At 50.3% G+C, this 126,274-nt stretch overlaps 11 protein-coding genes across 19 annotated transcripts; 6 read left to right on the top strand and 5 right to left on the bottom strand.

Annotated features, from left to right (window-relative positions):
* Window positions 1-3,096: 3,096 nt before the first annotated feature.
* Window positions 3,097-7,237, top strand: LOC311174708 (tubulin gamma-2 chain; the record flags this gene model as incomplete). Of its 2 annotated transcripts, none has more annotated exons than XM_084239358.1 (11): window positions 3,097-3,145; window positions 3,423-3,535; window positions 3,736-3,903; window positions 4,231-4,299; window positions 4,599-4,714; window positions 5,103-5,229; window positions 5,827-5,913; window positions 6,024-6,173; window positions 6,516-6,668; window positions 6,751-6,912; window positions 7,040-7,237. In XM_084239358.1, 11 exons carry the CDS (start codon window positions 3,097-3,099, stop codon window positions 7,235-7,237), a joined length of 1,392 nt encoding a protein of 463 aa, XP_084095484.1. The 2 variants fall into 2 exon arrangements, with proteins under 2 accessions (XP_084095484.1, XP_084095485.1); XM_084239359.1 differs by having other exon boundaries at window positions 4,635-4,714.
* A 1,240-nt stretch (window positions 7,238-8,477) lies between these two features.
* PLEKHH3 (pleckstrin homology, MyTH4 and FERM domain containing H3) lies at window positions 8,478-16,221 on the bottom strand (the record flags this gene model as incomplete). Of its 2 annotated transcripts, none has more annotated exons than XM_084239319.1 (13): window positions 8,478-8,678; window positions 9,226-9,417; window positions 9,714-10,172; window positions 10,366-10,498; window positions 10,799-10,926; window positions 11,132-11,339; window positions 11,891-12,197; window positions 12,934-13,054; window positions 13,163-13,320; window positions 13,406-13,597; window positions 13,699-13,778; window positions 14,124-14,179; window positions 16,060-16,221. In XM_084239319.1, the coding sequence occupies 13 exons, from the start codon at window positions 16,219-16,221 to the stop codon at window positions 8,502-8,504; spliced, it is 2,373 nt and encodes a 790-aa protein (XP_084095445.1). In that variant the 3' UTR covers window positions 8,478-8,501. The 2 variants fall into 2 exon arrangements, with proteins under 2 accessions (XP_084095445.1, XP_084095444.1); XM_084239318.1 differs by having other exon boundaries at window positions 10,790-10,926.
* A 778-nt stretch (window positions 16,222-16,999) lies between these two features.
* Window positions 17,000-20,780, bottom strand: CCR10 (C-C motif chemokine receptor 10; the record flags this gene model as incomplete). Its single annotated transcript, XM_084238010.1, is given in 4 exon segments — window positions 17,000-17,275; window positions 18,822-18,851; window positions 18,855-19,919; window positions 20,757-20,780. Coding segments are annotated over 4 exon segments (1,395 nt in total).
* Window positions 20,781-21,917: 1,137 nt separating this feature from the next.
* CNTNAP1 (contactin associated protein 1) lies at window positions 21,918-34,672 on the top strand (the record flags this gene model as incomplete). Its single annotated transcript, XM_084239290.1, has 24 exons — window positions 21,918-21,996; window positions 22,829-22,930; window positions 23,020-23,213; window positions 23,681-23,828; window positions 23,906-24,109; window positions 24,682-24,866; window positions 25,417-25,560; window positions 26,478-26,739; window positions 27,142-27,291; window positions 27,518-27,689; window positions 28,160-28,266; window positions 28,411-28,530; window positions 28,868-29,071; window positions 29,259-29,415; window positions 29,500-29,627; window positions 29,876-30,061; window positions 30,516-30,737; window positions 30,992-31,231; window positions 32,140-32,493; window positions 32,651-32,778; window positions 33,211-33,304; window positions 33,484-33,729; window positions 33,854-33,901; window positions 34,350-34,672. The coding sequence occupies exons 1-24, from the start codon at window positions 21,933-21,935 to the stop codon at window positions 34,670-34,672; spliced, it is 4,182 nt and encodes a 1,393-aa protein (XP_084095416.1). The 5' UTR covers window positions 21,918-21,932.
* A 3,443-nt stretch (window positions 34,673-38,115) lies between these two features.
* EZH1 (enhancer of zeste 1 polycomb repressive complex 2 subunit) lies at window positions 38,116-59,331 on the bottom strand (the record flags this gene model as incomplete). Of its 3 annotated transcripts, none has more annotated exons than XM_084239340.1 (19): window positions 38,116-38,176; window positions 38,465-38,549; window positions 38,925-39,005; window positions 39,741-39,822; window positions 40,236-40,331; window positions 40,846-41,024; window positions 42,347-42,472; window positions 44,325-44,365; window positions 45,335-45,426; window positions 47,014-47,210; window positions 47,471-47,651; window positions 49,983-50,074; window positions 50,464-50,627; window positions 51,089-51,191; window positions 53,740-53,916; window positions 56,489-56,609; window positions 57,951-58,070; window positions 58,968-59,096; window positions 59,209-59,331. In XM_084239340.1, 19 exons carry the CDS (start codon window positions 59,323-59,325, stop codon window positions 38,116-38,118), a joined length of 2,244 nt encoding a protein of 747 aa, XP_084095466.1. The 3 variants fall into 3 exon arrangements, with proteins under 3 accessions (XP_084095466.1, XP_084095464.1, XP_084095465.1); XM_084239338.1 differs by having other exon boundaries at window positions 58,995-59,096; window positions 59,209-59,325; XM_084239339.1 differs by lacking the exon at window positions 57,951-58,070 and having other exon boundaries at window positions 59,209-59,325.
* A 20,206-nt stretch (window positions 59,332-79,537) lies between these two features.
* RAMP2 (receptor activity modifying protein 2) lies at window positions 79,538-81,567 on the top strand. Its single transcript, XM_084239375.1, has 4 exons — window positions 79,538-79,819; window positions 80,269-80,334; window positions 80,917-81,031; window positions 81,150-81,567. The coding sequence occupies exons 1-4, from the start codon at window positions 79,720-79,722 to the stop codon at window positions 81,403-81,405; spliced, it is 537 nt and encodes a 178-aa protein (XP_084095501.1). The 5' UTR covers window positions 79,538-79,719; the 3' UTR covers window positions 81,406-81,567.
* Window positions 81,568-86,402: 4,835 nt separating this feature from the next.
* On the top strand, window positions 86,403-90,320 carry VPS25 (vacuolar protein sorting 25 homolog; the record flags this gene model as incomplete). Of its 2 annotated transcripts, none has more annotated exons than XM_084239377.1 (6): window positions 86,403-86,470; window positions 86,683-86,828; window positions 87,500-87,553; window positions 87,913-88,001; window positions 88,759-88,834; window positions 90,208-90,320. In XM_084239377.1, the coding sequence occupies 6 exons, from the start codon at window positions 86,418-86,420 to the stop codon at window positions 90,318-90,320; spliced, it is 531 nt and encodes a 176-aa protein (XP_084095503.1). The 2 variants fall into 2 exon arrangements, with proteins under 2 accessions (XP_084095503.1, XP_084095502.1); XM_084239376.1 differs by having other exon boundaries at window positions 86,418-86,470; window positions 87,476-87,553.
* Window positions 90,321-91,964: 1,644 nt separating this feature from the next.
* On the top strand, window positions 91,965-105,854 carry WNK4 (WNK lysine deficient protein kinase 4; the record flags this gene model as incomplete). Its single annotated transcript, XM_084236209.1, has 18 exons — window positions 91,965-92,579; window positions 93,988-94,160; window positions 95,089-95,309; window positions 95,591-95,748; window positions 96,242-96,330; window positions 96,427-96,643; window positions 98,466-98,730; window positions 98,945-99,066; window positions 99,296-99,354; window positions 99,451-99,568; window positions 99,811-99,927; window positions 102,840-102,977; window positions 103,494-103,548; window positions 103,637-104,205; window positions 104,279-104,339; window positions 104,425-104,833; window positions 104,920-105,119; window positions 105,489-105,854. The coding sequence occupies 18 exons, from the start codon at window positions 91,965-91,967 to the stop codon at window positions 105,605-105,607; spliced, it is 3,705 nt and encodes a 1,234-aa protein (XP_084092335.1). The 3' UTR covers window positions 105,608-105,854.
* Window positions 105,855-106,842: 988 nt separating this feature from the next.
* On the bottom strand, window positions 106,843-107,483 carry COA3 (cytochrome c oxidase assembly factor 3; the record flags this gene model as incomplete). Its single annotated transcript, XM_084236499.1, has 2 exons — window positions 106,843-106,949; window positions 107,270-107,483. 2 exons carry the CDS (start codon window positions 107,481-107,483, stop codon window positions 106,843-106,845), a joined length of 321 nt encoding a protein of 106 aa, XP_084092625.1.
* Window positions 107,484-107,860: 377 nt separating this feature from the next.
* Window positions 107,861-114,470, top strand: CNTD1 (cyclin N-terminal domain containing 1; the record flags this gene model as incomplete). The annotated part of the gene is made up of 7 exons (XM_084236895.1): window positions 107,861-108,029; window positions 110,810-110,885; window positions 111,124-111,292; window positions 112,218-112,380; window positions 112,863-113,007; window positions 113,633-113,729; window positions 114,300-114,470. 7 exons carry the CDS (start codon window positions 107,861-107,863, stop codon window positions 114,468-114,470), a joined length of 990 nt encoding a protein of 329 aa, XP_084093021.1.
* A 1,152-nt stretch (window positions 114,471-115,622) lies between these two features.
* On the bottom strand, window positions 115,623-124,752 carry BECN1 (beclin 1; the record flags this gene model as incomplete). 4 transcript variants are annotated; one of them, XM_084237389.1, is made up of 12 exons in its annotated part: window positions 115,623-115,839; window positions 116,569-116,711; window positions 117,121-117,181; window positions 117,675-117,824; window positions 119,084-119,230; window positions 120,394-120,588; window positions 120,744-120,880; window positions 120,990-121,080; window positions 121,231-121,299; window positions 121,752-121,810; window positions 123,055-123,122; window positions 124,624-124,752. In XM_084237389.1, 12 exons carry the CDS (start codon window positions 124,748-124,750, stop codon window positions 115,671-115,673), a joined length of 1,416 nt encoding a protein of 471 aa, XP_084093515.1. In that variant the 3' UTR covers window positions 115,623-115,670. The 4 variants fall into 4 exon arrangements, with proteins under 4 accessions (XP_084093515.1, XP_084093516.1, XP_084093517.1 ...); XM_084237390.1 differs by lacking the exon at window positions 121,231-121,299 and having other exon boundaries at window positions 124,624-124,750; XM_084237391.1 differs by lacking the exons at window positions 116,569-116,711; window positions 121,231-121,299 and having other exon boundaries at window positions 115,699-115,839; window positions 124,624-124,750.
* Between the last annotated feature and the right edge of the window lie 1,522 nt (window positions 124,753-126,274).

The following is a 126,274-nucleotide window of genomic DNA, read 5'->3' on the forward strand; positions in this document are numbered from 1 at the left end:
GCTAACATGGAAGGCACGACCCCACCCTTAAACTTCTGAAGGCGCTGCCAAACCCTCTCTGAAAGGGCGAGGCTACCGGTCCTCCCCGGGGACGCGGGTGCTGTTCCGACAGCCCAGCCGGGAGGAGGCGGGCTGGGAGGCCTGTGTGGAGTGATGAGAGGGAAACTGAGCCCAGGCCGGGGACGGGGCGGGCGTGGGGCGAGTCAGGGCCTTCAAAAGAAGCCCAGAGGATTCCTGGCAGCCGGTCTGGAAGGCGGCCGAGTTCTCTTTAAAATGAGAAAGCGTGAGTGAGTACAAAACAAAGAGGGGAAAAAAAAAAAAAAAACCTCGTCTGAGCCTGACTCTAGGCGGTGGTTTAGCCAGTGCCTCTGCAGCGGCTCCCAAAGAAAGTCCGCCTGACAGGGACAGACAGATAGCCCAAAGGAGCTGAAGAGCAGCCAGAAGTCCTCCTACGTCCTAGCCTAGCGGAGGGTTGGAATGTTGGGGGTTGGGGAGGAGTAGACTGCACCGACTCTTCAATAATTGGTTCGGAGACAATTGGCCATCCATATGGAAAAGATAAAGTAGATTTCTATCTTAAGGCAGGCTTCCAAATAAGTTCCAGATGAACTAGAGACCTACAGGGAACAAGTAAAACAACTAAGGGGTTTTTGGAAGAAAACACAGGGGAAGTTTCTTTAACTTGGTATATAAAACGTGCAAAACAAAATGGGCAGCTGTCTACATAAAAATTAAAATCGTCTGTCTGTCAAGAGACCATATGCAAAATGTAAAGACAAACCATAAACCCAAGACAATATTTGCAACCCATATAAGCAAGAAAAATGATTCATAGGCCATCTTAAAATGTGTAAGAGAAAAAATCCAATAGAAAAATGGGCAAAGGATATGAACAGGCAGTTCTGAAAAGTCAGTAACAAGAACATCAAATCAACCTCACTTGGGATCATACCTGGGAATTACCATTGTGAGATGCAGGCATCCCTGGTATAGGCAAATATTAGGATGTGGTAACTCAAGTGAGAGTGAGTGTAGGGAAAGGAGAATTCTATTGCTAGTAAGAGTGTGCATTGCTGGGCCTCCCCTGGTGGTGCAGCGGTTGAGCGCTGGGCTGCGAGGCTGCAGCCTCTGCAACGCCAGTTCATTCCCCAGCCACCTGGTGAAGGTCCCACATGGCGCGCAGACCTCTCCTTCCGCCTGCTGCTCCCCTCAGCAGTGTGCTTCGGTCCTTCTGCTTGTTCTGCTCCCTGCTCCCTGCTCTGGCTCTGGTGAATTCTGTCACCCTCCTGCGCTTCTGACTGTATCCAGTGCTTGTATAAATAAATAAAATCTTTAAAAAAAAAAAGTGTGCCTTGCTATAACCATCTAGCAGAAAGAATTTGAAACATACTAATGGTAAAGCCTCATATACCTCTAGAAGAGGCAATTTTCTTCATGTTCACAAGTGAACAAGTCCTGTACTCAGATATAACAGGGGATTAAGTAGAAACTATTTGCCTCCATGTGGAAACGTAATTGAAAGGTTCAGCACGGGGAGATGAGAAGGGAAAGACAAGGAGGACAGAATAAGTTTGAAAGGGGGCTTTATTTTGTTCCTGGGTGATAACTTCACGGACCCAAGGTGGGGGTCAGTGAAGCCGCGCCTATTGTCAGGGGAAAGCAGGTTTTTATAGGATTGGAAGAGGGAAACCAGGCTTGCAGGTAACAGGTAACAGTTGTTTTCTGATGGTATCAGCAGGTCCTCATTCTCGCCCCTAAGTGGGCTTCCTACCAGATGCCTGTTTACCCTAGTAACTCTGGTTCCCACCAGACCTTTCAGTAATAAACTGGTTTATTCATCAATGAAATACTATAACGTTAGAAGAAATGAAGTGAATATTCTCATGGCTATATCACAAAAACCTATGGTAGGGTGAAAAATCAGGTCGCAAAAGGATATTATACTCTGACACCATTTATATAAAACTTCAAGCAAAAAATACATAATAAAAATACAAAATCATCCTTGTTTGTTCTTTGCAATATAAAATAAAATACAAACCTCTTCACACTCAATGTGACTATTAATTAAAAAAAAAAGTAACAAGTTGGAGGGTGTGAAGGAATTGGACCCCTCGCGTGTGGCTGGTAGCAATGTAAAATGGCGTGGCAACTGGAATTTTGAGCAATTCCTCAAAATAATACCATATATTCCCCCAAAGAATTGAAAGCTGGGAATCCAACAGATATCTGTACACTAATGTTCACAGCAGCAGTTACTTGCTGATTCACAGCAGCCAAAAGGTGAAACAGCCCCAGTGTCCACCCACAGATGGATAAACAAAATGGTTCTACACAGACAATGAAATATTAAACAGCCTTCAAAAGGAAAGAGATTCTGGCACATGGTACAACATGAAGGAACCTTGAGAACATTATGCCAAGTGAAATAAGCCAGACCCAAAAAGGGACAAGACTTATGGACTGGTACCTGGAGTAGTCAAATTCGCGGAGACGTAAAGAATGATGATGGGGGTGGGAGTGGGGGTTTCTGTTTAATAGATACAGTTTCAGTTTGGGAGAATGGAAGCATTCTGGAGATGAATAGCGGCTGCAGAACAACGTGAACGCACTTTATGGCACAGAAGTGTACACTTAAAGACGCTTAAAATGGTTTCGTTAGGTATATTTCATTAAAAACTGGAAATGGAAAAGAAGGTGGCTTACCGCAGCCCCTCTACCTAGCACAGCCCCTCTACCTAGCTCACCTGCCCACACAGCGCAGCCCCACCCGGGGGTCGCCGGCCCGCAGCCGCCGCGCGCCTCACTGCGCAGGCGCGGCGCTGGCTCGGGTGGGCAGGAGAAGGGGCGTGGCCTCGCTCTGCGCCTGTGCCGAATTCCAGCTGCAACTGCTGTGCGGGGGAAATGATGCTCAGGTGGGGCGCCCCGGCTCCCCCGCGGAGGGGAGGCCCGCACTGCACACGCGCAGACCGAGCGCCCGCGTCAAGAGGCGAAGGGCGCGCGCGCTCCCCGCGTCCTGCGCACCCGGCCGCGAGGCGTCCGTCTCTGCCGTGACCGCCCCCAGGCGCAGGCTGGCGGGTCCACGTCTGAAGAGCGATGCCCCGGGAGATCATCACCCTGCAGCTGGGCCAGTGCGGCAACCAGAGTGAGCGAGCGAAGGCCGGGCCCTGCCAGTCTCCGGTTCTGCCCCTCCGGTGCTTGGCATCCTCTACCCCCCATTTCCCTTCCACGACTCCCCGGCCCTACTGCGCATGATGAACCGAGCCCCCGAGCAGAGCCGCTCCTCCAGCCCTGGGCTGTGACGGCTTCCAGACCCAGGCGTCTTGGCTTCGGCCTCTGAGTGTGACAGCTTCTGAACCCAGCCCTAAGCTCCTGAGGCCTTAAGGCTCTAGCAGACCCGGGCGTCTCTCCCCATCCCCCAGTTGGGTTCGAGTTCTGGAAACAACTGTGCGCCGAGCATGGTATCAGCCCCGAGGGCATCGTGGAGGAGTTCGCCACCGAGGGCACTGACCGCAAGGACGTCTTTTTCTACCAGGTGCCCCCAGCGACTTGGCCAGGGCCGACAGTGGCCCGGCGCCCCAAAGGATGGGCAGCGGCCTGGTGCTGGGAACCTCTCTGGACAGAAGGGCCGGGGCAGCTGGCTTGAGGGGGAAGGGCAGGCAGGAGTCAGAGCTGGGAGGACAGAGGACTGGGCAGGCCCCAGCTGATGGGGTGCCCTCTGGACTCCCCTGACAGGCAGACGATGAGCACTACATCCCCAGGGCGGTGCTGCTGGACCTGGAGCCGCGGGTGATCCACTCCATCCTCAACTCCCCCTATGCCAAGCTCTACAACCCAGAGAACATCTACCTGTCTGAGCATGGAGGAGGAGCTGGCAACAACTGGGCCAGCGGATTCTCCCAGGTATCCAGGTGGCCATCCCAGAGCCTTGATGTTCCCTTCCTGGGGCAGGGAAGGCACAAGCAGCCTGGGGATTTGACCAGACCTGACTGACAATAAAAAAAAAAAAGAGAGAGAGAGAGACAAAGGGATATTCTGACAAGTGGGACCGCTATGGAGAGGTTTATGCAAACTTTGTGCAAATCATTTTGCACAGTAGCGTTTCTGGGTTGAGGACCACAGCTGAAGCGCTGCATGGGGGTGGCAGCAATGTCCCAGGTTAGGTTTCTTTGTGCTATAAAGAAATGTTTTCCAGAAAATCTTGACTCTCTCTCCCCATGTCTCTAAAAGGGTGAGAAAATCCATGAAGACATTTTTGACATCATAGATCGAGAAGCAGATGGAAGTGACAGCCTAGAGGTGAGGTTTTGCTCCAGCGGGGGAGAGGAAAGGGAAGCCTGCTAAAGAAAGGTTGGGAGGTGGCCTGAACAGGTGGTGTGTGGGGGCAATTAAATTCAAAGCCCATTTATTGAGCATCTGTTTAAGACAGTGATGTAAATAAGCGACAGTCCTTGTCCTCAAGGAGGTCCTGGTCTGATGGCATCAGCTCTTTAGGCATCAGTTTTCCTTCCCAAGGAGCCTTGGCCTGGAAGAGAGGAAGCCTTGAGCCATGAGTGTTGACAGTAGGGAATGAGAGGGGCTGGAAGCCTCTCCCCCAGATCCCCGAAAACTCCCTCTCCATCCTCCCCATGCAGGGCTTTGTGCTGTGTCACTCCATTGCTGGAGGGACGGGTTCTGGCCTGGGGTCATACCTCCTAGAGCGACTGAATGACAGGTAAGCTTCTGCTGGGGAGAGGCGCTAGCCCTGGCTCCCTGGGTAATGTCTATCCTTTTTGTACTTTTTCCTTTGGACTAGAAGGGCTGCCACTACCCCCTTGAGTCATAGATAGGAAGGAACCCCAGCCACCCAGGAAACATCTGGGAAGCAATAACTCCTGGGAGGAGGTTTGCCTAGGGTGAGGAAGGGGGTCTAGAGGATTTGAAACTTTAGGATCCTGAGTCCTGAAGACTAATTTCTGCCTTTACCACTTTTATATAAGAGCTTGGTGGTACCTGGAAAGTAATGGCCCCTGTTGTCCCTAGAGAAGGCAGAGATGGGGAGTGATGGGGGTCCTTCCAATCCACTGTGTCCCCTCTCCCCTTTCCCTTCTCCTTACCCCCAGGTACCCCAAGAAGCTGGTGCAGACCTATTCAGTGTTTCCCAACCAGGACGAGATGAGCGATGTGGTGGTCCAGCCCTACAACTCACTGCTCACGCTCAAGAGGCTGACCCAGAATGCAGACTGTGTGGTTAGCATGGAAGGAGGGAGTGAGGGGCTTTGGTCTGCCTCCCCAAACCAGTGAGACACATACACCCTGCCCTGCCCTGCCCTGCCCAGCCCTTCCAGAGGTCAAAGGGCCAACAAGCCATACCTGGTGGCCCAAGTTATTTACAGTCCCAAAAAAGTAAATGTCTACTCATGTGTCCCAACTTAATGCCTACTCACGCTTAAAGGGTGACTTTCTTAGCCAGACCTTCTCTGATCACCCAGTCAAGGTCAAATTCCTTTGTGCATATTTCAGCCTGTAACTATACTTTTCTCTTGTTTTATATTAAATGTTGCTCTCTGTGCACTAGGCCTAGGTGAGGGGGAAGGCCATGCCTGCTGTACTCTCCATGGATCTCCAGAGCCAGGCACAGTGCATGGCACATGGGGACACTCAAATATTTGTTCACTGTGCCGGATGGTGGAAATGTGTCTCCTGAAGCTCAGAGATAATACTTGCCATTTAAATTAACTAACCTGCTTCCAGTTTGTTAATTTAGCAGGAGGCTAAGGCTAATATCTTATTTCTCTGCCCCCTTTCTCTTCAAAAAGGTGCTGTGACCCTCTTCTGTCCCCCCAGGTGGTGCTGGACAACACAGCCCTGAACAGGATCGCCACAGACCGCCTGCACATCCAGAACCCATCCTTCTCCCAGATCAACCAGCTGGTGAGCCCCGCTCCTGCACTCTTAGGGACTCAAGGCCCTCCTTGCCCAAGTGCCATCTGGGGAAGGGTGGTCCCCCAGGCAAAGCCCATGACAGGGCACTGTGTCCCCAGGTGTCCACCATCATGTCGGCCAGCACCACCACCCTGCGCTACCCCGGCTACATGAACAACGACCTCATCGGCCTAATTGCCTCGCTCATTCCCACCCCTCGCCTGCACTTCCTCATGACTGGCTACACGCCCCTCACCACAGACCAGTCGGTAAGAGCGGCCCCCAGCAGCCCTGCCATGGCTGCCCCAGGAGCTGCCCTGGCAGCCTCCCAAGGCTCCGCACTGGGGGCACATGTGTACGACTTTCTCCCTGGCCTCCTGGCCTCTTCCCTGTGCCCCTGACTCCCTGTAGGGCCTGGGATGTGTGGGGTCTCCCTATGCTCCTAGCAAGGGCCTGAGTTTGCTGGGCTGATGAGGGCTATGACCCCCAGACCTATGGCAGAAGCCCAAAGGGACCATCCCCCGTGGTGTGAGGGAGGACATGTATGCCTTCTCCACTCTGCACTGGGTCCTGAGTGCCTGCCTGGCTCCTGTGGCCCATGGTCCACTCAGGTGGCCAGCGTGAGGAAGACCACGGTCCTGGATGTCATGAGACGGCTGCTACAGCCCAAGAACGTGATGGTGTCCACAGGCCGGGACCGCCAGACCAACCACTGCTATATTGCCATCCTCAACATCATCCAGGGCGAGGTGGACCCCACCCAGGTAGGTGAGGCCCCTTCGTTCCACCCTACACCCCGCAGGGGTAGAGGAGAGGCTACCACCACCACTTGTGTGCCCACCCCAGGTCCACAAGAGCCTGCAGAGGATCCGGGAAAGGAAGTTGGCCAACTTCATCCCCTGGGGCCCAGCCAGCATCCAGGTGGCCCTGTCCAGGAAGTCTCCCTACCTGCCCTCGGCCCATCGGGTCAGCGGGCTCATGATGGCCAACCACACCAGCATCTCCTCGGTGAGGCTAGTCTCCTGGTTTCTGTTGCACTGGCCACCTTCAGCATTCTCCCCATTCTGGTCTCCCTATTCCCACCAACCTCTTACCCTACACTGGCTCCCATCCTGGAGATTTCCATTTCTTTCAGCTATTTGAAAGTTCCTGCCAACAATACGACAAGCTGCGGAAGCGGGAGGCCTTCCTGGAGCAGTTCCGCAAGGAGGACATCTTCAAGGAGAACTTTGACGAGCTGGACAGGTCCAGGGAGGTTGTGCAGGAGCTCATTGACGAGTACCACGCGGCCACGCGGCCGGACTACATCTCCTGGGGCACCCAGGAGCAGTGACTGCCTCCCCGCCACTCTGCTGGACAATAAACGCAGCCCCCTCATGCCTGGTTCCTGTGACCCAAACTGCCCTCACCAACCTCCTTTCTAGGGTCATTGCCCATCCAGGAACTGGTCCTACTTCCTCCTTTCCATGCTCCTCGATATGCTTGTTTAATTCTAATAAAGTAATAAAGCCTGGTTGTGAATATAGTCAGCGCTTGGTCCATGAATATGGGGAAATCAAGGAATTTTCATCCCCCTCTCCCCAGCTCTAGTTCCCTACCCTAAGTTTCTTACCACATAATTCAGGTCTTGGTGTGTTCACTGTTTCCACTGTACCCCTTGCTGAGAACCAGGCTGTTTCACCAGCGCCTGCCCTGCTCTCAAGTCTTCAGAGAATTACTGAGGTCTGCTGTCTCCTCAGTACCCAAGCTCCTGCCCAAGTGGTTGAGTTTTGCCCCAGCCTCCTGACTCAGAGCAGAGGCTGCGAGAGAGACTGCAGGAGGGCCTGCGGCTGGCGTCCTGAGCAGGTCAGAAGCCAGGACGCCTGCCTCCTAGCACCCAAGGCCATCAGGACTCAACCTAATTCCACTCAATCTGATAAGCAGGAAGAGAACGCAAAAGTAGGGCTGAGCCCACCCTGCTAAGTTCTTTATCTGTGCAGAGTTCTTGGGTCTGACTCCTGCCCCTAGCATTTCTCCATTCTAGGACCAGGCACACTAAACATGTACCCAACCAAGGCCCAGAGGTGAATACCAGGGTAGGACCTGGGCAGTGCCAGTCTGGATGACTCACTGCCCTCTGGCTTCAGGGACGCCAGGTGGCCACCCCATGCCACACAATGGAGAAGGGCGGGTAATTGCCAGCTTCAAAATGACCCTCTTGCCTGCCCCACCCACCACCCTATGGCAGCATACAGGCCAGGAGGAGGTTAAATCCAGAAGGTCAAGGAGGGTGGAGCACTGTGGTGTCTGGACTCCCCACTGTGCTGGTAAAAGCTCTGAGTGTGGGCGTCCTGAGAGGTGGAGCTCCGAGCCATGGGGCTCCAACTTGTCCCACTGACAACACTCCCACAGGAAGGGTTTGTGTAAATAAGGATTTTTTCTCTTCTTCTACAAATAAATTAAGAAACAAACTAGAAAACTGTCTGCATCCATTGCAGCTCTTGGGTGGGGGGTGTGCCCTGTCCCTGCAGGGCCAAAAGAGTCCATAGTCCCTCAAATCTCAGAGCAGTTTGTTTCCAGGCTGGAGTCAGGAGGGAGGTCGTGACCTCTTGGCAGGCTCAGTCCTGCAGCTGCTCCAAACAGCCAGACTGTCCCTGGGGCTCGTCCAGGCTGGAGTGCTGGCTGGGAGGGGAGGTGTCTGGCAGGTCTTGGCATGGAGGAGAAGCGCTGCTGCGAGGCCTCTCGGGGGAGAGGTTGGCCAAGTAGGCATTCACCAGCTGCATGATCTCTTCCACCTAAGACAGGGCAGGGGTCAGAGTGCAACAGGGGCCACCAGGCTCTCTTCTTTGTCTAATCCTCCACCCAGCTGAGTCCTCGGGTTCCAGCTTCTTTACCAAGGCCTTGCATGACCTGCCCCTGCAACCTTTTCATCCTCAACACCACTCTCTGCCCCAGGTGCTATGTGCAAGTTACATGCACTTCTTTCTGCTTCTCCCTGAGCCAAGTTTATTCTTCTTTCAGGACCTGGAGTTTGTAATTCCCTGTGCCCAGAATACTATTCCTGCATGTCTCCCAATGGCTAGCTTGTGTCACCTTCCTGACCATCTTCCCTGATGATACGGCCCCTCTCATCACTTCCCATCACTGCCCTTTCTGTTCTTTGCAGCATTTATCACTGTCTTCACTAGTCTAACTCCTTGGTGGTGTCTGACAGCCCAGCTCTAATGTGAGCTTCCTGAGCTTATCTTTGATCACTGTTGGTTCCCCAGTATCTGTCCACTCTGTGTGTTTAATAAATGTTTCTTGACAACCTTTCCTCCTCCCACACCCCTTCCCACTCACCTGAGGACTCTGCAGAAGGAGCTGGCTCTCTCCCACCCTCAATTCCAGGGTGTGGGGGCCCATTAACTGGCAGGCGGCCACATGGCCATAGTTGACACTGTGGATGGGCTCTGTCTCGCCGGGTCTGGAGAGGGACATGGCCTTGGCTCCCAGGCCCAGGCATAGCTTCTGTGGAGCGCCCCCACCATGCTCCTGGGAGAGACAGGCATTGTCAGGGTGGAAGGAGGGGACACTGCAGCATTATTTTTGGTGGGGGGGAGATGGCTGTGATCACGGAGTTTCCTGTCCCCCCTGTGATGCACAGTGCATGTGTGGAGGGGGAAGGCTCCCCAGAGGGGCCGGCCCAAGGGCCAGTGACTCCTGTGGTTTAAGATGCTCAGCTGTGCTGGGTGTTGGGAGTAAAGTGGCCCACGACAGAGGCCTGTGGCTCTGGGGCAAAGGTCTGGGGCTTGGGCCACCAGAGTCTCCCTCTCCCTTCTCCCCCTCACCGTGCTCAGCTCCAGAACGTCATACCGAGCAGCGCCGAACCCTGGACACTGCGCCGCCAGTGCCAGATAGGCAGCCATGGCCTCAGCTCGGCCCATGCCGCGTAGCCTTTTCCAGCCGCCCAGCACAGCAGCAGCGGTGCCGGCGCCACCTCCTGCCTCGCGGGCCACGCTTCCAGCCGTGCGTCCCGGCCCGCCGCGCCGGGCGCGTTCCGCCCGCCTCTTGGCCAGGCCCGGACTCCAGATTGCCCCGGCCAGCAGGGCGGCGGAGGGGGGAGGCCTGGAATTCAGGCGGGGCAGGGCTTCGCGCGGCGGGGCAGGGGGCGGCAGCAGGCGGTCCAAACGCGGCAGGGGCGCCAGCGGGGAGAAGTCCCGGTGCAGGCTCTGCAGGCGCAGCGCCGCCAGGGTGCGCAGCGTGTCGTCGGGTGGGGGCGGCCGGCCGCGCAGCAGCAGAGCGTGAGCCTGCGGGAGAGGTACCGGCGTCAGCGCGGGAGCGGCGGCCGCACCGTCGCGAAAGCACCTCGGGGTGTGGAGTCTGAGATCTGAGTTCGAGTAAAGCCTCCCCCGGGGTGGCCACACAATTAAATGAGATGGAGAAACGGAGGGGTTCAGGCTCTGGGCCCTTTGGGGGGCCATGAATGCCGGCGAGCCACACCTGCTCAAACAGGAAAGGCAGTTCGTGACCGTCTGGGGACAGCCCTTCAGGGTGCAGAGGACCATGGAGACGCAGACACAGTCTCCAGCTAGAGTCGGGCGAGTCCTCCAGCCCGACGTCTTCCGCGGCCAAGCTGCAAAAGAGGACAGAGCGCGCGGAGACTCAGAGGCCCGCCCCCCATCCCCCCCCCGGGAAACCGCTACGAAAGGGGTGGGGCCTGGGAGGGCGGGGCCGGGCGCCCGGGGCGGGGCCAGGGCGGGGTGGACCGCCCCGACGGGGCTGGAATCCCAGCGGGCAGGGGTCCCTCCGCGCGCGGGGAAACGCCGCGGTGCAGGGCACGTGGCAAGCGCTCCACAAAAGTTTGCTAGGTGACCGACAGAAGCTGAGGGGCTCACGGAGAGCAGGGCTGGGGCTGGACATTTACTTCTCAAACCTGGTGAGCACGTCGGCCACGAGAGTACCCCCAGCCAGGGCTCGCTCCTGGGCTCCTCGCTGCTCGTACAACGCGAATGCGTTGCGGCTCCGGGCCAAGCCCAGCCGCCCCACTAGCTCTCGAGCAACCTGGAAGGGAGCGGCCGTGAGGGAAAAGTTAGACCACGCAGGGTCTCGCCTGTGGTTCCGGAGAGGCTGCCTTAACTGAAGGCGTTTGCAAGTCTATTAACCCGCCGCACACACCCCCTCAAAACTAGGGGCCCCGCCCCTGGAGAGCCAGGTGTGGGAGCTGGAAGGGGGGATTGAGGGTTCAGGGGTCTTTCTCTGGCCTCACCTCCCCCGCTGTGGTGTGGGAGTCAATGGCCACAGGGCAGGCACCAGCCCCGGGACAGTGCACGGTGCACAACAGCTCCTGCCTTCGACTCAGCGCAGAAATCTCCGCGAGCGACGGCACCAACTCTCGGCCGCGCGTGCGGCCCAGCGCTTTCCGAATGAAGCGCGCATATTCTGCCAGTTCCGAGTCCGGGAGCGCCTGCTCCGTCCTGGGTTGGGCACAAGCTGAGGATCAGTGTTCGCCATTTCATAGTTTCACCTTGTCCACTCCCTCCCTCCAAATTCAAGAAGGCAGTCTTGGGCTCTTTTAAATCTGCCCCTGGTGTTCTCTATGGAGCTGAAATAACTTCTAAGGCTGCCAGCCGCGCTCTCCTAACTGTCCCCTCCCACTTCCCCAAGTGTCCGTGATCCTCCTTCAGCTTCCAGTGGGACCCAGAATGCAACCACATTGACCTTTCCAGCCTAAAAGCCCTGGCACTGAACGGCCATCAGCCCTGAGGAAAAACAGCCTTTTTATACTTCCTGTGCCCAAAGGGGTAGCCTTTTTGTAATTCCTCCCCCCAACCCCCCACAAGTGAGATATGATCTTGTAATTCCCACAAAGGCACTGTACATATTAGCAGCAATGCTGACCTTGGTAAGCTCCCTCCCTCCCCGGGACTAAGCTCTCCTTCTGCCAAGCCCTTTGGAAAGATCTGCCATTCCCTCCCAGCCCTGCAGCTCTCTTGACTTGATCTTACCCCGCCTCCTCCCCTCTCACCTTTCCAGATGCCCCAGGAGATGCCCCCGAACAGCTCCCCCAGGTCGGAAGGTGCAGCTCATGCAGGTGAGGAGTTGCCAATACCGCAAGGCTGCAGGGTCTCTGGTAGCCGGGGGCCCGGGGGGCCCCGCGGGGCCTGAAGTCTGCTTAGCCAGCTGCAGGAAGAGTTCGTCTCGGAGCGCAGGCAGGTCCCGGCAGGTCTGGAGCACACCCTGCATCAGGGGCCCGGGGCGCCGCGCCCCCTCCAGAGCCTGCAGTGCCAGGAACAGCCGCACTGCCTCCTCCCGCAAGGGCGCATAGCCTGGACCTGATGGAGGGTGGGGGTGGAGGGATGGTTTGGAGAGGGGACACAGAGCTGGGCCCTGGGAGGAAGGCATGAACCAGGGGAGGGTCAGAAGGAGTATAAGGGGACAGGGGGTGGCCAGGAGGGGAGGGTATGAAGGACAGGAAGTGAAGGGAAAGCAATGGCCCCCAGAGATCCAAACTCTCCACCCTGGCTCCTAGGAAGGCACCCCCTACAGAGGCTGGACCATGAATTAGTAAAGTAGAAGACTAGACTAACTAAGGACAGAAGTTCAAGCCCCAGATTCTGTAATTGTGAAGTGAAAGCCATCACCAAGGGCCAAAGACAAACTGGACTGAGTCAGAGAACTAGAGTTCTTTCAGTTCCCCTTTATACTCTAACTTTAGGGTCCAGGCCAGTCACTATCCGCTTTTGGGAAGAAGTATAGCTGGATGAGGCCAGTACATTCTCTCAAAGTAGTAGCTTTTCTACTGCTTGTAGTTATTATGGCGGGGCCTTAAGGGCATAATGAAAGATGGTGTGTAAAGACTCCCGAAGGGACATCAGTAGTCAGAATGAGACCCACAGAGAAGGTGGTCAAAGGAGACTTTTCTCCTGTGCTGGCTTCCCTTCCCTCCACCCAGGGTATTGGTCCTGTCAGGCTCAGGTTTCACACGGGACTTTTGCAAAGTGAGGGCTCCTTGGCCCCAGATGATCTACCCCCTCCCACCCAGAGGACTTGGGCCCTGACCCCACTCACCTGGGGCACTGACTCCGTAGGGCAGGGGCAGGAGTGGGGCATACAAGGCTCCACTGGTGTGTCTCAGGATGGGGTTCCGCCGGTAAATGAGGGCTACAGCCTCTGGGTCACCACAGCTCTCCTAGAGGCCAGGGCAAGGGTCAGTGATGGAGAAGGGAGATCCCAGTGAATTTGAAAGATTCTGGGTCCACCACCCTCCTCTTTCTCACTGGAGTCCCCTCTCTCACACCTGAATGTCCCTGAGCAGCAGCTGGGTGGGGGTCTCTAGGGGTGCCTTGGAGGCGATCACTTCACGAAGTGCCACACCCCAGCATTCAGCCTCAGCCTGGCGGGGTGAGCAGAGCCGGATGCTGTGCTTCCGGCCAGACACAGTCACTGACCACAAACCTGGGAGAAAAGGAGGCCGAGGAGGGAATCAGGGCCTGCTGGGGCCACTGCCCAAGAAGGTAGGAAAGTCCCCACGAAGTCTCACCGGTTTCCTTGGGCCTGCGCTCCGGGCCGGTCACTGAGCACAGGCTGGTAAGCACAAGGCTCCCCAGGCGCCGAGCCCCCTTTCCACTGCTACTGAACTGGTCTAGGGAGTCTCGAGTGAGCACAAACCAAGCCCGACGTGGGGGCAACCAGGGCCTCGCCCCTCCTCCTCGAGGCTCACGGTACAACCAACCTGAGGAGGAAAGTGGGAGGGAAGGGGAATCAGCAGAAAAAGACATTATTTCCCAGAGAGTTGGGACTGGAGCCTTTCAGTGTGCATGGGGGGGGGGGCACCTTTCACAACGATGTCTGGGTCGTCCTCTGGCAGCCCCCTCTCGGGAATGAGGCTCCTGGTTTCTTCCCAGCTCTGCAACCTGGGCCAGAGGGGAGGGAGAGTTGAACAAGACTGCAAGTCCAGCACTCTGACTCCAGGGGGCTCCTCAGTAGGGCCTCCCCAGACTGTGTGGGGTGCCTGATCCCAGGCTGGGCACCCCTCCCCCTGACTGTGGGAACTGCTGGGTTGTTCTGACCTCGCACCAGAAATAGCCTGGACCCCCCCCTTCCTCCCCTCGCCCCCAGCCGGACCGCCCCCCGGGACCCTGGCCAAACCACAGCGTCCGGGCAGCGTGAGGCCTCTCCCTTATTGCACAACTAAGTGAGGGAAGACAGCAAGGATGAGGGTCCTGGGACCAGGCCTGGGACATAAGGGCAGAGCTTACCTGTCGGAGACCTGCCCACTCCTCACAGGCTGAGTCAGGGTCACATCCAGGGTGCCCTGAGGAAACAGGAAGGGCAACCTTCAGGATCAGAGCCCCCCTCCCGGTGGGGTGCCCCTGGCTGCTTTCCCCAGGATGGCTTGAGGAATCAAGGAGTGGGATCGGATCCTGACTGTTGGAGGTAGCTGAAGTTGCCAACCTACAGAACAGCCCAAGCTACTGAAGAGGCCAAGTCTCCAGCCTTGTCTCCGTTACCTTTTGAAGATGCAATCAGGGGGGTGGGGTGGGGTGAAAAGAGCACTGGCAGGGAGTCAAGAGACCTGGGTTCTAACACGAGCCCAACCACTGCGGAACCCTAGCAAGTCCCCTCCAGGCTTAGGACTTGGCTTCTTCCTCTTCTCTGGCGAGGGCAAAGGTGGATGAAGTCCCTTTTCAGCCCTCCTCCTCATTTCCCCTTCCTAACTGGAAGGCACGCGGGCGGTGGGCACCGTCGGGAAGGAAGGGAAAGGGATAGGGCTTCTTCCAAGAGCTTTCAAAGTAGTAGCTTGTGCCCTCCTACAGACGCCAGAGACACAAAGGTAAGCAGAAACCCTTCCCTTCTGTGGGGCTGGGGAAGGGGCGAGCGGGCGAAGCCATGGCATGTACTCCCCAGGGAAGGTGCAGTCCCCTCTTCCTTCCCTCACCCCCACCCCCATGCCCTGCAACTTCAGCTGTAGACTGGGGTGTGACAAAGGTCCCAAACGAGTGTAGGTCAGGCAGGAACTGTGCCACGATCTCCCTGAGCCCAGACTGCTACAGCCAGGAGAAGGTGGGGGAGGGGGGCCAGGGACACCTGTCCTCGAGCTCCGGGTGGAGGGGTGAGGGGTGGAGGTGGGGCTTGAGGAAGGCAATAGTCTGGTTCACAGAGCCGACCCGTGGGAACGCCCGGGTCCAGTGTTTTGCATCTGTGCAGACCCACCTATTTTCTGGAGGGCCTGGCAGGGCTCTCAGCCACACAGCACAGGGGCAGGTGCTGACCATTCTCTTAAACCAACTCCCCTAATCGCAGTCCCCTGCTTCCCTCCCTCCCCCCCCTCTATATTTATCCACCCTCCGCCTCCGCCAGGTGCTGGCGCCGGCCCCAGCGGCGCAGTCCGCCCCACCCGGGCACCGAGCCACCCGGCCTGCTGGGGACCCCTGAGCGGGGGATGGTAGCCGGCCCCAGGCCCCCGCGCACGGAGTCTGCTCGCGAGCGCGCAGAGGCATCCAAGTGCACGTCAGGGGCGGCGTCTCCCAGCCTCAGTTTCCCCACGGCCAGATTCGACAAAGCCGAAGAGCCAAGTTTCCCTCCACCTCCCCGCTGAGATTCCCCAGGAGCCTCACCGGGGAGGGCCGAGAGCTCTGTCCTGAGGGGCGGGGTAACGATGAGGGGCCCTCGAGGAGCGGTGGCCCCGAGCTCCCTTTCCGTGGGGTCCTCGTCACGGACCCCAATCCGAAGACGCCTTCTCCCCCTCGCCCAGGCCCCTGCGGCGGGCGCTCCCGCATCTGGCTCCCGCGCCCGGCGCGCACCAACTGGGAGCAGAGCGGACCCAGGCGACCGAGCCGCCCAGCCGGCCTCGCCACATTCCTCGGCGCTGGCGGAGGCGGAAGGAGACGGGATGGGACGCGAGCCCGGCGGGGAAGGGAGAGGCAGGGCCAGGTCGGGCCACGCGCGACGCCTCCCCTGCCTCGGGGCCCCCAGCAGGTGGACAGCGCCCAGCGCGCCGCGCGAGGCCCACAGGCACGTCCAGAAGAGAGCAGCTCCGCGAGCCAGCGGGGGCTCCAGCCCCCTGGCAAAAACCTCTCCCACGTCCCCAGTCTGCCAAGAGCACGTTCGCTCGGAGTCTGGAGCAGGGTCAGGCGTGACGGCCGGTCGGAAAGAGAGAGACTGAGACGAGGCTCCAAACCTCCCGGGACTTACCCTCCCGCCGCCCGCTGGACTCGGGGTCCGTAGCTCAAAGGTCTCCTCGTCCTCGTCCTCGTCCCCGTCCCCGCTAAGCTCGCCGTCCCCGTAGTCCCGGTGCAGAAGAGTGAAGCCTCGACGGCAGCAGAGCAGCCACCACAGTCCCCCGGGGAGAGGCATCCGGGCGAGGAATCGGGGGATGGGGGCGCGGGCAGCCGGGGCCGAGCTGCAGGGGGTCGAAGAAACTGGCCGGGCTCCGACCCGAGCGGGGGAGAGATGAAGTGGGAGCAGGAGGAAGAAGAGGGGGCCCGGGAGGAGGCAGTGTCTGGAGCTGGGGTGCAAGGGGTTGCGAGCTAGAGTGGGGGGGTCAGTCTCTGGGCCCCCGGAGGGGGAGGGGGAAGCGTCCAGGGCCCGGGGCGGGTGTGGGGGGAGGAGGGAGCAATGTCCGGAGCTGAGAAGTAATGTCCGTTGTGGTGTCCAGCCCTGTGGGGGGCAGTGTCCGGTGCAGTGTCCGAGGTGGGCAGCTGTCCAAGCTCCAGGGAGGGCTGTGTCCGGTAGGGCGTCCGGTGGCCGGGGCCCGGGCTGCGCGTGCTGCGCTCCCTGCAGCCCCGGGACTGGCGCGCTAGGAGCACAGCGCCCGGACCCCGCCTCCCCAACCCCCTGCCTGCCGGGCGGGCCCCCCGCCCCTCTTCTTTCTCTGCTCCCTTCTTGACAGGGCAGGGTCCAGTTTTCGTCACAGCCTCCCCGGCCCAATCCCTGTGCCTGGCGCCGGGCGCGGCCACCAATCAACGCGCTGAAACCACGGCGGGTTGCATCATGTGCCCCTGGCTGGGTGACAGCGGGGAGGGGCGGGGGCCTGGGGCGGGAGGGGCCTGTCCGGGGCTGGCCACGCCCCAATCTGTGAGGTCAGACGCGGAGTGCCAGTGACGTCACGGAAGCCCGCCTTCGCGCTCTCGGTTTAACTCTTGGCTCCCCGGCAGATGCGCGACCCTCCGGAGGAGACGCTTTGGAGAACGAAGGGGTTAGGGCCTCGAGGGGGCCCCCGACTGCTGCCCGCAGCACCCCGTGTCGCCTCAGGGCCTCTGAGCAAGAGAGAGCCTCGGCTGGCGAGCGCCCCCGGCCGGCGCGGGCCCCCCCAGAGGTGGTCCTGGACGCAGGCGGCTAGTTCCTGGGCCTGAGTCACCTCGTTTTTGAAGCGCAGAGGCTGAGGCTGGGGCCCCGGGAAGGCGAAGACCTGGGGCGGAGATAGTGTCGTTTAGGGTCCGCCGCTCACTGAATTCCAGGGCGGCTGGGGGTTCTCGGGGGTTCTCGACGGGCGTGGAGGCCCCCCGGGGACGGTCCCGCGAGCCCGCGCAGGAAGGAGTTAACCCGGCGCGGCGCCGACGGGGCGGGGCGGGGCGGGGCGGGGCGGGGCGGGGGCGGGGCCGCGGGCGCGCGCGTGCGTTGCTGACTCAGCGCCTCTCGCCGCGGGCTCCGGCGGGGGTTCTCGGGCAGCCCCAGCGGCTGGCGTGCGGGACCCTTTGGGGATCGGCGCCCGCTCTGGGCTCCCTCTGGCCCCTGGCCCCTGGAGGCCGTGGCTTTAGCTCTCAGCCCCCGGAGGCTCCGGGAGAGAAGCCAGCTCTAGCTGGGCGGGGCAGGCCGGGCGGGGCGGGGACCCCAGGCCAGCGCCTCCCCCCGAGACCTCCCTGCCACGCCCCGCCCTGCTCGCTGCCGGTCTCCAGACTCCTGGCTGGAGCGGTCGGGGCGGCTTTGCTGGCCGGATATTAAACTGCGAGAATTGTCGCACGTGAACACTATCCTGTCTGTCTTGATTGAGTAAAACAAAGGCCAGGAGTCAATGCAACTGTCTGCAGAGGCCTCCCCGGCCTTGTTCTCGCCCCAGAGGAAAGAGGTTTCCTAGGGAAGAAAACACCGCAACCACATACTCTTTCCCCCAGCCCCTCGCCTGTAGGGAAGTTCTTTCCGATGTCTACCTCTCTCCGGAACGCTCAGGACATTTCCTGTGATCTGGTCCCCAGAGAAGCTGGAGAGCGAGTCACCCCACCCCCAGCACGCCCATGATAGGGACTCTTGTAAATTTGCAAACTGGAATTCTCTTCTTGGTTTTTCGCCAAGGTAAAAAAAAAAAAAAAAAAAAACTCCAGGTCAAACTTTTTAAATTATTTTTTCCCTTTCCACCAAAGAAACTTAGAAGGAATTGTAAAGTGGTAATCTAATCCAAAACCCACCCAAAAGGGGAATCTTCTGATCCCCATCCCTACCCCCACACCACACACAGTTCGACAGCCTGAGCCTGAACATTGCAGAGGCCGGCTACCCCTACCCGGTGCAAGCTAAGGCAGCCATTACTGGAGAGCGCTCTGGTTGTTAGAAAGCTCTTCCTGACACTAACAGGAGAGGAACCCCCGCCCCTCCTGTCTGGCAGCTTTCCCACCTCACCCCTGTTGGCAGAAACTGGAAGAAGGTGGTGGGGGTGTCAGCGCCTAGAGCTTTTGTATTCTCAGCAACCCCCGCCCAGGCAGAGAGCCTTCCACCCAGGCCAGTGCGTTGTGTGTCTGTGTGCGCTTGCGGGGGGCGCGGGGGGGGGGGTAGGGAGGCGGTGACCCACCCGCTCTGCCCTGCCACAAATCACTTCCAAGTCGCCGAGTCAAAAATAGTAACAGTTGTTGGGTTGCACCTCATTTCCATCTTATCAACTTAATGTGACAAGGTACAGAAGCAATTCATTTAGGTCCCTGCCACTTTCTCAGTGTTCCCCCAGCCAATTCCACTCAGCCCACTCCCTCTCCACTCCCTCTCGATTCGCAGTCCTAGCCGTCCCCGGAGGAGACACTGCGGGTCCCCGTGGGAGCCAAGAGGAAAGACAGGCGGGGCCGGCGCGGGCAGCGGCCGCGGGAGCGAGGCCCTGGGCTGCAGCCCCCACCCCGTAGCAGCCGCCGCAGGTTCTGGCGGAAGCGCAGGCTCAAAAAGGCGTAGAGCACGGGATTGAGGCCGCAGCGGGCGAGGGCCAGGCCTCCGGTGATCAGCAGTGCCAGATCCTTGCGCTTGCTGGCGGGGCAGCTCTGCTCGCGGGCGGCCAGGAGGTCGGCGGTATCCAATAGCAGGACGAGACTGTAGGGCAGCTGCAGCACCACGAAAGCTGCCACTAAGGCCACCACAACGCGCAGCGCGCGCCGGCGCTCTGGCCCCCTGGCGGCCAGCAGCGTGCGGCCCAGGAGCGCGTAGCAGGCCACCATGACGCCCAGCGGCAGCACGAAGCCCAGGACAACGTGCGCCACGGCGCTCGCCCCCTTCATCGTCTGCGCGAGGGCCTCGGGGAAGATGAGACGGCAGCGCCGCTGGCCTTCTCGCTGCCCATCCTGGCTGAAAAGGAGAGCAGGCAGCGCCAAGACTAGCGACAGCAGCCACACCATGACTGAGACCCGGCGGGCGCAAATGGACCAGGAGCGCTTTGGCGGAGCTGGGAGGGCCTTTTTGATGGCAACATAGCGGTCAGCGCTGATACAGGCCAGGAAGAGGAAGCCGGCATGGAAGGAGGCGGAGTAGAGGCCCGAGATGACCCGGCAGGTGACACTTCCCAGGCTCCAGCCTTGCAGAGCCCCGGCTGCTGCAAAGGGCAAGGTCAGGGCCAACAGAAGGTCGGCCAGGGCCAGTTGGAGCAGGTGGGCCAATGTGGGTGAGCGGGTAGCCCTTTGGGCTGCCAGGTGGGTGGCAAGGACAAGGCCATTGCCGGCCAGACCCAGCACTGCCACCATCAGGGTGACACTGGGTTGGAAGGCCTTACTGAAGGCCTGGATATCCGCCTTGTAACAGAGTTCTGGCAGTGGCCCAAGCGAGTATGCCTCCTCCTCTTCCCCAGAGTAGGGCCCCAAGGAGACCTGGGGAGGTCAAAATGAGAGGAAAGGCCTTAGGAGAGATCTTCCTCACACTTCTCCCTTCCACACATGCCTTCCAAGCTGGCACCCATTGTGTGACCAGATACAACAGTCAGGGAGACACAAACTCTTCTCCAAACTCTTAAAATACCCCCCACAGACCTGGGCTTCCTGGCACCCCTCATGCCTCTGCGTCCTGCTTCCTAGGTGACCTTGAGCAAACCACTTGCTCTTTCTGGACCTCAGCTGCCTAATATGTAACAGGCAGAAATTAGAAAATCTGACTGACCCATCTGGCAGGGTTATTTGAAATAAGGTCTGTAAGAAATAAGAAAGATAATAGTTGTGAAGCATCTGTGCTCTCCATGGGCCAAGCATGGGTATTAATACATACATCGCGGACAGTCAGTTTCTTTCCAGCATTTTGTCCTCACCCATGGTCTATTTCTACCTCAGACCTGGTCTGGAACTCCAAGCTTGGTTTGGAGGTTTCTGTTCCCTTTCCTTTCTTCCCTTCTCACTCCGCCAATTATCGCCAGTACAGATGCACTGAACCCCTCACGACAAGGGGGCCTGAAAGATTGGGGCTCAGGTTTTCTAGACTGGGTTGGGATCTTGGATCCTTTGGTGTAGTCTGTGCTCCCCCTCAGCCCCAGAGTCCTGTTCCCCAACCTCACTTCACCCGCCCCATCTATCTGTATGACCCTGGCCCCAGGTGGCTCAGGGCATCCTGGATAGGTCACAGGACAGCAGAGGTCTGTTGCCAGGTGGGGGGCCCCATTCCCTCATCTTACCTTCCCTCTCAGTGTCCCTCCCCCACTCCCCATCCCCAGCTCCCACCTGCTCTGTGGCCTCTGCCTCCATCGCTGGTTTCTCTGGCTTTTGAGGCTTAGCCACTGAGGGAAAGGCTTAACCATTGGGACAGGAAGGAAGGGGCGGAGAGAGGTGGGGACTCGGTCTCTGGGCCCTCATCTCTGGGCCCTCCTCTGAATGACCTTCCCACCCCTCCAGAGGCTTCCCCCCAAGAATTTCTTTCTGCTCTACTAGTAAAAAAGAATGGGCTGGGCCTCCCAGGTGGCCAGCAGTTGAGCGCTGGGTTGCAAAGCTGCCCCGCAGCCCCTGCAGCGCCGGTTCGATCCCTGGCTGCTCCCCGGCCACCGGAGGAGGGTCCCACATGGCGCACAGACCTCTCCTGCCGCCCGCTGCTCCCCTCACCAGTGTACTTCGGTCCTTCTGCCTGCTCTGCTCCCCGCTCTGGCTCTGGTGAATTCTCTCACCCTCCCGCGCTTCTGACTATACCCAGTGCTTGTATAAATAAATAAAAAATAAATCTTAAAAAAAAAAAAAAGAATGGGCTTTGGAAAATCATTTGCTATCTCTCTGTAGGATCTTAAGTAGTTTCCTCGACCTCACTGAGCCTCAGGTTTTTCATCTACAAAGTGGAGGAGTAAAGTACCAAGGTTGAATTCACAGGGTTATGAGGGTGCCCGGCACGGATGTCTAGAGCATTATTTGCCTCAGAAAATACCATGTTCTTTTATTTACTCTTCTTCCCATCTCCAGGCCTGTCCCCTCCCTCCTCCCTTCTCTTGAAATTCTCAGACCTCCAGGGCAGCACCAGGTTCCCTTCCTCCACCCCAGCGGCCCCAGTCCCGGGCAGCCGAGGGTTATTCGGGGTATTTCCCGGCGGCTGGAGCGCGTCTACCCCCGCCCTTTGCAGCAGGGCTGAGGCGCGCGCTTGCGCGGGGTCCGGGAAAGCGGTGCGCGGCAGGAGAGAGAGGCTGGGGTAGGGGGAGGTGAGAGGAGAGAAGGTGGGAAGGAGAGGAGAAGGAGCCGCGGAGAGCCAGGAGCGACAGAGGGCAGGGAGGGGGGAGGGCAGGGAGGGAGAGGTGGAGAAGGAGCAGGGCAGCGATCCGCTGCGAACCCCAGGAGGGGAGCCGGAAGCCGGAGCTGGAACTGGAGCCCCAGCCCGAGCCGGCACTGGGAGGCGGCGGCCGGGACCGGCAGCCCTGCAAGATGCGTCTCCGGCTCTTCTGCATCCTGCTGGCCGCAGTCTCGGGAGCCCGGGGCTGGGGCTACTGTGAGTACCGGGCTCCGAGGCAGGCAGGGTTCGGTCCCGGAGTCCAAAGCCTGCAGGGCGGGTCCCGCACCGCATTGCGGCTGGGTGGTCGCGGGTCCTTGCAGGGCCGGCGCGCGCCCGCATGTCCCCATCCTTTCTGCCTCTCCCCCGCGCTCCGCAATGCAGCTCCGAGGCTGGCGCGCGCGCCCGGGCTGGGGCTGGTTCTGGGCTCCCAGCGGAGGATGGAGTCAGTCGGGCGGGGTTCGGGATTGGGACCCAAATGGGCGCTGTGGTCGGGTTTGAGGGCTGGGGGCAAGGATGGACCTGGTGACCCTGCTAAGGTTAGGGCTTTGCCAGGGGCCGGGGCTGGACTTTGGAGCTGAACCAGCAGCTTTTTCTGGCTGGGGATCCAAGGCAGCGTTGGTGATCCTGGTGATGCTAAGGTTGGATGGACAGGAAGGTGGTGATGGTGCCTAGACTGGCTGAGGCTGGGACCTAGGCCTGAATTTGGGGTTGGTGCAGGTTTGGGGGTGCCGATAAGTGGAATCTATGCTAAGGCTGGGCTGGACTGGTGTGTTGGGCTAACTCAGGTTCTGAAAGATGTTGATGTTCAGGACCGTGTTTGGGGAAGTACTGAACTTGCACTGGTACAGAGCTAGGAACAGTCTGGCCTAGGGGTTCCCCCAGAGGGAGAAGGCAGTCTGTCCTGTGGGGGTTGGGTAGATGGCTTTCTGGTAGGGTTGGGTCTGCCACTAGGGAGCCAGGAAAGGGAAAGCTCCAAGTGCTCCAAGGACCAGGCTCTAGTCAGACCTGGGAGGGGCACCCTGGCCAACTGTCCTGTCCTCCAACCCAGACGGTTGTGACGAAGAGCTGGTTGGACCCCTGTACTATCGCTCCTTGGGTGCCTCCTCCTACTATGGGCTCTTCACTGCACCCCGCTTTGCCCGGCTGCATGGTGAGTGAAGCTTCACCCTAAATGGGTGGGGACTCTCCAGGGCTGGGGTGAAGGGGGACTCAGTGATGAAACCCTTTCCCCTGCTATAGGCATAAGTGGATGGTCTCCCCGGATTGGGGACCCGAATCCCTGGCTCCAGATAGACTTAATGAAGAAGCACCGGATCCGGGCTGTGGCCACGCAGGGCTCCTTTAACTCATGGGACTGGGTCACACGTTACATGCTCCTCTATGGCGACCGTGTGGACAGCTGGACACCATTCTACCAGCGTGGGCACAACTCGGTACTCCAGACTCCAGTGCAGACACTTAGGGAGGCTTCTCAGCTCTGGGACCTGGGCTGGGCACTACCTTGGCGGGCGGGGGAAGGGACGAAGGCATTGGTAAGGGCACAGACGAGGAACAGTGGACTCCGCTCCAGGGCCTCGATCCAGAGGAACTGTCAGTTCATCATGTCTGCAAGACACTCCTGGAAAAAAGGGTTTAACATACTTTAGGGTAAAATCTGGGAGAGCTTCTTGAAGGAGGTGACATCTGAGTTGAGTTTTGAGGAAATAATAGGGTGGTGTGGGGAGGGGATACTGTGGATGAGGGAAACTGCTAAAAGCTTTGAAAACAGGGGACTATCAAGCAGTGTTTGCTTTCCTGAAGTCGAAATTGACTGGTGTGACAACTGGGGCTTGGGAGGCTGTGGAAAAAGCAAACAGAGAGGAGCGTCGGGACGTGGTCACGCTCTCCCCTTCTCCCTCAGACCTTCTTCGGTAACGTGAACGAGTCCGCGGTCGTGCGCCACGACCTGCACTACCATTTCACCGCGCGCTACATCCGCATCGTGCCCTTGGCTTGGAACCCGCGTGGCAAGATCGGCCTGAGGCTCGGCCTCTACGGCTGCCCTTACCGTAAGGGTGCGGAGGTCGTGGCGGGGGCCGGGACACTCTCTCCCGCGGCCCCGGCCCACCCACGGTCCTCTGCGCAGAGTCTGACGTGCTGTATTTCGACGGCGACGATGCCATCTCATACCGCTTCCCGCGAGGGGTCAGCCGGAGCCTGTGGGACGTGTTCGCCTTCAGCTTCAAGACGGAGGAGAAAGACGGGCTCCTGCTGCACGCCGAGGGCGCCCAGGGCGACTACGTGACCCTTGAGCTGCAGGGGGCGCACTTGCTGCTGCACATGAGCCTGGGTGAGCTCAGCTTCCCGCCAGCGACCCTGGAGGCTTTTTTGCCAGGGCCACTCCTGACCATCACCTTCCTGTTTGGACCACCCCCGCCTTTTTCATGTAGTATTTGCTGCCAGCAAAACGCTAGACTCAGCGTCAGGAGAGCTGGATTCCAGTCTGGGCTCTACCCCTGACCAGGGCTGTGATCTTGGATAAGGCTCTTCCCCTGTCTGTTTCCTCACTGTAATAATATTATATATATATATATATATATATATATATATATATACACACACACACACACACATATGTGTGCGTACAATATGTACCCACAAAAAGTTTTGTAGTATTTTGGATCTCATTTACTTTTCATAGCACCCCCATGATGAGACAGCAGTGATAGTGCCCCATGCTCACATACTCATTCCCAGGCTCTGGCTGCTCTGCTTCTACAAGCCGACCTCCCTGCTCCCTGGCTGCTCGCCCACCCACCCATCCCCTGCAGTCTGTCTTCTGTGCTGCTGCTCCACTTTTGGGCGAGGGCTCTCTGGGTTTCTCCAGGTGTGAGGGCTGACCCTGCCCCACCTGCTCCGCAGGCAGCAGCCCCATCCAGCCCAGGCCTGGCCACACCACGGTGAGCGCCGGGGGCGTGCTCAATGACCAGCACTGGCACTACGTTCGTGTGGACCGATATGGCCGGGATGCAAACTTCACCCTGGATGGCTACGTGCAGCGTTTTGTGCTCAACGGCGACTTTGAGAGACTGAACCTGGACAATGAGGTGAGCAGAGAGGCAAGGTGTCATTTGGTCAGATGGGGTTCTCAGTGGGGCGCTGCAGGGTGGAAGGTCAATGCTTCTCTCCACTAGAGGTAAGAGCCTGCCTTCCAATTCCTGAATATCCTAGTAGCTCTCAGCAAACTCTCTGCACACCACAATGAGCTGGGGTTGTCTTGTTGTTGCTGATAAGGTGCAGATTCCCTGGGGCCACCCCCAGACCTACTGAGATGGGGGTTGGAAATGTTGGTTTGGAGAGTGGGCAAGAGGAGGAAGTTGCCCTGTGGATTGCCCAACTCTGTGGAGTTGGTAAGACCCTGGCTGCAGGTAAAGAACCCCAGATAGGTTCCCTGACTTGCCTCAGGGCGTGCAGCCAATGTATGGTGGAGTGGAGCTGGAATCCAAGCCTCAGGAAGCCCAGCGAGCTTCCAACTTCGGTTAGGATACTGGGGAGATGCGTGTGTGGCGACTTTGACAAAGTCCGGCCTGTGGTATGGGGAGGGCTACGGGGGAGCGCCAGCCAGCACCCTCACTCTCCCCCCCCCCCTGCCCGCAGATATTCATCGGGGGCCTGGTGGGCGCCGCGCAGAAGAACCTGGGCTATCGGCACAATTTCCGCGGCTGCATCGAGAACGTCATCTTCAACCGGGTCAACATCGCGGAGCTGGCCGTGCGGCGCCATTCGCGCATCACCTTCGAGGCCAGTGGGGAGGTTCTGGGGGGACTCGGCGTCAGCCGCTGGAAAGCCGTGAGGCACAGCGGGAGGAATCTTTTTTTTTTTTTTTAAAGATTCATTTATTTATGCATACCAGAGCTGGGGTACAGGCCAGAGATGCAGGGGGTGAGAGGATTCACCAGAGACAGAGTGGGGAGCAGAACAGGCAGACTGACTGAAACACACTGCTGAGGGGAGCCCCAGGTGAGACAGGAGAGGTCTGCTTCACCATATGGGTTTCTCCCTGGCCGACCGGGGATCGAACTCGTGCTGCAGAGGCTGCGGTTTGCTTCACAGTGCGGTGCTTAACCCCTTGCGCCACCAGGGAGGCCCGTGAGGAATCTTAAGAACGAGACAAAAGCCAAGGACCCCTCTCCTCGCAACCAGAGGCTCAAATGAAGGGGGGAGGGGAGTCATCGCGCTCTCACAGGGGTGCACCACCCCTCCCCCGACCCCGCCCGCCGCAACCCCAGTTCAGGAGCAGGGGGGGGGTGTCCGAGCCGTCCCCCGCGGGGACAGCAGCGCGGGGGCGGGAGTGGCCCCGCGACTGAGGAGGGCCCTGCACCCTGGGCTTGGGTGTCCCGCCCCAACTCAGGAGCGCAGGCTGGCGCCGCTGCCAGGATGTTGGCGGGAAATTGCCTTCGGGACCCGAACCCAGGGAAGGAGGGGGTCGCCCTGGAGTTGGTGCAAACGAGCCGCAGCGGGCGGGGCGCGGACAGCCGACTCGGTTGGAGACCCCTCCGCGGCTGGCCGGGGTGCGGGCGGGAGCGGTCGACCTTGGGGGGCTGAGGGAGTCCGAAGCAGGTCCGAGGGAGTCTGGAGTAGGTCTTACACCCCGGAGGCGGGGGCGCGCCGAGGCGGGGCGGGACGCGGGCGCTGAGAGACCCCGCTTTCGCCCCCAGGGTAAGGTGGCGTTCCGTTGCCTGGACCCGGTCCCTCACCCCCTCAACTTTGGAGGGCCTCACAACTTCGTGCAGGTGCCGGGCTTCCCGCGTCGCGGCCGCCTCGCCGTCTCCTTTCGCTTCCGCACCTGGGACCTCACGGGGCTGCTGCTTTTCTCCCGCCTGGGGGACGGTTTGGGCCACGTCGAGCTGATGCTCAGTGACGGGCAGGTCAATGTGTCCATCGCGCAGACTGGCCGAAAGAAGCTTCAGTTCGCTGCTGGTGAGGGGTGGAGGGTTGGGGGAGGGCGAGGAGGCTTGGGGGACTTTGCCGACTGAAGAGAGATGAGGGAGTGAAGGGAGCAGAGCCCCAGGTGGCGTGAGAAGGGGAAGTGGCTGGAGGAGGTGGGGACCGGTCGGAAGAGCCACGGGTACCGGGAGGAACAGGAAGGCAGAGAGACCTGCTGTTCCCAGGTCTTGGGGTGGGGGTGGGAAGGTGCTACTCATTTACGACTTTGCAGACTGTCAGCTGCCAGGTTATGACCAGTGAAGACTCACAAGTCTCCACTCAAGGTGATAAGTGTAATAATGGGGCTCACAGGCTGCTCTTGGGGCTCCACGCCAGGCTCTCTTCTCCTAGAGCGTGGTGCTCCCGCCACACACACTGTTCTCCTTTCCTGTCCAGGATTCCGCCTGAATGATGGCTTTTGGCATGAGGTGAATTTTGCTGCTCAGGAAAACCATGCAGTCATCAGCATTGATGATGTGGAAGGAGCAGAGGTCAGGGTCTCATCCCCACTGTTGATCCGGACAGGGACCTCATACTTCTTTGGGGGTAAGCGGAAGCCCCATCTGGTTGGACCCTTGTTTCTGGGTGGGGAGGCCCATCTAAGTCCACCAGACTGGGCTACAGGGAGTTTTGCAGGGATAAATCCCTTTTTCTCCTCCAGGGCATTGAGGGCTAGAAGGTCACTTCCAGTCCTTCCTTCCAATCTGGGCCTCCCTTGGGGGAGGGTCTCTAGAGTCCCTGGGGGAGGGCTTCATAGGAGGGCTTGCTCCAGGTTGTCCCAAGCCAGCCAGTCGCTCGGGCTGCCACTCCAACCAGACTGCATTTCACGGCTGCATGGAGCTGCTCAAGGTGGACGGCCAGCTGGTCAACCTGACTCTGGTGGAGTTCCGCCGGCTTGGATACTATGCTGAGGTCCTCTTTGACACATGTGGCATCACTGATAGGTAACAGGAGCCCTTCTCCCTGTAAGAGGTGACCCCCTCAAAGCCCTCTTCCATGGTCTCCAGTGAGGCTGGACTTTCTCAATAACCTCCCTCCTCCAGGTCCCAGCTCCTCAGACTCCCACCTGGAGATGATTCCTCCTTGAACTCTCACTTCCCACTTTCTATTTCCTGAAAGTGACCCATGCTCAGAATGAAAATGAAGCTTCTGTTTTTGGTTCTAGAAGGTTTTCTTTTGGAGGTGGAGGTGGGGAAATCAGTTACTATTTGATCTTTGAGGAAGGGAAGACAGGCATACTTGAGCCCTGAGGTCTGCCTAATGCCCCAGAATTTAGGCTTGTGCCTGGTGAGTGAGGAGGGGCATGTCTCACAGGCCTGGTCCTCTCAGGGGGTGGGTGTAGTGTCTGTAGACATCAGATCTCATCTTCAAGCTCCCAATAAGGTGCATTCCTTGGTGCGGATCCCTTCCCTAGATGCAACCCTAACATGTGTGAGCACGATGGACGCTGCTATCAGTCTTGGGATGACTTCATCTGCTACTGTGAACTGACAGGCTACAAGGGGGAGACCTGCCACCAACGTAAGCCTGCTGGGGTACAGGGGAGGCTCAGGAACAGGGGAGGTCAGGAGAAGGTTGCTGGGATGATGAGGCCGCTAGAGGTGGGGCTAGCCCTCTTAGTGCTTTGATTCCTAATTTCTTCTCCCCCACCCCACCACCTGCCAGCTTTGTATAAAGAATCCTGTGAAGCTTATCGGCTCAGTGGAAAAACTTCTGGAAACTTCACCATCGATCCTGATGGCAGTGGCCCCCTGAAGCCATTTGTAGTCTACTGTGATATACGAGGTAATAGCCTCTGACGTGGCAGTTAAGGGGCAGCTGGGAAGGCAATATGGGGTGTGGGGGAAATAGGAGAGGACTGAAGATAGGCAGGGGCCAGTATAATTAAACTGTGAGGGGGCCAAGGAAGACAGAGGGGAAAGAGGGTGCTCAGGAATTTGTAATCTAGCCTCGCTGATAAACTCCAGCTTCTTGATCCAGGCCAGCTGTCTCATCTCCAGCCGATGACGTCCCGGGCTGGCCACATCTATTGGCTGACTTGCAGCAGTGGTGGTGGAGGTGGGCAGGAAGCTGGGTAGAGAATGCTCATCTCCACCAAAGTTCTGTGCCTCCCCCTCCCCAGAGAACCGGGCATGGACAGTTGTGCGACATGACAGGCTATGGACAACTCGGGTGACAGGTTCTAGCATGGAGCGGCCGTTCCTGGGGGCTGTCCAGTACTGGAATGCATCCTGGGAGGAAGTCAGTGCCCTGGCCAATGCTTCCCAGCACTGTGAACAGTGGATTGAGTTCTCCTGCTACAATTCCCGGCTGCTCAACACTGCAGGTTAGGGCTGAGGGTGAGGTAGGGTGCTGGAGGGGAGACCAGAGCGGGCCTGGGAGAAGGAAAGCAGAGTTCAGCTGGAGTCCTGGCTAGACCCTTATAGGAAGGTCTTGGGCTGGTTGAAGAGAGAGGGGAGCCCAGAAGCCAGTGGAGAGACAGGGCCTGGACACTGCCTGCACTTCTTCCCCAGGAGGCTACCCCTACAGCTTCTGGATGGGCCGAAATGAGGAACAGCACTTCTACTGGGGAGGCTCGCAGCCTGGGATCCAGCGCTGTGCCTGTGGTCTGGACCGAAGCTGCGTGGACCCCGCCCTGCACTGTAACTGTGACGCCGACCAGCCCCAATGGTGAGGGGGGCACAGGGACAGAGCGCTCAGGAGCAGGGCCAGCTGAGCAGGGGGGCTGAGTCACTGCATCCTGCCCCCACACAGGAGAACCGACAAGGGACTGCTGACCTTTGTGGACCATCTGCCTGTCACTCAGGTGGTGGTAGGGGATACGAACCGCACCAGTTCTGAGGCCCAGTTCTTCCTGAGGCCTCTGCGCTGCTACGGCGATCGTGAGTGGCAGACCCCTCTGTGCGTGCCCTCCCGGGGTTGGCTCTCCAGCTTCCACAGTCTAGGCCACCTGACCCACCGGGGGTCTCTAGTACACTCTGCCCACCTCCTCTGCACCTTCCTTCTCTTTCATTACACCCCTTAGTCTCCCTCGGGTCCCCCTCCCCTCAGCTGTCTCCCTTAGTCCCACCTGAGGCTCCCTCATTTCTCCACCCTGCCTGACAAGGCCTTCCTCCATCTGGCTTTGTAGGGAATTCCTGGAACACCATCTCCTTCCACACTGGGGCTGCGCTCCGCTTTCCCCCAATCCGTGCCAACCACAGCCTTGATGTCTCCTTCTACTTCAGGACCTCAGCTCCCTCTGGAGTCTTCCTAGAGAATATGGGGGGATCTTACTTCCAATGGCGCCGACCTTACGTGCGGGTGGAACTCAACAGTGAGCAGGCAGACACTGGGAGGGGCAGGGGGCAGACAGTGATGATCTCTGGGTAGATGAGGCAGGCAGAGGCTGGGGTGAGGGACTAGACAGATGACCTTGTGAGAGGCAGCGTGGAAATGGCTTTCAGAGACCTGGGTTCTGGGCACAGCTGTCTTGATCACTGGCTTTTTGACCCTGGCCTTAGGCCATTTGCTTATGAAAAAGGGAGATGGGGGTGGGACTAGTTATGCTTCTGACCTGAGAAGTGGGGCTGGGAAGCTGGCACGAGGGATCTGCAAATTTGGGGTGCCAGGGGTCTGAGATTTTAAGCAGTTTATGGGATTTGTCTCAGGCTGTAGACAAACTGGAGGAATATTCAAGGAACTCTAGAAGAGGTGAGGAAGAGAGGCTGTACTGGGTGAAAACTGTGGGGGCTCTCAGAGGTTTGACACCCCCTCTCCCCAACTGTCAGCATCCCGGGATGTGGTCTTCGCCTTCGATGTGGGGAATGGGGATGAGAACCTGACAGTGCACTCAGATGACTTTGAATTTAATGATGACGAGTGGCACCTGGTCCGGGCTGAAATCAACGTGAAGCAGGCCCGTCTGCGTGTGGACCACCGGCCCTGGGTGCTGAGGCCGATGCCCCTGCAAACCTACATCTGGCTGGAGTATGACCAGCCCCTCTATGTCGGTGAGCTGCGACCCAGAGGCAGGTCTGCCGCTCCATCCCCTTCCCACCCTCTCAAGGCTGTTCTCCTTGTTTCCAAGCGCCCCCCACCCCTTAGGCCCCAATCCCCTCTACTTCAGAGTGAGCCGAAGGCCCACCCCCTCTCCAGTCCCTGGTATCTTTTCCATTCTCCAAGCCCACTTGGCTCCCTCCCCCAACCCAATACTTAGCCTCATCTCTGGCTCTCCACCTTTTCTGAACCTGCTCAACCTTCCCAGGATCTGCAGAGCTTAAGAGACGCCCCTTCGTGGGCTGCTTAAGGGCCATGCGTCTGAACGGAGTGACTCTGAACCTGGAGGGCCGTGCCAACGCCTCTGAGGGTACTTCGCCCAACTGCACGGGCCACTGTGTCCACCCCCGCTTCCCCTGTTTCCACGGAGGCCGCTGTGTGGAGCGCTACAGTTACTACACCTGCGACTGCGACCTCACGGCTTTCGATGGGCCCTACTGCAACCATGGTCAGTGCCCCCGGGATGTGGGCAGGGAGCTCTGGGGTGTAGAGTAATGAGGCGCAGGAGGGCAGGGCAGGAAGGAGGGTATAAAGGCAGCAATTGGGAAAACTAGAGTTGCCTGTGGGTTTGAGTTCTGAGCTGGGGCAGCCAGGCAGCTGAAGATGCTGGGTGACTCCAGAGGCATCCGGTGGGACAAGGAAGGGGTAGCTAAGCTGGTAGTGTAGCTGGCACTGAAAGAATTCAAAGGCAACCATCAAATAATGCCCCTGTCCTCCCAGCGTCACCATGGTAACAGTTCCCCCCCCCGCCCCCCCTCAAGCATCCACCTCAGTTTCCTATGCCTTCCTCCTTTGCCTTTTCCTATTTGACAATTGCTGCGCTGCTAAAACTTGTCTGCAGTCTGGTTCTTGACTGAGGCGAGCCTTGCCACTCACCAGAGTGCGATTCTGCACACATACCCAGACTGCCTCCTCCCCAGAGCTGGCCTGGGAGGATGTGTGAGCAGGTAGGTCACTGAGCAGGGGGAGGGGAAGTCTGGTGGAGCAGGGAGATAGAGAGCTTCAGGGGCCAATGGGAGACCTATGGTCTTGGCCTGGAAGTTTAAGTAGTGACAAGTGTGCCCGCCGGGGTTATGAAATTTTGAGCTATCTTGACCACAGTAAGGATACACTTACTGTGTATCCTTAGGCAAGTAACTACCCATCTCTGAGCCTGTCTTCCCTTCCATGAAATGCAGGAGTTGGGTTAGCTGACATTTTATGTTTCTACTGGTTTAAAGATTCCATTCTGTGACAGGGGGGTGCTGCAAGGGGATCTAAAAGAACGGAGGTATGTTGTGGTTGTGGCAGAAACTGAGGGCAAACCTCAGGGGCTGAGTGGGAACAGGGCCCTGACCTTACTACCTCTGCCTTCAGATATTGGCGGTTTCTTTGAGCCTGGCACCTGGATGCGCTATAACCTGCAGTCCGCCCTGCGCTCGGCAGCCCGGGAGTTCTCCCACATGCTGAGCCGGCCAGTGCCAGGCTATGAGCCTGGCTATATCCCTGGCTATGACACTCCTGGCTACGTGCCTGGCTACCACGGCCCCGGGTACCGCCTGCCTGATTATCCCCGGCCCGGCCGGCCTGTGCCGGGTTACCGGGGACCCGTCTACAATGTGACTGGAGAGGAAGTGTCCTTCAGCTTCAGCACCAGCTCTGCTCCTGCTGTCCTGCTCTACGTCAGCTCCTTTGTGCGTGACTACATGGCTGTGCTCATCAAAGAAGATGGTAAGGCCCTCGAGGACCTTCCCCCCATTCCAGCTTCCTCCAGGGTGTTCAACATTCTCGTAACTACTGATTCACCGATACAAGGACCCAAGTGCTCTCAGGAGAAGGGGGCTGTGGGAGTCTCAGAGGAGACTCTTTGTCTTTCCTAACCCCTCAGGGACCCTGCAGCTGCGGTATCAGCTGGGCACCAGTCCCTACGTGTACCAGCTAACCACCCGCCCAGTTACCGACGGCCAGCCTCACAGCGTCAATATCACCAGGGTCTACCGCCACCTCTTTATCCAGGTACATGTACAGGGAGGTGGACAAGGGAGTAGCCAGTTCAGATCATCAGAACCTCATTATCTAGGCTGTGGCACCCAGGAAAATATTTAACACTTGGAGGGCACATTCTAAACTACCTCTTAGGGCCCTCACAACCTCTCTGTGAGGTAGTGCAGATAGGCAGGTGTTCTTAGGGTCTCCATTGTACTAATCAGAAACAGGCTTAGAAAAATAAAGTGATTTTCCCAAATCAAGCCACTAGGATGCTACGAAGACAGGACTCAAAAATAAGTTGTCAAATACCAAATCCTCTATCTGGGCCCAGGGGTTGAGCATGTAGGACTGAGTTAGGACTCACCCAGTGGCACCCCCGGTGTGGAGAGTTCCTGCCTGGTCTGGCTACATCTGCCTCTGGTCCACTCTCAACTTCCTCTCCCAACACACCCGCCCCAGGTGGACTACTTCCCACTGACAGAACAGAAGTTCTCACTGTTGGTGGACAGCCAGCTGGACTCGCCCAAGGCCTTGTATCTAGGGCGTGTGATGGGTAAGCTGCGGGGGAGAATGGACTCTGGGGAAGGAGGGTTGGGGTTGTCTCTGGAGCCCGGAGGCAAGTGAAGGCCTGGGAATGCAGGGAAGGTGGTGGGAGAGATGAGAAGGAAACCTATAGCTGTTGAGGGGGCAGAGGTCGTAGTGGCCCAAGCCCCTCCCTTTCTGGGCCCTCAGAGACTGGAGTAATCGACCCAGAGATCCAGCGCTACAACACACCAGGCTTCTCGGGCTGCCTGTCTGGTGTTCGATTTAACAACGTGGCTCCCCTCAAGACCCACTTCCGGACCCCTCGCCCCATGACCGCGGAGCTAGCGGAGGCCCTCCGCGTTCAGGGAGAACTGGCAGAATCGAACTGTGGAGCCATGCCACGTCTATTCTCAGAGGTGCCGCCCGAGCTGGACCCCTGGTATCTGCCCCCAGGTACATGGTGCTGGGACACAGAATGGCGGGGGGAAGAGAGAGACAGCAGGGTGGGGAAGTGATTCCCAACACAGGGGTTTCTCCTAACTGGGAGTTTTTCCTAACTGGTGCTTCTCCTTTTCAGATTTCCCATACTACCATGATGACGGATGGGTGGCCATACTTTTAGGCTGTGAGTAGCACTGATCAGCACCTTGACCTCCCAATTCTACCCTCTGACTGTCAACATTCTGCCCCTAAACCCACCGCCCCCTTCCCCAGGGTTGAGGGGTAGATGAGCTAGAACTAGGCAAGACGGCACAGGTGAGGAAAAGGATGAGCTAGGCTGTGCAAAAGTAGTAAATCATCGGGCTGGAAATTTTTAAATATTGAAGATGCTGTAGGCTTTTAGTAGAAATATTAAAATGAGACTATAGCTAAGGGATGAAGAAATGGGAGGCTAGTAACATCTGGAGAGATGCTTAATTGGGGGAGCTACCAGGTATGTAACATGAAGATACTGAAGTAGAAGATGGCAGAGGCTGAGCCAGGAATTGAGACCTTCCAGACGCTTGGGACCAGCCCGATAGGGCTGTGAAATCCCAACTTCTGTCCTGAATTGTTCCTTGTTTCCTTTTCAGTTTTGGTGGCCTTCCTGCTGCTGGGGCTGGTGGGAATGTTGGTGCTCTTCTACCTTCAACATCATCGCTACAAGGGCTCCTATCACACCAATGAGCCCACGGCCACCCACGATTACCATCCTGGCAGCAAACCCCCCTTACCTACTGCAGGCTCTGCCCAGGCCCCGGCCCCCCAACCAGCTTCCACTCCAGCTGCCACCCCAGCTTCCACTCCAGCCCCAGGCCCAGAGCCAGTGCCAGCACCAGCGCCAGCCCCTGCCCCTGCCCCGGGCCCACGGGACCAAAACCTGCCCCAGATCCTGGAGGAGTCCAGGTCTGAATGAATCAGAAGGGCATAAGGGACCAAGTTCATCTCCTCTGAATTCCCCAGTTCCTGCCTTCTACCCAACCCTGTCAGGGGCATTTGGCTCCTCTTTGCAGGCTCTGCTCATCCAGAGGACACCCCTCCTGCCAAGTTTGATGGGCAGAGATACAGATGGGACTAAAGGGAGTGGCTGAGCCTCACTGCCTAAACCAATGCCCTGCCCATGCCCATTTCCCCAGGCTCCTGGATGTCTGCCTGCCCCAAAGAAGCCTCATAGGGTTCTTTGCCATCTCTGTCTCAGCTGCTGCCAGGGATTAACAACAGAGTGCAGGGGAGATTAACTGCCTCCCTTCAAATATTCAATCTCAGCAGGGACAGATGTGTGGGATTGCAGGGATGCGCAGGGTAAGGAGGGAGGAGGCTGCTAAATCATATCCCCCCAGCCTCCCTCCTGCCCTGCAGAACGTCTTCCATCTGCTTCTACTCAGCTGGGGGCTATGGAGGGCTTCATTGCTGTCCCCCACCCCCTTTTTGTTTTTTGTGTTGTTGGTTTTTTTTTTTTCCACAGAGACCGAGAGGCCTCAGTTTAGCACTTTAGTACCTCCGCTGCTTTACATGCTTTAGCCAAAGCCATAAAAAAACTTGCAACGTAGAGAGAATAATGCAGACACCCTGACCTGCCAGCCGTCTACTCTTCCTCCCTCTGCTCCCTCTGCTAAGATGTGCAATAGCCTTGGTGCCTGTCCACAGGCTCGGCCCCCTCTCCAATGCATGAGGAGCCCGCTTTCCTCCGCTCAGAGATGCTGCTTCGTTTGTCAGGAGGTCACATTCTTTATATATATTTTTTGTTGCAAAGTCTCTCTCTAGAGAAACTATATATTACTCTAATTTTTTAATTATCAGTTTATATATAAAAGAAAAAAATCAGTGGATTGTCCTGTCCTGTGCTGTGCCCACAGTCTGTAGATTGCTTCTCCTGTGTTGGAAGTCTCCTGAGGTGCGCTGGTCATGCGCCAGCCTGACCCAGCCTGCACTCTGAAGCTGTGCTCACAGACTCGGAGCCATTTTAATAAAGCCGAGTGGCAGAGCCCAGTCTGTGTGTGGTAGCTGGCGTCCTGGTCAGGGGGTGAGTGCGGTGATTTTAACTGAACTGATCAGCTCGGGGAGCCCTCAAAATCCTCACCCAACCTACCGAAAGTCTGATGGTTCTTGCCACCACCTCCACCTCCTCCACCCCTAGATCTCGGTGGACAGTGGGGATCTGAATGCTGATGCTTTAGCCTGGCCTGTTCTTGTACCACCATCCCTGGATCCTTCTGGATTCAAAGCACACAGTATACAACTTGCCAAAATTGATTCTACCATTTTATTCAGATAAGAGGTCACAAGCCACAAGACTTTAAAGTGCGTGAAATTCACTGGCAATAAAGCCGCACATAAACCAGCCTCCCCCCAGTCTCTACCACCTTGCTCCATCCATCATTCCATGTCTGGGGGGAGGGGTTGAGACCCGTCATTAAAGGTGAGGGATGGCAGGGTGGAGGGGGGGAAAGGAAGGGAAATATTAGTGGTCTGAAAAGGGGAGGGGGTCCACCACAGTGATTCTGCACGCTGAGGGAAGGGCGAGGTTAGCCTAGCCTCTCAAAGGCTGGATGTCATTTTTTCTCACCTACTCCTCATGGCTAGCCCCTGGCACTTCAGACAGACCTAACTCCTCCTCTGTCTCTGATTTGTCCTTCTAGCCTGCAGTCCAGCTACAGGGCATCCCCAACATACATAAACATAAACCACAGCAGGTGCAGATTCCAGAATCATCACAGGGGCTAACAGTCAGGTGGGAAGAGGTCTGTCAGGAGCTGGCTGGGCTGGTGCCGAGTGCAAGTGCACCTGCGAGTATGGTGCGTGAGAGCAGGTGAGCGTGTGTGTCCCATGAACATCCCTAGGTGACAGCTTGGCCAGAGGCAACCCTGCCATCTGCTTCATGGGACAGCCAGTGGGGCTGGAAGGGAGTGGTCAGCAGAGACTCAGGGAAGAGAGGTGCTGAATTTCCAGAGAGAAGGGACGCCTGTGTCCAGCCTGTCCCTGCCCGCCTCCCTAACCCAGCACCATGCTCCTGACTCCCCGCTAAGCAGCAGCCAGAGACACGGGCAGCCCTTAGCCTGGCTCCTACTCATCCAGTTCTTCTGTGGCAAGGCAGCTTCTCCTAACTCCCCCATGAGATGAGACAGAACTGGACAAGAATCTTCCACTCTTCTCCCACCTCCCTCAGGGATGGGATTTAGGCAAGGACCCAAGACCTTAGCTCAAACTCCACCTCGATCTACAGACCTAAAAGAAATAAAGTGCTTTGCTCTGCATGAATCCCAGAGGGAACGGCACCACAGACTGGGACAGGTGGTCTGCCTGCTTCTTGATGCTTCAAGTACTTGCGGCCAGTCTGCACGGCACGTGATGTCATATAAACACATGAATCAGGGAGCCCTTCACCTACCTCCCAACACTGTCAATTCACCCTTTCCAACAGCAGGCACGACAGACAGGAAAGTATGTCCTAGCACTCTGCCCCTCCCCAGTCCAGGCTGGCGCCCACCTACCCTAGCCTCTAAGGGAGAGAAAAGCCTGCAAACCACCAGAGTGCTCACCCCCCAAGGCTCTTCAGTAGCAGCACAAACCCGGCTGTGGCCACTACGCCAGAATTCTGGAAGGAGCGGAGAGGGCGTGGAACCTGCTCTGGGGAATCTGAAGCTTATCCATCCATCTCCAGGGTACACAGAGAAGGTGTTCTCAAGCCGGCTGGGCCCCAAGCTAGCAGTTTGACTACTGTTGTCAGGCTGGCCCTCTCTGACTGAAAGAATGGCATTTCACTTTCCTTCTCCCAGGGCTGAATGGCTGCATTTAGAACCACTTCTCTTTCAGTCTGAATCCTGCCAGGAGGAAAGAGGTAGTAAGACAACCCATTTCCCCTCTGCATTCAGTTTGTGCTACCGGCCAGGCTGGCCTTTAACCCAGGCCACTCACAGGCTCCATAAAACTTTACTTGGCCTGTCCTCTCCACAGAGAGATGCTGGCAACCTGATTAAACAGGACCCTTGATTTGGAAAATTAGAATTAGAGGGTAATGCTTGCTAGGAACTGCCCAAGTGGATATCTGAGGCCACACTCTGGGTAGCTGACAAGAAAGCAAGCACAGTCACCCACCCCAGCCGTGTTCTCTGCCTCTGGCGCCAGACACAGTCTCCCATCTCTGCAGCTCTCTCCTGGGAGCCCAACCCCAGCTGCCTCTGCCCCCTGTCATGAGACAGTTTGTCCCCACTGGACACAACCGAGGCCTTGCTACAGAGGGAGTGGGTGGGGGTTTCTCAGTGTGGGGGACACACAGTGCAGGAAACTCGAGCAGCAGTGGTGTGTGCATGAAAGCAGTGAGTGCCGCTACCAGAAGCGCTGGCGCGGGGCCCAGGAGGGCTAGAGGACATCAGTCTCCCTCTCGATCCCCACGTACTTGAGGGCATCCGCCTGGCTGTACCTGTCCAAGAGCACGAGGAGGAACCAGATTACTACCGAGGTTTTTACAACAGCAAGATAGTCCCTCCCGTTTCACTTCCCCCGCTCCCCAACGGCGGTGTGCATGCTCCCATGGCCCTGCCCAGGCAGGCCCCAGAGAGCAGAACAAGGGGCTCGCCCTGGGAGATCCTGGGGCCCTGGGAGATCCTTTCCTTCATCCATGTCACCCACCACACGCCCCCAAATCAGCTCTGAGAGCTCCCTTCCGCCTCCAGGGCCACTTCCCTAGAGCCATTCCTGGTTGCCTCACCTATAATCAAAGAAGAGCTCTTCGCCAGCTTGAATTGCTCTCTTGGCAAAGATCCCAATCCGATGATCTCCATTCACCATGACCACTGCAAATAGGACAGACCTGAGGCTAGGCTCCTCGCCAACTCAAGGCAACAACCAGCAGTGATTCTGGACTGGTTTTCTCCAAATTTTCAGTGAAAACATACACGAAGTGGAACTAGAAAGTAATCAATGAGGGCAGTGGCCTCTGTGCATTCATATCTATTATTCGGATGAGTGACTTGGGAAAAGAATAATCTTTGTAAGACTCAGCCTTGTGGGAGACTGTTTATCATGTATTCAGCTAAAAAGCAGATCCTAAAACTAAGAAAAAGATGCTCAAAATGATACCAAACATTAATCATGATTATGTGTGGACAAATAGTAACTCATCTACAAAAAAGCCGAGTAACAGAAATCACAGGTCACTGGGAACTCACCTTTGGCATAACAGTTGGGGTTCACCGAATGGTTTGCAAATCGAATTTTGTTTCCTTTCCGGGTAGCATCCACTACAAAATCTGCATCAAGTAAGCCAAGGAAGGTTGTGAGCTCACCAGGGAACACCATAGCTTCTTGAGGCTGAATTTAAAATCAATTAGCCAGGGCCTCCCAGGTGGCACAGCGGGGTTGAGTGCAGCGCTGTGAAGCTGTCCGCAGCCTCTACAGCGTGGGGTTCTATTGCCAGCCAGGAAGAAACCCACATGGCATGGCAGACCTCTCCTGTCTCGCCTACTGCTCCCCTCAGCAGGATATTTCGGTCCATCTGCCTGTTCTGCTCCCCACTCTGTCTCTGGTGAATACTCCCATGCCTCTGGCCTGTACCATAGTTCTTGTATAAAAAATAAATAAATCTTTAAAAAAAAATAAAATCAATTAACCAGTAACGTAAACAGTTCGATCCACTGGGAGTGCCGGAGGCCAGAATGCCAACAGGAGCGGTACCACAGTTCAGCCTCAACTCAGAGCATTCTCTTTGGGTGCCCTCCCCCCTTTGCCTGAATTGTGGATCTGCAGGTAGGATTTCTGAGGTGACATGCTTAGTGCTCTGGTTGCAAACACAACCCAGAAATGGAGGGTCTCCCTGGACAGGAGAACTGTGGCTTGTGGTGCCTCTGAGTTCCAGCGCACCACCTTGCTCTTTGCGTGTGTTGGGAGATTCAGAGGTCATCTGGGCCTGGAAAATCTGGTGGAAAGTGAAATCTGGTGGAGAGACCTGCTGGAGACCACCTTGAGATGAGAGAGAAACTCCATACCGTTGTTGAGGTTGAAGAGGAAGCTGGACATGTATTTGTCGTAGACCTTCCCTCGTCGATCTGCCTCATCCTGAGAGATAAGCTGCAGAGACAGACAACGAATGAGGAGGGGGGTCAGGTGGCCTGCTCAGGACACGGTACCCTTCCCTAGAAAGGATGGGGATGGGGCAATGTCACGCATGTGCTTACTGAGTGTCATGAGGAGGATCAGCATGGGACTTCATTCCCACCCCCACCCCAGTCTGACTGGTACTCAGGCTGAGAAGAGACTCAACTCCCCACCTGTCTTCTCTGTGTGATCTGAGATACCAAAGTATAGAAAAAGTGTGGTTTCTTTCAGGATTGCAAACTGCGCTGTGGGATCTCCCAAGAGGCCACATGAGAACCCAGCTGAGTTATTTAGAGATTAAGTCAAAGAAGTGTGGCCCACAGAAAATCAGGGTCCCTCATCAGTATTTCCCCAGAAAGAATGTGGGCCAAAGTGACAGCACTCACCTCACCACAGTATTCAGAAATGAATTCGTTCTTCTGCACAGACTCCTTAATGAAGGTGCCCCATCCGGCCACATCTGAGGGGGCCAGCAGCAGGTGCTGGGGAAGAGGGTGTCAAACCTCAGACTATAGGGCATGTGTGAGGGGGTACGTGTGCTGGATGTGCATGTGCGAGAAGATGGCGGGGGGGTGGGGGGTGGGGGCAGGGTGGAAAGAACTACCAACTGTTAAGAGGATCTGAAAACAGAAAAAGGTTTAAGTGATTCTGTCTTGGTAGGAGGAAAAACAAAGAAGGAAGTGGTGAAAGGAAAGATGATGCCTCTTCCGGAGATGGACCTATGTCCACAGGTGGGCACTGCTGTGTGTCCAGGGGGAACAGACAACATCCACGGTGCCCCTCCACTCTGCCCCTGTCTGGTCAGTTCAATTTCCTAGTGCCTCACTGGCACACAGAACTTTATCAATTCAGTAAATGCATGTCTTTTAGGATTTACTGAGCACTTTCACAAGCAAAATCTCTAAAGAACTAGGCTGAGGTTAGTCCTGAGACTAACAGGACTGTTCTATCTGTTCCGCTCCATTATCTGGCCTGATTCCTGAGAATAGTCCTCACCTTCTTGAGGCCACGCTGGATACTGCAGTTCTTGCAGGAAACCACCTTGCAGTCCCAGTGCTCTGAGGCCCCACAGGTGAGACACAGGTCGGGGTCACACTCTCGCACTGCCAGATAGCAAGGACACTGCTTGGTATTGCACTGGGTCTTACAACGACAGCCTGGAAAACGATTTTGACCTGGGAGGGAAGACCGGTACGGTTAGGAAGAGAAGCAGGTTAATGCTGGGGCTCAGGTTCGACACAAGGGATGGCAGGGAAGTAACTGTTACAGGTTCAAGGATATCTGGCCCCCTACAGAGAGAGAGGAGAGAAGCCCCCTGCAGATAACTCAATCACATACTCAAGTCTTTTCTGGAATACACAGAGTACCTCCCAACATTCACACCTGAGATTCAAAAAAGCAGATTGGACTACTGAGATGTGTTCCCTAGAGATTCCCCCCACCATTGGGCTCCCTCCCCCTGGTTGGTGAATTGGCAAGGGAGGTGGATATTGCCCCAGGGAAAATTAAATCAGTACTTTTGACTGGTATAAACTCACCATCAAAACAAGAGTCATTCTGAGAACAGAATGCATCCGTTTTATGCCACCCTCCTCCACCCTCTGCCCTCCCCAGCACAAGTGCCCCTATGCTGTGGTTAAGATTGATATCTGCTATGGGTTTAAGAAATATTTCTAGCATAACTGCCTGAGCACCAAGTGCTGCTGGCTCTGTGTGCTACCCTCAAGCTGCTGAGGCCTGAGGAAAGCAAGGCACTTTTGGCCTCAATCCTCTCTTGTGCTGATATCCAGACCAACCCGATATTGAAACCTAGATATGAAATAAAACAGACATACACAGAATTGTATCCTGTGTATGTTGTGAAACAACACTGCACCTTAAAAAAATTCAGTATCCCCATGTTTCCTCATTTTGCTTTGGAAAGTAAAGTTAGGAAAGCATGTGATTTCTGTGTAATTGCTGCTTTTTTTTTTTTTAAGACTATTTTTTTTTAAGATTTATTTTTATTTATTTATACAAGCACTGGGTACAGTGAGAAGCGCAGGAGGGTGAGAGAATTCACCAGAGCCAGAGCGGGGAGCAGAACAGGCAGACTGATGAAACACACTGCTGAGGGGAGCAGCGGGCGGCAGGAGAGGTCTGCACGCTATGTGGGACCCTCGCCATGTGGGACCCTCGCTGGTGGCCGGGGAGCAGCCGGGGATTGAACCGGCGCTGCAGAGGCTGTGGGCAGCTTCACAACCCAACGCTCAACCACTGCGCCACCGGGAGGCCCAATTGCTGCTTTTTGAATCATGCACCTTAAGATTTAAAAAGTCACTTTTCTAGAACTTAAGTATCTCATTTCTTATTTAGAATACTGAAAACCAGCAAAGAGACCATCAGAAGGTCCAGAAGCAGCACAGGGCTCAGGATGGAGGGAAATCTGGATGTGCAAGGCCAGCTGTCTGGCAGGCTCAGGGGTCTGGTAGGTTCAGGGGAACACATGGGCTCTTACAATCTGGGTTGCACTGGCAGAACTTCTCGCAGAAATTCTGAGTCATGATGCAGGGGCAGGTGCTGTCACAGGGGCGGTCTGGGTGGTCACAGGGTTGGTAGTTGTACACTTGTGTGGAAGAGTTATCTAGGAGAGAAGAACAGACCAGGTCGCGGCTGTGCCTGGGCTCCCTAGAGGCCTCTCCCCCAGGTCTAATTGCCCTGATTAAAGTGGGCCTGTTCTGACATACAGACCAATGGAATCAAATAGAAAATCCAGAAATAAACCCACAGATTTATGGTCAACTAATCTTTGACAAAGGAGCAAAGACTATGCATTGGAACAAAGAAAGTTTGTTCAATAAATGGTGCTGGGAAAACTGGGTCGCTACATGCAAAAGAATGAAGCTTGACCACAACCTCACACCATACACAAAAATCAACTCAAAATGGATTAAAGAACTAGACATAAGACCTGAAACCATAAAATACATAGAAGGAAATATAGGCGAAATACTACGTGATATGCACATCAAAGACATCTTTACAGACACATTACCCAAAGCAGTGATAGTGAAGGCAAAGATAAACAGCTGGGACTACATCAAATTAAAAAGCTTCTGCATAGCAAAAGAGACAATAACAAAAACAAAGAGAAACCCCACCAACTGGGAGAACATTTTTGCACACAACACTAATGATAAAGGACTGATCACAAAAATCTGCAAAGAGCTGATGAGACTCAACAACAACAAAGAAAATAATCCAGTCAAAAAATGGGCAGAAGAGCTAAAAAGAAACTTCTCTGAAGAGGAAATGCAAATGGCTAATAGGCATATGAAAAAATGTTCAACATCACTTGTAATCAGGGAAATGCAAATCAAAACTACTGTGAGATACCATCTTACATCAGTGAGAATGGCACATATTAAAAAAACTAGCAACAACAAATGTTGGCGAGGGTGTGGAGAAAAAGGAACTCTCCTGCACTGTTGGTGGGAGTGCAAACTGGTCCCACCACTATGGAGAGCTGTGTGGAGATTTCTGGACCTACTAAACATAGAGCTTCCATATGATCCAGCAATTCCACTCCTAGGTATTTACCCAAAGGACACAGAAACATCAATTCCAAAGAGCACCTGCACCCCTATGTTTATAGCAGCACTGTTTACAATAGCTAAGCTTTGGAAACAACCCAAATGCCCAAAAATAGATGACTGGATCAAGAAGATGTGGTACATATACACCATGGAATATTACTCAGCATTCAAAAAAGATAAACACATGCAATTTGCAGCAGCATGGATGGCGCTGGAAGGGATCATGCTCAGAGAAATAAGCCAGAAAGAAAAAGAAAAATACCAGATGGTCTTACTCATAGCAGGAATCTAGAAAACTTAAATAAGGGACCAGGAAAATGAATAACTATAAGAAAGTGAAAATCAAAATCAACAAAAAACTATGAACCAGAGACACTCTATGGGGGGTAGGGGGCGGGAGGGGAAGGATTGGGGTCAAAATAAGGGGGTTGCAGTTGTATGGGGAATATAAAAATAAAATTTATATTAAAAAAATAAAAGACTTTGAAAAAATAAATAAATAAATAAAGCGGGCCTGTTCTAACCATAACCCTGGATGTACTTTTAGCCCCTGTGGGGAGAAGAAATCACAGATGATGGCTGCTCAGAGGCTATAATAGGGTGGGGAGAGTGTGAAAATGATCTGGGACCACAGTGTAGCTATTCTGAACATTCAACGAAGTCTAGAACCTAGCAAATGGCACACTATGAAAGCCAGAGACCACAAAGCCCATAACTCTACCTCCTGAGAGATCTTCTCAACTGCAGTGAGAAGCTGAGCTGCTCTCAGCTGCTGCAGAGAAATCTGCAGTCTGCGGAAGCAGTGCAGGGTCAACAAGTACAGCTGCAGTTGAGGCAGTGGGATGCCACAGGGGTGAGACCTCGAGCTGAACTGCCGAAGAATGCCCTGGAGGAACTCACCTTTCTTCAGCTGAATTTTCCTGCAGTGTGCAGCCCACAATCTGAAAAAGAGAGAAGGGATGGGCCTGGGTCCTGCCCCAGGGATGTCTGCAGGTACGGAAAACGAAAAATGCAATGTGCTCTGAGGGACTGTGGCTTGATAACTGGGGAGCATCCTCCCCCAGGCCCTACACAGGAGGCCTCTACACTCTGGTCCATGGAAGCCACTTCGTCTTGAATCCAGCTAAGCCTCAGGATAAAAATTTAAATGACATCCCATGCCCCAGAAAATAAACATCCAAGAACCAAAAAAAGACACAAACAAAACCCAACCCTTTAAGTCTATTGTAATGCTATTGCTTCTCCTTCTCCTTTTCTCCTTCTCCCCCTCCTCTCTTTGGGGAGGTGGATATTTGGGAAAGTTTCAAGATGGAGAGGCTGGAAGGCTTTTCAGGAATCTACTCTAATGACAGAACTGAAAGGGAGAAACCCAGGACTTCTGTAGCTAGAACTAGTGTCAGCTCCCTCCCTCACTAGGTAATAGCCATCAGGGACCAAGCCAGGCATAGAGCTGAACTTTTAAAGAAATCTCCTAAGCAAAGGCTTGCTAGAAGACCGTATCATTATGCAACTTGGAAAAACAACACAAGTATGTTGCCAAAAAAATTGTACAAATTGCCAGGGGAAAAAAGAAAGAAAAGGAATAAACTCTGGTCAGTGTTAAAGAAGTGGGTAAGGATGGTAACTAACCACCCAGAAAGGGGAAACAGCCTTCCGGGTAAGCCGAGAGGTTAATCGCTCATGTCCAACTGGCCAGGAGCTTAAGTGGCCAGTGTGAGCTCATGGTCCATGGCTCCTAGGGACAGGGGAAGGGCGGGTCTGAGGCCTAGACCTGCAGGAAGCACAAGAACCGCAGTTGTGCAATGCTGAGCACAGGCAGTAGCCAGAGAGGGAGGGAGATGGGAAGTCCAAGGGGAGGGCAGAGCACAGAGAACAGCCAGGCCACAAAAAGTCCTTTGTCCAACCCTTGCCTGTGCTTTCTTTTCTTCTTCTGCGATGGGTTCATGAGCTCATCTGTTGGCAGCTTCAGGATAAGTGATTCTTTGACTGCAAACTGAAAGACCTGGAAGAGAAATCCAACAGGACCTGTCACCTCTTGGGCAAGGTCAGATAAGTGACCCAACCAGGCGCTGGGCTTGGGAGGGTTCTGGATTGCTCACTGGCAGCTGACTGAGCGTGTCAGAGAGCAAGCGGCCCTGGAACATGGGGTGGCTGGCTCTGAAGCTAATATTTAGGTGTTTATCCTGACTTGAGAAAGGAGAAACCCCGAGCACATAACAGTAGTTTTCCTCTAACTTCTCTTCCTGCCAAGCCCTGAGTGGGCTGATTCTTACCAACAGCATCTGTCTCTTCTTAGGAAGGGCAACAGAGTGGACCTTGTGTAACAGCACGAGGTCAGGGCTATGGTGCTGCCAGGCTAAGCACTGGCGCCCTCTGTTGGTACAAAGGTGACCGTCTTGACTGTTTCAGGAGGACTGCCTCTCAGGATGGTTCCTTCCCAACAGGCTGCTTACAGCATTGTTTTTGGGTTTTCTTTTTTGGCTTTTCCTTTTTTTTTATAGGCCCTTTTCAGATTTTGTGGAATCTATACATTTCTTCTCAGGAAAATGCCAACCTTTTTTGCATTCCTTTCCATAGAATTTTAGGGTAAGAACCTATGACTCAGGGAAATAGGTAAGACCACCAAAATGAAAGCAAAGGGCACCTCATGGTCCAATGGCTTGGTATAAAGGAAGCAGGCAGAAGAGGCCACAGAGACACCTCCAAATGTAGGGAGCCAACAAGCTCTGCTGTTCCTTTGCTATTGGGGACTAATCCTACCCCCCCCCCCCCCCCGACTCCCTGACCCTGTGTTTCTGTCGGTCTCCTCACTGAGGTGGTTTTCTGCCACCACAGCATTAGTGGTTGCTATCAGGTTGTGATTCTAATTGGTCTGAGTAAAAGGGTGAGGCCCAGGCCCAGTTATTTGGGGTGATACTGAAAAAAAAAAAATCTAGGGCCTCCCCTGGTGGTGCAGAGGTTGAGCACTAGACTGCAAAGCTGCCCACAGCCTCTGCAGCGCGGGTTCAATCCCCGGCCGCTGGCAAGGGGTCCACATGGTGCGCAGACCTCTCCTGCTGTGCCCGCTGCTCCCCTCAGCAGTGTATTTCGTCCATCTGCCTGTTCTGTTCCCCGCTCTGGCTCTGGTGAATTCTTTCACCTTCCCGCGCTTCTGACTGTACCCAGTGCTTGTATAAATAAATAAATAAATCTTTAAAAAAAAAATCTAGTAATAGAACATTTGGAGAATAAAGCAACTGAGGAGACTGGTGGAAGGAGCAGCAGCGGCAGATTCCCAGAGAGGACAAGCAGATCCCCAGAGAGACCTGGGAGGTCCTTCCGGGAAAGAAGACACCTCTAGAAACAAAGGCAGAAATCAAAGAAAGAGAATGCAAATGCCAAGCCTCACAGGAGGCTTGCAGGAGGCCCCACATTTTCAGGAGGCCCCACATCTGGGGAATAGATTTCATGGCCCAGAGTACAGGCTCACGAGGGAATGAGCACAGGATAAGTTGCCTCCAGGCAGGCAGCCTAGGCAGGGGGCAAACGGCTGACAGAGCAGAGGATGAAGGAGGATACCCAGCATGTCCCTGTTCCTTTCAGACAGTACCTGCTTGCATGTCTTCGTCCCCAGAAGCCTGGCTATTGAACAGAAGTTGTTGAAGTAGGTGCCATGAAAGACTCGAAAAAGGGATTCTTCAGCCCCTGTCCATTCCACAGGCTCCGAAGGTGCTTCCACCACACAAAGCTGAGGTGGGGCCGGACTCGCTTTCTGTTTTGTGGGAGTCTGACAGCGAGAGTTAGCCTCTAAGAGAGGAAGAAGTAAGAGAAACAGAAGTAGGTGGAATGTGATTATTAGCAATAGTTTGCCACAAATGCATAAGTACTTCATTCTACTTTGAAAGACCGACTAGTTAGAAACAAAACATTCCCTGTGTCCACTGCTTAGAGGTGTACCGGTGGGAAGAATTAATTTTAAAAAGTAGTAATGTTAACAACCAGGCAGTGATCCTGGGTTTTCTGGAGTCCTTGCATCAAAAGAAAAGGTCATATTCTGTCCACTGTACCTGAAGAACTGGAGGCCCAGTCATTGCCTGTGTCCCTGTCACTGTCCCCTTCTTTAGTCTCAGCCACAGCAGAGGTGGAAGTATTGGAGCAGGAGGCACTGACCATGTGGTGCCTTCTCCGGCGACGACCGGAGCACTTGGAGCGAGGGTTGTGGAGCATGGCGTATTCCTTTGCTCCTTCCTGCAGCAGACACGTTACAGACAGGAAATAGGAACAGACTCAGTGTCTCCACACTGGTCCCATGACCACAAACCATCTTCGTCAACCTCTGCACATAAGTGCAATGGTGCTGTCACTGTTAGTTTGGTCTGTACCATGTTAAGTATGACCATAAAGTAGCAGCTTAACATTCTAAAGCTTATAAACTTCCATTGCTTCACAAAACAGCTGCCCTACAATCTTAAAAAAAAAAATGTGATTTGTGTTTTTATACACCTTCCGCTTCCAGTGAGTTGTAGCTAAAATTCATATGCATGTTAGCTGGGTTGAGAACACATTTTCCCATAGATGAGGAAATGAGGTCAAGAGGGAGGAAGAGATTTGCTTGAGAGCACACAGCTCATTGTTCCAGAGTGGATACATGAATCAGGGCACGGGTTACCTCTCCCATTGTTTTAGTCCTCACTGGCTGCCATCACAAAATAGCACAGCCTGAGTGGCTAAACAATAGGAATTTATTCTCCCCAACTATGGAGGCTCGAAGCCTGAAATCATGATGCTGACAGGCTGGTTTCTTGAGTCCTCGCCTTGACTGGAAGACGACCGTCTACTCCTGTGTCCTTCTCTGGTCTTCTCTGCTTGCATCTGTGCCTTAATCTCTGCTCTGAAAACTATATCTACCTTTAAAGGACAAATGTTTACCACTACTAAGGATATTGTACTATCGGCCCTAAGGAAATTGCAAGAGAGAAGTTTCAAAATTAATTAAATCTGATAATGTGACCCACACAGCATCACCTACAGTGTATTCTTACACAAAAGGCTAAACACAAGTATACTAAAGCCTTGAAAGCTAATTCTAGCTTATGGGAATGAGGGGATAGAGAAACAAGTTGAATGACACCAAGAGAAAGCAAGAGACAAATCCAGAACATAGGGCATCTTACAGTACCATCAGTCCAGACTTTTCAAAAAGAAAAAAACAAGTAGTAGGACTGAGATTAAAAGAGACTGAACATGGATCCAACAGACTGTTCAGTTTAGACTGAAAAGACACAGTAACAAAATATGATACAAATCAAATCAAATCAAACAGCTATTTTTAGTACAATAAGGGAAATAATGAATAGGGAATAGATAAATGTCATTATGAAATTCTTGTTAATTTTGCCAGGTGTAAAATGTGGTTATGTAAGAATATATTTTAGCAGATGCATGCTGATAAAACTTAGCAAACAAGAGTCACGATGCATACAACATATTTTCAAATGACTCAGCAAAAAATATACATACACAAATATAGGGGGAAAGCAAATATGGACAAGTGCCATTAAGTCCAGGAAGAAGCTATCTTTCAACTTCTTTGCACAAGTGAAAATGTTAATAAAAAGTCTGGGGAAAAATAACCCAGCATTATAGTTGAATATAATGATTTCTAAAACAAGCCAAAAAAAAGTGCACGAATATTTCCATAGGTTAAAAACACACAATACATTGTTATAATAATAATAATAATCAGGATGTTGTTATAAGCATGAAAATAAGATGTATGTTAAGTGCCAGCAAGGTATTTGCCATATAGGAAGGCATCAAAATACTAGGGAAAATACTTATCAGATAAAGACTACTTACTGTTTTACTACTCCCACATGGCCCATTTTCCAGATGCATGCCCATTGGCACTCTCTACCATCTTTTCTTGTGACACCCCATTCAAGATGGCTGGAATGACACTTGGCTGGATAACTATCTTAACTTGTAGAGGTTTTATCAAGGCACTTCCTTCTTTACTTAAGCTAACACTAGTATGTAGAATAGAAAACTGTGCTTGGCAAGTCCAACTGACCCATTCTCTTCTAGCTTTCAGTGTACTGCCTCCTCACAGGAATGCAGGAGGATCACTGCTCCCACAAAAGAGCTGTCCATGTGGCAAGGGGCCATCTGGCTGATTATATCACCATATGACATCAGCACCTTCATGTGCTATTCCTGCTACAGTCATATGTATTTAAAGGAAGACAGAAAAGAAAATGGTGACACATACACACACACACCCCGCTCCAATTCAAACAACACAGTTTCAGACTGTGAAATCCGAGTAGATGATATTTAGAGCAGGGAAGCCTACAATGTTCTTCAAATCTCACTCCATAAGACTAATTTCACATTCCCACTGCCTCAGCATCAGGGAGCCCCTTAAGAACAGAAGTCATGTTCTGTTTGTGCTTTGTGACCCCTGAGCGCTATGTGCTGGGTCACTTAGTTTGTGTTGCCAGGGGCAGAAAGCCCAAGGACCATTTCCTGCTTGATTTTAAACAAAGTTAACAATGGTAGAACAGCTTAAGAACGTACCAGCAAGAGGAAGCAGTCTGTACCACATGGTTCTGGTTCAATCTTGATTTCTTTGTTCTTGCGTTTATATACATTAGGAGTGGCATGAAAAGCTGTAAAACACAAAATTGTTCTGTTTCCAGTGGCTCATCCATTTGACAAGATGGTGAGAAACAAAATTGAATTAGTGAGCTGCTGTAGGAGAATTTAGATGTAACAGCTACCATTAAGATGTACAAAACATAATCATTTTTTTATAGCAACATAATCCTTTCAAAATGAGAAGCTGTTGAGGGACAATTATATTGCTGGTTATTCTGCTCTGACCACGCAAAGCACATCCCACTAACAAGTAAACCTACAAGTAAAAACAGAACTTGCCCTTTATAAAACCATAATCAGAACAGAGGCTGGAAACCCTACATGATAAATGAAAATAAAGAGAAGGAAACAGTGGCTGGGGATGGGAAAGAGGAGAGCACTTCAGAGTAGCCCCACTCACGGTGAAGAAAACAATCGTATTTAAAGCAGCGTCGGCAAAAAAGCGTGTGGAAGGAATGCAGAGACTGCTCCCGCTGCACAGACTTGGCGTTGGGGCCATCGATGTTGGGCGTGCACTGAGGGGGCAGTGCATTGGGGTCTGACATCTCTGTCAGCTCTCGATACCTATTTAAGAAAAAAGAGGTAAGAGTTCAAGGGAATTTCTCCACTGAGAAAATACAATTGGAATATTGACAACCATCCATGTAGGGCCTGCCAAGGGAGGAAAGGTATTTTTTGTGGGTCTTGTTGAAGACAGACTGGTATATAGCTCGTTGAATACACCATGGTAATTGTGCTGAGTCAGACACATGTCTGATAGTAAGGGTAGGAAAAGATTTGATTAAGTATGGTGCAGAAAAATGGCAAAACTTTAAAAAAAATTCTCTGCCCAGACTTAACAAATGCCAGCACATGATGATCCTTATTATGGGAAGGGGCATTTAGAATTAATAAGGGGCATCAGAACTCTAGGCAAATGATAATGGACTTAACATAAACAAGGCTATTTATTAAGCAAACAACAGATATGTATAAAAGTTTTGTCCGAGCACTCAACATGGCCTGAGCAGGACAGCTTTCCCTACCTCTCCTTCATGTCATCGGGGACACCATTCTCGGGGAACATAGAGGCAATTGCACTGAAGATCATGTCATTTGGGAACTGTTTCTTGGAACTCTTTTTGTTGCCTGAATTAGAAATGACAGAAAGCTCCTGAGTGCTATTATCAACATGCAAGCAAAGCTCTTTTTTTCTTTTGTCACAGCACTTTAACTAGACCTGCTTTGTTAATTTAAATATTGGCTGCTTAGCAGTACATAAAGATCAATGCTACCTGAACTGATCTAAGGGGCTATCTGCAAAAAAGGATATCAGAGCCATCTACATATTAACAATAAAAATCAGAGTTCAGGACAGAATCTATTTTCTTGGAGAGACCTGAATATAGACGAATCCTATCATATTGATGCTGGAGAACACGACAGAGAACTCTGCTATAATAGGAGACATTATACTGCTGGACTAATTATATTAAAAAAACACAGAGTACAATGTACAATTATGCCTTAAATATTAACAAATGGAAACATGCTCAGATATAAGAGTAAATAAAAAAGGAATTCATTTTTTTTATCAAAGTAATAGAGTAGTTTAAAAATCCAATGGTTCTAAGAGGCTTATATCAAAGAGCCCACTCTCCCCAAGTCCTGCCATTTCAAAAGTTTTAATTGTTTCTTTTGGTATCTCCCCTTTGCTAAATAATTGGCACAGGATGGTATATTTTAACTTACCCGTTAAATAAATACATAGCGATATACAATTAATACATGTGAATATACACATGTACAAAATATGTGACATGATTCCAGCATCATATAACATATGTAAACACGCTAATGTATACATTTACTTTAAAAAACGAGGTATCGGGCCTCCCCAGTGGCGCAGTGGTTGACCGCTGGGTTGCGAAGCTGCCCGCAGCCTCTGCAGTGCCAGTTCGATCCCCGGCTGCTCCCCGGCCACCGGAGGAGGGTCCCACATGGCGAGCAGACCTCTCCCGCTGCTCCCCTCAGCAGTGTACTTCGGTCCTTCTGCCTGCTCTGCTCCCCGCTCTGGCTCTGGTGAATTCTCTCACCCTCCCGCGCTTCTGACTGTACCCAGTGCTTGTATAAATAAATAAATAAACAAATACACAAATTAAAAAAATAAATAAATCTTTAAAAAAAAAAAAAACGAGATATCACTGACATGCAACTTTGAATTACTTTTAGGTGCATGTGTATGTTTGTGAATATATATATGCCTACATACATGTTTATTTTTTATATCTTTTTAAAAAAAGATTTATTTATTTTTATACAAGAGCTGGGGTACCGGATAGAGGTGTGGGAGGGTGAGAGGATTCACCAGAGACAGAGTGGGGGACAGAACAGGCAGATGGACGAAATACACTGCTGAGGTGAGCAGCAGGCACAACAGGAGAGGTCTGCCGCGCCATGTGGGAATCTCCCTTGCTGGCCGGGTATTGAACCCGTGCTGCAGAGGCTGTGGACAGCTTCATAGCGCTGTGCTCAACCTGCTGCACCACTAGAAAGGCCCTATTTTTATATCCAAGTTTTCTTTTTTCTTTTCTTTTCTTTTTTTTTAAGATTTATTTATTTAGGGGTTGAGAGGATTCACCAGAGATAGGGTGGGGAAGAGAACAGGCAGACTGAAATACACTGCTGAGGGGAGCAGCAGGCGAGCCAGGAGAGGTCTGCTTAGCCATGTGGGTTTCTCCCTGGCCGGACAGGGATCGAACTGGAGATGGAACTCGTGCTACAGAGGCTGCGGACAGCTTCATAGTGTAATGCTTAACCCCTTGCACCACTAGGGAGACCCTATCCAAGTTTTCCATACACATTACTTTTATATTTAGAAATGAACAAGGGTTAGGGCCTCCCCAGTGGCGCAGTGGTTGAGCGCTGGGTTGCGAAGCTGTCCATAGCCTCTGCAGCGCCGGTTCAATCCCCGGCCACTGGGCGAGGGTCCCACATGGAGTGACAGACCTCTCCTGCCGCCCGCTGCTCCCCTCAGCAGTGTACTTCGTCTGTCTGCCTGTTCAGCTCCCTGCTCTGGCTCTGGTGAATTCTCTCACCCTTCCACGCTTCTGACTGTACCCAGGGCTTGTATAAATAACTAAATCTTAAAAAATAAAAGAAAATAAATAAAAAATAAAAGAAAAATAAAAGAAATAAAAGAAAAAAAAAAAAAGAAATGAACAAGGGTTAGCCCATAAGTTCATCTCTTTCTTCTTGAGCCAGGTCACAGACATGCAGAACTCTTAGTGATCATGTTCTTTTAAGTGAACCAAGGAGAAGTACCAACAGATTTTTTCCCTTAAGATTTATTTATTTATACATACAAGACCTGGGATATAGGCCAAAGGTTCAGGGGGTGAGAGGACTCACCAGAGACAGAGTGGGGAGCAGAGCTGGCAGACTGACTGAAATACACTGCTGAGGGGAACAGCAGGCAAGATAAGAGAGGTCTGCTGCACCATGTGGGACAGCTCCCTGGCTGGGGATCGAACTTGTGCTGCAGTGGCTGTGGATAGCTTCATAGTGTTGAGACTTAAACCCTGCACCACCAGGGAGGCCCACCAACAGATTTTAATAAGGAATAAACCTCTCTATTATTTCCTTCCTCCCTCTCCTTGTCATCTTCCAACTGGAATAAGGAAGCAATGCAGCTTACCTTCAATAGTATGTCGTTTTCTTTTTCTGGTTACTGGCAGATCTTCTTTGCTGTCATCTTGCTTTCCATCTGAGGTATCATTGTGCCCTTCTTCCTCTTCATCTGAATATTGATTCAGGGCATCTACCAACTCCAGAAAAACAGCATCACTAATCAGGACAGATCCAGGGATCATTTCTGAAACATAAGGATCAGACTGATGGGCAGTGGATATTTCATACTTTATCAGTGCTCTAGAAAATTTTCTTGTATTCACTCTCAAGGCCCAGGTAGATAATATATGTACATTTTTATATCGACAATCAACAAATAATTTGACAATAACTTGAATAGTTCTTAAAAATGCACAGTTCAGGTGGCTACAGCAGGAAAAACAGTTTAAAACCTTTTTCTTACTGGTGTAGTTCACTTCCTTAGGCACGGGTCAACTTGCATTTATAGTCCAAAATCTCAAAAATATATATATAAATGGGACAGAGAAAGAATGATAAAATGAAATTTTACTTAGTTTTACATCTGATGAAAGTTCTCCTTATTCCACTTGGAAGATGACAAGGAGAGGAAGTAGTGACTTCTTTGAATCAAAACATTTTTTTTCCTAAAATCACACTACATAGGGTTATACTACCAGTTGAGAAAGTCTTTGAACACTAGGGGGCACTGCAGCTAAATAATGTATTTCAATAGCGTGGTAACAGCAGCTTGTAAAAAAAAAAAGCAGATGATGTTATTATTTGCAAATCTATGGGGAGTCTTTCCTCACCTCCCCACTTTTTAGACACTGATGGTCTTTTCTAAAACTACAACTAAATCCAGATGACCTGGTTTTAAGAAAGTCAGGATATTATAACCAACTTTTGGGAGATCCAGGAGATATCTGGATCAAAGAAATAGCTGACAGATTACGTTCACTGCTATTCCTAGAGAAAGGGAAATGAAGAACAGGTGGTCTTGGATGGATTTAGGGGAAACTCCTAAGATCAAACTTATTTGTACACTGAGATTTCTCATCAGCCAGTAATTACTAAATAATCCTTTCACATACAAATTCCTTTTTAAATTTAACCAGGGTATTATAAAATTTTAGCTCCCACAAGCACAATGCGCCTGGACTCTCTTGTGAAGGGGGCAATTCCTAAACTGGAGTGGGACAGAGGTAGGCTGGCATTCCCTTCTGACTTCTGGTGCAGTGGGCCTCAGGATCAGACACTGGCCCAGAACTTGAAAGACTTAGCAGGACGGCTGCCTTCTGGCCCCCAGGTCATGGGCACAGCGCTGAAGCTACTGCTGATGCTGGTGCCCATGGCATCTGCAGGAAGTCACAGATCCACTTTCTTGAATCAGATCAGTGGAGTGCCTTAAGACACCAGCTTTGCTGAAGGATTTCACTTCAGAATTACCTGGTTCCAGGACCTCATCACCTATGACATTTGGGCCAGACCCCAACAAGTTTTTTCCCTTCCCATCTCCAAAGATTTGCAAATGGTGACTATCTCCTGCAAGCACTGTCTCGATCTGATGCCATGGACATTCTCAGCATGTCCCAGTGTCTAGGGCTAGACTACAAAGGGTGAGTGTTGTCATCCATTATCAACAAGGTGCTAAAACATGTGGCAGGGCCTCCCCTGGTGGCTCAGCGGTTGAGTGCTGGGCTGCGAAGCTGCCTGCAGCCTCTGTAGCACGGGTTCGATCCCCGGCCACCAGGCGAGGATCCCACATGGCGCGCAGACCTCTCCTGCCGCCTGCTGCTCCCCTCAGCAGTGTACTTCGGTCCTTCTGCCTGTTCTGCTCCCCACTCTAGCTCCGGTGAATTCTCTCACCCTCCTGCGCTTCTGACTGTACCCAGTGCTTGTATAAATAAATAAATAAATCTTAAAAAATAAATAAATAAAACATGTGGCAGTCAGGTTCAAGGCCTCAAAACTGAATATCCAGTGGACCCCTGTGGATCTAGGGACAAGGACTTCAGCTTTATTCTGCATGATGTAGCCATCACAGAGTTGTGATTTAGCTGAGAGCACACAGCCACTGTAGAAGCCAAACAAGTGGCTCAGAAGTAGATCCAACAGGCACTAGTTCTCTGTGAAAAAAGCACAGCAGGGACAGCAGCAGCAAATGGTGCAGGCCAAGGGTGAGGCTGGGACTGCCAAGTGCTCGGAGAAGCACTGGACAAGAACCATCACTATATCAAACCGTGCAAGATTTGGGCAGCCCAGAACATCTCTCAAGAAAGTTGCCAAATCACAGAATCATGTTTTTCTCACTGCTGACAACCTTGTGCTGAACCTATAGGATGGAAGCTTCACCCAGGAAAGTGATGGTGTTATCAGAGGTTAAGAATAAGCCTGGTGACCAAGAACTCTTTCCTCAGAGAGAGTTTTTAAAGAGCCAGTATGGGGTCCCACATAGCCCCAGTATCATGTGATGGTCTCCACTGCACCTGACTCATCTTTGGGGGAATGACTTTCCTATTCCCTGTGTGGCCAGGGTTATTGGGACAGTGTGATTTCTCAGCGCCTTCTTCCTACAGTCTTGGTTCCTTCCTCAAGTTTGGGAGGTAGTAACCATCATTCCAGAAATTCCACTCAATTTTTATTGGGAAACAACCTTTTTTTTTACTCCCAGCCATGTGATGACATTGAAATATTCTTCAATGTATACCCCATGAAGCAGCAGGTAAAAGCAAGATGATGTACCAAAGAAGGGCACCACACTATCAATTTTATCCCAAAGAGCTCAGCACCACTACCTTCTTCGCCATGGACTTTCCCATCATAGTTATTGATCAGCTCTTCAATGAAAGTCTCATCTTCTTCTTTCACCTCATCCCCCATGTAGGGAATATTGCACAAAACTGTCTCATCTTCTACCTGAAAACAAACCAGATGTTTTTTACTCCATGAAGCCATGAACATCTCTCTGCTTTTCAGTTTAGTGGAATCTTTGCTAAGCCTCTTTTGCTGTTTGAATCTCTTGAAAATGCCTTTGGTCACAGAATTTCCTGCATTTTAAAGAACTGGTCATTTTGTTTTGCTAACAAAACCTCAAATGGAAGGGACTAAAACTAATCTTAGGGGGGAAAATTCAGTCTAACTACTTGAGACTATTAACTATCAAATGTTTAGTTTTATACTAACAATGATATCCACCAACACCAGAATTTGACAGTACATTTATCTTTCACAGTGACTCCATCTATTAGCTCATTTTATTCACCAAATAAAATTGTGAAATAGGTATAAATATCACCTAAACAATAGTCTAAGGCTCCAATTCTAATTCTTTTCATAAGTAGAGAGATAGGTAAGTGAAAAGAAAGGATTCTAATTGCAATATAACTGGAATATCTGGAACAGAAACTGAGCAATCATAAAATTTTTGGATATTCTATTATATAGACTAACCTCCTGTAATCATAACAAAAAACTGTAACTCATGTTAATGACACTCAATGGGAAACTAAAGTCAGTTACAGCAGAGGCCATGAATATCTATCTTCTGGCAATAAACAATACACAATCAGCTTGATGGGTTTTGGTTTGCTTTTTGTTTGTGTTCAGTAGAGAATTCTTAAATCCCAAGTATCAAGTAAAATTACTCTGAAGTTTCCTTTTAGAAATAACTCCTTTTTGAAGATCTATATCCTAATCCAGCCAGCCGAGCTTTTATCGCCAGACAGATGATAATCTGGAGGACAGATTATCAGAACTATAAATAATCCCAGTCAGCTTAAAGGCCCAGATGGAAGGACTGTGGATTCACATGGGTCTTTGTTATCTCAGTTGCTTTCACAGCATCATGTTTTTAGGGATTCAGAAAGGATTCCTCATCAGTAGGGAGTTGTCAACCTGCTTAAACCTCAAGTATCTTATTAGAAGAGCATTTAACTGTACATAATGACACAAAATTGGGCCAACGTATTAAGGAAAAACTGGATTTTTCCCAGTCTTATTCATTCAAAAACAAACCAACATCAGTTCAGAAGTAAACTGAGAGCATGCAATTTAACAAGTTAGAATAACTTAACAGACATATATCCATAACAGAGCAATATGTATGTTGAGAGAGAATAAATTACAAAAACACTCTACCCTGCATGTCCATACTTTATTGCATATACTCTGACCATATACACCCTAAGAGGAGAGTCAGCATATCAGTATCAGAAAATCATACAGTTTATCCAATCACCACAGGACTTGAATACATACCATAAAGTTCTGCTGGAGAGGGGACCAGGAATACATGATAGGAACCAATGCAACTGTGTTCAGAGACCTCATTAACATATGTTGACTTGCAAATCCTGGGAAAATGCTCTCTATGGTACACTGAAATATAAGCAATGACATGAGTAGGAAAGGCAAGCACACAATCCAAGAGAAAACTAGGTTCCTTTCCAAATGATCCCAGTAGCCCTCTAATCTCACAAATCAGTAAGCTGAGGGTTTTGTAGAAATCACTCCTAAAAGGAATCACCCAGCTCTAAGCCTGTAGAAAGCAGGTCTCCTATTCACCTCAGTATCCTCCATACAGTTCACCATAGTGCCTCCTATGCTCAACTGATGTTTATTTCAATCTAAAATTGCTGTTCTCCTTGGGCTATACACAAAGCTAAAGGTCTCTGAAATTTCCAGGAGAAGAGGATGAGGATGAAGAGGTTTTTCTGGAGACCTAACATATGAAGACGGTGACACCAACTTATCTCCATAGGTCATGTGGACAGTACCTGGGAAGCAGAATTGCATAGAAACTATAGCAACATTCTGCTGTGGGAAAGAAAATTGATATACCATCTGCTTTTTATATTTTAAAAATATTATCTCTCTAAGAGACAATGTTTTTTAAATTCACAGTAAGGGATAGCCATTTGATCAATGTACTTCTGTCCATAATCCAGGGCATTCCTTTTCCAATATCAAGTACCTTAGAGTGAAAAAAAAAAAAATGCTTTGGAGCTCAGAGTCCAGGAAAGTGGGCAGTAGGTGTCTTGTTTGTGTCTTGTTTTTCTATTAAAAACTCATGATGAAGAGAACATTAGGTGAAAAGGTTATTCTTTAAGCTATAGATTTGCCATCACAGTTTTAAATGTTGACTATAGTAGTTATATACACTATCCTTATTTATTTTCTAGTAAGTCACAAATACAGAAAGAAAGAAGAAAAAAAAAAACCACTTAAGCTGAAGAAAGAGAGGAAAGCTGCTCGAGCTCAGACACCTGGAAGTACCTTTTTGAGAAAAGGATGTCCACTCACTGGCTTCATCAGCTGGACAGGCTGGACACGAAGCTTCTTCCATTCTTCATTGAGGATCCGGGTTTTTTCTTGAACCTTCGCAAAATTTGCTACATACAGAGCCTAGCAAAGCCAAGTTAAAAATCAGTAGTAGGATTTTAAGAGAAGAGCTAAAAATAAATCCAACTCCTCCAACATATTAAAATATGTAAGCTTTCACTTATTATTTTTTTACCTTTGCACCCATGTTTGCCTGAAGCCGTTTAAGTTGTCGAAGTCGCATGTATTCAGATTTAACTTTTCTTTTCCAATAAGTGATACATTTGGAAGTTGGGGGATTTGGTATGTCCATTTTGCTATAATCTAAGAGAGAAAGAGTTAAGAAATAGCATTTTATTGCCTGGAAATAAAACATTTCCAAAACTCTAATCAACATGGACAATTATGCTTTCATTCTCATTGCAATTATTCATAAAAGTGTAAGTTTAAAAAACTCAAACCTACAAAAGTTTAATTAAAAAAAGATTTCATATCAGCACAATCTGATTACCAAAAAGCTTAGCCTCTGTCCTATGGGACCTTGCTTTTACCTTAGCATCAAGGAGTTCTCTCACAAAGATTAGGAACCTGGATTATGTGGAAATTTGGAAACCTACTCACTATCTTAATTAGAAGAAATGTTCAGCAAGAATCAAGTTAAATCACAGAGCTTCATGGAAAGATCCACCCACACTACAAACCTGTACCTGCCAAATTAACTTTATCTTGCTTATGACTAACAATAAAAGTTGGATATGACAAACAGCATAGTCTCATCTCCAAGTCAGCAAAAAGACACAAAGAAAATATGTTAATCCTGCAAATAGCTTTTTTATTTGTTTTCGTATTTGAATTAAGTTTCAAAATTTTAAAGAAAGTTCTTATTGTAATAAACTCTACCTACCTCATGGAATGCAGGGGAAGTGTCGGGGTTTAAGATGTGCCTTCTGTTCTTCAGAGGAATAGCAAGACACAAAGGCAAAACAAACGTTCAGCTTCTCAAAAAAAATAGACAGTGGTTTTACTAAGTCAGTGGAATATATGCCCTCAGTGAGATGCTTTCCCTATCTACAAAGACTTCCAGACCTCTGCACCACTATTTCTGCAAGTAAGTCAGGTCCGAATACTTGATGCCATTTGGGAAGGGGCCTTAATTTTATTAAATTCTATCCTTCAGTCATGTGTACAAATTTAGTCCCATAATCACTAAGTCCACAGTACTATTCTGAAACAATTTCTAGGTCCAGGCATCAGTCCTAACAATTTTAGAGAAAGAACATTCAATACATGTAAAAATTCAGTAAGATCTCTAAGACTGTTCTTACTCTATGTTAACTACTCAGGTTTCCTAAAGAACTAGGTCTATTCATTCACCTAACATTTTACATTTCTGAAAATATTATAAGGAGCAGTAAAGAGTGGAAATTTAAACAGAAGCCAAAGTTTCAGAACTTGTTTTTTTAAATTTCTGAAAAAGTTTTTTCTTTTGAAGCTTAATATCCAATTCCTTCTAAAGAAGCATTTTTTATTATCTATTTCCTCCCCGACCCCTGGATAAGGACAGCACAGACTAGAAAGCAGCAAAAACTTAACCTACATGTACCACAATCAGATCATGATTATATCTCACACTCATGGACTTTTAAGAGGAACATATCTGAATAGCTCATTGGAAGAACCAATGGATAAGTATAAAACTAAGTTAAATTTAGAGGACAAATGAAGGAAGGGAGGAAGAGCAAGGGAGTAGATAGACTGTGTTCACTGTTAACTTAGTCAAGTGATCCAAACCATTCAAAACAGAATTCCTTGTTCTACCTTATCTCTCCAAGGAAAGGGAATGAAACAACAATACAATCTAAGAATTTGAAATCAGAGTGCTAAGGTGTTGAATTGAAAACAAAATTAAGCAGACTGCATTTCTATCCTCTAGATTATACTCTCTCTCTCTCTCCCTCCTACATCTTTAAATAATTCCCATTCCTCTATGGAGTAGAGCCAAAGAAAAGACTTTATTTGAATGTTAAAATTAAGTACACCACACTCACATGCAATATTAAGTAGCTGATCACATAATTTCTGCCCTGAATAGGCTTAGTAATAGCCTGCTGAATTTGTGATTCACATTCAGGATAAAACTGTCTGCCTTAGAAACTTTGGGTTACCCTTACAGAGACACAGTGGCCCAAATGTTATAGATTGTAATTCAATGAGACACCATAGCCTCCTAAAAAAAAAGATTTTGGTGGACTCCCTGATGGTGCAAGGGGTTAGGACACAACATATGAAACTATCCGCAGCCATTGCAGCATGAGTTCGATCCCCGGCCAGGGAGGTGACCCACATGGCGCAGCAGACCTCTCCTGCCTTGCCCGCTGCTCCCCTTAGCAGTGTATTTCAGTACATCTGCCTGTTCTGCTCCCCATTCTGTCTCTGGTGAATCTTCTCACCCACCGCATCTCTGGCCTGCACCTGGGCTTTTGTATGCATAAATAAATAAATCTTAAAAAAAAAAAAAGATTTTGGACTATAATCTCTCTCCCACTCCTTTCAGAATTAAATTTCCCTTCATCAAACAGTATGCTTAGGGAAGGTTGCTCCATCCATTTAAAACTAGAGATCAAATAATGGAAAAGAACATAATCCACAACACAACTGTGTGTGTGTATGTGTGTGTGTGTGTGTGTGTGTGTGTTTTCTTAAAGGAGACAGCCACAGAAAAATATCAATATTTTTATTAGAGAAAGGATATCACTGAAATTTGATCTCCTATAGTCTTGTCAAAAATGACAGTAAACACATCACAATAGTCCAACAATTAATGGCACCATTTCTAATTTTATGCAAGTGTTTTATTTCCCAGAGGACTATACACATATACATGAAATGCCACTGATTTTTAACCATTAAGCCACAATGTAAAATAAGTCACACTTCTTCCTTTTACAATTAAAGTGGTATTTGAACCTCATGTGACCATGAACCAATATTTATTTTGCTTGTTTTTTTAATAGGTCTGCAATGTCTCTAAAATTTTATTTGGCAGCTGGTCAGTCCCCAGAGTGTATGAGGAAGACAAGACATACTGTTTGGAACAGACAGGTATGATTTAAATAAACACCTGAAACACAGCCATTAAATGGATTCTCACAGCATCTGGATGCTAACCAATAATTCTCACTGCAAAGATTTTTCTTTTAACACAAACAAAAAATTCTGTATTTACTAAAACAGCGTTAGAGAAATGGATTCAACAGAGACACAGTGGCCCAAATGTTATATTTTGCCCAAGGGCAAAATATTTTCGTACACAAAAAATATTTTATATTTCTACTACATCTGTTCTTTAGATATTTACACATACAAAATAGCATTTATATCCAGCTTAGTACCAAGTTAATACTTAAGATTTCATTGTACCCACTTATACATTGAAAATAAACTCAAAAACATATGCTGTTTTGGTCAATAATTTGAAAATACAACTTTATGTAATTCTAATTACTTGATAATAAGATAAACAACTTAATAAAAAAAATGGATAAAATTTTGACTAGATTATGTCACCAAAAAAGATATCAGAATGACAAGCACATAAAAAGATGCCCAATATCATTAGTCATTAGAGAAATGCAAATTGAAACCACAACAACATACTATTACATACTAGGTTGGTAAAAATCAAAAGATTGATAATACATTCGTGAGGATGAAGAGCAACTAGGATCCTCATACATTGCTGGTGGGAATGCAAAATGGGATAGCCAGTTTGGAAAAGTTTGTCAGTTTTTAAAAATAAATACTTACCATGAAGTCTGGCATATAATTGCTAATTATTTATCCAAGAGAAATGGAAATACACATTCCCACAAAAATCTGTACGCAAGTATTTGTATGTAGCATCTTTATTGAAAACAGCCAAAAAGTAGAAATCACACAAATATCTATGGATTTGTGAATGGATACAAAGCTTTGTAGAGTGTGTGTGTGTGTGTGTGTATGAGTATGTACATACTATACATATACACACACAGTGGAATGCTGCTTAACAATAAAAATGAATAGTTTCCATACATGCAAAATCTCTCTCAAAAACACACAATGTGAAAGAAAACTACCTGTGTGATTCCACTTATATAGGACATTCTACTGGAAGGATTCTAGAAAGGGCAAATCTACAGTGACAGGCAGCAGCACATCAGCAGTTGCCAGGCCTGGGGAGGGAGAAAGGGAGTAAATGAGAAGGAGCATAAGGGAACTTTTCAAAATTATTAAAATGTTCTTCATCTTGGCTGTGGGGATGGTTATCTGACCATGTACTTTTATGAAAAATCACTCAACTATACATAAAATGGTGAATTTACTGTTGTAAATTGGCCTCAATAAAACTGATTAAGGAAAAAAAAGTCTTCATGATGATACATCAATGCATTATTTTCTAGAGACTTTTACTATTAAAAATACATAGGCAATTCACCCTTTGGAAAAAAAACTTTTGAGTCACTTCAGAATGAATAATACAGCAGAATGATGAATACTGGTTCACTGGCTGTAAAAAATGTTACAGGTATACTAATATGTTAATAATAGAGGAAACTGGACACGGGTTTATAGGAACTCCTTGTACTATTTTTATATATTTTTTGTAAATCAAAAAATGCTCTATAAAAGTTTATTTTTTAATTAAAAATCTTAATGTATAATTGGAAATAAGAACTACCTTATTTACATGTTGAATTTCTACAGGAAAAGCAAGCTATAAGAATATAGAAATCTTTCCACAGAAAATCTATCTCAAATTGCTTCAAAGGAACTATGAGTAGAATGCAGTCAGTCACTAGTTGGAAATGGTAAAACATTACTGAAATTGTTTGGAGATAAAACATTTAAGGAACAATATTCTTAAATTTGGAAAGATTAGAATATAAAAGTTCCAAACTCTTAAGTTCTTTTATCTGTATAAATGTGCTCCTTTGCAGAAATAGCTTCTCTAGGGACAACCTTAATGTATTTATGATTTTCTCCTTTATAATAAATAATCTTACTAACCAACAGGTTATGTAAGGCTTTGGCAGCACAAGATTTTTAAATTTTCCATCTCATTTTTTTTCAGTTCATGATGGAGCTGAAATATGAATGGTAGGTAGGAACAAACCTACCTGCGCAAAGAGCTCTAGTAAACAGATAATAAAATGATGACATCAACATACCATTCAAACATGTGGCTGCATGCACAGCCTGATTGATCCTTCAACTAGGATCTATGAAAGTACATCTTTAATTTATACCCTCCCATTTCTCCAAGGTATTTACATTTGTTAGTTTGGGCTTCTAGGTGCTATACACACAGAAAGAGCCTTATTCGTGGGTAGCTGTAAGCCTGAATTGTTACTTAAAATGAAATTATTCTATTTAAATTATTTATTTTATTTAAAATAAAATGAATGTGTTCTAACATTGCTTTACTTAGAGAATCAGGTCATTTGCACTGGAGACAACAGTAATAAAAATCAAAGCAGAATTAGTTTTCATGAGATGCCAAGGAAATGCTGGCTCTTAGGGTGAACAATGCTGATTCAGGAAAGTTATAGCAATTCCCTAACAGGCTACAATCCGACCTTGGCTGGTCCTCTCTTATGCTAGTAAAAAAGTTTAATATTTAGCGAGTATTCTCTATCATTCAACAAAAGCAAGACTTTTTATTCTTTTTTGTCTCAAAGTCTTAAGGCAAGTGTGTTAGAGACATTGAACTCCAACTACCCATTAAGTGACTCACAACTTCAAGGTGAAGTCCCACAGACAACAGACTAAAGACATTAGGAAGGAGCCCAAAACACAGTTCTCAAATTTCTTTTTTTAAGCTGGGGCTTTTCTGGGATGGAGGTACTCTCTTAAGAACAGGTTTTCCTTTTTAAACCCTGACCCCCTCCATCCCTACCTGCCTGGTATAATGGTCTTCCCTTTTCTCCACGTTTTCTTTTCCTTTTTTTTTTTTTCCTTCCTTTAAGTTAACAAAGTAGAAACTTTTTAAACACAGTTCAACACAGGAAAAAGATAAACTTAGTGAAATGAATTGTTACATGTTTCACATAAGGCACAGATCAAGGGCGAGAACTGTAACCCACAGGTTTAGGAAGCCAAACTTCAGATCTCAAGAATTAAGCAGACAAAATATTTTAGTTTTTTTTTAAAGGCATGCTAATTCAATAGCAAGGAGCACAAGAGAATGAGTTCAACTACATTTTCTTACCCTTTACTTCTCACAAAAGTCTTCTCACGAATAAAATTTCATTTTTTTAATCCCAGCCTCCTTAATCTTTCAAAGAAAACTGAAATAACACCATGATGAAGAGATCATTTGTGTCCCTGGAGTCTTAAAACTGTGCCTTACCATGATTGACCTATTATAAGTGCCCACTAGTTAGTGTCAGGACTGGGATCCAGCTCTCCCCACCCCCAGAGATTTCCCATTATTTATTTATTGCACAAATAAGTATTGAATTCCTACTGTGTGCCTGGCACTGTTTTAGGTGCGTAGAATACATCAATGAATAAAACAAACACTCTGATCTGGGAGAGTTAATTCACACGGTGACACACACTGTGCATAAGCCTTCAAAGAGTATCGCTATATTTTTATTAATGGTCCTTTCCTCTATCATAAATGTGTTAAAAAAAAAACAAAAAAACCTTATCTCCCAACACACACTATCTTCTATGTAAGTGATCTCTTTTATCAAAGCCACGCCCTCCCGGCCTCGGGAATTCCGCTGCTTAAAATAACAAGCTCCCACAGCCACCTCTGATAGATTTCACACCTTCTCAGGTTAGAAACTTCATTCAATGCTGCTTTCCTAAACTTAAAAGTACCGGGCAGGTGGGTGGGCAGGATTTTTCTCTCCAAAGACATCATGGCAGCAAATGTAGAGGAAGAGACCCACACTTTTATTGCCGCCCTTGCACACACCCCGGCTCTTTTCCCTCACCCTCACCGCCACCCCCGGCGCCGTCCTAAACTCCCCATCCAGGCCACCCTCTTTACAACCCTATACTTCATCCATCCAAAGCCCACTCCCCATGCTCCCCGGGCGGCACTAACATCCCCCCACACCCCTTCCCTTCCCCACCCCGCAAACAATTTCTCAGCAGTCACTTTTTACCGAAACAACTTTGTCCCATATTTCCTAAAAGGCATCTCCCTGATGCACCTTGTCTTGCTTCCAGGCGCTTTCCTTTATATCATTTGCTCCCCAGGGAAATTCTGGGGTGCGCAGGGACTGGCGCGAGACCACATCTGGAGACAAGCCTCTTAGGGCCGGGACTGGGGTGCGAGGACCCCAGCGCGCACACCGTCCGTGACCCGCACGACCCCGTGAGAGCCCCCTAACATTCTGCGCCTTAGGAGCCTCGCTCGCCTCACCCTTATCCCGGCACGGTCACCCCCTTCTCAAAATCCCCCAAAGTCATCACAAACTGAGCCTCCAGGTCAGGCCCTCCCCGCGCACAGCCCCGGGTCCCCCGGAGTCCGCTCCGCTCAGGCCCCCGCAGGTGCCGCCGCCCACCGCGCGCCGGAGCGGGGCTCCCGCCCACAGCCCACCCCGCCCTCCAACGGGATTCCCCGGCCGGGCCCGCCCCCGCCGCGCCTCCCGCCGACACCCCGCCTTCCGGGTCCCCAACGCGGTCCTCGCGGGGGCTCTCTCGCCGGGTCACCCCGTTTCCCCCAGTCCTCCGAAGCGGGACGGGAGGTTCCGTTGCCCCCGGCAGGACAGGCAGTGTACCCCTCCGCCTCCCCCCAATTCTCTGATCCCCTCGCCTCTCCCTCCCTCAAGCCCGGGTGGCGCGGTGCCGAGGCCGGCCCCACCGCCCGGCCCGGGCTTGTTTACTCACTCACCCTCCATCCCGAGCCGCAGGGACTCGCCGCCAGCACGCCTGCGCGCCGCGGCCACGCCCCCGCGCCGCGGCCACGCCCCGCGCTCCTGCTGGCGCCTGCGCGTTGCCGCCCGCGCCCGCGGCTCGGGCCACCTGGGCTTCCTCGTTTGCGCGTCGGTGGTTAGGCGCCGGTGCCCCCGGCCCGGGAGTCCGAGGGCTTGCTGCCGGTCCCGACGGCGCCAAGGCAGTGCTGTAAGGAGACTGGAAGGGATGCCTTTCGAACCTCTGATGTCTTGTTGTGGACCTTATCCAGCAGTTGCACCGTCTCCACGGACTTGTGATAAGCCAAATGTCACTTCAGCCTTTGGAGTCAACCTGGAAACCCCTTTACACTGATCCCTCATAACTACTAATACTCCAAACACCCGTATCTTGGTTTATTTATACCTGGCTTCCCTAAAGTTTGCTCAATCAGGTAGACTGAAATTAGTAACCATGTATCAAAGCATCTGCTCACAAGATACCTATGTTACAAAGGGAAAAATAGTAACTTTCCAGGGGAAAATCTGACAGATACCACCTTTTTTTTTTTTTTAATAATAAATTTTATTTTTATATTCCCCATACAATTGCAACCCTCCCCTTCCGCCCCCCACCCCCCAAAAAGTATCTCTGGTTCATAGTTTTTTGTTGATTTTGATTTTCACTTTCTTAGAGTTATTCATTTTCCTGGTCCCTTATTTAAGTTTTCTAGATTCCTGCTATGAGTGAGACCATCCGGTATTTTTCTTTTTCTTTCCTGACAGATACCACCTTAACCAAGTGATCCACGTTAACATCACTAGTGATGAGAGAGATTCTTATTAGGTACCTCTCAATGTGATGCAGAGAGCACAAAATCACTTCTCGAGTATTTTGAAATGCTAAATTGGAACTCTGTAAATTTAGTCCTGAGGATGCATCAGACAAATTCAAAATAAGGGACAATCCACAAAATAACTGGCGTGTATCTTTAAAAATGTCAAGGTTGTGAAAGACAAAGAAAAGATGAACTGTCTCAGATAGGAGGAGTCTGAGGAGACATGACAACTAAATAATGTGTGATCTTGCACTGAATCCTGGTCCAGGAAAAAAGATATTAGATGGAAAATTGAATAAGCCTATAGATTAGTCAATAGTATTTTAATTTCCAGCTTTGGGAACTATGTTTTCTCAACTTTTGAGGACATTGACTGAAAGATGAACAAGAACTCTGCCATTTGCAAGTCTTTTATAAATCTGAAAGTATTTCAAATACAGAGGAAAAAATTAAAATACAAAAATAGTAAAATTATCCTAAATTTGTTTCAAGTCTATGTTTTTCATTTTTTGGAATAATCTTCTGAACAACTCTATTAATTAAGTAGGGAAGATTTGAATTTTATACACCAGGCTATTCTGGTATAAAGAAGTCAGAAGACTGTCCTTATGCAGGTGAAAACTTGTTCTATCGGGTCTTAAACTCAGGTCTCTGATTCCAAATTTAGTTTCCTTTTCCTTATACAAGAACCATTGAATTTGATGTTTTTCTCTTGCCTCTATAGATTAACTACCAAATCAAGGCAAATGGTCCTTCAAACCTGGCAATTTTCAATGATTTTCCTTTCCTGTCCTGCCACCCTTTATATTAATAACTCTCCAACCTGGCTCACTTTGAAATCATCTGGGGAGCTTTAACAACTAATGATATCTGACTCACTTCCAGTGAGTCTGATTTATTGGTCTTGGCCATAATATTATAATCTATGCTTGAAGACTTTTAAGGGTGTCCCCAGTGCTTGCACTGTATAACCAAGTTTGAGAACCATCACGCTACATAGATAAGTACTGAAATAAAGAAAGTGGGTTTTAAAAGATGGAGGTGGATGGTGAGTTAAAAAAAATAGATTGAGTGATCAGAAGAGGGATATTCAGAAGATATGAATGTCAGGACTGAGACTGGAGATTTGGGAGCTGTCTAGATATCCATAGTAACTAATATCACAAGAGTATTGATGGTAGCTAACACCATTGGGGTGGACTACATTACTTTAGGAGAGTCGAGTGACAAGAGGAGAGCTGTAAAAATGTGACAACAAAGAAAATATGATTACAGAAATATTTTGAGGTAAAAAAGAAGGAGGTTGAGGAGGTTTATGGCAAAGCCATAAATCAGAGCCAAGACTAGCTCAAGCTTCACATCCTCATTAAGTCTTCCAGAACTCCCAGACCTCCCTGGGCTTACACTCCAAGTCACTTTACACTCATCACCAAGCTGTACACCTCTTTCACATCTGCACCACACTTAGCATAGGACTAAACCTGGGTCTAGTAATCCTTGCTCACTGGAGAATAATAAAAATAAATTTCTACCTCACCAATAAGCATAAGGCTCTTGGGAAAAATGTGTTTGCCAATCAGTTCCTTCTTTTGGTGATGGGAAAGAGTTTTCCCAAGAGCGGTCTCTTTATTAGCTGACTATGATCCATGAGACACTATCAGCCAACTCTGTTTGGCCAGCCTTTCTCTGTAACTTTTTCTTCCCCAACCCCTCAGGTATTTGTCTTATAAATTCATAGAAAATCTGTTGGCAAGTGGTCAGCAACTGGGCCTTTGAAAAACTATACCATCACCCCTGCCCCAGTCCCCCCAGCCCTGCCTCCCTGCAGTTAATAAGAGAAAGGAATAACTGTGTCACTTCTGGCTTCCAGTTGCTCATCTTGCTCTTATATTGGAAGCCTCTGGGGCTAAAAGAAACTGGACAAAGTGTGCTGAATAGTCTAATAGGAGTGGTTCTTTTTCTGAAAGCTCCCTGTTGTAAAAAAAAATAATAATAAATAATAAAGTTATGTGTTTAATTTCTGAAACCTGATGCCTGATTTGCTTGGCAGCCATTCTCCCAGCTTTGGCTGAGAGTCCAGCAACACTAGTATACTGATTAATACCAGCTCAACTCGCTCCCTGGAGAAGAGATTATTTCCTTGACCATTTTTCTTAAATCCTTTTAACTTGCATGGATCTTAGCATGCTCTTGTTGGCTTTACTATGCTGCATTTCTGACCTGGCTCCAGTGAAGCTGTAGATAAGAGGGCTCTGCCCTGTGTACTCCATCCCCATCACAAAGCAAGATTTTGTTCAACCCAGTGATTAGAAATGACATGTCACGTGTTCTAGTTTTTCTGAAACAGGCAAGTTCTAAATGTATTTTTGTTCCTTGATGATCTTCAGCCACTGCTAGAAAGGGAAGGATATGATGCTTCCCAGAATCCATACAGAGCTCTCTGCACCCTTCCCTGCTCCCTTTGGATTGGCGACCCCTTGGCTCCTTCTGCCCATCCCTTGTAAGGCCCACAGGGATATTAAATAGCATTTCTTTGAGGGTACCCAGAGAACTGAGGAAAGGTTGGGCCCCAGAAACAGTCCCTGACCGGGAAGTATAAACACAGCTGTGGAGATGGGAGCAAATCATCCTCCCTCCCCCACTAGATCCCACCCAGAAGCAGGGAAAGGCCACCCCACTGTAGAGAAGCAAACAACAAAACAAAGCAAGGCACAACCTAAAAGTCTGCATGAAGGTCACCAGAAACTGGGGCTGCTGCCCAGGCCTTGGTGGGGCCAGCTGAAGTGCCAGACCCCTCCCAGAACACTTAGAGGCAAAGGCAGCTCCAAAGCAAGTTGAGGTCAGTCTGAACATTACTGAGCTTGGAAACCTGGCCCAATTTTTGAAGCTGTTCCACTCCCTGACACTTTGTCCTCTGGTCTCAAACCCAACTTTCTGCCCCAGGTACTTAGCTCCTGAATCCCTAGTTGCTTAGGGATCATAATAATGAATTCAATTCAGCAAGTAAGAACACACCCACAATACACCCTTGTTTATGGCTGTTATAAGTTTAAGTCCTGAGCCTCTGAGCCAAACTCTTAGAAAGGGCCTCCTTAACCTTTGTTAATTACAAACTAAATAATACCAGCAGGAAGGGACTTTCTTTTTTAGGAATGACTTAGGTGGGATTCATGCCTTACATTGCACATACTCTGAAAGCTCCAACCCCAGAGTTAGGGTGATGTGATTCGTTCCAGCTCTCTCAGCACAGTTAATTCAAGGCTTGATCCCACAGGACAAGACTTTGGCACACGCCCTGCCTGGGAAGTAGCCGTGATGGGAGGATGGGGGGGTCAGCTAATGAGCTGTGCTTCCTTTCTGGCCATCAGCTTCCTCAACTGTAAAACGGCATAAGTAGAAAAATGATAACAGTCTGCAAATACTGTTTACTCAGTAGGTGTCTGCCCTTGTGCTAAGCCCCTTACAAGAGATCATCTTGTTTCATATGAAGTTCATAATATTCTCATCCTTGTTTTACAGCTGAGGAAACTAGGGCTTCAAGAGATTCTGGAATTTGCCCAAGGTCACCCAGTTGGCAAGCAGTGTGGTCAGGGTTTGGGCCCAGTCATTCTGATCCCAAACCCATGCTTTGAACCATCCACTATACCTCCTCCTTTTCTCTGAAGACTTCTAACTCTGACCTCATGATTCTGGATCCTCTCCATGGTTTTCTACTCTCACCCCTGGTGCCAGAAAGAGAAAACATGTTTAGAAGTCTACTCTGCAAGACCAGAAGAAAACAGTCTCTGAAATGCAAGGGTTCCTCATGTTCTCTGTCTTGGAGATGCCAATCAAAGCTGGACACTTGACAGACTCCCATATCAGCAGGGAGCAGCCTGTGTGGAAGACAAACAAATCCTAGCCAGACAGGAAAGGGGAGTTCCCCTTGGATCTGTGACTTCCCCTTCTCTCTTCCCAGGCTTATCAGCAGAGTCCCACACTACTGATACCTGGGCCCTTTGAACCCCTCTGTGAGTAGGAGGGGACCCCTGACTACAGAGACCCTATTGTTGGAAGAAAAAGACAATCCATACCTTTCGAGATTATGCCCATGACAATGCACATGAAGGAATAAAAATCAATCACATTTATTTATGTATTTAACAAATTGCCCTTAGTGTTCTCATAATCGCTAACATCAGCCTGGGTGTGAAGCTACCTCATTTCTTGTAATCTTTGCAAGATACCATGGAGGTAGATAGTGTTATTCCCATTTTACAGAATATGACACTGAAGCTCAGGGAGATTGACAACACTGGTCAAAGCCACATGGCTAGTAAGTAGGGGAGCTGGAATTCAAATCCAGGCTATCTCTATCTCACTCCAGTCTGTCTTCTTTTCAATAAAATGAACATTGAGCAATGAGAACAAAATTATGACACTGGAAGAATCCCAGAATATCTTGGAAATAAGGTTGTCATAACTATATGTATTACACATTATGACAGTAACTGCTATTTATTGCATGCTTACTAGTGCCAGGCCTTGGGCCAAATGCTCTGCATGCATTATCTGACTGCTCAGTGAGATACACGCTGGGAGACCCATTTTTCAGATAAGAGGGCAAGTTCAGGGGCTTCCCTGGTGGTGCAGGGGTTAAAGACAGCCTTATCAAGCTATTGCCAGCCACTTCAGCACTAGTTCGATTCCCCATTGGCCAGGAAGGTCACGTGACCCACATGGCGCAGCAGACCTCTCCTGTCTCACCTGCAGTGTATTTCAGTAGATCTGCCTGTTCTTTTTTTAAAAACATTTTATTTAAGATTTATTTATTTATATATGCAAGAGTTGGCGTACAGGCCGGAGATGCAGCAGGGAGCAGAACAGGCAGACGGACTGAAATACACTGCTGAGGGGAGCAGCAGACAGAAGAGGTCTGCTTCACCATGTGGGTTTCTCTCTGGCCGGCCGGGGATCAAACTCGTGCTGCAGAAGCTGCAGATTGCTTTATAGTGCGGTGCTTAACCCCTTGCACCACCAGCGGGGCCCAGATCTGCCTGTTCTGCTCCCCACTCTGTCTCTGGTGAATCCTCTCACCCTCCCACCTCTGGCCTACACCCCAGCTCTTGTACACATAAATAAATTAATCTTTAAAAAAAAAGAGTGCAAGTTCAGATGAGTTATGTAATTGCACAAGGTCACATACAGCTAAATAAGCAATGGATTCAAACTCAGGTTTGCTCAAATCCAAGGTGGGTACTTCCAACTGTTGTGCCCAAGATCAGCAGACTCGGCGAGCATAGCCTCCAAGAATCCAAAGACAGCTGATGCAAATGCAAAAGGGAGTTTATTACGGGCTCGAGACAGGGCCTTCGACACACACCGATGCAACGGCAGAGGTCGAGAGCCCCGAACAGAGGAAGCAGGGGTATCTTATAGGGTCGCGAGTGGCGCGAACTTTGCAAGAAGCTGGCAATTACTCATGGCTACTACAAAGGCATTTTGGCGCGCGCGGTTAGTTTCAAACTGATTGGACGGTTAGAGATGCTGTCCCATTTATGGACAGGACTGCCCTCATTGGTGGCTGGGGTGGTCTGCTTTTTCGTCACCAAGTGGAGTGAGGGTTGTGACTGCTGAAACTATCTCCGGAATGCGGCTGGACAAGGACTAACATATCAAGGTGGAGGATATACAAAATGGCGAAACCTCAGCTAAGCTTGGTTCCACACCAACTACTCAGGCAATAGAAATAACAACAATAGCAGGGGCCTCCCTGGTGGCACAAGGGGTGCAACCTATGAAGCTATCCGCAGTCTCTGCAGCATGAGTTTGATCACTGGCCAGCCAGGGAGCAACTCACATGGTGTAGCAGACCTCTACTGACTGGCCCGCTACTTCCCTCAGCAGTGTACTTCGGTCAGTCTGCCTGTTCTGTTCCCCACTCTGTCTCTGGTGAATCCTCTCACTCCCACACCTCTGGCTTGTACCCCAGCTCTTGTATGCATAAATAAGTAAATCTTAAAAAAACAAAGAAAAAAGAAATAACAACAATAGTAAATGGACTATGGGGCAAGAATCCTCTAAGTGTGTTATAACTTAAAGCTATTGGTATTGTTATCCCCACTTTGCATATGAGGAAAGCACTGCCTTTTGTGGCATTACTTCAGCTCACATTATAGACAACACACATGTTAAACACACATGTGCTATTAGTGTCATATTTGTTTGACTTATGTTGGATCCTCGTTATGATCTAAAAATGATTTATTTCATAATAACATGGGCTTTTCTTCATTGTCCATATAAAACATTAAGACCTTGATGAAAGGATTTGAAAAGATACTGTCTGAAGCTGAAGTCAGGAGAGGGTCACACTGAATGGGGCGTCCCTCTGTCTGGGCACTTTCCTGGCCAGTCTTCCTCCATTGGCTTCCATCAGGTAATGTGGGGCAGAGGTTAAAGTGCTCAAGCTTCAGGCCTTCCAGGGTGGCACAAGGGGTTAAGTCTCAGCACTATCAAGCTATGGCCAGCCACTGTAGCAGAGTTCAATCCTGGTCAGGGAGCTGACTCACATGGCACAGCAGACCTCTCCTGTCTGTCTGATGCTCCCCTCTGTACTGTATTTCAGTCAATCTGCCTGTTCTGCTCCCCACTCTGTCTCTGGTGAATCTTCTCAGCCCCCATACCTCTGGCCTATACCCCATTTCTTGCATGCATAAATAAATAAAATAAATCTTAAAAAAAATTGCTCAGTCTTCAGCATCTGCCAAAATTAGTTGCATGATATCAGACAAGTCGTTTAACCTCTCTGAGCCCTCATTTCCTCCTCTGTAATATAGGTTGCTATGGTACTTAATGTAAGAAAGTTGTGAGTTTTTAATTTTTAAAAAAGATTTATTTTTATTTATTTATGCATACAAGAACTGGGGTGTAGGCCAGAGGTGTGGGGGGTGAGAGGATTCACCAGAGACAGAGTGGAGAGCAGCACAGGCAGATGTACTGAAACACACTGCTGAGGGGAACATCAGACAGATGGGAGAGATTTGCTGCACCATGTGGGTCAGCTCCCTGGCCCATCACTCTGCCAAAGTGGCTGGCCATAGCTTGATAGTGCTGAGACTTTAACCCCTGAGTCACCAGGGAGTCCCAAGTTGTGAGTTTTAAATAAAACAATCTGTATATGGAGCACCAAGCATATTGCCTGACATTCTCGTGGCATCTCCATGTAATAGAACATTAGCTTCCCACAAGGTGCTGGGAAGGTTGAAGGGCTCCTAGGGATGTTTTCACATGACAGTCCTAAGGAAAGAGAAGGCTGAAAGCAGTTCTAGCATCTGCACTCGGGCCTGACAGCAATCATGAGTCAGCCCCAGGTGCCCAGGGACCAGCAGTGTTCTCAGCACTGCTGGGCGTGTGCTGTGGTCACTTGGCCACGGTCCTCTTCAGTCACACTGTCTGATCATCGTTCTTATGAATCTGGCCTGGGTTCTTTTCAGAAAACAGCCTCCACCATGTGATGTCATGGTGCTGCCTGGGTCCGGGAAGGAGGAGGAGGAAGTTGTATGCATGTAGCCGGCTGAAGCAGGATCTTCCTATTTCTGGAGGGGCCAATGTGGCCCTATGAGCAGCTCTCTGTCCTTCCTTCCTTTTTTTTTTTGCATAGAAACTGGGGTGTAGGCCAGAGGTGGGGGGCTGTAAGAGGATTCACCAGAGACAGTGGGGAGCAGAACTGCTGAGGGGAGCAGAGGGAGAGCCAGGAGAGGTCTGCTGTACCACGTGGGTCAGCTTCCTGGTCAGGGATGGAACTTAGGCCATAGCAGTGATAGCACTGAGACTTAACTCCTAGGCCACCAGAGAGGACCCCTCTGCCCTTCCTTTTTAAGACCCAGTAAGGAATCAGTATTCTGATCTGAAGTGAGAGGGAGGTGACAAATCATAATGGGTAAGGCATGAAGCTTAGTCTCAAGGTATCCTATGCTCAAGTTCAGGCTCTGGCAATTACTGGGAACTTGGGCCAGTCCCTTCTGTTTCCCCATTTCACCCATGGACAAGATAATTCTGATGTTATTTTGGTAAGGCCCGAAGCCCTGAGCATTCAGCACATGTGCAGAGAATACACTGTGCAGTACGAAGCAATTGTTCAATAAATGGTAGCTATTGGTCACTCTCCCAGCAGTTGACGAGGGATATGGTTTGACCATTTTGTCTGTTTTTCACCAATTTGAGAGCCAAAGTTTTCTACAACTATTCTTCCCTCTGAGAAGCGGCCATGCTCTTCACATTGAGTGTGCCATCATTCTGCAGTTGAGGAGCTTAGGGAGCAGGGGAGTAGCTATGTTCCTGCCCCTTTGCCTTCCCTCATTTAGCCTGCTGGCTCCCTGACTGTTGCTCCTCTGGTTCTCCCTGCCAACTCTCTGTCTTCTGAAGTCTGTCTTCTCTCTCCAGCTTGGAAGGATCAGCCCCTTCCCTACCAGAACTTCTGATTTCACTGACCCTGACTATTCTTCACATCTGTGCTCTGCTCTTAAATTTGCAGGCATCTAGGGAAGAGGCCAGCATGTATGAGTGTCTCTGCACTGTATAGATGCTAATTCCAGAAAGTTCTGCAGGTAATTTCAATGTGTAGGTGTCACCCAGTGCTTTCTACTCTATTCTCCCCAATGTTGTTCTGAATGTGTGTGTGTGTGTGTGTGTAGGTATGTGTGTGTGTAGCGGGGAAGGCTGAGGATTAGCAATGGTATCTCTCGTAATGATGGAGTCATCTCTCTCCCTGCTCCGTGTGGAATGGCCTTTGGTTATAATAAGATGAGAAATTTATGCGGTAGTAGCATCCCTGTCTAGAAGTCAATCTAGGTTGGGGTCAGAAATCTCAGGTCAATGTCCAGCAGGACCAGAATCAGAACCCTCCCTTCCCAAGCACTAAATGAGAGTGGGGACAGAGGAATAGGGAACTTAAAGACTAGAACCTACTGGATAGAAGAAAAAAAGACTCCATTCCACTGAACAGAAGACTACACTGTGGTTAAAAGGAAAGAGGCACATCTATATATGGCATCATGGAAAGACACCCAGGACATGTTAAGTAAAAAGAGAAGTCACTGAACAATGGGGTATTAAACCTTATTTCTGCTTTTTTTAAGTCCAAAATATGTGGTGCATGATTAAAAGTATGTTCTTAAAAGATGAAATACTGCCATTTACAGCAAAATAGAAGGAGTTCAAGGGAATTATGTGTAATACAGCAAGTCAAAATGACAAAGACAAATTTGGACATTTACATAATAGACAATTTGACAAAACACAATATTTATAAAAACTAGCTGACATTAATCAATGCAGTGAAGTTGGGGCGACGGAGAAAGGGCCAAAGAACACACAAAAAGCATATTCTTATAGCAAAAAGGATCTATTATAAGGAAGAGTGGGGTTAGAAAGGCAAGGGAAAGGCCTCCAGGGATGGAAAACAGAATGTCCCCTGAGAGTCAGCCTCTGTCTGGAGTGCAGCCCTTCTCTGTCCCACTGCTGCAGAACAGAGAATTATCTTCTCTGACAACTTAGAGGAGAAAGGTGAGATTTCCAGTCCAGTTCTGCCCCGAAGGACCCCCATGGAAGAGCCCCAGTTACTAGGATGTCCCAGGGTTCAACGCAAGCATCCAAAAGGTAGGAAAAATGGGAAGAGGAAGATCAGGAGGAGAAAAAATTCCCAGGGTCTCCAATGGGAGGGTTTGGACCCCGAACTTCAAGAACGACTAGAATCAGTTCTCTATTAGACATCTCCACACGAGGATGCAAATTTAACCCTGGCTCTAGGCTCAAATAACACTTTCTACCAAGTCACCTCTATTTTCCCTTTTGACGCTAAGGTCATTTTATGTAGGAAAACATTGATCCAAAGACATGAATGGCCTTCAGAATCCTAACGAATGCTCGAATGCTCATGTGGTTTTCATCCATTATTGCCCTATTTAAAGCCAACATCTGCTTTTGTCAACCTTAATCTTGAACTCAATCCCAGGCTTAGGCTACAGTGGGCTCAGGTGGTTCTGGCCCCAATCCAGGGGACACAGTTGGTTTTGCTTACTTGCTGCTCCTTGCTTCCTCCTCCCATTTGATTACCCAGAAATCTCCCTTTGACCATGTTTCCTTCTCGGAAAGGGCAGTAGGGGGCGGGAGGGAAGGATCTGGTCCCTGGCTTGAAGTGGCTCCCAGGCTGCCTGGCTCTTTCCCTGCACACTGCAGATGGCTCTCCCCAGGAGGGCTTTGAGTTCATGCCAATTGAGCCACCTCCCTTCTCCCGCTGGATGTCTTGCTAAAGCAACCTCTTATTTTTTTTTTAAGATTTATTTATTCATGCATACAAGAACTGGGGTACAGGCCAGAGGTGTGGGGGTGGGGAGTGAGAGGATTCACCAGAGACAGAGTGGGGAGCAGAACAGGCAGATGGGCCAAAAACACTGCTGAGGGGAGCAGCAGGCGAGACAGGAGAGGTCTGCTGTGCCATGTGGGTTAGCTCCCTGGCCGGGGATTGAACTCGTGCTGCAGAGGCAGTGAATAGTAAAGCAACCTCTTGACTCTAACTGTGAAGGAAGACAACAGGTTATCAGTGGGCAGGATTCAAAAGCCTGAGACACTGAGATGAAGATTTGAAGAGAGACCACAAAAGATAATTTGTGGTGGTCAGGAATCAGTAAACTGGGACAACAGCAGCAGCTGAATCCAAGGGTCAGTGTCTGGGAGTAATTTAGGAAAGTTTGGTGCTGCTGACAGCTGTGTCTGGAGTCCAATGTCATAGCCAAACTAGCTCCTGGGCTCCTTGACTGCTTCAGGCTAACGAAGCTCTGGCCTAGGACCACAGCTGTGGTGTGGCAGACATCAGGCGTCTGGGGCCCCAGGCTCAGCCTTGCTGCCCCCCAGCAGTGTGACCTTAGGCAAGTCCTTCGAAAAATGAGTCAGGGAAGCTGGCATGTGCTGACTGCAATGACTTTGCTCCTCAGCTGTCCTCACTATGGTCCCTGAGAAGGGTACATCCCCATTTCACAGGGGGGAATTGAGATTCTGGGAAGGTAACTTAAGTCTTTCCAGGTTCCACAGTTGGGCAGTGGGAGGTAGAATGAGGACTAAGGGCTTCTGAACTTCACTTCTGGCCCTTCCCCTGAGCTTTAGCTTCTCTGTAAAAGGAGCATAACAACGCACCCAACCTATGAGTGAAGCCTCATCCTAGAGCTCCTACACCTCCCCCTCTCACCAGCTGGTCCTGACGAGTTGATCCTGACTTCCCGGGCATGCACTCATCTTATTTTGCCCCCCTAATCAGGTTGGTGACCCCGGAGGTGCCTGGAAGGGAAGGCATTGGGAATTTGGTTTCCTCTCTACCTTCTGGCCTTCTCCGCGCTCCGGAGGGCCAGCTCCCTCTTTGTCTCCCGGGTTTTGGCAGGCGGCCTGACATCAGTGGGTGTTCCCAGGGAAAGGGAACTCTGAGCCCAGCTCCAGGCGCTCCTTCCCCTGCGGCCCAGGACAGCCCCAACCCCCCGCTTCGGAAACGCTGGCGCGGAGAAGCCCGAGGAGCCCCCACCCCTCGCCCTTCCTAGGTCTCGGAGAGCAGCTCGCCCCCACCCCCACCTCGCCGGCGGAGAGAAGGGGCGGCGGGTGCCCCGGGAGCGGATGCTCGGAGACCCGGGCGAGTCCCGGGCGCCACGCGGCCGAGCCCAGGAAATGGATCCCGCTGCGGGGTGGCGCGGGGAGCTGTCCAGCCCCGCAGGGTGCGCTGGAACTCGGGATGGGCCAACGGCGGAGGGAGCGGCGGGCGCCAGGGGCGGGTGGGGCAGCGACTCCCCGTCCAGCCCGCCGGCCCGGGGCGTCGCCCCCGCCCCCCACGTGGCCGCGGCCGTCCCAGCCCCTGCGAGGAAGCGGCGCGGTTTCCTGCGGCCGGGGCCGGGGATATAGGCGCCCCCGCCCGGGTCCGGCGCAGCCCGCCGCCCCTCCTCGCCAGCCAGCCGCGCGATGGCCTCGCTCCGGGCGGGGTGCGCCGCCGGCGGCCCGCGGCTCCCCGAGACCCACGCTGGGCGCCCGGCCGCGCTCCGCCTCCTCCTCCTGCTGGGCGGTGAGCGCTGCGCCCCGGGCCCGGGCGGGAGGCGCGGGAGGCCCTGGAGGGGAAGGTGGACGGCCGAGGCCCGGGCGGGCTCCGGAGGGAGGGTGCGGACAGCGCGGTCCTTTGGACCGTGCCTGGCCCGCCGGCGGCGAGCAGCCGCTCGCTTGGGGAAAGCTGGGGTGCCGGGGCCTCGCGGAGAAATCCCCGGCGGTCTGGGGCGGGCGAGGAGCGAGGGGGCTTGGGCCAGGACGTGAAGGGAAAGGAGCTGGTGCCGGCCCTTCCCTCCCCGGCGCCGAGGCCACCCCCCCCCCGCCCCTCCGGCCCAGGATCATTCTTTTTCTGTTTTGAGGGTAACCGGAACTTCCAAGGGTCTCAGTTCGCGACTCCCACCCCCACCCCCTTCCAGGCTCCACTGCCTGCAACGCCGGCACCCCACCTCCCTCTCCCTTTTCTGCTTACAGCTGTCCTGAAGCCCCAGGAATCCCTGGCTCAGCTTCATCCCACCCCAGGCAACCTGGAGTCTAAAGGTATGCACCCCCTCTTCCAGGCTCCATTGCCTGCAAGCCCGTCGCCCCACTTCCCTCTCCCTTTTCTGCTTACAGCTGCCCTGAAGCCCCAGGAGTCTCTGACTCAGCTTCATCCCACCCCAGGCAACTTGGAGTTTAAAGGTACTTAAGTAGGTGCCAGCGCCTTGGGAGGGTGGTCTACTGGGAGGGTCCCTTTACCACAGGCAGGTCCCAACCTTCAGTGGTGCCCCCACTAAACTCTCTCTGTTCCCTCTTGGGGATCCTTGTGGTCTCCACCCTCTCACCCCTCTATGCCCACTGTACACTGGCTCACCTCACAAGTGGGTTAGAATGAAAAAGGTTATGTGGAGACTTGTCAGGCTGGGAAGTGTTGCTCACATAGAAGGCATTAAAAATTTCCTGGCTGGGACTCACTTTAACCAGAAAAGTCTTGCTTTCTGAGATTGTCCTGGTGATTCCCATGTTTGAAGGACATGGTCCTCATGTCCCAGTCCCAGGGACAGTGTTTGCCCGGGGATGGGAGTACCAGAGGGCTTGGAAGGGGGGCAGGGTGTGGTCCATGTGCAGCATCTGTGCCCCCAGGGAAAACGGTGGCAGAGAGCTATGAGACAGTCATTACCCGGCTTTGCTGGCAAATTTATAAGAATGAATTGGACTCTGTGGAAAAAGACTGGTGCGACTGGGCTGTGATTAGCAGGTAGGAACAATGCTGAGGTTGGGGGCCCTGCTCCTTGTGGGTGGGCCTTGAGTGAGTGTGGGGCACTCCTCTCTATGGGCTCAGCCCCCCCCCCTCACACTCTCTTCCTCTCCCCCAGGCCTTACAGTGACCTGAGATCTTGCTTGGAGCACTGGGCAGAGGAATACATGCTGGGTTTCCCCAATCCTTGGGCTGAACAGATCATCTTTGAAACTCACCAGATACACTTTGCCAACTGCTCTCTGGTGCAGCCTACCTTCTCAGATCCCCCCGAAAATGTGCTCCTGGCCATGATCATAGCCCCCATCTGCCTCATCCCTTTCCTTGTGACCCTTGTGGTGTGGAGGAGTAAAGACAGTGAGGCCCAAGGGTAGGTGGCAGGAGCTTCTCAGCAGCCACCCTGGTCTGCTCCCCTCCCTTCCTAACTCCTCTCACTCCCACCCTCACCGAAGATCCATGAGTCATTGGAAATGAAAACTGGATGGGGTGGTCGTGCAAGTTCTCTAATCTTCAAAATAAAACTTTTTTGTATACTGGCCTCCCCCCGACAGTGGGGGCCTGTGTCCTTCCCCCGAGTCTCTACCTTACTCACAGGTGCTCAGCTCTGGGCAGCAGAGCTCAAGAATCTCCGTGATCCCACTGTTTTGTTGGTTTACCTGCCCCCCCCATTCCCCTCCCCCCACCTGAAGGCCACACCCCTACACCACTTCCTTCCCTGGCCGGTGCCTTTCCTGCCCAATCCAAACCCAGCTCCAGGAAAAAAGCAGGAAGAGACTCCCTTCCGGTCTGGACAGCTGCTGGAGAGGTGTGGGGGAAGCGGTAGGGAGGAATCGCTGCTGTGAAAACTGCAAGAAGGAAGGGGCGGGGCCATCTGGGAGCCCTGAGTTTTCCTCTGCATGCCTCAGTTTACTCCCAGAACCTGGGGATAGGAACCTTTATCTGACCGACATGTGCTCGTCCTTATGGACCTCAAGATTCAGGAATTATGGAGTGGGGGCGTCCACTACAATATTCACCACAGGACTCTTCCTCCAGGTCTCTTGTCCCTCATTCTACCTTGTCCTGGGGTGGGAGGAGGATGGGGGAGGGGTGAGTACAGCCTTGTGGAACACTGCCCCCTGGTGGCCACTAAAGTCAACAACCAGAAGATGGATGTGACCTGGAAGAAGCTCAAAAGCAAGAAAGGATTGGATCCTGGGGTCAGACACCTGTCATCTCCATAACAACCACTAGTTTTTAGTTAGTGGATGCTATCAGCTTCTGGAACCATACTGATATTTTTTTTAAGACAACTTCCCCGCCTCCCTGGTGGCACAAGGGGTTAAGCACAGCACTGTGAAGCTATCCACAGCCTCTGCAGCACGAGTTTGATCCCCGGCAGGCCAGGGAGCAACCCACATGGTGCAGACCTCTCCTGACTCCCCTGTTGCTCCCCTCAACAGTGTATTTCAGTCAATCTGTCTGTACTGTTACCCACTCTGTCTCTGGTGGATCCTCTAACCCCACACCTCTGGCCTGTACCCCAGTTCTTGTATGCATAAATAAATTAAAAAAAAAAAAAGACACCTTCCCACTTTTGGGCGACATACCTAGGCTCCCTGAGAGTCACCTTTTCTGTGGACTGATGCTCCTATATGTCCCTGGGAAGTGCGGCTGTTCATGTCCCCCCTGCCAGGTCATGAGAAACATCTCCATAAAGACGCTTGTTTGTTCTTTGTGGTCCCTGGAGCCTTTTTAGAGATTTCCCCCCCTTGTTGAAATGTCTACCTCTCTGAGTACATGCATATTCATTTCCTGGACAGCATGTCTATTCCATGGATAGAGGCCTGCATGCTTCCTGGATATATTCATTGATTCTCTAAGATACATTTTTCCTATCAGGATAAGACCCTGTGTGCGGTATATTGTATTGGAAATACATGTTAGCTAGGGCCTGGTTTCTGCTCTCAGTGGTTTTCATCTTGTAGGGGAGCTAACACATATACAAAGAAAAACAGGGTGTGTGATGAGAGTCAGGCAGGAAGTATAAGCCAAACAGTATCTGAGTACACAGATGGGAAAGTCACGTCTAGCAGAGGTGTGATCGGGAGGGTGACCGTGGAATTGGTACATGACTAGGCCTTAGATGGAGATTGTTCTCCTAAGGGAGAGAAAACAAAAAGAGGTAAATCGGGAATTTACCTCAGGAAATTATTGCAGTATCCCAGGTTTGAGGAAATAACTAAAGGAGTGGCAAATGAAGAAGTGAAAAAATAATGTAAAAGCAGAGATGTGGCCTCCCTGGTGGTGTGAGGGGTTGGGTCTCAGCACTATGAAGCTATTGGCAGCCACTGCAGCACGAGTTCTATCTCTCACCAGGGAGCTGACCCTCATGGCGCAGCAGACCTCTCCTGTCTTGCCCAAAGCTCCCGTCAGCAGTATATTTCAGTAGATCTGTCTGTTCTGCTCCCCACTCTGTCTCTCGTGAATCTTCTCACACCCTGCACCTCTGGCCTACACCCCAGCTCTTATATGCATAAATAAATAAAATAAATTTTTGAAAAAAGTAGCAGAGATGATTAGAAATAGGGAAGGGAGTTGGATCAGAGGACATGAAGGAGAGGAGAGGCTAGAGCTGACTCAGGCTTTGAACCTGAGTTACTAGGACAACAATGGAAGTAATAATAAAAAAGGGCCATTAGGAGGAGGAACTGGCATAAAGAAAAGGATGTAGAAGAGGAGATAACAATGGAACAAATGTTATGCCTCACAGAGAGTTGGAAATTGGAGTGGTGATGGTGGTAGAAAAAGGTTGGAGGTGGAAGTCTAGAATTAGAAGTGTTCTGCATGGAAATGGTATATGAAGTCACGAGACATGAGAATTCTAAGAAAAGGGGTACTGAAAAGGAGAAGGCTGAGGTGAGGTTCTCAGGAAATATCCACATTTAAAGAACATGGGAAAGGGGCCTCCCCGGTAGCACAGCAGTTGAGTGCTGGGTTGCCAAGCTGCCAGCAGCCTCTGCAGCGCCCCCCCCCCTTCCCTGCCAGGTGAGGGTCCCACATGACACAGACCTCTCCTACCGCCCACTGCTCCCCTCAGCAGTGTGCTTCATCAGTCTGCCTGCTCTGCTCCCTGCTCTGACTCTGGTGAATTCTCTCACTCTCCCACGCTTCTGACTGTACCCAGTGCATGTGTAAATAAATCTTTTTAAAAAATGAAATAAGGAACATGGGAGAAAGGTGACAAAGGGAAAGGTCAGGAGACAGCAGCTGAATGAGGATAAAGCAGTGCCACAGAGGCAAAGGAGATGATGCCTTTAGAACATTATTGAGTGAATTGTTCATTCACTCATTCAACAAATGTTTGTTGTGCACTTGCATGAACAAGGAATTCTGCACAATGAATGATGGACTTGGATGGGGGGAAGTTAGAGATCAAACAGGAAATAGGGTGGCAGAATTAAGGAAATTGTACATATTTTCAAGTATGATTTGAACATGTTTGTAGTCTTGGGGAGGAGACAGGGAAAAGAGAAAGAGGGAAAATGATACACAAAGAAGTCCTGGAGGATGTTGGAAAGGAGCAGCAAGAAGATATGCCAAAGGGTTAGCCCTGTATGGGAAGAGAGACACTTCTTCCTTTTAGTTCAAAAGGAAGACACAAAAGTGAAGAGAAATTTTTGAAGGATGAATCAAGAGTGGTGACAGGGGACGATTAGGAGGTTCACATGCATGGCCTCAGTCTCATAAAATAGAAGGGAAAGGTATGGGGGGAGGGTCGGCAATTCGGCAGGTGGAATAGTTTGATGTGTGGGAAGGTTTGAAGAGCTACCTTGAGGGATGTGACATGTAGCCAGCAAAAGAAAAAGTATCACTGGACTGCACTGAGAGCCAGACAGTGAAGTTAGTAAGAGAATCTGGGGCTCAATCAGCACGTTCGGGTTATTTTTCCCCCAGCAATACTCACCGGTCCCCGAGTGAGGTGGGGAGGGGGGCAGGGAGCAACAATTGTGATTTGGGTATTGACCAGCAGGTAAATAAACAGGCAAGGGGACAGACCTGAATAGTCTAGACTGGTTAAGGTAAAACCAAAATGGTTTCTGGGACTTGAGACTAGAAAGGTGAGGACGTGAGAGATAATAGTTAAATGGTTGTGGTTAAAGACCGCAGCTCTAAATCATGGACGTAGAGATGTCTCTGTTGTGCCCAAGATCAGCAGACTCGGCGAGCATAGCCTCCAAGAATCCAAAGACAGCTGATGTAAATGCAAAAGGGAGTTTATTACGGGCTCGAGTCCAGGCCCTCGACACGCACCGATGCAACGGCAGAGGTCGAGAGCCCCGAACAGAGGAAGCAGGGGTATCTTATAGGGTCACAAGTGGCGCGAATTTTGAAAGAAGCTGGCAATTACTCACTGGCTACTACAAAGGCATTTTGGCGCGCGGTTACAGTTTCAAACTGATTGGACGGTTAAAGATGCTGTCCCATTTATGGATAGGACTGCCCTCATTGGCGGCTGGGGTGGTCTGCTTTTTCATCACCAAGTGGAGTGAGGGTTGTGACTGCTGAAACTATCTCCGGAATGTGGCTGGACAAGGACTAACATATCAAGGTGGAGGATATACAAAATGGCGAAACCTCGGCTAAGCTTGGTTCCACATTCCCCCATTTTTTTTTTTTTTTTTTTCTGAACAACGGCTAGTCAGCTAAGAAAACAACAGCTACTAAGCCTTTTATCCGTTAGTCAGTCTCAGAATTATGGTTAAGTTCAGCCACATACTGTGTTCACAGGTTTATAGGTACAGGAAAATTTAAAATGGCCATTCTTATACAAAACATTGACTTTTTCTGGGTCCTCTCAGACCACGACCTCTGAAAATCAGATGCTAAACCATCTATCTAGTCAGCAAGAGGTATTATCTTCAGTTACAAATGAGAATTACTCTGCTCAAACAAGGGATGAAAGCTACAAATGTACTCCCTCCCGGTCTTGCAGGAGACTGAGAAATGCTGGGATCGAAGGATATAGGAACTGAGGAGACTGGGGAATTGGGAAGCATTTAAGTAAAATGGCAACTGGCAAGAACGGTATGATTAAAAGAAGCTCAACATAGTGGAAGCAAGCCTAGGCTGGGCTCTGGCGTCTTGGGTTCTACTAGCATCTCTACTAACAAACAGTGCCGCTTTTGGGGAGTCTGTGGCACTGCCCTTCTAAGGAGGGCTGAATCGGAAACTTCTCAGGACTCTTCCTGCTCTAAACGGTAAGATGTTTAGGATAAAGGCCAGGGAGCGGTAAACGAGGAAGCGGACACCCCGGAACCTTTCTGCTGTGCTTTCTGCGCGGACGTGCAGAAGCGGAGACCGGAAGTCCACTGCCCGGAGGTTCCGGGTTTCCTGGGCTACTACGATGGCGATGAGTTTCGAGTGGCCGTGGCAGTATCGCTTTCCGCCCTTCTTTACGTGAGGCTCGGACCCCGCAAAGCCCCGCTGTAGCTCCCTTCCCTCCCTCGGACCCTGGGCTCTGCCCTGATGCTTCACGCGGGGAGGGGGAGAAAGTACCCGGTCGCCACCGCCCGCAGTCCCTCACTTTCTTCCCCTTACGCGCTTCCCGGCTGGTGCTACCTCGCCCCTCACGCCCTCTAATTCTGCGCCCCACCTCCTTCACCCGGCAGGTTACAGCCGAACGTGGACACTCGGCAGAAGCAGCTGGCCGCCTGGTGCTCGCTGGTCTTGTCCTTCTGCCGCCTGCATAAACAGTCCAGCATGACGGTGATGGAAGCTCAGGAGAGCCCGCTCTTCAACAATGTGAAGCTACAGCGTATCCTCTCTCAGGCTCTTCCACAGCCCACACAGTGCTCTTCCACACTGCCCCACATACCGGGTTTCAGACACCCTTTTCGCCCACAGTAGGCAGCTTCGCACTCACACGGAAACTGGGAAAGAGCAAGAATATATAGCAGTTACCCCTAACTCCCAAATCAAATGCAGCATCAAACCCTCTTGTAGGCAGCGATGAACACCCAAGTTCAGTTCTTGGAATCTCTGCCCGGAAGCTAAGTCCCAAACTTTTCAACCTCAACTCTTTTGACTGTTTGAATCTCCTGTTCTATGTGTGAGCTCAAACGTTGGTACTGCATTTAGTAATTTTCTACTCTTCTCCTCTCAGGAAGTAAGGGTAATTTGTTTTGCTGCCTTATTCACACTTAAAATATGAATTTTAAGATATAAAGGCTGAAGGAAGGAGGGGGGACAGGATGAGCGGGAATGAGCATTTTCAAAAGCTGTTCCTTGTAATTGAACTAGTTTCTCTCTATCCCCCCAAGTATCCAGAAAATGCCAATTTATATCCCATTGAGAAATTTAATTGCACATATATGTGTGTGGGAGAGAGGGGACAGGGGTAGGTGGTTCTCAGCATGAGACTGATGCAGAGAATTTTTATCCCACCCAATTCATTCCATTAATGCCATTCCCTTAACATTAAACCAGGAAAGCTCCCTGTGGAATCAATCCAGATTGTATTAGAGGAATTGAGGAAGAAAGGTGGGTTGTTCCAAATTCCTTATTTTTCTTCATAGTTGGGTTTTCCTGAGGAGATAACAAAAGTCTTTTCCCTTTAGCAACACTTTTTTTCTCCAGAGTGTTCTGTACAGTAGACAGTACAATTCCCCAGTTCCTTTCACACCCCTCCCCAGTGTATACAAAACTGAAACCTCTCCATCATGCCCTAAGACCTGAAGAGAGGTAGAAGATGAGAGGATGTCTTGTTAGGTAATAATAGTAAAGCAAACCTTGTATTCTTGTTCCAAAAGCTGAGTCTCTTCTACTCTATTCCACCTTGGTTTTTGCCTCTTTGTCCCATTTTAGAGTATGATGCTTTCTTTCATAAGTGTCTTTTACAGGGAACCTGGAGTGGTTGGATAAGAACAAGTCTAGCTTCCTGATCATGTGGCGGAGGCCAGAAGAATGGGGGAAACTCATCTATCAGTGGGTGAGACTGTTTTGCCGCGGTGACCCATTGCAAGGAGCATTATGTCTGTGTTCAGCAGATACCTTCTTTCCAGATCCAGACTGAGCAAAGTGGGAGGGGGCAAGAAAGAGGAAGTGTAGATGCTCCAGGCAAGTCTTTCAGTGACTCAGTCCCTGAATTAGACTGCAGTAGAACTTGTGGCCTGTAGGAGGCCAGAGGCTAGGTGAGGCCATGTTTGGAGAAGGCTGTCCTGGGAACCACCAGTACTATTGTTGGCTGGAACCTCTGGCCACAGAAGATAAATGGGGAAAGGAAGGGGGGTAGGGGGGAACTGGCCCCACCCCCACTACATCCTGATGGGGCTGTCCACAACAGGAATGAGACTTTTTGAACCACTGTGGGTTTGGGGACAAACTCCTTCCCCCCAATTCCTAGCTACCACCAGCCCTAAACATTCCCCAGGGAGTGAGGTGGGGAAGAAGAGTCAACAACCCAAATATAACAGACACACCACCCTTCATGAGCAGGAAAACAACCAAAAGTGAGAGCTCACCCCTCAGACACGTGAACGCCTGCAGTTCAGGCCTTCTGAATGAGCGCATACACATATAAATATAGCGCCTAGAGGGTTTGTGGTTTATACCACTCCTCTCAGAGGGCCACTGAGCCCTGGTTTGGGAATAGGTGCCATTCTTGGATCTCAGAGGTGGAGCTGGCAATTTATCCTCTCCCTGGAGATTCTTGGTTCTTATTCAGTCCCTTTTTTCTGTGTCCATAGGTATCCAGGAGTGGCCAGAATAACTCCGTGTTCACCCTATATGAACTCACCAATGGGGAAGACACAGAGGATGAGGGTAATGCCTTTCCCTCCAGTTTTGACATCTGAATCCCCTTCCAATCCTTGTTTAATTGCCATTCAGGGATATTCACAGAATTTCTCTGCCCCTGAATTCCACGTACTACAAAGTGCAAAGGTTCATAAACCACCCAAATTCTTGTGCAGAAGCCCTCCCAAATTTTGTGGGGGTGTACTGCATTCTTCCAGGGACAGAGTCCATATGACAAGATTTTCGAGAGTATCTGTGACTTACGAAAAGTTAAGAATTACTGGTGTATATGCTGAATGAGGAACCAGGGCAGGGGATTAATCCTGAAATCTCACTTCTTGCTGACTCAGGCTTTCTTTCACCCTTTAGTCTTATAGAGGGCTCAAGACTTGTGGGTGGCAGCTGGATGTTGGCCCCAACATCCCCACACCCACTCCCAGCCTTTTTAAATACTTTGGTTTCTGGCCAGGCAAGGATTTGTATAGTGTTTGGTTTTTACATAGCATAAATACTACTCTCTTAGCTCTTTTATCTCTGACTTTACATTCTTATCCCCAGGATCACCTAAAGTTCCAATCTTAGCTGGGTGAAATAGGTGCCTCCCCTTTCTGCCAGGCCTTGGCTGCCCCAACAGAGTTTACAGTTCTTGGCTATGCCCCCCCTCCCCCACCCTGCAGGCCTCTGCTTGCTACTCCCACCATCATGCCATGACTTCAGCGCTACAGCCTTGCCCAGCCCACCACTCAGACTGAGCAGAGCTGGAGGCTTCCTTAGAAAGCAAGCTCCTGAACTGGAGCTGGGCTCCCGCAGGGGGTGAGGTGGTGTGCAGGCCTGTTAGGGCTTGCCTTCTGCCTCTCACATCTCCCTGTAGTGTCTTGCCAGATCTCCAGATGCTCAGCTGGCCCTTGGCCCCCAGCCTTGTTCCCTTTAACAAGGAAAGGGTAGATATCTGTGCTGAACCTTACGATGTCTCCTGGCCAGAGTTATGGCTGTGCTTTATATACTTTATGATGGATACAGATGTGTGGCCAGGGTCCCTGGACTCTGGACACAGTGACCAGTGACAAATGCCTTTACCTCCCTAGGCTTGATTGTCAAGGTCCTCTGTGGCCCACAAGTAAATGCTGTCACTCACCTGCCTCTGACACTAATGGGTGAGGGCACATGAGTCTGAAAAAAACCAGGAAGGGGGAAATAAACATGAACACATTTCATGTTGACTCAGACTGTCTTCCAGCTCTTACCCCTAAGGGGGAAGGATGGGTGATGGCACAGCAGTGTAGGGGGCACGTGCATACCCTGGCCTCGTGAGGTCTCAGCTTCCAGCTAGACAACTCTCCTCAGAGATCTTGGGCTCCAAGCTGCTGACTGTTCCTCACCGCCTGTTCCTCCTTGTCCAGAGTTTCATGGGCTGGATGAGGCAACCCTACTGCGAGCTCTACAGGCCCTGCAGCAAGAGCACAAAGCCGAAATCATTACCGTCAGCGATGGCCGAGGCGTCAAGTTCTTCTAGCAGATACCTGTCGCCCTTCTTATCTCCTACCCTTCCAGGGCTTTCAAAGGGAGACAGACCCAGCGTCCCCACAGGCTGGATCTGTGACTCCACCAGACTCAAAAGGGCTCTAGTCCAGGGATGGGTTCCCACTTACCCTATGTGTCAGTCCCTGGATAGGGTGAAGATGAGGTGCCAGGGAGAAAAGATGTGCTTCTCCTTGCCCCACCTCTGCTCCCACCCTAGGTTAGCCCTGAGCCAGGCTCTGTAAACCTAACACTTTACATATGTTCACACACGTAAATACACGGATACGCATACCTGCACAAATAAATGTCTGTCTCTTCCCCCTCCTACTCCCTTAGCTGCTATTGCCTCCCCTCTCAGGCTGGTGCTGGATCCTTCCCAGGGAATGAGGGAAGCCCTGGCTGCAGGCAGCCTTCCAGGCAGTATGAAGATAAGAGGCCCAAGTAGGGGCCTGGCAGTGAAAGGCAGGGTGGGACACTGATTTATGATATTAAAAAGTTCAACCTCACTGCGTGCCTTTGAATGTACTGCTGGAATGGGCCCCCGAGGAGGGACCTTGAAATGCTGCCCTTAAGTGAATCCCAGCCTAGGAGAGGGGCGATGAAAATGTCCTCCAGTCCTGGCCGGCTCCAGTAAGCCTGTGGTTTTGCATTTGCTGGGTGGGCTGTGCGGGGGAGTGCTGATGGAACACAGCTTGGGGACAGTCTGCTTTCTGTCTCTGAACTGACTAATATAATGGTTTCCCCTTCCCTCACCATCTCCCCCTGAAGTCCTGAACTGCTCTGAAGCCCCTCCCTCGCGCCCTGGCCCTGACGGGGTAGTCGAGGCCAAGGGGAGCTGAGAGGGAGCATACCGGATATGGACTTTGGTTTATTGGAAACTTTGGCAAACGTGAGAGGCAGGAAAGAGAGCCCACATAGCACAAACAGCCGCCCTGGCCAGGGCCAGGATGCGGTCAAGGTAGAGGGGTGGAGGGGATGGGTGACCGGCTCCTTAGCTGGGGGAGGGACTTGCCCTGGGGTGCACACACCCACCCTTGTGCCCCAGCGGAGGGCCGGCGAGTCGGAGAAAACCAAGCCGGACCTTTCCGTTGACCTCGGCGAGTTCGGCCTGGGGCTCCTCCGGACGACGGGGAAGGAGCGGCGCTACTTTATCTGGGGCCTGCAGGCGGGTGGTAGCCTCCCCCTAACCACCCGCCTTTCTAGGGCCGGGGAGCCGAGGTCAATTTCCTTTTGCAGTCCGGGCGTCGCGCCGTCCCCCCCCCTCCCCGTCCCCAACTCAAACAGTTCTGCGCACCCAGCGCGGGAGCGCACCTACCGCCGCGCACCCCTCGTCCGGGAATGGGACGGAAAGCGGGTTCCCGGGAGGTGGGGGCGGGGCGGGGCGGGGGCGGGGCGGCGGCTGAGGTGTGGACTTGTGCGCGGGGATCCGCACAGCTCGCGGGCGAGGGGGCGGCCCTGGGGGGTAAAGGCGGGGGTGCGCTCGGGGGCGGGGCCGGGGGCGGGGCGGCGGGGCCGCCGAGCTCGGGGTTGGGGCCCCAGCGGCTCAGCCCGAGAGCTGCACACCCGGCCAGCTCCCCTGTCAGGCCGCCTCCGCGCCAGCGCCCGCTCGCCGCTCTGCGGTGGCCGGCTCGTCCCCATGCTGGCACCCCCGACCCCAGAGGCCGCGGCCCCCATGTCCCAGGCGGAGGCCGACCTGGCCCTGCGGCCCCCGCTGCCTCTCGCCGCCGCGGGGCCGCCCCGCCTCGGGCCCCCTCCTCGCCGGGTGCGCCGCTTCTCGGGCAAGGCTGAGCCCCGGCCGCGCGCCTCCCGTCTCAGCCGCCGCAGCTCGGTCGACTTGGGGCTGCTGAGCTCTTGGTCCCAGGCAGCCTCCCCCGTTCCGGAGTCCCCTGATCCTCCGGGCGCCGCGGGCCCCGGCCCCCCGGGGAGCCCACCGCCGAGCCCCAAAGAGCCCCCCGAGAGCACATGGACCGGAGCAGCCCCGGTGAAGGCGGCGGAGCCCACGCATCCGGAGCCCGCGGGCTCCGCGGGAGGCCCCGCTTCCAGGGAGCCGCCGAGGGTCTCCGAAGCCGAGGCCCTGGAGCGGCAGCGGGAACAGGAGGAAAAGGAGGACACCGAGACCCAGGCCGTGGCAACGTCCCCGGACGGCCGATACCTTAAATTTGACATCGAGATTGGACGTGGCTCGTTCAAGACGGTGTATCGCGGGCTGGACACCGACACCACCGTGGAGGTGGCCTGGTGCGAGCTGCAGGTGTGGCTGGGTACCTCCGCGGTCGCACCGCGGGACGGGACCTTTCGGGAGTCTTGGGAAGGGACACCCAGGGGACAGCAGCGGGGCAGGGATGTGTTTTTCCAGCGAAATGCCCAGACACTCCTTCCTCCCTTGCTCTGATCATCCGTGGAGTTGACTAAGGGATGCCCAAGGAGAAGCTGAAGCAGGTGGTGTCTGGTGGTTCCCCTATGGGTTTGGACATCCCCACTTTAAAGCCTCCATACTCTGAGAGCTGGAATAGGAAGGGAAGTTGAGTAGGGAGCCAGTGCAGATGAGGGGGGCTGGCCTCACCGCTTTCCCGCAGTGATTACTCGCTGTCTCTCTCCCTTGCCCTGAAATCCTCAGACCCTCAGTGTGGCCCTGGTCCTCCTGCTCCCTCACTCTGAGTCCCTGGATCAGGAGGCTGGGGTGATGAAGACCAAGAGCTAGGGCAGGGCCCTTGCACCCCCTGAAGATTTCAGGCAATTAATGTGGGAGAGGGCCCTTCCAGCTCCCTTCCTAAGCAGTTCGACTTCTGGACTTCTCCGGAGCTGGGGGAGGGGGAGCCAGCACTCTAGCCCTGGCCTGAGTCCAGTCCTGCTCCTTATCCCACTGCCTACCTGGGCTCCGCCTTCCCAGACTCAAAGGCATCTGAACCCTGTGGGCTTTGGGGAACATTGGTTTGCAGGACCTTTCTCCCACCGGGGAGAACCCAGTTAAGTCCAATTCAGACTGGGGGACAGAGCCTGGGGGAAGGGTCCTCTCCTGGAGCCCTGGCACTGGGCTCACCCCTAGTGCCTGCCAGTGCCGCGCCCCAGGCTCGGGGCCAAGCCAGGAGAAGCAGCCAAACTGGAGGGTGGCGGGGGAGGGAGATGAGACGGGGCAGAACGGGCCGGGGGCTGTCTCCTGGCACCTGGTCCTGGATCCTTTCTCTTTTCTCTTTACCTCCCTCTGCAGCCCTCCAGCCTCCTGTCTGGATCGAGCAGTTACCAGTTTCTGGGGCCAACCCTCTTGCCGGTCCCAATTCTCTGCTCGCCATCCGCCTGCTGCCTGCCCACTGCCAAGCACTGGGGCACCCCCTCCCTCCACACGGCTGGCCTTGGCTGCCACAAAGGCGCTATTGAGCTCAGGGCTTCCAGACCTGGCTCCATAAAGGCGCTTGTGTCCAGTGGGGGTCCAAGAGGCAGCCCCAGGCCCAGGATAGGAGTGTCGTTGGAGCAACCCAAGGGGGTGGACCAGGAATTCGGGGTCTACAGCCAGTTGGGAGAGCAATCCCACTGTCCTAGCCCCAACTCTCCAACCCCCTCTGCTCCAACCCTCACCTCTCCCTCTAGCCCCACCCTTGTACCCCCATTTCCCTCTCCATGGGGGTCCTGGGCCTGATGTGTGCATAACTCCCACCCCACAGACCCGGAAACTATCTCGAGCTGAGCGGCAGAGATTCTCAGAGGAGGTGGAGATGCTCAAGGGACTGCAGCACCCCAATATTGTCCGCTTCTATGACTCATGGAAGTCGGTGCTGAGGGGCCAGGTTTGCATCGTGCTGGTCACCGAACTCATGACCTCGGGCACGCTCAAGACGTGAGCTCTGCGCTGGTGGTGGTGGGAGGGCTGGTGATGGGAGGTACCCACTTCTGGAACTTTTCCAAGGCTCCTCAAACTCTACACCCAGGTCCAAATCCAAGGTCACTGTCTCTCATCCACCCTCCCTGTGTCCTTGCCTTGAAGAATGGCAGCATCTAACAATCCAGTCCAAACTTGGGCATCTCTCCAGATCCCTCCTCTCTCTCCACCCTGTGTATCTCCTTCCCCCCACCTGTCTGTCTCCAAGTCCTGATGTCTCCCCACTGGTCTTTTACTGCCCATCCTCTTTGCCACGTCACTGGTCTGGATTCCTGCAGCAACCTCCTACAGGCAGGACCTTCCCCACCCTGCCCCTCTCCTCTCCATGCTAGCCTATCTTCTTGCAGCCTGGGGTATCCTTCTCCATGGGAAAGAGGACCTTATCACCCCCTCCTTAGAGCCCCTTCGATGTTTCCCACTATCCTTGGGATAAAGTCCACACACACAGTCTTTAGGATCTACCCTTATCTCCAGCCAAAGTTCCAGACAAACAGATTTCCCAGCACCTCCTGCCAGCCTGCCCTGTCACTTGCTGTCCCGGCTGCCTGGAAAGTCTCCATTCCTTCCCCTTTCACCCTTCTCTCCTTCAAGACGCAACACAAAAGTTATTTCCTCTGTGAAGTCCTCCCCCATGCGCTGGGCAGTTAGTCATCCTTTCCTGCATTCCCAAGGCACCTTGGCCCCTGCCCTCTCTGTGATTTACTGCCCGGCCCATTTTGTAACCTCCTGTCTACCTACCACACCTCCAACTCAGTTTCTCCCTGAAGCAAAGTAGGCTTCTGCCTAGAATGTTGGCAGATGTCTAGATGGTGGTTTGGGGGAGGCTGGGGGTATGTCCCGCCTCCTTCCCTGCCCCGTGAGACTCTGGCTATGCCTCCTCTCCCAGATACCTGAGGCGCTTCCGTGAGATGAAGCCCCGAGTCCTTCAGCGCTGGAGCCGCCAGATCCTGAGAGGGCTGCATTTTCTACACTCCCGGGTTCCTCCCATCCTGCACCGGGATCTCAAGTGCGACAACGTCTTTATCACAGGCCCTTCTGGCTCGGTCAAGATCGGTGACCTGGGCCTGGCCACACTCAAGCGCGCCTCCTTTGCCAAGAGTGTCATTGGTGTGTCCCCTCCAGGAGGGTCCTTGCCATTCCTACCTCCCCATGTCAGAAGAGAGTCTGGGGGCCCCCTCCCCTCAGCAGGGTCCCTTGAGATCCACAGAATTAGAAGACCTCTGGCCTCCCCCTCTCCCCTGCAAACCCCCATGGTGGGTAAGGACTGGTCAGTTGCAATGCAGAACTTGCAGGGCTTGCCCCCAGCTTCCTAGCCTCTGCCAACCTGAGGGAAGCGATGGAGTCAGAAGGGAGGCCCTGCAGCCTGATGCCTGCCGTGGATCCTGTAGGTACCCCGGAGTTCATGGCCCCAGAGATGTACGAAGAAAAGTATGATGAGGCCGTGGATGTGTACGCGTTTGGCATGTGCATGCTGGAGATGGCTACCTCCGAGTACCCTTACTCTGAGTGCCAGAATGCTGCGCAAATCTACCGCAAGGTCACTTCGGTGAGAGTGGGCAGGGAAGAGAGGAAATTCTAGGTTCCCTGCCCATTTTCCTGCTCCAACCAGTCCTCTGTCAATGATCCTTAATGAAAACAGGGTAGGTGCCCCGGTGAACATGGCAGGATAGTGGATGCACTCACGCCCGCCTCCAGTACAAGCTATTTTAGGGAGAATGATGCGTGTAGCGCCCCCTAGAGTTCACAAATGATTTTACATCCAATCTCCCCTGCGATCCTTACAGCGGCCCCACGGGGAGAGCAAGGCCAACAAGCTCTGCCCTGAGTTTTATACACGCCCGCTCAGGGGAGACTTGTTCAAGGTCACACAGTGGGTAACTGGAAGAAAGGGGGGGCGGGGCTGGGATTTGAAATCAAACCTCCCAGTAGCAGTCGGGGGCTCTTGCGAGGGCAGGAGCCGCTGCCTTGGGCTAGGTGGGGAGGGTGGGTCGGATTAGGGCGCTGAAGTCCGCAGGCTTCAAGCAAATCCCCTCCCCCAGGGCACAAAGCCCAACAGCTTCTACAAGGTGAAGATGCCTGAGGTGAAGGAGATCATAGAAGGCTGCATCCGCACGGATAAGAATGAGAGGTGGGCTGGGGTGGGGGGCGGTGGGCACGGTGAGGATGGATGTTGGGGGGCTGGCGGCAGGGAGATTCGGCTCACCGTGGCGTCACCCATCCTCAGGTTCACCATCCAGGACCTGCTGGCTCACGCTTTTTTCCGCGAGGAGCGTGGCGTGCACGTGGAGCTGGCGGAAGAGGACGACGGCGAGAAGCCGGGTCTCAAGCTCTGGTTGCGCATGGAGGATGCGCGGCGCGGGGGCCGGCCGCGGGACAACCAGGCCATCGAGTTCCTCTTCCAGCTGGGCCGGGACGCCGCCGAGGAGGTGGCACAGGAGATGGTGAGTGGAGGACAGACCTGAGGGGCCGAGGCCATGAGGGTGGGGCCGGGGTGGGCTGGGAGAGACCCCTGACCCGCCCCTCTCAGCTCCTGCAAGTGTCTCCCAGCCGAGGCCGCGCACCTGTCCGCTCACGTGTGCTGGCTCACAAGCTTCCCCTTTCACAGAGCCCTGGGTCCCCCAACCGCCCTGCTTTACTTCCTGCTGGTCTGATAGTCCTGGGATGCCCTTCTCTCCGGTTGATCTATTTGTTTTTCTCTTTTTCACTGTTCCAGCCCCCCTCGGTGTTTTCTTTCTTTCCCCATACCCAGAACTGTCAATATTAGGAAGCCTGTCCCTTACCCAGAACTGTCAATATTAGAGCGCCTACCCCATACCCAGAACTATCAATATTAGTGAGCCTGTCCCCTCTAGAGTCAAAATTAAATGCTTCTTTTCACTTCAGCAAGTCCTTCATACAGGACCCACCACAAGATGTCTTATATTAAGACCTCTTCCTGTCTTTCTCCTCCACTAGACCATAAACTCCTCGAGGGCAGAGGCTGTTCATTGGTTTTTCTACCCCTGCAGTGCTTGGCTCTTCAGTAGCCCAGTCCCTGCTTGACTTAGATTACTTTCACATGCATTTGATTGTTGTTACCAACCCTGAGTGGGATGAGTTTATCCTGATTTATTGATGAAGTGAGAGCTCAGAGGGTTGACTACCTTGTCCAAGTTCCAAACAAACAAGTGGCAGAGTCAAATTTAAACGCAGGTCAGTGGAGTTGAAGTCAGATCCCCCATCTCCTTTATATGCCCAGCAAAGCTTGCGTGAAATGAATAGAGAGATAATGGTGGACCATGAGAGGCATCTATGGGAGGTACAGGCGCAGGGGTAGAAGTTTGGGGGCTGGATTAGGAAGCCTGATGGGAGGGGGGTGTGGGGAATATGAGAGTCTTGATAGAAAAATGGCAGCTGAAAGGGGAGGATGATCTGTGGTGGGTCAAGAACCTGAGAGTGTGTCTGAAATGTTGCATATTTCAGATGGGCTCCAGGGCACAGTTCAGACCTGACCTGAGATCCGGTCCTCAGCCATCACTTACAGCATACTCGACCTTAACGTTGTTGACATCTTTTGGGGGCGGGGGGGGGTGGCTGTCCTTGTCATTGTAGGGTATTGAGAAGAATCCCTGGACAAGGCTACTCATTAGATTATCTCCAGATAATCTAATATTTGTGACAGATATTTGTGACAACCACAACCACAGATTTTTGTGACAACCACAAAAATACTGTCAGATGCCTCTCCTCCCCCAGCCCACCCTAGCTGAGACCATCTGACCAACTTAACTATGAACTCATGAATGGGTCATTTACTTATTTCTAATATGGGGTTAATAAGACCTACTTCAAAAGGCTATCACAGGAGGGCCTTCCTGGTGGCGCAAGGGTTTAGCACAGCACTGTGAAGCAATCCGCAACCTCTGCAGCATGAGTTCGATCCCTGGCCGGCCAGGGAGCTACCCACATGGCACAGCAGACCTCTCCTATCTTGCTTGCTGCTCCCCTCAGCAGTGTTCTTTAGTCAGTCTGCCTGTTCTGCTCTCCATTCTATGGTGGATCCTCGCACCTCTGGCCTGTACCCCAGTTTTTGTATGCATAAATAAATCTTTTTTAAAAAGGCTGTCACAGGAGGATATAATGATGGTAATATAGTTGCCTGTCAATGAACAGTGGCAATCAGTATTTGTTCCCTTCCTCTCCTATCTTGGAGGTCACAATAAGGTGTCCTGATGGGTCTTCGAGGAGGGTCCCAAACTGTATGCCTCACCCTCCCAACTCCAGGTGGCCCTGGGCTTAGTCTGTGAAGCTGATTACCAGCCAGTGGCCCGTGCAGTGCGTGAACGGGTTGCTGCCATCCAGCGAAAGCGAGAGAAGCTACGCAAAGCCAGGGAGTTGGAGACCCTACCCCCTGTGCCAGGACCCCCACCAGCAACTGGCCCCATGGGTCCTGGTCCCCCCAGTGTCTTCTCCCCTGAGTCTGAGGAGCCAGAGGCAGACCAGCATCAGCCCTTCCTGTTCCGCCATGCCAGTTATTCATCTACCACCTGTAAGTCACTCCTAATCTTAGAACCTAGGTCCCAAACCCCTTGGCCTTGCCCCCCAGCAGCACTGCCTCTTACCGTGCCCTCCACTCATAGCCATGGAGCTCCTTCTGGAAAAGAACTCTCCCATCTCCCTCCTTGCTCAGGCAGTCTCCTCCTCTGCCAACACACCCCATTATTTCCCCTCTTTTGACCCCTCTTTCCCTCCCTCCCAACCAGCGGATTGTGAGACTGATGGCTACCTCAGCTCCTCCGGCTTCCTGGATGCCTCAGACCCTGCCCTTCAGTCCCCTATTGGGATGCCATCCAGCCCCGCCGAGCCCCATCTCTGCCTGCCCTCGGTGAGAGGGGTCACCTGGGGTGGGGGCTCCCAGACATTCCAAACCTATGACCTATCTCCCTCCTTATGAAACCCAACCCCATGACCTGGTCCCATGTCCCTGAAAATCCACCACTCTTGTCATCACCCTCCTTAATTACATCTCCCCAGCATTCCAGTATCCCTGATAGCATCTCCTGGGTGCCAGCAATTACCTCCCTCTGAGCTCACGAACCCACTTCCTATTTCAGGCATTTGCCCTGTCCATTTCACGTTCTGGCCCTGGTAGTGACTTTCCCCCTGGAGACAGGTAAGCTCTGGTCTGAGTTGGGTGCAGGGGTGAGACCTACAGAGTTCTGAGAGCTCAGTGTCTGCTCTGACACCCCTCTCTCCTTCCCTTTCCTAGATATGCCTCAGATGCAGCATCAGGCCTTAGCGACGTGGGAGAAGGGATAGGACGGATGAGAAGACCCCCAGGGAGAAATCTCCGGCGCAGACCCCGATCCCGGCTTCGGGTCACGAGTGTGAGGAAGGGTCACAGGAGATGGGGAATAAGCTATAGGACCAGGAGGGAACTGTTAGGGGGGTGGGGGAGTAGCAATTTGTGACAAGAGGCAGCTAGATTAGTTTCTACTACTAGACTTTGAAGTCAGAGTCAGTTTCTCTGCAATTCGTCTGGCCAATGTCACTTGGTTGGAGAGGGGTGGGGCCACATGATGAGAATAGAGGACTTGACCTCCTCTCCTCTGCTGATTTGAATCTGAAGGTCTCAGACCAGAACGACAGAGTGGTTGAGTGCCAGCTACAGACGCACAACAGCAAGATGGTGACCTTCCGATTTGATCTGGATGGGGACAGCCCAGAAGAGATTGCAGCTGCCATGGTGAGGGCAAGAGATGTGGACAGAGTCTTCAGGTTGGGACAACAGTCTCCCTCCTGATGGCCCTTGGTGCTGAACTCCTTCCACCCCCTATACGACAGCAAGGGTTCTTGAGAGCACCGGATGGCGCTCAGTGCAGTAACACTGGAGACAACGCGACCCTTATTTTGGGGAGATGTCTGTTTATCCAATAAGGTTTGGCTCCTCAACTGGAACAAAGAGAGGCAGGGTATATACAAATGCTCTGGTGCAGTGCACACTAGATGTGATAGTGTGGCTATAAGTAAAGCATAGGCTGGGGGCTGCAGGGGGCAGAGGCAGAATTTATGCAAGGCCCTGACTAACAGGTAAGAATGGCAGTGAAGAGTAGACAGTGTGTCTCGATGGCCATACAGCATAAGCGAAGGCATGGAAGTAGGGAGTGACTTAGAATATTGGGACTGGGAGAGCTCCGTGAGGAGACCACTGTTAGTGGACCAGGGATTCCTGTAAGAATTGTGGAGGCGTGGGTGTATGTGGGCGTGTAGAGTGGGACCAGATTATGGACCGTCTTAAGAATTAACATGGTGAAAATAAGCTTTCATTCTGCCATGGGATGTGGGAGGGGGTTGGAGATAGGGGGCAAGTGAATATAAGAAGCCAGATGAGGATCAAGGAAAGAATGGATTATGGGGGCAAGGGAGAGAAGAAAAGGGGTTGCTGGAGGAAAAAAAAATTACTCTGCAATCCAGTAATTATTGACACAGTATAGTACACAGAAGTGTCGGTAAATATTTTCTGAGTTGTTCTGATAGGCAGTTAGGGAGAGGGGATGTCAAGGGAGACTTGTGGCTGGAGGAAATGATGAAATAAACCATCAAAGGGCAGAGGGTGTTGGAAATGAAAATAATTCTTTTTTTAGGGGTCAGGTTGAAATTGAATTACAGAGGGGTAGACATGATAAGATGCTTCATAGAGGCAAGATAAGGGGCAGGCGGGACTGGGGAGAGAGGTGGGTTTAGGAATCATGAGCAGAGGATTGAGAGTACAGGGAGATAGACCTGCAAAGTCAGAGTCGTAGAGGGCCCAAGAGTGTGTCTCAGTGGATACCCCCAATCCCTCAGTGAATTGGGGGGAGAGATACATCATTGAGGGACACAGAGATGGAGACAGAGAGGTAGGAGGTGACCATGTGATAGTAAAAACTCAGTGAGAGTTTCAAGGAGGCTGCTTAGGGCAATGACTGTGGTGAGTGTGCTAGCTTCTGTCAGGCGTCTTTGTGGGGGTCTGTTTCAGTGGAGTGGGGGAGTGGATGCCAGCCTCTGGGGTGAAGTGAAGGAAATGGGAGAAATGTAAGGTTCCGGGAGCTCTCAAACACCTCTCCTCTGCCCGTCATTTACTGTGTGTCTGGGACAACGACATGCATGGCAACGACAATCACTTGGCATGCGGCTTACCACCTTCCCCATCAAGCCACTTGACCTTTCCAGAGTCTTCCAGTCACTCTGGTTTCTGCACGGTCCTGCAGAGGTCCTCTTTGCTTTCCTCCCCAGCACACCCTCCACTCCTCTGCAGCACAGAGACTTAGAGCTGATCTTGTTGCTTTTTGACCCCTAAAAGTAGCTTCCTGTGGTTAGAGTAAGCACCAAATTCTGGGGCGTGGCCTGGGAAGTTCACAGTGCTCTCAGGCAGACTTGTCTTCGGGCTTTGTGAACGTGCCACTCTTTCAGGCAGAGCTGTTATTCATGCTGTTCTCTGCCTTGACTGCCCTGCTCTTCCTGATGAGCAGGGTGGTAGAGGAAAGGGTGGGCTCTCACCCATCTCCTGAGTCCAAATTTCAGGTGTTGTTTCCCAATTTGGGGACTTTGGGCAAGTTTCTCAACCTCTCTCAACCTCCATTACTCATCAGGGAAGTACAGGTTATAATACTTATTTTGCAAAGATGTTCTGATGTGTAATTAACGAGAAGTGATATAATATGTACCAGAAGTGAGTGATACAGTAGCACGTATGAGAAGCGTTCACACCTGGTAGGTCCTCGGTTAAGAGTTGCTTTTCTGACTCATCCTCCCAGGCTCAGCCATCCAAGCTTCCTGTCCTCCAGGGTGGTATGACCAGTTCTCTTTGGAATAGCAATTTTTTGTAATTTTAAAAAGCACAACAAAATGTACCACCTTAACTGTGTCAGTGTACAGTGCAGTGGTGCTAAATATATTCATTGTTGTGACATAGCCCTGGAACTTTTGATTCTTGCAAATCTGAAACTATCCATTAAATAACTCTCCCTTCCCCCTTCCTGGAAGAGCATTTTTAATCACAATTGCCTCACTTCTCATGGGCTGCCTTGCCAGACTGCTGACATATGTAAACCTTCCACTGGGTTTTTGGCTTCCAGACCAGGACCTTGTTTCCCGTATTCCTCACAGGGCCTAGCACAATGCCTGGTGCAATTTGCATTGGTGGAATTATGACATTTACATTTATTGCCTTATTTTTACTTAACTTTGCTGGGGGGGGGGCGGGGATGCTGTATGGTATGCTTTTAAGCCCTGGTAGAGCAGAGGAACCGTGTCTGAAAACACATGAGGGTCCAGTGGGAAGAACTCAAGCTGACTTCAGAGAGATCTGGGTGGTCCTTGACATTAGTTATCTAAACTCTAAAATGGGGATGTTAATACAGACCCCGAGAGCTGCTGTTGGGGGTAAATGTGGTATGAACAGCACCAGGTGTGTGCAGCGTCCAGAGCGGTAGCACCTTTCCTCAAAGCTGCGTTTCACCTTATGACATGCAGCAGATACTCAGACGCTTGTTCTGGATTGGTGGCTGGCAGGAACAGTGGGATGAAGGGTTGGTTTTTGAGGACCGGGGGTTGGGGTGGGAGAGGGGTGAGTAGATGAACTGAGCCTGCTTTCCCCTTCCTATTGACTCCTGTCAGGTGTATAATGAGTTCATTCTGCCCACGGAGCGAGCGGGATTCCTGAGCCGGATTCGGGAGATTATCCAGCGAGTAGAGACTCTGCTGAGGAGAGATACTGGCCCCGTGGAGACTGCTGAAGACCCCCCAAGCCCTCAGGTTAGACCCCTCTGGGCACCTCTAAGGGAATGGACTCTACTCAGACCCCATTATTCTGCCTGTGCCAAACCCCTTCATTTCTGGGACCCCAAAACAGTGGCTCTTACCCCGTCTGAGAATTGGATGAAAGTCATAGACCCTTGTTCTAGAAAACAATATTCCATGCATACTTAGCTTTTCACTCATTATTTTGAAATCATTTCAGACTTACAGAGAAGTTGCAAAGAACTGCTAAATGCCTTTTGCCCCAATTTGCCAACTGTTAGTGTTTTGCGTATCAGCACTATCATTCTCCCTTTCTCCATGTATGAGCAAATTATTTTTCCCAGAACCTCTTGAAAGTAACAGATATCATGCCCCTTTACCTCTAAATATTTCAGCATATACACTTTTGAATCCCTTGAGACCATCTATGGACTCCTAGAAGTTCCTGGGTCCCAGCTTAAGAACCCCAGACTGAAGCCTCCCAAGGCCTCCTGTTCTCCCCACTGTTAAGGGCCCCTTTCTCTCACTCAGGAGGAGCCAGCACCCTTGCCTGCCCTCCCAGGGCCCCTCCCAGACCCCACCAATGGTATGTATCGAGTCCTGTTCCTGCTTGGCCCAGCCCCTTGCTATTGCTCCCGGAGGGAGCTGGAACTTCAACACACCTTCCCCCCCAGGAGAGGTCCGGAGCAGCGCCTCCCCGGAGCAGAGGGGCTGGGCAGCCTTCTCTACCTCCCCATCTTCTCCAGGAACTCCCTTTTCCCCAGGAACCCCTGTGTTCCCCATCACTTCTCTCACATGTCATCCCAGCCCCTCCCCATTCTCCCCAGTGTCTTCCCAGGACTCTTCAAATCTCTCTCCACCCCCTCCCAGCTCTCCACTTCCATTTTCCCCCAGTGCATCCCAGTGTCCAGACCCTCAGTTTCCTCAGAGTTCTCTCCCCAGCTCCCCACTTCCATTCTCGCCTAGTTGTTCCCAGGTCACCTCGATTCTGCCTTCTTTTCTTCCATGCCCCCCCGATTCTCCCCTCCCCGCCACCACAGCAGCTCCTCTCCTCTCTCTGGCTAGTGCCTTCTCACTGGCTGTGATGACTGTGGCCCAGTCCCTGCTGTCCACATCCCCGGGGTTCCCTTCCCAGTCTCCTCTAGCCCCTCCAGGTCCCCTACCCAGCCTGCCCCCAGCCCCTGCCCTTGCTCCTTGTGACCAGGAGAGGCTTTCACCCCTGACAACTGAGATGGAGAGTGAGGTGAGTAGGAGACCACGGGGGATGAATAAGGGGCTCCATTCTATCAGTTCCTTCAAGGACCTACTTTTTGCAGGCCTCTCCCAATCCAGCTCGGTCACTGCTGGGTGAAGCTAGACTGGCACCCATCTCTGAAGGTGAGAGACTGACCACTGTCCTCAGTCCTCTTTATATCCAGCCACTGATAAACCTTCCTCATCCCAACTCCTTGTCTCTCTACAGAAGGAAAGCCCCAACTTGTTGGGCGTTTCCAAGTGACTTCATCCAAGGAACCAGCTGAGACTCTTCCCCTGCAGCCAACATCTTCAACCCTTTCTGGTTCCCTGAAGCCTCCAACCCCTCAGCTGACCTCGGAGAGCTCCGACACAGAAGACAGTGCTGGAAGCAGGCCAGAGGCCAGGGAAGCGCTGGCTGAGAGTGACCGTGCAGCCGAAGGCCTGGGGGCTAGAATTGAGGAAGAAGGGGACGATGGGAAGGAACCCAGAGTGGGGGGCAGCCCCCCACCCCTGAGCCATCCCAGCCCAGTATGGATGAATTACTCGTACAGCAGCCTGTGTCTGAGCAGTGAGGAGTCAGAGAGCAGTGGGGAGGATGAGGAGTTCTGGGCTGAGCTGCAGAGTCTTCGGCAGAAGTAAGTCTGGGGAGGAGGGAGGACAAGAGGAACTCTTGGGAAAGCGAAGCGCACAGCTAACCCTCTCATGCTCGGTGCGTCCTCAGGCACTTGTCAGAGGTGGAGGCACTACAGACACTACAGAAAAAGGAAATCGAGGACTTGTACAGCCGGCTTGGGAAGCAGCCCCCACCGGGTATAGTGGCACCAGCTGCCATGCTGTCCAGCCGCCAGCGGCGCCTCTCCAAGGGCAGCTTCCCTACCTCCCGCAGAAACAGCCTGCAGCGCTCAGAGCCCCCAGGTCCTGGTGAGACTGCGGACACCAGCTTCCATCTTTCCTGCCCCCTCCCCAACTGACCTGGCTTTCTTCCAGGCCCTGGCAGTCTGCCCCTTGGTTTGGGGGGACTAGCCTCCCTCTCCCCACGGTCCCTTCCCTCATTCAGTGCTGCTCTCCTTCCCCATCCTGCACCCAGGCATCATGCGAAGGAACTCTCTGAGTGGCAGCAGCACCGGCTCCCAGGAGCAGCGGGCAAGCAAGGGGGTGACATTCGCCGGGGATGTTGGCAGGATGGTGAGGGCGGGCCCAAGAGAGGGAGAGCCTGGGAATGGTAACTGGTTGCAGCTTCACCTTCCTCTCACTCTGGAGGTTTCTTCAGTGCCTTTTTTCCCCCTCCAGTGATTTCAGAACAGAAGCCATGTGTCTCTCCCACACCAAGAACCACCATGGAGCTTGTGCTCTCAGAATCTGCTGACCAACAGAACTGTGCAAGGAAGGCCCTGGCACCGAGGGAGTAGAAGCCCAGAGGGGCATGGAGAGAGCTGCTCCACCACAGGGAAGCCAAGTGTGGGAACTGTTTGCTGTGTGCAGAGGTGTTGGTTCTACAGCCTGCAACTCTCATCCCTGTCACCTCCCCAGCTAAGGGTCAACCACTAAGCAGTCCCACCCAAGTCCACATGCTTCTAGAGGGTGCAGTCCCAGATGGGCGAATGGAGGGGGTGTTCTTATACCAGAATTAAGAACAGCCAATAAAAATGCTGGAAACTAGTACTCTGGATTTGTATACGTTGTGCCTTAAGAACTGGGGGGAAAGCCAGTTCTGGGTGAGGCAGGGAAAGATTTAGAAAGAACTTTCCTCTCACAATGGAAAGTAGGGGTAGAAGCTGCCCAGCCTTCTGGCTTCCTGCCAGCCAGCTATTCATGAGGAAACTGACAAGTCAATGATCCATCTCACCAAGCTAAGATCCCATCCAAACCCCACCCTAGACCTAAATAGGCAGGACACAACAGAAATGAAAAGGAAGGAGGTTGTCTGTCTCTCATCCTTCATCTACCTCTCTAGTGAAGGGAAAAGGCAGATAAGTTGGGGTAAGGATGTATTGTTCTTGGGGATAAAGGGCAAAAGGGTGACTGACCTTCCTTCACTTAAAACATTGGTTTAGTCTCAAATAGCCCAGTGACATTCTCCCCGCCCCAATGATCTTTCTCTTAAATCATGTGGAAAAATCTCAAGGAAAAAAGTAATTTTAGTTAAATATTTACAGCAGCTCCCTGGGGCATGCCACTGCTCCAGCTACTGCCTGCAGAGCTTTCCAGCATGAAGTGTCATGCCATCCCTTGGTCCCAACACACTTATTTGGCTCCATGAGAGATGACAGTTTATTTTCTTAACCTAAACCCATCTTTCCCACTTTAGGCTCTAACACTGCACAGAGCTGCCACCCGTACTCCCATAACAGTCAAGACACTGACAGGTGAAGGGGGTAAACCATAAAGTCAGAAAACTTGAGAAATGTCAAGGTCACAGCTCTCAAACAAGGAAACAAACTATAATCTCAGTCCCCACGCACAATGAGTGTGAAGTGGGCCTTGAAATGCATAACTCTCTGGCTTCTTGGGCTCAGTTAATCGTCCAAGGTTAGTAAGAAGACCAGCAATGCTGTGACCAGGTTTCCATTTCTACAGGGTTATGGGGCATCACCCATCATGTCAGGGGCTCCAGCAGGTTGGAAGTGTGCAGTGCTCAACTGGATCAGGGTCCTGATGCCCTTGCCAGGGCACGGGCTCGGGCAGCTTTGGCTTCCTCCTCCAGGTCATCTAGGAAACGCTCCTGGGACACCGAGTAGAAGGTGTAACCATCTGGGAGGTGGGTTCAGGAAACCACTTGGAAAATGCACATTAGTTTTTCCTAAACTCCCTACCATCAAGATGATTCCATCTTCTGCCCTCTGCTCTTCTGAGCCCTGAACCCCTGCTCCGTCACTACTAATAAATCATACTTAAAAAGCAACTTAAAATGACCAGGTACAATAAAACGCTTTCACTCGGCCTTACAAGTGGTCAAGACTTTCACAGGTCAAGCTCTTTCCACCACCCCCACACTGTCCTCCCACGCGCCCTTGCTCCCCTTCCCCTACCCCCACATACGGTCGCCCCGGTTCTACAGTTCGGAGGGATACAGATAGCTAACACCAGGGCCCCGATGCCAAGGCCGGTCAGGACGTTCCGAGTCCGCCGCTGTGGTAGCGCCTTCTGCCACTGGGCAAGCTGCACCTGCCGCATGAACTGCAGTTGCGCAGGAGTCAGCTTGTCCCGACTTGGATCGATGCGCTGAGCCAAAGGGGCCTTGCTACTCTTAGCTTCGACAGGATCTCCAGCTCCGGGGGCCGCCATACTGCCGCTCCGCCCTTCGCAGTCCGAAGGCGCGGGCTGACTGGGAATTGAAGTCCTTGGGCGCCGCAGGGGACGCTGGGAGTTGTAGTTTTTCCACCAACAGTGCGGCTCCAGGCTTTCGGGGAAGGGCGGGGAGGTGGGAAGCGGTTGTGCTTTCTGATTGGCTGAGGGGTCGGCGGCCGTTGGGGCGGGAAAACACTGCCTGGAGAGACGGCTCGAGGCCGTGGTGCAAATTGGGTTTTCCTCAGACTTGAGGAGAAGACAAAACACCAGGGGGTCGAAGACTCCAGTGTGTGGCAAAAGGCTCTGGAGAGAAGCTAAGTGGGTCCATATATGGGTCCAGTGAGACGTGTGGGGGTCCAAAAAGGCTTTTGAAAATGAACAGAGCTGTGAGGCCCAGATTGGCTTCCCTCAGTGACTTTCAGTTTGGAGCTGCCGCCACGGAGACCATAGAAGACGCGCTGTTGCACTTGGCCCAGCAGAATGAGCAAGCGGTGCTGGAGGCTGCCGGCCGGATGGGCAGCTTTAGGGACACCCGGATTGTGGGTGTGGATGCAGGGCCCGGGTGTGGGGTTTATGGGAGGTTGGGGCGTCTGTCTCTGAGGCACCGACCTTGAGCTTCAATTCACTTCATTCAAATAAGTTTCCTTAGAACTTACTATGTACCACGAGCTGGTGATGAACAGGCTGCAGGAGAACCTTAGCCTGGGTTCCAAGCTGTTCAGAATACTTAGTGTCCGTGTTGCGTGGCTAGAAAGAGAGGGCGAGTCCCTGCTTGCAAACCACTGCTGTGTAATCTTTGCAGGATATGAGGGCAGATCTGCAAATGGCTTGGTACAAATAAGGTTAGACAAGTTACAATCAGATAGGCAAACTCTTCTGGGGGGTTGCAAGACGTGAGGGAATGACACGGGGTAGGAAGAGTTAAAGGAGGCCTCCAGGCATTGCCACATTTGAAGTAGGCCGTGGACTGAAACATGCCATTTTGCTTGATGGTGGAGGGGGGCAGCCTTCCTACCAAAAGGGGTCTGGGGATAAAGACACTTAGGGTGTGTCTACAGTGTACCCCGGTTGGAAAGAGCACTTGGAGAGTAGTTGAAGTTAAGCCTGGAAAGATAGTTTGGAGATATTCCATGTACCTTAGAAAAAATTATTTTGACTGTGATGTAAAGGCTGGATTGGAGCAGAGAGAGGTGGGGGTATGCAGACCAGTGGATTCTGTGTCAGTTATCTAGGTGATAGGGCAGAGGGAATGGCAAGGGAGGATGGATTACAAACATTTTAGAGGTAAAATCTAGGGATCTGCAATGGGTAAATTTAAGAAGTGAGTAAGGAGAGAAGATGATTATGCTGAAGGGTTGAACCTTTGAGACTGAGATTACAGTGGTGTCATTAAGGGAAATAAACAGTTAAAAAACAGGAGGAAAGGTGACTCCCGTTGGGGAAAGCTTGGTTTCGGATATAGTGAGTTTCAGTCTTGTAAAACATGACGAGGAAGGTTTCTAGCTGACTATTTTTTTTTTTTTAAGAAGAGAGGTCAAACCTAGAAATAAAGACCTAGTTATCTCTATAAGGATGCTGTTGAAACTGTGGCATTGAGTTCCTAGAGAGAGAAAGGAGAAGCAAGACAAGGATATTTCCTTGGGAAACTCTTTGTGTTCAGGGAATTGGAGAAAAGTCATGAAGGAAATGAAAGGAGTGGTTGAGGAAAAACAAGAGACCTTTGGAAGCCAAGGGGAGAATTTCATGAAGGATAAAAGCAGTTTCAGATATTTCAGGCATGTGAACAATTGGAATGATTATTGCAAAAGGACCATGATATTTAACAATTAGGGCATATTTACTGACCTTTGAGATAATCACTTCAGCAAGTTGGGAAAAGTAAAGTCAAATTGTAGAACATTAGGGAGTGAATGATGTAGAAGCAATAGGTATAAGCTAAGTTTTCAAGAAATTAAAGAGACGGAGCCCTAGCTTAGGTGAATAGAAAAGGATGGTCTTTCAGTTAATAACAGATTTGAGTTTGTAAGTGGAGGAGGTGGAGCCAGCATCAAGGAAGAGATGTAACCCTCATCCTTTCCACCTAACCAAAGTTTTCTTGGCAAATTAAAATGGAAAACAGAAACAATTGCCCAGATAATTCAGACCAAAACCCAAAAACCCCAATTATAGACACATATACACACCCCACCACCACCACCACTACTAACAACAAAGAAATCTTGTAATTCCAGGGAATGAAAGGACCGGTTGATAACACACAGTTATGTGTTGTAGGGTATTTTGGTAATTGCCTAAACCAGTTCTCTCTGCATTGGACATTGCTAGCAGAACTTTAGTCTCTAACGAGAAAGTTTTGTGATACCTATCTACATGTACTGTGTCTAATGCTAGCTTGACTTTATTATAGTCTTTTTCCCTAAGTCAAATTTTTTAACAGATATATGATTTGACTATATAATTCTTTGCTGATAAATGCTATAAGTTCCTAGTTCTGCAGGAGTTTTCTTCCTTGAGAACTAACCTTTTCCTTTGTTTCCACTCTTTCATAATATTGCAAACTAAATAGAATTCTATCTGGGGTTGTTCTTTCAAAGCAAAATAGAGGCAACCTAAAGTCTTGCCAAGGTATCTTGTCCGTCCCACCTTCTAATGACTTTTTTTGCCCCAAGATTGTGCTAAGCTCCTTGATTTATGGGGATGTTTCTTCAAAACAAGTCGCTCCAAGTAAGAAAATTGTTCCTGGTGAGAGGCTCAGCCACCACAGATTTACCCAACAAACTGGTGGTGGAGAAATGGTATCCAGCTGTAAGGTGAATTGTGTTTGTAAAGCAGTGGGAGTTCTCCAGAGGGTGGTTACTAAACAAACAGTGTTATAAAGAATATTGAAGCTCCAGGAGGGACCTTTCTGTTCCTGTCAACATTCCACTGAAAACAGAATATAGGGGTTAGGGTTTTTATCCATCCAAGAACCTCTCTTGAAGCTGGGGTCCCAGCATGGTGGAGAGGCCAGCCAGACCAGCTGGTGTGTTTGTGTGTTGCTGCCAAGCCTTTTATCAGCTGAGACCCACAGGAGGGCTCCAGGGTGGCCGAGGGGGCTTGGTCAGTCCTTGTCTTTGGCACTCAGTCAGCCTCCTTTCCATGCCTCTGATCTGCCTGTTGGCAGCAAAAGGAACTGAGCTCAGCTTGGGTTGTTTCAGTCTCATCTTTCTCACCTTCTGACCCTCTTCCCTTGGTCCCGTCGTGGCCTTTATACAACGCCCAAAATTCACAAAGTGCTTTTGGTTGCACCTTGCGAATTAGGCTCTTCTTTCCTGTTTTGGCAGAGTTTGTTTTTCTCCTGTCTGAACAATGGTGTCTGGAGAAATCCGTGAGCTACCAAGCTGTAGAAATCCTAGAAAGGTAAAGCCTGATCCTAAGGCCTTTTTGAGAGGCAACTCTCAGAGCCACCCAAATCTTTTTAAAAAGCACAAGCTGCTCCATACCACGAGACTGGTTTTGCACCCTCTTTTACTTACAAATGTTAACTTTTTTAGCCAGTGATTAATATTGGAGATAAGATTGCAGCATAGTTTGAAGCACAAACTCCCTTTCATTTGGGTGAGTGTGGTTTGCTTACTCTTTTTTTCCTTCTTTATAGTTTTATGGTTCAGCAGACAGAGACTATCTGCAGGCAAGCCGCACTCCAGCCAAGAGATAAGGCAGAACCTCAGAACTGGAGGGCCCTGAAAGAGCAGCTTTGCGACAAGTTTATCCTGCGTCTCGTGTCATGCGTTCAGCTGGCAAGCAAGCTCTCCTTCCACTACAAAGTAAGGAGCTAGGGTCACCCATGGGCACCTGTGGATTTGAAAGAGACTAGCTCATCCAAAGAGGACTGTGAGACACCTACTCCTGGGCTCATGTGGAAATCCCAGTGGGCAATTATGCTTCCTAAGCATACACACATACACACACAGAGTCACACACACTCAAACAGTCACACACAGTCACACAGAGGCAGTTATTTAATAGCCTGAAGTTCTGTTCCCAAAGTATAATTGCTGGACAGATGCCATTGTTCATACAGGTCACCTTCCTTCCCTGTGGACTCAAGGACAGTTTACATAAGGTGCCTGATCTGCCAACATACCTATCAGTGTTAAAAGCAAACTCTTAACACTTGTAGGGATAAACTGTTTCCACATTGCTACCCCATGCCTATATAGTGAAGTAGCATCCATTCATTAAATACTCTGTCTGCTGGGTGAGATGCTACAATAGGTACCATGGCTACAACAATACAAATATTATCTGGGCTGTCAAGGAATTTGATTATCTAATGAGAAACGACACAGGCAAATGTGAGAAAGTGTGCTCTGATCAGTGTAAATACAGAGGGCTATGAGTGAACCTCACGAGCCTCAGAGAATCCAGGAAGTGTTTTTAGAGAGAATGACTTCTTAAAGGGGGAGGGGTGGGAAGAGAGAGGAGTTGAGGAAAGCTGGGAGAGAAGAGAGGGAGGGAAGGGAGATCTGCATACTGGAAATAGCATGTATATCCACATGGAGAACTTGCTGGACTTGGGTCCTGCACGTAGTTCTACATATACGCGTAGAGTATAAGGAGAAGCTACCGAGAGATGAGATGAAGATGCAAGTTGGGTAGTGGAGGGCTGTGTTTGGATACCATACCAAGATGTATGGTCTTATTCTGATCTTCTTCTCTCCTTCTCACATTTTGTTTCTCTTTGCTCAGATCATCAGCAATGTTACTGCATTGAATTTCCTCCAGGCTCTAGGGTATCTCCATACTAAAGAAGAACTTTTGGAGTCAGAGCTTGATGTTTTGAAGTCCCTGAACTTCCAAATCAATCTGCCTACTCCCTTGGCCTATGTGGAGATGCTTCTGGAGGTTTTAGGTATTTTATGAAATACCTCAGGGAAAATGGGCTGGAGTCTTCCAGAGAAAGCAATAAGAAATGTGCCCAGGGAGTTGGGGACAGTGGGCAGCACCTGCCAATGAGGTCACCAGCAGGACCTGGGGTGACTGAGGGAAGTAAGTGCTCCCTCTGGTATTTACCAGGGAAAGCAGTTCAGATCTCAGCACCCAGCTTCTATTTGAACTTACTGGGTACTCTCCTATTGCAGAAAGAGTTGATTTTATAAAGAGGCATGAGATCAGAGAAGAACAAATATACCCTCATTGTATATACACTATGCTTGGAGATTTCTCTCTCCCTTTGTCCTTCACTACTGACCTCCAGCTACAGAGGTTTCTTACAGTGGACCATAGCAACCAGGAAGCACATTAGTAGTACAGTAGCTTTATGTCACCTGACAACTGTGATGATGACCAGAGAAGACCCACATGATGCTCTTACCATGTCCTTACTCCGTCCAGGATACAATGGCTGTTTGGTCCCAGCCACACGGTTGCATGCAACTTGTCTAACCCTGCTTGACCTGGTTTATCTTCTGCATGAACCCATATATGAGAGTCTGCTGAGGGCTTCAATTGAGAACTCCACGCCCAGTCAGCTGCAAGGGTAAGGCAAATCCTTTAGGGTAGGTTTCTTCCAGAAACAGGTCAGAAATATACCATAAGGACCTGGGGAATGGTATTAACCTAGGGAGGGATCCAGTGCACAGGTAACCTGCAGGGGTTACCTGGTTCTAATTCCAATGTTTCTTGGCTATAGATGACTGAGCCCAATTAGCAAAACCCTAAAGGCTTTTTACTTTTAAATCTAAATGACTTCAAGCAATTAACATACTTTCTTTCCTAGTTCTTTTATTGCTGCTTATAACTTGAGATTACTGAACTGCTTTTATAGTCACTGAGGGGAAAAAGCCAGTCACAAGGTTGTAACTTGGACAAAAGCATTTGATTACTGTAAAGTCAGACTGGTAAAAAGCCTCACCGTTAAATTTGTCAAGGGGACAGCTGGAACAACAAAAGACCTAAAACCATTCAGACATGAAGCTCATGTTCTCATCCCAGTTGAGTTGGGGGAGGTTGGGGAGGGGCCAATCAGCGATTGACCATTTCATTCCATGTCTAAAAAATTCAAGATGAGCACCAAACAACTCACAGTTGAAGTTCCATGACTCTAAGATTTCGAAGATCCAGTTTCACCTATCTCCAAAATTAATATGGTTTTAATTACTCAGGGAAAAGTTTACTTCAGTGAAGGAAGACTTCATGCTGCTGGCGGTAGGAGTCATTGCAGCAAGTGCTTTCATCCAAAACCATGAGTGCTGGAGCCAGGTACGCACCACTGAGCAGGACCAGCACGGTCAGAATTCATTTAGCAGACAGCATTCTCCATCAGTTAAAGGAAAACAGAACACGACCTATAAAAGATAAGTGCCAAGACCCAGGATTAGGATGAGCGAGCAGGATTTGGGAGAGGAATGACTAGGGTAGGACTGAAGTGTTCCCCAGCATTCATTCCTCTTGTGAAACTAGAAATGGAGGCCCAAGGTCAGCTTGTTCATTTCCCTTTATAATTTGCTGTTATGTCAAAGTCCAGTAATTATATCCTCCCAAACAGAGAAAATGTCAAGGCCCAAATGTCCCCCTCCTACATTCCACAAGGCGTATCTCCAGCAGAGTTAAGAATCTAGCCAAAACCTTCCATGCTCAGTATCAGAGCAAAGGTATCCTAATGAGATTTGGCCACTGGCAAATACTGGGATCTGGATTTAATCTTCTCTGTAAGTTCACGGAAAGGAAAAGCTTACATTTGGCTTGAGTCAATAGCCCAAGCAATGTGTCTGTTTGTGCACTAAAACATGTTGAGATTATTTAGTAATAAGAAATCTGTCTTTTCTGAAGGTTGTGGGCCATTTGCAGAGCATCACTGGCATTGCCTTGGAGAGCATTGTGGATTTCTCTTATGCAATCCTGACTCACAGTTTGGGAACCAACACTCCAGGGCCTCGGCAGCCTGTTCCTCCCCACCTGGGGGCCAGAGCTCTGAGGGCTGCCGCTTCCTCCAACACATAAGGCGGGCCGGATCCCTCAGTTATAAATAACTTTCCAGTCATTATACTCACATCCCTCCCTTTGTTTATTTTCATACTCAAGGCACAAAAGTTCCAAGTATCTTTTGAACTATATTTTGTATTTCAACTTCATGCTTATTTTCTATATTAGAGTTAAGGTGGACAAGCATGTCCTTTTTGTCAGACTGAAAATGTCAAAGGGCTTGAAGGAGATGCAATATTTGTTAAGTTGATTTATTTTTGCATAACAAGGTATTTATAGCTTTAACTGTTAAGTTCACTAAGGGAGAACACAAATTTGGAGATGACCAGGGGCTCAAATACTGAGATTATATGGGTGACCTTGACTGAACATCATGGAGGCAGCCTTTATTTCCTCTCAAACTTTTCTGCTATTACTGAAATCTACACAAATAGGTTTTCCTCCACAGCAATAAATTTTCATTAGTCTTTTTAAAATGAAAACTAGCCCATTTCTAAACATGTTTCATCAGGATTTCCACAGACCTGCACTTGAACTCAATCTTCCCAGAATACAAAGTACTCTATTTTAGTTAAAGAAAAACCCAACAGCACACCTCTGGGCAGTTATCAGACTGCAGCAAATCTTTTATTACAAATAATTAAATCTCTCCATAACATCTCAAACAGCATCAAACACAATTTCATAACTCTAATAGATCAGAGTAAGCATTCAGTACTAGAACCGAGTGAGGAGAAGTGTTCTATTTCAAGCTTCTGATCACACCACACGATGACCACACAAAGCATATAGGTCATTTCCTCACGTTATCCATCTGTGCCTTACACATCTCGTCATCTCAGTAGAAACAGACGTTTTGATTTCATATTGTAAGTGCATGAAGTTGAGAGAGATAAAATCCAGTGAAAACATATCAATCTCAATTCAACTCAGTCTTTTTAAAAAAGCAAACTTAAATTAGTTTTGAGTGGGGAGAGGGAAAAGAAGGCATTGGATTAAGAGTCAAACTATGACAAAGGTGGCTAGACCTGGCATGTTGTAGTGTTGGAAGCTCTCCATCATCTCATTTTATAATAAAGTGGCTTTTGTGGATTTTTTTTTTTTTTTTGGTATTGTAAACATGTGTTGACTCCGAATTGAATTTAAAACAATTTTTTGCAAACAAAATTTAAAGCCTTTAAGGCAAAACATCTCCCCTGCCCCAGGAAAAAAAGAAAGTCATTTGTTATAAAACTGTGAGGACACCCAAGCAAGACCCCACTTAAGATTCGTCAACATGAACTTGAGAGCTTTTGTCCACTGTTCCTCAGAGTTAAACTGGGTTTTGATGGAATAGGAGCCGCCGCTGCCTCCTGTGTCTTCAATCTTGCCTTTCTCCACATCCATCCTGTAAATGGACACAGCAGAGCTCATTAGTAACTGAGATACGAATGAAGTCAGCTCAGGCAAATGGGCAGGGCCTTGATCACAGGATCATTCATGTCATTTTATCCATTAAAAAACTCCTGGCGAGCAACGGTAGTGTATTTTGGATTTGCTTGAAAGCAAAAAATCAAGAAGGCTGTCACAAGAGCCTCATTGTCATTGTGGAGTGCAGGGACAGGACATACACCCAAACAGAGGGAACAGAGGGTAAGAGTCACAGTGCTCCTCACTGTTTTCCTAGGCATCTCTGAACTCATGGGGAGAGAAGGGAGGAAGGAGGAAAAAATACTTTGTTTTGGGATGACAGAAGCAGCTCAGCCTCACTCTCTTACGCTAAGCTTTCCCTCCATCACCTGGGTCTTACAAAGTCTGACCAAACGAAGCATTCCTGTATATTTCCAAAGGCTTCAGGGGAAAACCTTCCTGAAATTAGAAAGCAGGCTTGAGCTCTGTGCCAAGAAAATGTCCCAACGATCTAGGACAACATTCTTTTCCTCTAGGGACCAGGTGGTCATATTCTCTCCAGCAGCAACATTGGACCAGTCTTTGCCTATCAGTGTCAGGTGATTTTGCACACTTTCTGCTTTCCCACCATTTATATTGTTTTTCCTCCGTACTTAGTGCGCTTCAATTTTGCTCAATTTGGTCCTACTTTTACCATAGGTTCATTGAGCACTGGGAGGATACTGACCTGTAGGGAAGACAAAAACGGGTCTCGCCTTTCTCAACCTCCTCTTTGAACTGCTGCACACAGTCCAGGAAAGCCACCATTGCATGGTCAAACTTGTTGTCCCAGAAAAACCGCAACCCTCCGGAACAGTATAATGGCAGCTCCTGCCCAGGAAGAGAGAACTGGCTGTGGGTGTGGCATCACCAGATAACCAGAGACTGCACCCCATCCTACCAATCTCCCAAGTCATGGTCTGTTTGTAAACAGTAACTCTGGCAAATAACAACGCATCTGGACCTGTTTCACCATCGATGGGACTGTATTACACCTCTACCTCACGGTGACCCCTTCCCCATCTCAGCACACACTTTCTCCTCTGATCTGCCCATAGTCTTCTGGACAAACTGTGAAAACCTAATTTTTTTCTCTACAGGCGCAAAAGAGTTAATCCTAAACTAGACAAGACAGTGAACAAGAAATTGGTTCCTCGTGAGACAGCTCAGCCTAAGAAAACTGTTTCATTAGCAGGGACAAGAATTCTACATCCCGGTGGAAATGGAGCTGCCAGAATACCTTGGATTTGTCTGTCAGAGACTCCAAATATGAATGGTTTCCATAGGGAACAAGTCGATACCTAGAAAGGAGATGCAGACAGAGATGGACAGGTCTCCCTCTAAAGCGATTACTGGAGTGTTAAAATCCAGTGATCTGTCTCCATCCCACAAGGGACTTCTTTTATTATTCCCACCCCTCTCCCTCACCTCCCATAGGTTCCACGTTTAAATGATTTTGTTTTCTGAACAAACTACATTTATTATACAGTTGTTTGGGGGCCTTTTATGGGCAAATGGATGTTTTAAATTTAAAAACAAAAACTGAAAAGAGCCTGAGGAACACTGAAATTCTAGAGGCAGGAGGTGGGGGCCGCAGGCGTGGCCATGTGGCTCGAGGACTGCTCCGTCCATGAACCCTGTGTTGGAGTGTGAAACCAGAGGCAGACAACACACAGAAAACTCCTAGTCTGTCGGGAGCAAAAACTCATGGCCGAGGGGAAAGCAGTAGCAGGCTGAAGATACAAATCACATCAAAGACACACCATACTCCCATAGAAAGGGCTGCATTTTTACCTCTGGAATTTGAGACCCATCTTATTGGCCAGGGCATGGAGCAGCAGCACTGTCTGGCCCCAGGCTGCATTAATCTCATTCCATTCCACAGGAACACTGGGCAGACGGCCCAGTCTGAAGTTATTGATTGTGCCAAATTGTCCACTATGCCTACAGAGGAAGGCAGAAGGGCAGAGAAAACACAGGGAGAACTTAAAACTAAGAAACTCCTAAAACTTCCTATTCTCATCCAAAACCTAGCATAAATCTCATCTCCAGACGAATACATCTAAGCTCTTCTTGGTTCTTCAAACACTTATCAAAAACGAAGCCCTCCTCTTCCCACCTGCTCCTCAGAGGTCAAAGCAGAAATTCGGTGTCATCCTTGAGCATCTCATCTCCCTTCCCCCGAGAAACAACTAAGCTCTGTTGATTCTATCTCCTAAACCTGTCCACTCCTCTCTGTTGATTCCATCTCCTAAAGCTGTCTACTCCCCTACCTCAATGCCAGCACTCTTTTTCCTGTTTGGGTTCCTACTGACAAGTCTCCTTACCAACGACACTGCCCTCCTCCCCAAGTCATTCCCCACACTGCAGGTTCATTACTCACAAATGCAAATACACTTTCCTGCCCCAAACGCTTTATCCAACTTCTTTTGAATAAAGTCCAAATCCCTCAATGAGGCCGACATGATCCTTTAGGAACTGATAACTCTCCACTTTATATCCTGTCACTCTCCCCTTTACAATCTGAGTCACAACAGCTCCTTTCAGAGCTCTGAACGCACCACTCCCACTTTCCCCTGTTTCTTTGCACATAATGTTCTCTCTGCCAGGAACAACCCCCCTCCTCTGCAGACTTCCACTTCCAGTCTCAGCTTAAACATCAACCTCTTCTGGGAAAATTTTCCATGCAGCCTTCCCAAGTTAGGTAAAGTGCCCTTATGTGTTCTCACAGCATCACAGGTTGTCCTTATCACACTGTGTTACTTATTTATCCATCCGGTCCACTAAATTATAAGCAGAGGGCAGAACACATAATCTTTGCTATTGCACTTCTAGTGCTTAGCACAGTGCCTACCACTAGTATCTTAAAAGATACTAGTTAAATGAACATGACTTTCAAATAAACTAATAAATACATGATCCTGGAGATAAGAAATCAGTGCCAGAGGACCAGGTCTTCATGCAGCGGAAGGCCAGATCTTTCCCTTTCCTTGGAGGAGTGGATGTCACCAAACTCTAGAATTCCAGCCCCCTGACTATGTTTTTCCCCTCACAAGGAATGAAAGATACCAGGATGGGGTGAAGATGACATGCAGTCCATTTCGTGGGAGATGGGTCCCCTGGCTTAGTGGTCACAGCTAAGGTCCTGCTATCTCTAGTGCTTCCCAGTTCCCAGATGCTCCTCGCCCTCCAGCCTGCATTACCAGATGTGGAAGGTTGCATTAAAGACATTGGTTTTCTTCAATTTTTCCAGTTGCATCTGGGCATAACGCATCTGGTTTTCTACACTCTTCAGTTCATCATCCAGTTCCAGCTGTTGTCGTTTAAATTCACTGTACTCCCTCTGATACCTGTGAGCAGCCAAGGTGCCATTGAAAGCCATCAGTTTGGGGGCCAAAATTTCTTTCTCACCACCCCTTGAAATGATTTACTCTAGTGATTAAGGGTACATCTAGTTAGGGCACCCTTTCTATTTGGTAAAGATCCCACACAAGGGAACATACATACCCTAGCTGTTTTGTCTGGGAGGGACAAATGTCTCAAAATCCAACTGCTGATAAAGTGGAGAAAAACAGGGCTCTCTCAAAGTAGGACCCAACACCTCTAAGAAGCACCTCTGTATTTCTGATTTTATTTTTTTAAATTTAAGATACAAGAACTGGGTTATAGGCTGGGGGGAGGAGGGATGAGAGGATTCATCAGAGACAGATTGGGGAGCAGAATAGGTGGATTGACTGAAAGACACTGCTGAGGGGAGCAGTGGGCGAAACAGGAGTCTGCTGTGCCATGTGGATTAGCTTCCTGGCTGGGAATCAAACTCATGCTGCAGTGGCTGGCAATAGTTTGATAGCTCTGAGACTTTAACCCCTGTGCCACCAGGGAGGCCCTGTATTTCTGATCTTTTCCAGAAATGCAGTAAGTGGATTATGAGAGGTTTCGTTCATAAACTGTCCACACTGAATCTCTATAACTCATTTCTATAAACTTACTGTCCTTTAATGAACAGTATACACTACTTCCCATGGAGTGTATTACAGTACTCTGAAAAAATTAATTTCTTTGCACCTTACTTCCCCAACTTTAGTTAGTGTGGACACCAGTCAATCACTCCTCCACTAGACAAAAGGTCTTCTCAGGCTGAGCACCAATGAAATGTTTGAACTGGGAAAGAATGAATGTAGGCCAATAAGCTCATCTTTCTGATAGCGGACACAGGATGAGAGGTTGACTTAGCCAAATATGCCCAGGTACCTAAAGGCCAGAGTTGCCTCAGGGCCCTGGTTACTGCATTCTTTATTGAAACAATATGCTTCCTGCACTTAATTGTGCTACCCCTTCATATATTACCCTTCCAACTTCTATAAACAGGGCCTAGATGCAATAAGCAGGACAGTGGACTGTAGCTTATAAACTAATCTGACACACTCAGTTGCAAGCTATTTCGGCTCCTGGAGCCTTCAGGCAGGAAGGTAGAAAACTGGGAGCAGGGGCGAGGGTAGGGGTGGTCACTTACTGGGCTTCTTCCTGATCCAGTCTCTCAGCCTCAGCCTGGACCTTCTCGAGATTTTCTGCCACTATCTTGCGGTTCTTTTCCACGTCCTCTAGCTCCTGGATCAGCCTCTCCTCCTCTAATGCCAGCTCCTTTAGCTCCAGCTGTAGCTGTTCACTGTCATCCTCATTCATTTGCTCTAACATCTCCAAGCAGCGCCTGCCAGGCACACAGAGAAGGTATACTTACCAGAGGGAAAGTACTACGTTTGCCTGAGTTGAGTATCGCTCTGGTGGAAGGGTTAGTCTCAGAGAGGGGAGGGACCACTCTAAGACTCAGATCTGTTTCCAGATCGCAGCTCTGGAGGCACTCACTTGTAGTTCTGACACTCATTTTCAGTGACGTTGAGCTGAGTGTCCAGTTGGTCTAAAAGAGTATCTGTGCATTCTTCACACAGTGGGTGATCCACATCTGTCTGGCCTGACATGATGTCAAAAAGGTCCCCTGTGACCTGGAAGTGGGGAAGAGTCAGGATTGGGTCTGTCCCTGCTACTACCCACCTACCACCTCTACCAACCAGGCCCACTGCGCAGGCCCACAGTGGAATGAAACTGACTTGCCTTCAATCTTCGGCTAAGGTTCTCCATGGTGCCGCCATCAGATGCCTCCCCAATCAGAGTGAAGCTGTTGGCACTTTCTGTAGACATCATCCTGCAGACAGCCCCCCGCCCATGGGCCACATGAGGGAGCAGAGAGGCCTCCTCCACCTACTGCAGTGCCAGTGGCAGAGACTCTCAAGCACCGGCTGAGGGGCCTCAAGTCGCATACCCACTCCTAGCCCGACTGACCTCCCAAGGGCACCTCTCTCCCAGGGGAAGGCCATGCTGGTCTTCCACAGGGGCACTCAGCACGAAGGTTGGCCTGGATGGACTAAGGAGGGAGAGGGGCATCAAAAATTGATATATGTGTATCTACAGTAAAAAGGAAGGAGAATCAGAAAAGACTACTTTTTAGAATTATACCCCTTGTAACCTTCACATGCACCAGTACTAAGAACTTGAATATCTACCAATATTTGCTATTTTAAACTTCTAAAGAGACCATCTTGTTTACTAGTCAATCCCTCCCTCCACTTTTCTCACTTCTTCATCATGAAAGTTATTGTCCCTACAATAGCTGTTGTCCCTCAGAATGGCTACAGGAAAAACTCAATCAGTACTAGAAGGTGATGGGCCAGGCATAAGGGAATATATCTTTCATGGAAATGCCAAAAGGCTAGGTGATAATTCATGTCCATCACCTGGCTCCAGGCCTCATATCTGGCTTCAATTAAAATTCTACTGCCTTTGGCAAGGAACAGGGGGCTGAGGAGTAGTAGGCACCTTGCTGGGGGGATGAATCTGCGAGAGACACCATCCGGGCGAGTTTCAATAAATGGCTCCTGGGAAGGAAATAAGAGGACATTAGAATTCTGGCCGCTTAGGGGTGGAGTATATTTCCTAAACAGCCTCAGAAATACTTGGCTTTCCCCTTGATTGAAACAACAAATCTTGATAAAAAATGCCCATTATTAAGAAATGGGCATTATCTAGCCAATCTCTGGATATATGCACTAAGAAAGGAACGATGGTACACACAAGCCTCAAATCCCACTTGGTTTTTTGTAGACAACAGCATTTCCTGACTATGTTGTACTCTATTATAGTTAAAGTTGCATTTTCTCAACACTTACCACTCAGAGGTAGGGGAGAGAATGCCCTAAATCATGGCAGAGAAAAACTCAGATCACACTGCAATGAAGTTTGCCATCGCATAGAACAAAGTAGATAATTTTTATGTTTTCAACATAAATTTATATTTATGGGGCCTCCCCGGTGGCGCAGCGGTTGAGCGCTGGGTTGCGAAGCTGCCCGCGGCCTCTGCGGCGCCGGTTCGATCCCCGGCTGCTCCCCGGCCACCGGAGGAGGGTCCCACCTGGCGCGCAGACCTCTCCTGCCGCCCGCTGCTCCCCTCAGCAGTGTGCTTCGGTCCTTCTGCCTGCTCTGCTCCCCGCTCTGGCTCTGGTGAATTCTCTCACCCTCCCGCGCTTCTGACTGTACCCAGTGCTTGTATAAACAAAAAACAAACAAACAAATAAATAAAATTTAAAAAAAAAAATGCCTCTATTAAAAAAAATAGTTTAAAAAATTTATATTTATGATATAAATTATAATGGAGCAAAATCTTATGATATGTATCTTTGGCCATGAAAATCATCACTGAAGTTGATCACCAGAGGGTTTAAAAATGACAGTGACAGCCCTTTTTGACTAGGGAATCATACAATTCACCATCCACACCAAGATACATTTGAGAATAGAGAAGAGTAGATATTAATAATTGACTAGGGCAACAGATGTAAACCAAGAATGCCCGGGGGGGGGGGGTCAACCTGGACACAGAGGTCTTCCCATGTCCCTCCTATAATGGCTTATAATTCTGTTTCAAATAGAGCCTCTTCCCACATTTTTTAATGGATGTTACATTAAGTAACACCACTACCTGAAGTGTATTCTGTCCTTCCAATGATCCACATTGGCCTTGTCATGTATTACATGTCGTTAACCATAGATTCCAAAAGTGGGGGGGAGCCTAAGAGCACCAAGTACCTGACAAAACCCACTGTGCATTCCAGTATTTTCATACCTCTCCTGAGTTAGCCTCTTCCTCATGGGTCTCTCCTGGTTTTGCCTGGGCTGTGGCAAGTAATGGAGCTAAGGATAAGGAAAATATTGAGTCAGAACAGTCCTATCAAAGCCAGAGGGCATATGAAAATATATAAAAAGAATTAAGAAATATCATCACCAGTACTATTAATACACAGAAGAATCTTGTCTTCTTTCCCTTACCCCTATCCCCCATCAATGTAAATTAAGGTTTTTTTTTTCCTGGTAAAATGGTATCATGATTATGTTTCAAAAAAGACACCTTCGTCTTCCAAAAATACCAAAATATATACAGTAATTATATGTTTTGGATTTGCTTTAAAATAATTCTGAGTGGGATAGGAACAGATGGGACTGTAAAGGAAATATTATTAAATATGCATTGATGACTGTTGAAACTAGGTAATAGGTACATGGGGATGCATTAATTACTTTATAACAACCTCATTCCCCAGAATAACTGGAAAGGAACATAAGGGAAATTTCTGGAAAGATGAAACCTTTCTAAATGGCATTGATCTAGGTTACATGAGTGTATCCATTTCTCAAAAATGTTTAACTAAGAGTTGTATATTTCAATGCATGGCAATTTACCTTTAAAAAAGAGTGAAAAAATAATTGAGTGGGGATAGGAGGTGAGTAACAGTATAGACAATACAAGAATGGCAGAATGTGGCTAACTGTTGAAGCTGGGTGACAGATAACAAGGGAATTCATTATACTATTCTCTTGGCTGTATGTTTGAAATTTTCCATAAGAAAAAGTGTAAATATATTAAAAAGTTAATCCCCCTTTTAAAAAGAAAAATAAGGTAGTAACAATTGCTAATGTTTATTGAATACTATTTGCTTAGTATATTCCTATATATACATAATTTGTCATAGTTGCGCCTTACAACTGCTTTCAGGTCTTTTTACACTTTACAGATAAAGAAACCACAGCTTGTCCAAGAATTAGAGAGGTGAAGTAGCTTGCAATAAGTCATTCAGCTGGTAAATGACAGCCATGATTTAAATCCAAGCAGGCTGATTCCAACACCATGAGTTTATTTAAACTGTCTTTTCTTTGTTCTCTAACTTCATCTCCCTTCTTCAAACTCTAAGACTCTGTTCCTCCACTTACCAGCTGGTTAAGGTAAGTTCCTTAACCTCCTTGAGCCTCAATTCCTCATCTGTTAAGTAATGATAACGATTGCACTATTTCATAGGTGTAGGTGGAAAAAATGAAGTGTGTAATGCACTTGGTATATGACAAGTCCTCAACAAATACCGTTTATTATTGCATAACACTGTATGTGCATATTCCATTACTCTGAAACAGAGGGAGCAGAAATTTAATGACTTTTCTTTGATATAGAAAGCTCTCTAGAGCAGTATAAGAACTCCTTTACGTTCCCGACGAGAAAACAGAAAGCCAGAGTAATGTGACTTGCCCTACGTTCACACGGCGAGTCTGTGAGACTACATAGATAAACACCTTGAGACCTTTATCGCTAGAGCTGCCCACTTTCCAAGATCTTGACCACCCTCTTTCCAAGGGTCTCGCTGACCTGTGAGCTCCTGGATGGTGACACGATCCAGGATCTTGAAGCTCGTGTCCAGTTTCAGGGGCTGGCTGCAGCGCTGGCACACGAAGCTCACCTGCATGGTGCTGCTGGATGTCTTAGAGCCCTCCATTCCTGCGGCGTGGAAAGGAGGCGATTTAGGGAGAATCGACGTCCTTGAAGCCCCGGCCCAGGACTACCACCTGCCTTTGCTAATGTGAAAGGGGCAAAATCCCCGCCCGCGCCATTCCCTCTAGGCGTGGTACGAAATCAGGCGAACCTGCTTCCGGGGCAGCCCCGGCAAAAGCAGCTTACAGCCCAGAGTCAGGGAGGGGCTGCAATAAGGGCAGTGATGGTTCCCAGGCCCCCCTCTAAGGTCCACTTTCAGCCCCCCGATGCTCTGCACCTCGGGACCCGGAGCCCGCCACCCTGGCGTGGTCTATCGCGGGGGCACCGTGGCCTCGGGTCGGCCCCGGACCCAGGCCTCCAGAACTGCCATCGCCCAGTTTTCAGCTACTTCCCGGTCCGCCAGCGGAGACTTCCGCCCCGACCGGATGTGACGCCACGGCGGCTGCCGCCGGTCGGGCGGGCGGTTATGGGCGACCCGCGCGCGGTCCAGCCTGCGACCCCTAGAGGCCGAAATGGGAAACGCGCCGGGTTTGGAAGGGTGGGCCACGCTGCGGCGGGAGGGGGAAGGACCCAGTAGAGAGAGGAGACCTCGCCCTGCTTTAATTCAGTGACTTTTCTCCAGATTTGCCACTTCTGAGCGGACCCACTTTAATTCCTCACGCTTTTTCAGTTTGTTTTTTTTTAAGTTTCTGCTTGAGAGAGCTGGGTTTTCTTTCAGATACCACTGAGAATGGTAGACGCCCTTGGGGAAGGTTGAGGAGGTAAACATTCTGTTTTGTGTTTTACTTTTTCAATTATTGATTAGGGGAAATGGCACATACTCTGATTCTGAAAAGTATTATAAAGTTATAAAACTAAACCATTTTTGTCTTGCTGCAGGAATAGCTCAGTGAAACAGAATATAGTTTAAAAAAAATAAGGAAACCGAATATAGAAGGGATTTGTGCGATTTATGTAATAAAACTGGTATTTCAAATCAGTGGGGAAATTAACTGCTTAATGAGGGATGTGTGGGGCCAAAAGACACGTAGATAGTGGTGAGCTGAAGCTTCTTCTTCAGTCTTTCTACCAAGAGAAATTCCAAGTTCGTCACAGATTTAAGCATCTAAAATACAATGATTAAATGTACCAAGTGAAAGTGTGAGTGAATATTTTTTTTATAATCTTGGAGTGGAGAAGGTCTAAGCATGGCATGAAAATCAGAAGCCAAAAGGAAAAAACTGAATTTCACTTCTTAGAAAGTGAAGCTTTCTGAACAATCAAAGACATTGTAAAAAAAAGTTTACAAAAAAAAATGTGGAAAATAGTTGCAAATAATGAGAAGATAAATTTCTTTAATATACAGAAATCTATTCAATCAATAAAAATACCAATAGGCCAGTAATGAAATGGACAGATAATATGAAAACAAAGCTTGCAGAAAAACAAATGATTGATAAAAGGTATAAAAGTGTTTAATTTCATTTGTAATTCAGTCAATAGAAATTAAATTTTAATGAGGCAGCTTTTCTCATATGACATTGTAAAG

The sequence above is a fragment of the Talpa europaea genome (assembly GCF_964194135.1).
Source record: "Talpa europaea genome assembly, chromosome: 7".
Classification (NCBI taxonomy): domain Eukaryota; kingdom Metazoa; phylum Chordata; class Mammalia; order Eulipotyphla; family Talpidae; genus Talpa; species Talpa europaea.

What these genes read in the sequence shown, in the direction of transcription:
- RAMP2 (XM_084239375.1), top strand. Translation starts at nt 79,720, where the DNA reads ATGGCCTCGCTCCGGGCGGGGTGCGCCGCCGGCGGCCCGCGGCTCCCC. An exon ending in CCTCCTCCTCCTGCTGGGCG is followed by an intron (nt 79,820 to 80,268) that starts GTGAGCGCTGCG and finishes TTCTGCTTACAG; the next exon opens with CTGTCCTGAAGCCCCAGGAA. An exon ending in AGGCAACCTGGAGTCTAAAG is followed by an intron (nt 80,335 to 80,916) that starts GTATGCACCCCC and finishes CTGTGCCCCCAG; the next exon opens with GGAAAACGGTGGCAGAGAGC.